The following is a 143,276-nucleotide window of genomic DNA, read 5'->3' on the forward strand; positions in this document are numbered from 1 at the left end:
CCGAATAATTTTATTTCGACTCTCTATATTCTGAAGATGAAATTTTGTTAACAGTAGCATATTTTAAATTTATAAATTATTTATTATCTATTTACTTCACTTTCGGCCACTTTATTTAAACGTCCTTATTTAAATAAATCCCGTGACCTTCCGAACCCAACTTTTAACACTCAACTGATTGCATAGGACCTGTAGGACTCTTATTAAGGTCATGATAAATATTTCAATATTTTTATCTAATTAATGTATTTAATTAGTTTTGAATTAATCTATTACCTTAGAATTAATTAATAAGAGCCCATAAACTTTTCCTTTTAATTTCTTTTAAATATCTTACTTTATTATTGACAGCGTGACCATACAAGATTAAGGGCAACGGCCCGTTCATAATAAGTTGCGTGATTACTTTGTTTAGTAATTGTTTTAATTATTATTGATTTGTTGTATATTGCATCACTGCTTGATTGGACCCTAGAGACATGGGATGGTATGCGAATAGAGTTCACTTAGACGATGCTAGGTAATGGATGAATTGGAAAGTTTTGTTTTCTTTAGAATGCTTGCAGGCGGGATTTTGAGATGTGATGAGTTGGATGTGATGGTTTGAAACTGGCAAAGTAAGCCCAGTGTTGATTGATGAATGATGATTGGCAAAGTAAGCCCAATGATGAATGATGTATTGATACTGGCAAAGTAAGCCCAGTGATGTTTGTGAAGTGGTATATAAGATAAGCGAACCCTAGTTATGATTCGGGCATGATAAGCTTTCTTTTATTGTAATGAGAGGGATACACGCTAGGTACATAACTGAAGTGCAATCCGCGACAACAAAAGAAAGTGAGCTCATGGGACAGGGCATAACTAGCGGTTGGGGAGGAAAGATCCCGCGGAGGAGATCTTAGATTACACGACAAGTTAATGGATAGTAATAAACTGATTATATGGAACAAACTCTGTGTTACTTTTTCGCACTATTATTATCCTGTTGCATGCTAACTGTAAAGTAAGAAGGGTAGTTGGGTTGGATTATACTTCGGGGTGAACTTGTTCACTCAGGTACGGATTGCCTGGTTTCCGTGCCAGATTTTGCAGATAATCAAGAAGAGACACCAAATCATGAAGGTGAACAGTTTTATGCTGAAGAGAACCCAGAGGTGGGAGCTGAGCCAGAATATGCTTGGGATCCGTATCAAACTTAGAAGATGGTTCTGTTATTTTGTTTAGTTTATTACCACAAAGACTATTTTCAGTATTTTCTACGATAATTTGTAATAGACGAAATTTTAGGGTATTATCCGGTTTGGATTTTGAATTTTAATTCAATAAATTTTTAGAAATCAGTATTTAAAACCTCCGATTTTATTTTCAAAAATCGGGGCGTTACACGTCAGCATTTGATTATTCATTTAGTTCATAATCAAACTTAACAACATCTACCTCCATATTAGTTAGTTTTGCATCCCTAACAAAAAAAATCCCCACAAATAAACAATGCACATTTGTCCAATTGCAAACGAGTTACAATTACGCACCTGACCACACCAAATTATTCGTCTCAATGAAACGATTCCAATGTGGGGTGTTTTTGAGTTATTGAGTTTTGAGTTTGGTTATTGGTAAAAATTGTTAAATTTAGTTATGAAATAAGTGAAATTTGATTATTTGCTAAAAGACGTGTAACTTTACTTATTAAAATGTGTGATGTTTTTAACATTATTATTAAATTTGCTTATTCATACCCATATCCATTTACTTATTACAATAGGAATGCTCTAAGGTGAGTCTGAGCTGGATCATCCAATCTAAAGAAAGGAGGACCGATGAGGATCCGATTCCTGTTCTGTATAGATGGATCTGGCTCTTTTAACAATGTAATTGAATCGATCTAGTTTTGGACATTTTGTTCAGGTGAGGATCAGAATCACTTATCTCGTGTATAGCGATGGTGAATAAAAATTAATTCTGAAAATCCAAAACTAGACCGATAATTTTTATCGGAGAGGAGCTATTTCCTTTCAGAAATGCTACTGGTACATCAAGCGTTGTACAGACAGCATGTACAATGCACTTTTGGGCCTATCTTGGATCCAACAAAGATAATCGAAACCGTTCATTTTGTTCAAAATATTTTTTTTGGGGTCTCGGTAAAAAATTAGCTCCATCAGATATCATTAGGGTGTTTACGAGTCCAATTTCGCTTCAAAATTTAGGCTAGTAATTTAGCAAATATAGACATTTCATAAACTTCATTTACGATATCGGATTGAACTGATTTTTTGTAAGGACCTTAAAAAAATATTTTGAACAACATGAGCGGTTCCGATTATCTTTGTTGAACCCGAGATAAGCCCAAAAGCCCGCTGTACACGCTAGCACAGTTCATTTCCTTTCTATTACTAGCATTTGCGGACCTAGGGGCATGTTGTGCGGATGGTGCACAACACGGTACTGTGCGGACCATCCGAAACCGTCCTTTCGGTAATCTAATGATCTAGATTTTCATTTCGGCAATGAATGACCTGAATTTACGTGGTACCAAGATGAGATCTATAATTTTAAATTTCCCAACGAACGACTCGAATAATCGCAGCTTCATTCCCCGATTCGGAACTAATTATTCAACGGTCTTACTATTGTCAGTCCACTGGGCTGACGATAAACATACTAAAAGATAAGAAAAATACGTATTTCTATATATTTTTTACATAATTTAATATACACTTACACACCTACTATCGTCATTCCCCGATTCGGAACTAATTATTCAACGGTCTTACTATTGTCAGTCCACTGGGCTGACGATAAACATATTAAAAGATAAGAAAAATACGTATTTCTATATATTTTTTACATAATTTAATATACACTTACACACCTACTATCGTCAGCAGTCTTACTATTGTCAGTCCATTGGGCCCACTGGGCTGACGATAAACATATTAAAACACAAAAAAAATACGTATTTTTATATATTTTTTACATAATTTAATACACACTTACACACCTATTACCGTCAGTTCATTAGACTGATTTTAGAATTTTCCAATCATCACAGAGCACACGCAATGCGGTATTTATCCTAACCGAGGAATGCCATAAAGAGGATGCAATACGGATCCTTATCCAATCGTATTTCCCTCACGCGCTGCCCTAGCGCGTGAACTTCCTCGTCTATTCTCAAATGTCCTCGGCCTTTACTGCCTGCCTAGCGTCCTACAGAGTCAAAGTCTACCATCGCTCTCTCTCTCTCTCTCTGAAATCTCAATCGACGACAATGTCCGAACCCCTCCCCTCGTTCGTCACGCACAATAAACCCTAATTCCTCCTTCCCCGCTCGAAATTCCGATCCAACACAGTGATCGCTCCATAAAACCCTAGCTTTATTATCGACGGACCCCGTCGATCCCTGTTCCTGTCGCCCTCTGATCTCCCTGTTCGATTCCTCTCACCTACGTATGCGAATGAAGAGCGATTGCAAGAGCTTTCAAGTCTTCGATTTCAGCGCGGAAGATGAACTCGCCGAGTTGGCCTCGGCCAAGTTACTCAGCAAATACACAAACCCTAGCGCCGCCGTCGACAAGTATAGTTTCCTCCAAAGCGGTAAGGACTCCGGACTTTTTTAAAAATTATTTTCCTGTTTAATAAATGAATATAACATGGTAATTGATTTTCACCCTCTTTTTTATGACCACACCCCTTCTCGTCGTCTTGTAATGTGAATTGACAAAATAAACGTTTAATTGGCTTGGAAGGACAATATTGTAAATCCACAGAAAGAGTGCGAAAATCAATACCCATATATTATACATGTGGGTAAATGACACTAATCGCATTTCCGGTATCTCATCAGTATCAGTCCCTACCGTACCGTTAGTAAAACCTTGCTTTCTAGAGATATAACGTATGTGTACGTATGCATTTGGAAATGTACGCATGCATGTATGCATTCAATCTTGTAGAGGTAGTTGCTGTGGGATTGATTTATTTGTGGGAACGAAATTGCTTTGTTGAACTGATTCAATTCCGTGTGCCAGCTGCCAGTTATTCTATGGACCACTGTCCACCCCTTGAGTCATGTTTTCAGGCCGTGTTCTTCTTAAGAAGTTGTTTTGGTATTTTCCCTCGTCATTTCGTTAGCTTGGGTTGGTTATACGTCTCGAGCGAGGGTAGTCTGAAAAGGAAAATTTGCGACCAAATACTTTTAAAGTTCAATAAAGACAGAATTTTTTTGAAACATTTGTCTTTTTTCCTTTTAGTGTTGTCCTATGTGAACTTTTTTTTTTGAAATTCAATTTATTTTTTAGAGATTTTTCTGATTCCTCTCGTTGAACCGAAGGATTGCTCCTAACTTTTTTAACAAAAAGCTGAGCAAAAAACTCAGTGAAAGTAAATAATACCGAAGAAAAATACGAGAACAATTCTTTAGGAAGATCAAGGTTACTTAATTTGAGTGGAAGATCCATTTCATTTAAAAGGCAGGCTAACCCACATTTAAGCATATAGTTGACTAAAAGCGACGATAGACCATGTTGTAAGCATTATACAAAATGCGCAGTGCACATCTTTGTAAAAGCTTCATTAGCGGCAGAATGGTAAATTTGGAAGTTACAGAGAATCCTTGAATCTGGGTATTGACCACGGAGTTGAGTCTTCACTCAAGCTTGAGATTGAGTATGGGTTTGAGCCTTGAGGTTCCGTTAGGGTTTATAGCTGCTGCTTTTGGTTTTTTAACATATAAACTTACTTAATGTAGGTATCTCTGTTGCTCGGTGCTTATACTTTTCTTTTATTCTTCTGTGTATGGCATCCAGTTGCACAGGGAACCAATTTTCAATCAAAAGATATGAGTAGTTTACCATGTGTGGATGTCGATGGGGATGAGAATGATCAGAATTGTGACAATGCTTTCTCACGTATCCATCTTGGCTCGGATGGGGAAAACCCTGTTACCAAACAGGCGGGCGGGTTAAGTGATTTTGGTTTATTTAATTCCGTGAGCGACAAGCACCACCCACAAGTTATGCTGGATGAATTTAAGCCAGGAAGTTTCGCTGTTCAACTGGAATCTAGGTCTTCAAGCCCTGAAGCAGCTTCACCCTACAACAGCAGTCAATTAAATTGTGCCCTTCAAGATTCTCAATCTAATGTAATCGGAGTTTTACCTTTACTAAACTTTGGTACGAGCCCAGAAAGATTTTATCAAGAGATGCTTATTAATGCTGAACTCTTTTTCAGGATGAGTCAGTTGATGTGATTCCGGATGCTGATGAAAGCATGAGTGCGGATTCTGCATCAACTTCTTCTCATATCCTAGAAGATGAGGGTAGATTCTATCATATTTGTGACAACTGTCTCTTGCTTTGTCATATGTTTATGCCGGCATGTTAGATATCTGCCTTGCTCATTCTTAGTGTAATTTTCTTTTCACAGTTGCGTTAGATGGGTATGAGCATGGGCATGGGCATGTGCCATCATCTGGTCATTGCCTCGGCACTTGGGAAATGGTAATCTCTCTTGTTGTGGTTGTGCATCATCATAAGTCTGTTCTCAGTTTCCTTGATTCGACTAAATGTTTTACTTTGCTTCACAAAATTAGATAACTCTTTGTTTATTTTGCGTATTGTATTGGAGGAAAATAGGTTTAGTGTTCGATGTATGCATTTAGATATGTATTTTTTTATTGGGAAAAAAACTGAAATGGTCCTTGTAGTTTAGCGTTTGTGTTAACTTGGTCCCTGTAGTTTGAATTGGCTCGATTTACACTGTAGTTTTCATTTTGTTCCAACTTGGTCCAATTATTAACTGCCGTTAGACTCCGTTAACCCCAGACACGAATGGGCCCCTTTTCTAGGGTTAAAACCATAATCTACCATTCTCCTCTTACCCTAATATACCTCTAAACCAAAATAGAGAGCCTCATTGTTCTATTCTCCATTTGTTGCGCCCGAGATTTTACGTTCGACCGAAACGTGTTTCGTTCGCCTTCGGGGGGAAGGAGTGAGGGATTAGGGTCTGAATAAGTGATCCGATTCCTATGGATTGTGACGTGGTTCTTGAAAAGAAAGAAAAATGAGGAGTTGTGTTCTATAAAAGGGGTTCGGATATTTTTTAAAAATGTTTGAATTTTAGAAAATGAAGTGGGTTTTATTCTCAAAAGGGACCGAGCTTTCATCAAGCTGGCTACATATCTCCAGGTAAAGGAGAATTAGGTCTGGCCATAGTTCGGGCCACAAAAGGGGTTTAGAAAAAAACTTATCTCCACCGGGTATAGAGTTTAGGTGTGCCTAGCCACCTTTTGAATATCGGAAGAATAATTCAAGTATTTTAGAAAAAAGAACACGGGCCAGAGAACCTGATTTTTAGAAAAAAGTGACTCCGTTTTGCTTTTTAGGAAAAGGCTTCAGGTCTGCAAGGTTTGAGAAGAAAGGGTTCGGTAATTCAGTAGAAAAGGGACCCATTTGTGTCTAGGGTTAACGGAGGCTAACGGCAGTTAGTAATTGGACAAAGTTGGAACAAAATGGAAAGTTTTTGATAAGTAGAACAAAATGGAAATTACAAAGTGAGTCAATTCAAACTGCAGGGACCAAGTTGACACAAACACTAAACTACAAAGACCATTTCAGTTTTTTTCCCTTTTTTATTTTGTGGACCTGTCAGATTTCAATGGAATACCATTAAGTGTATTTCTATCATTTCTTAGTTCACCTTATATCCTTATCCTGAATCATTGCATGAATGAGGTATCATTTGTCTTAATTTCTTTAGACCCCATTTGGATAGAGTGGATGGGGAGTACAGGGAAGTGTAACTTACCATGGGAAGGAGGGGAAGGGAGTCAAGGGAATGGAAGGGACGCGGTAGCCTTTCTCTTGTTTGGCTTTACAATATTTAACCAAGGGAAAGGAAGGGTGGAGTTTTTCCCCTCCTTTTTTTTTTTGAAGATATTGCAAAAGGGAGTGGAGGTGCCAAAGTAGGATAGTAAATGTGTAACTGAGGGGTACACTTGGTATTGAAAACGTTCTATACCAATCACTTCACTTCCCCTTGGGTTTCTTCCAATTTTGTAGGGGAAGGAAAGTGCTCAACCTCTGGGTCTCTCTCCCCTTCCAACCACTCTGGTTAACTCCCCTTGCATTTTTAAAGAAAATTCAATGCGGTTAAAAAGAACTCTCAACACATTTGTCTGCTTTCTTCCTTTGTTGTGACTAATTGTTTGGTTTGACTGGCAGGGCAACAGGAATGTGGCAGTTCTTTGTCCAGATTATGTTGTATATCGTGGTAGATATTGTACAGAGTCTGTGTTAACTTTTACCAGCAGTTGCGTTGAACTGAAGGGTTCAACTAGCGACGGTAATGAAGGAACCTTTAGCTTTCAATGGGGAATCGATGATATTGTTAATATTGATTCACGGTGGTCTGAAAGGGTAGGCCCCAGAGAACTCTTACATTCAGTGTTTGACACTATTTATTTAGTTTCTTCTCATGGTGATGTTTGTTGTTTGTATGTGCGTGAGAGTTGAGATTGAATGTTAATTTTCTTCTTTGAAATCAGCTTCGCGTGGCTATGGTAAAACTTCGCTTGATATCGAAAGATGAAATGCACGCCAAAGGTGGACAAGGCACTTCAGGTTGGTCTATTTAAGTGGAACTTATGCTAATTCTGCTTTTTGCTTGGTTACTATCAATGATACATCACCTTCTTGTTATTGTTAATGTTTTGATGGAACATTTTCCTTAGCTCAACCTTTTCCTGTGGGTTCTTGAATCTAAAGCATGTGTCCCCTGTAACTCTTTATTGGTTTGATTTCCCTTTAGGTTCTGTGCTATTGCACATGTAGTTATCTCTATTGTAATTATTGGTAGGTTCTTCACATCCTATTTGTTTACCTTTTGGAATTTGGATATAATTTGAAAAGAATCAAACGGTCAGTAAACTTGTAAGACATGATAAATGGAGCGAGAGGCAAGTACATTGACTTCGTCCATGCCAGTTTACTTGCAGTGAACCATGCCATTGTTTTTGCACCTAAACCCTTGTGTTCTATTTTGCAAATTTATGTGCTTGGCCCGTTGTAGAAAATTCTATAAGATTTTTTTTGGTTCTGCCATCCACTCAAACATTAATCCAAATCCACCTAAGATGCTTCTTCATCAATATAGCAATGTCTGTTGTGATGAGTCATCCACATCGGTTTTCACATCGTGGGTAACACCTTTTCATCCTCACAGGTGTGCCAATGAGCGCACCTGGCCATTCTGTCTAGTCAATTGATCATGTTGGCCCATATAACTAGAGCAGCCAACGAATCTTGCACTAAACCACAAACACATCTACTCATGAAACTCATCTTCTCACAAAATATTCCATGTCAACTTCACAATTTCCACCAATGGTGATCAAAGCCCCAAGGCTTCGCTGAGGCTTGAGATAGAGGCCACCTCCTGAAACAACTGTGGTTCTTCTGTTTCCCCTCCTCAGGAGTCATCAAACTCCTGCTGGCCGCTGCTCATAGCCAAAATGAACGCTTCGTCTCCAGAATTGATTCCAGGAAGCCAACTCTCTACGGACATTCTTTACCCGCCATCTCAAGCTTCCTTCCTGAGAGACAACCTCCACCACCCCTCTGAATAGCCTCCCTTATTTTCCTTCGATATCAAAAGTATTTGGATGATGAGAGAGGATCTAGGGATGCAGCCCATGTACCGTCAAGTGAAAACCTAGGTATCAACTGAAACGCAAATGGCCCGAGCTTTGCAGGAAAAATGGCATGAGGATTAAAAACCTAGATTATGAACAAGCATATAGCCGTTAAAAGCCATGCATTCGTTCTTCTCTTGTCTACCACCACTCTGATAATTGAAGAAGTCCCAATACACATATTGGGAAAGACGAAGGCAAATAGGTTTTTTTGTGACAATATTATTTTACTGCAAGGTGGATACATTATTGTTAAAGGATAGTAGTGTAGATATATAGGAGAGATGTTAAGAATGGAATAACTGCACAAGTGGAGTGGTAGCCATGTGGTGGGCACCATGTACTCCCATGCAATTGACAGGGGTTCAAATCTCACTAACTACATCTAAAAGAATGGAATAACTATGCACCTAATGTATCCGCAATGCTTTATGTTTATTGTTTAATTTAACCTGTATAAACAGAGCCAGCCAAAAAGGGTGTCCCATACTTTGGGGAATGTCCTGTACTGTTTCTTCCCATTCTCTCGCCCTCAATTGACTTTTTAATATCGGAATGTAGGGATAATTCTTTTAAGTAACCCCTATAGATACGATATATTAGTGCTATCCTTTTTTTTTTTTTTTTGAGTGCGTTCATTGTGCTACCTTGAGGAGTCTGCAAATGCTGGTTTTTTTGAGGGTTTTTCGATCTGCTGATAAAACAGAAAGACTAGTTTGATAAGAGTTCGTTAATTATATTTTTCCCAGCTGCTATGTCTTTTACATATGTAGAATGGGTTCCGTATATTACTTTTTTAGCAAAAACATAAAACTAAGGAGTAAAAGCTGTTATAGGGATTGTGGTATGCAACTCTGCTTTCTTTTACCTGTTTATGAGAATGGTTTAATTTATTTAATTGGGATGTTAATAGTTTTTTTTCCTGTGCCTGTACAAACTGCATGTAGGCATTGAGGAGTTGCAATTTGCTGCAGCTGAACTAAATTGGTACAAGAAGCAGGAAGAGATAATGTCTTTGGATATGAGATATAGGGCTCAATGGAATGTTGGTTCTGAGTGAGTATATTAAGTGGCCATTATCTTTTTCCTGCTTACATTTCTTGTTATCAGGACATGTATCAGTTTCTTTCTTCTTTTTTTCCCAGATCAGCAACAAAGATGTTTTCCCAGTACTTTTTCCTTTTAGTAAAATTCATTAATCATAAACTTAGATACTCACTAGTTGTGCGAATGTTGGATAGTCAATTTTGAGTTCGTTTTGGTGAAAAGATCTGGTTTCCAGTTATTGAGTTCGTATCAATCCGTGATTTTTGATAAAAGATCTCTTGCGTTTTTTGCAATATAAAAGTTGCTAGGAAATGTCAACATGTTTGTAAACTTTTTTCTCCAGAAATAATTGTATGTTCGCAAACTGTTTTTGGGTCGGCTTGTCTTATAATTTCATAACCTTCTATTGTTTGCCAAAAGAAAACAGATTAATATGTCAAAGACTTAAAGGCTAAATTCATAGCGGTTTCTTGTGGTTCCGTTGCTGAACTTGGTATAGGTCCTTTATAATTGTTGTATTCCCATATAACCGAAATTAATGAAACATAAATTAGTTTCCACAATTGATTTATGATGGAGAAAGTACCTGGTCGGAGTTAATGATGTCGATATCTGTTGCCACCGCTAGATCTAGGGCATTTGAACACAGTCGCTGCGAGGGAGGGAAGGGTTGGAAATCACAAAGAGGACTGGAGATGCTCATAAGATTTAGGTCATCTCGCTATAGATGTCTTTGTTTGTAAATCCACTCTTAAGTTTACAAAAAATACCATTTGACCCTGAACTAACTTTATTAAGCTCTAAAACTTGCCCTGTTGTGCCCCTACTGTGTCTAAATTAGAATATATGTGTTCTAGATGTGTCTAGCTAAAAATTTTAATGAAGTTTTCCTATACGATTGTAAGTCCTGTTACACGTGTCTCGGTGTCCCATGCTCAGATACGTTGAGCTGTTAGGCTTGTCAGTGCTTTGTAGATGGTTGTTATTGCTAAGAGTCGAAATACTTGTTTTCGGGGTGGTTGGTACCTTTTTTATTGAGAGTAGTTATGATGGAGTTGCGATTCTAAGTATAAGGAGATTATTGAAGGAAAGTGACAGATTATTTACCTATCCAAAAAGAGAGTAGTCATTTAGTTTATCTTGTCGTGTTCTAACATTTCAAAGTAAAAACCTGGTTGCCATTTTCTCTTTCCATCCTGCTGGCCCTCCCTCTTGCCAAGTTTGTGGAAGTCCCTAGAGTGCAACTAGTGTTACCATGAATGCTTATATCTTGCTGTTTTCCTATTGGAATTCACCTTCTGCAGAAAGGCACATGTTTTTTTTATAAAATCAAAATTACATATACATATAGGAGTACCTAAACTCTAGTAGTGAAGTCTACACAACCCTAGCCTGCTGTCCGTATCATACCAAATTTTGGACCATGAGGTGCAACCCTTTCCCATGCTTCATACAAGAAGAATCGACGTTCTTGGTAAACATAGGTTGTGACTAGTGACTTTGGTTTTAGCTCGCCCCATGGTATAAGGTTGCCGGATGATAACATTGCAACTCGAATTCAGGCATTGGAGGGGAAGAAGTTCTTTCACCGTCAAATAGGGTGGGCTGATTGCTACTAGTATTCGTGTAACGTGTTACTTATTGTATTCCTTTTGTGAGAGGTGTTATAAAATTTGTGGATTTGGACATGCAGTACTTGGAAATATTTGTAACATGTTACATCTTAATTTCATTAAAACTGCAGCACATTTTTTTCTATTTGGGGAAAAATTGTTTAAATTGTAGGATTTGGCATTGTTTGAGGGGCTTTGGTTTCTTATGGGTATGTTTGCGGTATTTCTATTTAATTATAACTTGTTAATCTCCTTGTAGTCTCATGGGAGGGGATGGAGAGGCTTTACCTGGGCTTAATGGGATACGCATTCCAAAGAAAAGTTATTTGGCCAAGTGAGTTTGTGAAATTGTTGTATCCTTTGTCATTTTCTGTGACTTTTGCTACTTTTGGACTCACTCTTACTAGTACTTGATATTCTTTTGCTATCTGTCAAACATTGATCTGCCCATTCTTGCACGTTCCATTTTGTATTTGTACTCATTATATTCTCTTCATTACTTAAATGATTTGGAAGTTATTGGGATTTTGATATTTGTGGCATTCATATGTCATATTCTGTTTACCCATCACTGTCTAAGCATTTATCCCTTTTCAACTCTTACGTCGATATCTATTCCCTATTTGCATTCTCCTCATCTATGCATAAGTGGAAGAAACTTTTTAAAGCTGAAATGAGGGGTTGTGTTCTTTTGCTGCCAATGTACCAAAAAAGAGATAATGTGGCTGTTATGTTTTCTCGGGGGACACCATTGCAAGAATTAGTTGACTAGATATAGTCACGATAATGTCCAAGGGTAACATGTTTTTCGCATATGATATAGTCTTAGTGGATAAAATCATGAAACCAAGAGAGGAGTTAATGCTACATTAAAAAATTGGAGTGATGCATTGGGGTCAAAATGGTTTGAAATAAGTAGGAATAAAATTGAGATATAATTTAGTGGCTAGGCAAGTACTAATTGCAAAAAAGTGAAGATTCGAAACCCAATAAGAGAAATAGTGAACACTTTCATTATCTAAGTTTAATTATTTACAAAGAGGGAGAGATTGCAAAGGGTGTTACCAATAAGATCAAAGTGTCTATAATTGACTATGGTTTTGCCTGAGGAAATATTGAACTGCAAATTTTTTGTTGAAGATTGATGGTAATCTTCAATTGACATGGAAGACACAGAACTAGTCTAAGATATTTTGGTACACTCTCTCTCGCTCTCATTGTGCCATTATATTAGTTCTGGGATTGCATTTTTGTTTCAGGGGTCAAGAAACTTATTTCTCAATGATTGTATTTGATTGCTTGATTTGCTCTATTATCAATTTGAGTGTTTTGTTCAGCACCAATGTTGGGAGGGAAAATTCCTTTGAGCTTTTTTTTTCCACTCATGTTAAATAGTTCAGGACTTGTATCAACATTTTGAAAATTGGTGATGTCTTGATTATGGATATGGAGCTTGGCTTTAAATTGCATTTGAACTTTGCTCGCTATATACTCTTCTCATTTTTGTTTACAGAGTGTCTAATTTCTGGCTTACTCTTGTTTTGACGTGCTTAATCAATGCCTTATTTTGCAGTTTTGATGAGCCTTTTGAGGAAGTTGTCTATCCGAAGGGTGATTCTGATGCTGTTACAATTAGTAAGCAGGATGTTGACTTATTACAGCCAGACACATTTGTCAATGATACAATCATTGACTTTTATATCAAGTATGTTTCTGTTACCGAACTTTTCTTTCATAGAGTTGTTGAGAAACAATCTTTCCTTTAGCCTGAAGGAAAGACATTAGTGGACTTGGAAGATGCCGATTCCATTCTTTAGGTTTACGTTGTAAAAGGTTCATGTGGGCTTGCCCTTCCTTGCTGCATTTGAACCTTGGACTGCACCCTTTTGAGTGACAGTTGGTATAACTTAACTAAAGAGCTCCCTTTATTCTTCATTTTGCCGTATCTATTTGTTTACTTGTAACTAAGAAGATTTCATTGTTGATTTGCTGCATTGTAACATGATTTACTGAAAATTTCAATCGATGGCAGATATCTGAAAAATGAAATACAACCGTCAGAGAGGCACAGGTTCCATTTTTTCAATAGTTTCTTCTTTCGGAAGCTGATCGACCTTGACAAAGATCCATCGAGTGCTTTTGAGGGCAGGGCTGCTTTTCAGCGTGTTCGTAAATGGACAAGAAAAGTGAATCTGTTTGAAAAGGATTATGTGTTTATTCCCATAAACTTTAAGTATGACATAAGCTTACCAATCCTTATTCCTATTCAGAAATAACTTCTTAAGATTGAACTTACATTCAATCCTCGTTTTATTACAGTTACCACTGGAGTTTAATAGTGATATGTCATCCGGGTGAAGTTGCTAAGTTTCAAGGCAAGTTCTTGGTAGAAACTTATCCTTCACAGTCAAAGTGTGGCAACTGTCTGACCTGTCCTCTTTGTTTTATGTATGACATGTTTCAGATGAAGATATGGAGAAGCCACTTAAAGTACCATGCATACTGCATATGGATTCTATTAAGGGAAGTCATACTGGTCTCAAAGACCTTGTTCAGAGGTACTCTGGTAGTTCTGAAATTCATTATGTGGTTTGAGTACATTTTTGTATATTCAAGTCGCGGTTATCCTTTTAGCTTCCTTAAGATGTATTTATGTTTGAAGAATTAGTTAGTGGAGAAATTCGAGCAGTTGACTAATAACTGTTGGGATAATGTGTCTTAACTTTGTCCAGCTTCTCTATCATTAAGAAGGATATGCCAAAATGTTAACCAAAGATCGGATGAAAGAAACGAATACAGATACACTTAACAAAACTTTGGGGATCACTTTTTTCTGTCAATCTAAGGACAGAGAAAAAGCGTAACCCATTATTATAAAGTCGCTGCGGTTTGTTAGTTATCATGCAGTTTTATTGTTCAGAGTCTTGAGACACAAGTAGACTCTTTTGGTGTGTGCACCACAGCATCATATACTGTTGCCTTTCTGTTTGCCTTGCAACACTTTCAATTGAGACAGCTCTGGCCTTGCCCACTGAAGCCAGCCTTAGTAAAACAATGTGTTGTGGACCTGCTCTTGGACTAGAAGCTGAAATCAATATTTAAAAGGACGGATGGAACAAATTTTGGTATATAGTTGTTTTGATTTGACAAATAAGCTATGAAACGCAGAGACTTAGTCTATGTATCCATGCCAGACATGCGTCGTAAACCGACACTCCCTGGGCAGGCCAGGATGTTTGTTACACCTTACTTTGCATGTCTGATTTGTTATTTTCATTTTCTCCTGTTAGATACATTAGGTGAACAGCAAGAGCACATCTACAGCAAGAGCACATCTGTCCTGTCTAGACGTGCCCTGGGCACGGTTGTAAGGGATTAAGGTTTAATGCGGTCGAATATGTATATGAAAATGTTATCATCCACTCGTATTGAAATAACGGAAATACATTTTCAAGTACAAAGCCTTGCCTCAGTTAGAGAAAGAGATAAAGAAAGAAGCTCTGCTGTTGAAGTAGTCCTGCGAAAAGAATATGTATAGTAACTCATGCCCTCATGATTAGAGTGGTTTAATGTAGATTGTTGTTAAGGTTTCTTATATATTCACATATTGGACTCTATTTTTGTAGAATGTCGTCCCTTGTCTGTTTCAGTGTCGTGCCTTTGTCCATGAAATACTGTTTTAAGACTCTAGTTCTTTTTCATCCCAGTGGTAGAGGGGCCGGGGGAAAGTAGTTATGAAGGATGGGTTGAATCCCTCATCGAAACCATACAAAAAACCATCAATATCCTAGATTCTCTGGGGTTTAAAAGTGACCTCGAAGCTGTTGCAACATAATAGTTCTTCTTCTTTCTATAAAATTAGTATCATGTTGGCTGCTCCAACAACCTATCTAAAGAATGAGGTGTTAGATTTGTGGCGTATGAATAAAGCATTACACCAAGGAAATTCTCAAAGTCGTAGTCCATTATTAGACGCATGGCTTGCTATGTTGGTTGGTAAAGGTAAATATACAATAGGGTCCTAAATTTCCACTATCCAAGTGATGTAGTTCTACTAGAATGGGACATGTTGATTTATGGGAACTTGGAAAAAGCCCTTCTTTTAAAGAGGCTCGGTTACTGCATTGTCTACCCGAAAACTCTGAATTGTTGCTCTTCCATTAATGCCTTCCTACCAATGCTGGTCAGTGCAAACTTGTGTACATTCAATGAATGCCTGTGTTTTCAGAAGAGTGATTACACCTATTTTACTGTGAACTTGACTGCTCACACTTCTACAGATTTAATGCTTATCATTTGAAATGAATCTTTAACATTACGGGTATGGTGATTGAAGTGGTGACTGACTATGATTAAGGAGCATTTATGTTGATTAGAAGATTTCATAATAATATTTCAGACCAGTAAAAGCTCCTGAGCATGTTAAGAAACAATCTTAAAACGCATATACGACTGGTAATGGCATCTCACAACAACTAGAACCAAAAGAGACGGGGGATCATATTAACAAACAATTGATATTATTCAAAGCGTCTTGAACCTATCGGTAATTAGATTTTTGTAAATTTATTTCCACAGCGAGCTGATTTAAGAAATAAGTGATTGTAATCATGATTCATATATTGATAGCATACTCACCATATCTCTTAGCTTCGCCGCTTCCCCAAAATTGTGCACTTATTTATTGCTACACTACGATCTTTGATGTGCAAGGTCATTTCTCCACTGAATTGCTGATTTGTAATTCTTTATGTTTACTTGATACTGTTCCAAAGCTTATTGATGTTGGTTGTTAAATCTTATCGCCTTTTCACTCGAAAATACAGTTACCTGTGGGAGGAGTGGAAAGAAAAGCACAAGGAGACTTGTGAAGATATTTCCTCAAAATTTTTCAATTTGAGATTTGTCCCATTGGAGGTATTGTTCTACTTTTAGTTTATATTTGGCATCAAATTTGAAAGTGAGTTTCAACGTGCTACATAGGTTTCAAAAGAGAACACTAATATGTGCATTTTTTAGTTCCTATGATGGTGGGGCGACACAGACACGGACACGGGAATTCTAAAAAAATGGGGACACGGACACGGCGGGGGACACGGCATGTGTATATTTATTTATATTTTTTTGCAATTTTTTTCAAGTTTAAATGGCAAAATGTGGACAACGAAAAATCCATAGTTCCAATACCATTCAAACAAAACAAGACATCCATAAGTTCAATACAACCCTATTGAAAAATTACTGTTTGACCCCCCAAAATTAAAAAAATTTACAATTTGGGCCCCATTATTTTTAAAAAATTACAGTTTGACCCGTAATTTTTTTAAAAAAATTACACTTTGACCTCTGCGGTGTCCCCCTCAAAAATTTAAATTAAATTATGGGGTGTGTCCCCGTGTATGACATTGCGATACGTCGACATCTAGAGGTGTCGGTGCTTCATAGCTTATATATACTTGTTTCTTAATTCGTGTCTCTTTCTCCGTTTTGTTCGTAAACTATACAGGAAAAACCTCCATACCCAGTAAAAGTACGATACAATTGCATCATGGTACATCTTCATAATTTAAATCTTCCACTGAAAGCATACAAAAAAATGTTGGTTTTGATGGGAATAAGAAACTACAGCCAGGAGATTAGGGCGAAAGAGGATTAATGCTGTTTTTCTCTAACTTTATGTAGCTGATAAAATTTCTACACAATCATGATCCAAATTTCTACACAATCATGATCCTCAAGATAAATTATTAGTATTTTCATGGAGCTGGTTACAATTTGCATTCTGACTGTTCTTCTTTTTTTCAACATACCATTGAACCCTTTCCACATTAGGTAATTTTATTAGTTAGTATGTTCAGTCGATAATTGTTTGAAGTTCTCCAATTTAGAAAAGCTGACAGTGGTTCTGCAATGAAGAAAGTGGTTCTGGCTATTGTAGCAGTTTTATGGATAAGCCAGAATGTCTAATCTTAACTCTTAAGTTAAAAGTGAGTACATGATTCACGAGAAAACAGAAGTAAATAAATTACAGCAAGATGTCTTCAAAGAAAATTAATAATTGTGAAATTTGATTAAGAGATTCTAGGCTCTACGGATATCAGCGATATGAACACCTTTGCACTTTTTTGGAACGAGAACACCAAAAACAAGACACGTGATGCAGTCTTAATGTTCATATATGCAGAAATGTAAATGTGGCTTCATGCTCACCCGGTTTTGGGGTATGTGTAATGTTCTGATATTTGCTTTATGCTTGGTGCAGCTACCACAGCAGCAAAATTCATTCGACTGTGGCCTGTTCTTGCTTCACTATGTGGAGCGCTTTTTAAAGGATGCTCCACTTAGCTTCAGTCCATTCAAAATATCAAAGTTCTCCTCCTTCGTAAGTGGCTCATACTTGTCATCCCATTTCATTAGCCTCTCATTTTGCTTAATGCCAGGGTTTCGATGCTTCTCTCGGGCTGTTCGGGTGACTCCGGTTTAGGCATTGAGTGCAATCTGTATCTAAGCGTCAAATGCATCTAAATTATGTTTTTTTTTCCCTTTCTGAGTACCACGAATATTCATGTTTATGAGGTGTTATAGAGCCATTTGGCATAAAACTCATGCTCTTGTAAGCACGGTGAGGTCATGATTTTGACCAGGTGTGTTAATATCATTTCAGAAATCTGAAAGGGTATTCCTTTATTTATCAGAAACACGATCTTGAGGAAGTGTTTCTATAGTTTACCCTTTCTGTTCTCATGGACAGTACCATGTTGGTGAGGGGAAAAGAGTGACTTTCGTTTTGTGCTTGTTTACATCTTTCCCTTGCTTCAGTAGGGGGAAATTACGCAGACCATCCTGTGGTTGAATACGGACAAAACTGGTGTGGTTTGGGGGACTCTGCACTGACCTCCAAAGTTCAAACCAAACCGAGCCTTAAGCCCCAACGAATTGGTTTCGGCTACTTGAATTTGTTTACTCAATTGGGCTCAATCGAGAGCACCTTGTTCCATGATATCCAAGAAACTTCTTTTCGAATTACCGACTCTAAAGTCAATTTTGGTCTACCCCACCGTAGTGCTACCATCTACCTTGACCATATCACTGCTAACGACACATCCACCAATCTAAGATAGCCATGTTCAAACCAGCTTAATCTATTCTCGCTTGTCTAGTCTTCATTCACTTCTACTCTAAGTCACATAATACATGCACGAGCGCAAGCGTGAAAGCATCTTTTGAAAACATTCCAAACTGCTAAAATATGTGAAAGCAAGGATTGAGAGCGGGAAGGAGGGTATTACCAGAGGATTTGTGACCCATGTGCTACCCCTACCATCCTACGGAGGTTATTGTTTTGAATTCTATCTCGTCCACGCTAGCCTCCCCTGTCAGATCTGTCATGCAGTAATACTGTAATAGAGGCACTACCAATTTACATTTTGTTCCCTTGCTTTGCTGAAGGATCTTCTAATGTGAAAACTAATGGTATTTTGGGTGCAAAAGAAATTGTTTGGTTGACACACCAAATATTGTTCTCCCAACTGCCTCTTATCAACACACTTCCCTAAGTAGGGGAGTTCATTGTAGTTATGAAACTGAACTGGTACTAGAGATGCTTTCTTTGTTTAGAAAATACCACATGGATTGTAAGTGCAACCCAGAAGTTTGTTATTGAATCCGTAAATATTTTCTTTGTATGGTGTTGGGTGGTCAATCCAGTACTTGTTGCCAAGAAAAATCTTGAACTCTGATGAAATTTATCTCAAGACTTCTAATCTAATGCTTTAGATAAAAATTGACTGGTAGTTTTATTTTTGAATTTTGTCGCGGTAGTCTTTGCAGGAACTAATTATATATAGGTACCTCATAGTTATATTTTTCTCTTTTTCATGTTTAGTTAAACATAAATGTTAAACTATTTTTTCCAGCTTAATGGGGATTGGTTTCCGGCCGCTGAGCCTTCTCTAAAGCGTGTTCAAATCCAGAATCTAATCTGTGACATCCTTGAAAAGGAAAATTCTCCTGCTGCCTGCAGTGGAAATCCTTGTTCCTCTGTTTCTAACTACCCGGCGAGTAATAGCGAGATTGAAACTGGTGTGGAGTTGATTTCAGAGAGATGCAGTCCTTCAAAGAGGTGTCGTGGGAAATTATCTAGTTCTCCAGAGGGTGACGGGATTGAAATTACTCTCTTACCCTCATCTTCTCAATGTGCTGGTGATTCAGGCTTGGTTTTGAGGGAGTTTTTCGAGGAAGGAGCTACTACAGGATCATTTCTTCATGGACAGTTTCCGACTTTTGACCGAGCAGCATCTTTTAGTGAGTTTAATGGTGTCATGTCAGCAATGGAGGTATTTTCCATTCACCTTCTTCTAATCACGTGGTATTAGGATTACAATCGGGACGATGATGGATGATTTGGTGATGTTTACCTGTTGCCAACTTCAAATGGTAATCATGTTTGAATCTTGCACGAAATTGCAGTTTCGTTCACTTTCTCATATTTACTCTTGTTAAAATCAATTATTTCTGCCGAAGTTCAAATATGAAATAATTGCACCTGGAAACTAATAGAAGTTCTTGCAGCTCTTTGGACGAGTCCTTGAATTTTTGGTAGTCTTTATAATGGTCTTTATATTGGTGTTAGTTTTTTGATGAGTCTGCCAAGTGTTTTTTGTTTTGTTTTGTTTGGTGAGTCTTGCAAATTGTTGGGATGATAATAGGCTAGACATTCTGTGTCTTTTGTGTCTGTTTGACAGGAGGATGTTGAAGCTGGTGGGAACTTTATCTATTCGCAGTCAGACGAAACTGCAACTTGTGTTTTTCCCTACTCGTCCGGAGATTTCAGAGCAGAGACCTCCTGCAACCCAGGAGTTCACCAATCCGGAGAGGAAAATATTGACCCATCCCTTGAAACAGGAGAGGAAAATATTGACCCATCCCTTGAAACACCGGTTTGTGCCTCCGATGATAACTCCTCAGAAGTCGAGTTTCAGGAAGATAACACGGAAAATCCAAGTACTGAAGAGAAAATAGTTCAACCAATATCTCCACTGATGGAAAACGTGGAGCGCCTGACGGAAAGCCTCGCTGCTGCTCCTAGTGAGATTTTTGATGTTGTGGATTCTCAGTCCTCTGATCATATGCTTAACTCTAATGGCAATGTTGATCATCACATCTCTCGTCCAAAAGTTCTACCCGAATTGGACCAAAAAAATGGAGAAATTACGGGTGGTGGGGTGTGTTTGGTTGTTGATAATTTAGTTTCTGAGACCGATGGGCTAGAGGTTTCAGATGGGATTAACGGTAAATTGGTGATAGAATCTGTTAATGAGACAGCTGCCAAAAGGATTGGTGGTGATATAATGCCGGAATCAGATGAGCTACAGCCTTCTAAAAGACATGGTGATGATATAATGCCGGAATCAGATGAGCAACAGCCTTCTAAAAGACTGCGCCTTTCAAATGATTTGCACTTGTAAATTGGGCTGCTAGGTCGTCTTTCTTGTTGCTTTGGGTTTCCATTTTACTTTGCCCCTCTTGTAGGCCTAAATTAGGATATCACTAGGATATTGAATGGTATGGTGTGAATAGTGTGATGATTTTGTATGGACAATGAGCGAGGCTCAAGGCTACATTTAAGTTGGGGAATGGGAATGATATATATAACCACTTGGATTTTTGTATTATCCAGTTCGGTTCTTCACGTTAGGCTTCTTATGAGTACCTATTCTCCGAAAACCCCCCCTATTACCCGACAGTTAGGTAGCTGATAGTAGTAGAAGCTCTAAGGCTGCTATTCCTGACAAGGAATAGAGTAAGGCCTTCACGGATCTGTTCTAGTCATCTGTTCTCCAAACGTTGTCTATATTAGAATAACCTAGCTCCAAGGATGGCTCTTCGAGGGGGGTGGAAATATCGGTGGGGGTGTGCAGGAGGGTTACTGCGCTGTGCACGCACATTGTTTGGATTGTCTTAAGGTACAAAAGTGTTAGGATCCATAAAACCCAGCACATAAAAGTGTTCATGAAGTATTGTGAATTTGGACCGTTCATGTGTTCATATGTTTTCATGGACGCTTTCATGTGCTGGGTTTCATGGTCGGTACTACTACTCTTTAAGGTAGGGGAAAGGCCAATGTATGTAGGGATAAGATCCTCTCTGTATCTCATCCCTTCGTACTTTCATTTTATAAGCCCATCTCAGGTCCGCAATCTGTTAAGAATATTTAGATATCGAGACATGCAAAAAAAAAATGTTTATTAAAAAACAATTTGTTTAGATATCGAGACCTCATTTTAACTTGAAATTTACGATTTACAGAATAAAATGCAATTAACTAATGTGTGTATTGATATCCGATCAAAATACTTTTTTGCAAACATAATTGTTGGCGTGTTCTGTGTGGTGAACGGCTTGGGTGTGCCTACAACAAAGAGAGTATGCTCATGCCCTGTGTGAATGGTTTGTGGCTCTAGGCGCAGAGGACCCACAAATTTTCCGGAATTGTTAGAAAAAAGGAGGGAATTTGATGTTTTTGTTAGTACTAAATATAAAATGATTTTCACTCTCCTTATTTACTCTCTTTTTTTAATCCACATGAATTTACACTATTGTCCTTAAATATGTGAAAAGGTATAGTGAATAAAGGGCAAGATAGTAAATTCAAGTGATTAAAGACAAAAAAGAGAGTGAATTGTAAATAAAAGAGAGTGAAAATCAATTTTTTAAATATAAAATGTTACAGTATGATCTTTAATACAAATCTTACTCTTCAGGCAAGGAGAAGATCAAGTTTTCGAAGATATTGAAAATTACTAATGTTCTTGATATTGGTCTCGTAAAAAATAAATATTTTCGAAAACAAAACAAAGGTTACAAATCAGTTTCTCATGTTTTCAAAAGCAATTAAGAAATTATTTTTGAAAACGAAACCAACGTTACACCAGTCAAAGGGATCATATTCCAATTCTGAAACATCTCTTGTATTTCCCAAACTCAACTGATGGAATTCTAATTTCTATCCATATCGAAGAAAAACCAAAACCGAAACATGAATCAAATCTTCCATTCATCTATCAATGAATGCTATACTGATCGATAAAATCTAAAATCAACAACTGATTTACAATATGAATTGCAAGATGCAAGCTTTAAAAAAACACAGCTTCATGCATTTCACAATAGGGTTGTTAGACTAGAAGAGATCTTTTCCACCAAGGTTGATCACTTGATCTCGCCTTTCTTTTTCGCGCAACTCATCTTTCTTATCAATCCCAACCGAGGTGGAACCATTCCCATTCCGGGAGGCAGCCAATTCCTTCGACTCTACATTTGTAACCAATGAGGGAGTCATTTCTTCATCAATGGGCAGCGTTCTTCTTGAACCCTCCAAAGCAACCCCCAGAACAATATTTTCTTCCAAGGCAGGAGCCCTCGACACAGATGGTGATGCGACAGACCTTTCAACTTCTTGCTTTGCATGTGAAACAGTTGAAGGAATCTCGGTTTTTTCACTCCCAGATTCTCGTGAATTTGCACTTTTGTTGACTTTCTCCTCTTCAGAGTCTTGGACGGGACCCACAGACGCAGCATTAGGAGTTTGAGGATCGGATTTTGAGGCAGCAGAAACCCTTGGGTTTGAGCTGGCATTGGAATCAGGTAGTGAGGTTGCTCCAACCTTGGGATCTTGTTCTTCTTTTGCATGAAAAGAACGAGTTGAAGCCTTGGGTTTATCATTGCTATTGGACATATACGGCTCCATCAAAAGCAAAGGACGGTTACCGCGTGCTCTAGAACCTGTGTACATGGTATCAGCAAAAGGTAGATCGTCAACATCAGCCTCGTATATTTTCTGAACGTAGCGCATAGGTGTGGCCAACCGGGCCCGATGGTGACTGATGACTGTGAGACAATCTAACAATATTGCTTCCTGTATCATTAGACATGAATTAGTGTCAAGTGGGCTAAACAACCAAAATTATGCAAAACATACCCCCTCCATCGCAATTTTATTTGTCCATTTGTCTATTCTGGACACAGACTTAATTTTTTTTTAGATACCTAAAAACTGTGAGCGAGGACTTTTGAGGTCTTCGATTGTTTTTTGTCATGAATGTAAATTATTGTAGATCTAATTAAATGACACACTGCCAGAAAAGGATAGACAAACAGGGGCAAAGTAAGTAATGAAACAAAATGACAACACAATTTTACGCACAAGCATACTAATAAACTGTAATGAAACAGATTTATACTCTCGGTTTACAAGGATTTTTAGGATAATTTCCTCCTTTCTTCCCCCATGTGACGTGGAATCATCTAAAATTTGGAGATCTAGTCGTGTTTTGCACATCAACCCAAATTTTCAAACTGAAAAACCTAGGATCAAAGCCTCTTCCCTTGCACTCCAATATTAGCAGGCCTTTCGTTCACAAAATAAAGGTTAACCACAAAAAAGGGGAACCCAGCTACACAAGATTCAAAAGGACAGTGGAGCGTGTTTGGAGCCTATTCTAAACGGTGTGTTTGTTGCCTAATTTTGCTTATGCTAAAGTTGTGGTAGGACTTTGTCTCAGTTAATGCTGTTCTTTGTCCATGGAGTTAGTATGCTATAGTTCTGGTTTTATGTTGACTCCTTACAACTCATGGAGATATCCAGTTCCATGATTCGTGTCTGTTGATCTGTTGGATAAGGAGGTTCTTATGGTCAGTTTAAAATTGAGAATTTTGCTTCCTGATCCGTGTGCTCTTATATCCTGGGGGGCTATATGCCCTTGGGTTCTTATCTGAGCTCCTCTTTGTCTGAGATCTGTATGTGCACAAGCAGGCCGCCCCATTTTCTAAACGTAAATATTGCATTTTCTTTCCATAATTAGGTACGAAAAAGTTAATGAATGTAATAACTTCAGGACACTTTTCAGTGTTAAGCTGCACATCTATTCACAATCACAAAAATCAAAGTGCAATAAACACACTTACCTGGACGCAGAGGTACTCTTCAAAATGTGAGGTTTTCACAAAGCAAGAAACCAATATCTGAAACACAAAACACGCAAAAGTAAACATGGAAACATCTTATCCAAAAGCAGAAGTACATGTATATGAAGGATAAGGATAAAAAAGAAGAAGCAATCATGCATTAACTTTGGCAATAACATGAATAAAGATTATTTTAAGACGCAATTTAGATGATAGCAAGAAAATGGATTAAACCAAAAGAATGAACGATGGCAAACTTGATTCCTGAAGGAAACTCTTGGCCTTTTTAGCTGCTTAGAAGAGAGTTCTACCAACCCACAGAAGAGAACAAAGAACAAAAAAAATTGTATGCAACATACTAAATTATGCATCAGTCGTTTGTCTCCAGTTTCCTAAAACAACGGAAATAATGTAGTACCATGTTAAAGGAGATGTGTGGTTTTACATCTCTTTTAGGGCACATTGGTGTTTGCCTACTATCGGAATATGTTGTCAACTAAGTTGTCTATGCGGCAAGGAGTCGCTAACTGATTCTACACATAGAATGGGATTCGAAAGGATTCCATATTAACTGAAGTAAACCAAGACATCAGAAAACTTTCTGTGCAAGCCAGCTTCTATTAAAGATGAACAATCAGTACCCATAAATAAATGACGGGAAAATGAAGATTCTAACCATAAGAGCTGGATTCTCTGGGTTGACAGTATCCATAAATACTCTTCTAGGGTACTTTTGCTGGTTTTGGTGCTCAACTTGAGGGTTTTTTGCTAAAACCTTGCGCATATCAGCTACAATATTCTGCCAACAGTATTGATGACAGGTACTTTACATTCAAGAACCAAAAGCATTCAAGCAATCGCACACATCAATAATGAATCAACATTATCCTCACATGGATCTTATGGACATCCAGGTGACTGATGGGAAGGTATGTCTTGATGCGCCAGTGAGTCCTCTGACTAAGATTCCTCACAACATTCGTCGTAAATTGTTTGTTTGGAATATGTATTGCTTCACGATCATCGCCTCTTATGATGGTTGGCGTCCACCATCCCACATTCTGAAACAACGTCAAATAAGAATGAGAAAACACAACTTGAACCAGGCAAAGTCCACAATTCCCACGTGACTAACATTTTACAAAAGCAAAATATAAGCGAAGAGCTGCAACCTAAGTAATGACGAGCATCATTTGCAGATCATAATTTCCTAGCTTATTTTCTCAGTACTCCCTTCTTTGAATTGTAAGTGGACGACAGAAATTGCATACCTCCACTGTACCAGAAACTTCATAGCCTTGAATTGTTGTTCGAATCCAGTCAGTTGCAATAAAGGGTCGAGTCGTATGGATTATTACACTTGAAAGGAAATTTGTAAATATCTGAATGAGCAAAATAGGAAAATGTATCACTTTTCTTCACAGAGCACTGAAAAGTGAAAATCAATTTATGGTCCAGAGGCTCACTGCTTGATGTAAACATGTACAAAAATAATGAAGAATGCTTTATAACTCTGAAAATTGAGATGGGGGATCCAATAAATATGGAAATAAAAAAGCACCTCACCACCGGCAAGAGTTAGCAAAACTGTGCCAAGACCCCCAGCAGTAAGCAACTTCTGGGTAGAGATGCCAAGCAATTCCATAAACAATGAAAAAGCACCAACCCATACTGCAGTAGAAATAGCTTTCCCAGCAAACTGGACCATCTGCAAAAGTCAGAAATTGTAGTTGAAGAGTGGGAGTGTTTAATAACCTGTGCAAGGCTCCCAAACCAAAAAGGTCAAAGAGCAATTCAAAAGCTAAAAACTAAAACGATAAATCAAATTTAAAGGAGTAAGTTATGTGGTAAGCATTCCCCATAATGTCAATCAACCAATGTAATCTGTAAAGTTCTCTGCACTTTGGAAGGCATCACTAAGCGATATCCTCAAATAGATTCAGAATTTTATTGCAACTAATAAGAACCTTAGCCCAAGAGATAGAGCTCCACAAACCCCAAGGAAGACCCCCCAGGAAGCATAAGAAACAAACTGACAAGAAATTAACAAGAATGACCTTGCATGTTGATCTCATCAAACAAATAGAAAGGTAAGCTGACATCATCAGTATTCCATGGTTTGACTTAGACCTATCTCATATAAGTATAGAAAATAAATATCTTTACAAAGTAAACAAGGTAATCTTCTCGTTCACCTAAAGCCTGTAATTCCACTTTAACTAGAGGCAATATGTTTGAAGTGCATACTGCATAACAGGAAAACGTAAAGAAAAAGGTCAATGGATTTTCTTTCTTTTCATTTACCCCTCTTTCACAGAAGGACAATGTAAAAGCCAAAAGGTACTGCACATTAACAATAGGTTGCTATAGAGTCTGCTCCTTCAAATGGAAAACCATATCATGGAAGAGGTTTGAACAGATGCTATTGGCTAAAGCAGCCCAATTCATCAAGTATAGACCCATTATCTACCCAAAAAAAAATTAATAATAAACAAATTAACTATTTTCTTCCACACAAGACAAAAGGGTTCACCACGTGCGGTTAGTTCAATGAAGTCATGGATCACATGTGTTAGCATGGTTTCCATTAACTCTACAACAGTATCCGGCCCCCATTCCTTTCTCCGATATAGGATAATTTTGTTTCTACTCCACGAAGATCCTGAAGTGTTTAGCGATCAATGTTGGTTTCTCTTGTAAACGCTGCCTTCATACCTTTTTGCATCTTATAACAACAAAATATTGCAAGCAACTAGAAAATTAAACTAACAGAAACATACATTTCTTGCATTGTTAGAGTCATTTGTCTCCACAAAGACTTTCTGTACATGTGGCTGTGCATGCTGGATCAAGCTGCCAACACAAAATGTGAATGTATGTAAACAAGACGCATATCCAACAGTGGACCAAACACATTAAGCGAAGACAAATCCAACAAGCTAAGCTTCTATGCAATTTACGCACACATTCAAGTATTCAATAAAACTGAACAGAGAAGATGGGGGTGGGGTGGGGTGAGGGGGTGGCTAAAAGGAAAGAAAAAAAAAACAATTCAAAAGATTTTCACTGTGTTCGGTTCCTCTTTTTCAACTTCTATTTCAGAAAGTTATTTTTTAATGCAAACTATTTGAAAAGAAAGGGGACCAAAAAGTAGGTAAATGAACAAATGAGTAGGTGGTGGGTCCCTTGAAAAGCAAGGGGACTCTCTCTCTCTCTCTCTCTCCCCGAAATTGAAGAAGCTGTTTGCTTAAAAAAAAAACTGATTGTGTGTGAGGAGGGGGTAGGGGGATCTCACGTCTCTGAGAGAGAACAGAGCTGTAATGTGGAGGGGGTTGGGGGTTGGAACAAGAATTGAACAGAGAGAGAGAGAGTCAAGCTAGGTTGGGTGAACGTTGAAAACTGTCGGATTACTTTTTTTCTTCTAATGTATATTACCTTGGACCACTGGTCTAAGAGATTCAAGGGGGACCCACTTATCTCTGAGATGAGGCATCCAATCACATGTTTTTACATTTTAACTCAAAATTTTCACTCCAAAACTGTGAACCAAACACAGTGTTTATTGTTAGTTCAAAAATCTACAAGCAAAGGTGGTTGACCAATTTTCTAATGCTACCAAAAAAAAATTAAGACAAGATGCATTTACCAATCCATAAATAAGCCAGTCCAGAAAGACACTGTTGTGATACTACACTACCTTGATAAACAATATGCAAAAGCCAGCACTGTAGATAGTGATCGAACAACATCCAGAATTCGTTGCTTGGCAGCTTGGGTTGCTTGTGTAGGTAAAATTATAGGATCCAAAGCCCTGAAGGAGATACTATGGTAGTTAGTACCACAGGAAAAAGTAATAATTGCCATAATAGAACATTAATTTCTTGTGAGAAAGAAATAACCATGTTACTGAAACCTGCATATAAGTGTTGCTCCAGTCCATAGCAGCAGAGGTTGAAGGTATGAGGTCAGCACAAGGTGTGTACGACTCGTTTTCCAACTATTGTCACTCTTCTGCAGAAAATAAAGGGATGCAACAAATGCTGAGAGGAACTAGAGTAAAATCAATATCATGGGAAAACGGATGCACAAAAGCAACTGTACATTAAGTAAATGAACCCTGCTCAGATGCAAAAGCGGCCCAAGACCCCATGCAGCAAAGGCAATGATACCAACTGCCGGAACCAACTGAAGAAAAATGGGGCTTATATTTAGAGACTTATATGACCTGCATACGGATGATATTGCAGAGGGATCATAAAAACAATCATGGAGAGAGAGAAAATAAACAGTTCGAAAAGAGAAAAGGCCATCCATAAGCATCCGAAAGCGAAACTATTTTAATGTACTGATAGAAGCAAGAGATACGTATCTGTATGGCATTCCTTATGGAGTCCATCAACAATTATGTTTGTTTGTCTTTATATGTAGTTAAAGGAGCCATCATTGATAATTCTATTTGCTCCTCTAGAAACAATGTCAGATAATGAGTGAACCGTACCAAAAAAATGAAAGTTAAAATAAATCAATCCTATGTCAATCAGCATCATCAATTATTTAACGAGTTCCTAGTCAAATGCAAACGCCATAATATGAAATTTTTTCAATAAGATCGGGGACAGAAGGAAGACACATCTCACTCATACGTGAATTCGCTTATGTTTGGACAGAAGCAAGGTGTTTATAGTAACTTTATAAACAGCATCAACGGATTGTTGCTGGACCTCAAGGTCGTCTGGGAGATAGGGGCGCTAATGACCAGGCTAGCGAGCTGGGTGTGAAGTTTCAATATCTCCTCCCCCTTAAAAACATATGTTCTACTAAGCTAGTGGTGCCAAATGAGTCACTGATAAAATAACCTCATGTAAGTTTATTCATGCACAAGACAAGGACAATCTAGTGGTTTGAGGATTAACCAACATATATCTGAAACAACAAAAACAGAACGCTGAATCAAAATTTAAAAAAAAATAACAGCACAATTATACTTGGTCAGTGCAGTAGCAGCAGTTTTCAGAACAGGAATTCCATTGCCTCCACTTGGTAATAGAAATGCTTGGCACTGAAAAAAATTACATCTGGAAGATTGAGAGCTTTTTGGTCTGCAAACACCATTTAACTCACAGTGACTCCAGGCATCCTGTCGCTGCAAAAAAAGAAACCAAAATTTGCATGCCTCAACTAGAATGTGTAGGAAAATTAAAAGCATGACAATGTGCACAAATAAGCACATGAAAGTGCACAAATGAGCACGTGCAAGGAGCACCGAGATTCTCATAAGAGATGAACATAAGATCAATAAATTGAATAATAACTGCTTGTGGAGATATTTCTTTAAGGTCCAAGGACTATAGTTTTGTTCCTAAAATACTTCCAGCAAAAGTATTAACAAGCTTGTTAAAGCATCCAACTCACATATACTGGTTTTATTTTTCGAGGTGATATTTAACCGATGTGGGACAAATTCCAACAAAGCTAAACTACAGTATTAACCGGCTAAAAAGAGAACTTCCAATTTAGACTTTTGGTGACAAGCCATTGATATAAAACATTCGCTACTACGTTCCAGAAAGACAAGAGAATAACATAATAGTTTAAAGAAGAAGACAAAAACAACTCTTAAGTACGCAAAAGGTGCTCCAAGATTGAAGTTAAGGTCAATGCTAGATATTTAGTAACAAAACAAAGAAATTCTGTAAAACTCGTTCCATCCAAATTTGGATTATTCCAATGCATAGCCCGCATAATACTAAATCCACTAGCTTCAAAATGTAACAAAACAGAAGCTCAGATACAATAATTATACGTCGTAGAGCGCAGAATCTATCTGGAAAGCTATACAAACAAAAGTCCATGGCCAAGATGTCTTCCACCAAGTACAGAATATGTAATTTAAATGACACATTTATAGACATCACATACACTGCCCAGTTTCCTTAATACCAAAACATGTGAGGAAAGAGTGATGCTGAACAAATGTAAGCCGCCCTTGCCTATCAAGCCCTGTAATACCAAGAGTAAATAAGTAAAAAGATAAAGCAGCAGCACTGGCAATCCCAATTTGTAAGGAGAAATGACATAATTTGACATGCAAATAACTACCTTATGCGGATTATTATGTCCATTGCCGCTGTGAAAATCATTGGACAGTAACAAAGAACGAGCAATGGCCATTTTCAGTCAAAGAAGAAATGCCACTTTGTGTATGATGTCATAACAATTTTCAAATGAAACATACACCAAACCCAGAACTATATAGTTGAAAAGAGAGCAGAGAGCATATCGATTTCAAGAACTACCACGAAAGATGAGACCTGTCAAATGAAGCCAAAAAATGTAAAAAAATCAGGGGATGACAGCTGACAAGAGAACCAAAAAGAAGCCAAAACTCCATTTCCATATTGGGAACCACTAACAAGCTGGCAGCACTAGGAGGACAATATAGTGATGAGGTTCAACCTTAGAAATGGGAGCAGAAAATTAATTTTTAACCAACAAGAAAAACACCGTCAAGTCAAGCATAAGAAAATCTATCTGGAAAACAAGGAAACAGGCTTAGACCAATATATATATATATATAGACACACACGGTTTGTTTCAAATGAGGGGGTCCTCATTTTAGTTAAAATGCGGACACCCCTTTTCCGATCGAATTTCGATAATCCGAGCCGCTCAATGTGTTCAGAACGTGATTTTAAGGGTTCCCGCTAGAAATCGGCAAAAAAAATGACCGGGAAGGGCTTTATCCGAACAGTTTTTTATTAAACGGTTCAAATAAAAACTGCTCAAATCAAGCCCTTCCTGGTCTTTGTTTTTGCTGATTTCTCACGGGTATCCTTAAAATCACGTTTTGATCACATTGAGCGGCTCGGATCATCGAAATTCGATTGGGAAAGGGGAGAAATGGGGAGGCCCCCTCATGTGAAACGGACTGATATATGGGAAAAAAAATGCCTATCTGCATAATCAGACAGAATTTTGCTTTAAAGGAATACGAACTGATAGCACTGTTTACTAGGACAACATCAAATTACAACCAACAAGGCCACAATACCAGGCATTAAGGATTTAGCATTTCCTGAATATGATTTACCAGGAAATTCAAACATTGAATTAACTCACGTATTAGATTATTTAGGTACTATTTGATTCCCCTACAAATCAAATTGTCATTCCTACTAAAGATTAAAGGACTCCAACCATACCCACAAAGGAAAATTCAAAAAAACAAAGCCCCTCAGTATCAGAGCTGCAACAAATACGCTTCTCATAATGACAAACAGCCTGTTTGGCACACAAGGAAAGCGAGGGAAAAAGAAGGGAAAACTTGAGAAAATTCTCTCTACTATTTGGATGTGGACAAAGAGGGAGGAATATAACAAAATAGACTTCTAAGCACACTAGAATTTTTCTTATATTTTCCACACAATTTCCTTCTTAATTACAATTTTCCTTCCTCTTCAATTTTTTTCCCCCTAAGAACCAAACAAACCCTACGGCTACATTTGGAACTTGCGAAAAAAAGTGGAAGATAAGAGAATTTTAAAATTTTCCCCTCTTGTTTGGTACTTAAAACAGAGAAGGAAAACTTTCAAATTCCAATTCAACTTTTCTCTTAAATTCTCTTCAATTTCTTCCTAATCATTTGCTCTTCCCTTCTTTCCCCAAGTCCTAACCAGAGTAAATTGTTTAGCAATCAGCAAGTTAGCCATTGAAAGGGTGCGTGTCCGCTAATTAAATGGACTGAAACCCATGTTTTCACAGATTTCTAGGCAGGTCATTCTCCTCGTATACATCAACTAAAATACTACTCTCTCGGTCCCTAAATAAGTGTCTGGCGCGCAAATCTAGGTCTTTAAAAAGATACATTTGTTTTGTAAAAAATTAATTTTCTTTCACAAATGAATAGATAGCAATAAGTTCTATTAGATTGTGGAAAAAATATAGATTTTTTGATGAAAAATATGCATCTTGTGTAAAGCCTAGATTTGCACGCTGGACACTTATTTAGAGATGGAGGGCATACCATTTAGCAAAAACAACTTGACATTCCCATTATCGTGTAGTCTATTTAATTTTGCGGAAACGCACTCTAAGCTCAAAGCATACTACTAAAACACCCTCTCGAACTGTTACTAATACCCATTCATACAACACCGCGCCATCGTGTATACATACAAAACAGATTAAGAAAAGAAAAGGAAAAACTTGATTTTTCTTCCATTTCTTTCCCTACACTTCCTCGGCGACATAAATAAACCTAGGTAATTGTCAAAGCACGACTCCGCAACATCGCTTTTCTTGTTCCTAAACCCTAGATTCGAAGTTAACATCACAAACAACTCCGATGAAAACAAAACCCTAAACTTCTCAAATGGTCAACAGATAAACGATAAGAAGCACTGATTATTACCTTTAGGCGATCGCCGCGAAAGGAGAAGTAGCTCGAAGCGCTTCTGGTTTTGCGATGGAGAGAGAGAGAGAGAGAGAGAGAGAAAAGGGGGAACAGTGATAACTTGCGCGGTGGGGTGTAGGCTTCGGAGCAGTTGCGTGATCCAATAGCGCACTGTTTTGGATAGTCCCCTCTCAGCGGCTTACGTGGCGGGCTCTCGGGGCTACCTCTAACGTGCGCGGTGTGTGGTTTGTTTTCCGCATCATCGAGTCGCTGCGAATTTTGAACAGTCTTAAAACGTGTTGGTAATTCCAACACGGTCGCGTGCTGTGCGGCTGATGCATGGCACGGTGTTGTGCACGAATTAGAGATGGTGTTATGAAGTGGTGTGCGTAGCTTCCGAGCCGTCCAATTGTGCATCCGGAAACTTGGATCTCATCTCGGTAATGAACGACTCTCGATCGTTAGTTGCAGAGATGAGATTTGAACCGTCCGATACACGATCCGATGACACGAAAGTCCGCAGTATAGCACCAACCCAAAGTCTGTTGTACACAGTCCGAGCCGTCTGTTAGGCAATTTAAGGATTCATAACAACAATAAACGGCTTGGATGCTATACAGTATTAAGATGAGATCTGGACCGTTAGATTGCCGAACGAACGGCTAGAATGATGTATAACATGTGCACCAGTTACACAACACCATCCCGGATTCGGTAAATTCCAACACCCCGCTGACGTATAAAGTGTGACAAAAAAACAATCTAACACCACGAGTTCTTTCATTAGGGCCTGGGTAGACCTGGGTTTTTTCTATCACTAATGTTTTGGTAACCATGTTTGAATAAAATATTTTGGTACCATATGATGTTTCACTACTATGTATTGGTACAATGTGTCCTATTTGTTATGCAACGGAGAACATTCTACAATACAATAGTGACACATCACATGTTACTTAAAATTTAATACTTAGACATGATCACCACATCATTACTCTTTTTTTTTTTTTTTTATAGAATTCGGTTTGTCCGCGGACCACTTTTCAACTTTGGAGTACAATTCGCTTAATCTCTGCAATTCAAAATTATTGTTAATGGTCCAGGATAGTTAAAAGCATATGCTACCTAAAGATAAAACTGTACCGGCTTTTCTCTGAAATTTGACAACTGAGAAGCCAGATCATTTTTTATACGATGTAAGGCTAATAACGTAAAAGACACAATTTTAACATGATAGTCCGTTCCAGAACACCTTTTTAAAAAATAAGTACTTATTTCATATTTTCAAATTAAAAAATAATGTAAATAAAAAATAATTTTTTGATTTTTTTTGCACTGTATTAAAGATCTCAACAAGATCTATATTACATATTTTTAGATTTCAATAAACTCATAATTTTTTAACTTGAAATTGCCTTCTTAAAAAATAAGTACTTATTTCACGTTCCGGAACGGGGCCTGAGTTTCTTCGGTAAAGATGGTGTTTGTTGCCAACGTAAGCGCACCTTGATTGTTATCTAAAGACCAATCTTACCATCTACTCGAGGCCCAATTAAAGCTGTTAAAGTACTGAACTAAGTCACTAGAGTTGATAACACTTGAAAACTAAGGAGCAAATCCTTAATCGAGTACCTTCACTTTTCAGTTAATAGCGAGCGGGACAGTAACACAATCCTTCAGCAACATGCCTCATTGTTAGTGATATTTTTTTTATAACCGGATATCCGTGTCAACTTACGTGCGCCTCAATTAATTAATTAATAGAAATGTAATTGCTCACGCAATCATCGTTTTCGCACGCCAACAAATACAATTGCAAAGAATTTGTAATTTAAAAGCAGATCTTAAGTGTCGTGATTATGATATAAATCATCTCATATTTTTGTGAAATTAGTTGTTTATTGAAAATGTCATCTTCCAAGCAATCCCAATATTCAAAAGTCAACCTAACAGTCAATATATATAGGAATATACTCCATGATACATTTTCATGTCTAGTCCACCCCAATCAAGCAGACCGTAAAAGAAGGGAATGTACGGAGCAAGCTATAAGAATATTAGAACTCTCGGCAATAAGGAAATACTTGAAGAACCCTCCCTCGGCGATAAGGAGATACTTGAAAATCCATTGGCCCGGAGTCCTTTTCTCTATCAAAACCAAGTAAAGTGGTGAATTATAAATTTTTTTATTGTTAGAGAATTTTATGATGAATTATACCTTATAAAACGGGTAAACATTTTTGTGACGAATGCGCGCTGTGATATTTGGTGGATAATATGATGAATGGGTCAAGCTAAATAAAAAAAATTTAAAAAAAAAAACTCGGAGAGCTCGTGGTTAATGGTTATGCAACTAAGTTTTTGAAACGGTAGATTAATCATTGTGGTAGATTAAGCATGGGAAAAATTATAATGCACACCCTTTATTTGAGTGTGTATCATATGTACCCCCAAAATATTATGAATTGCAGAGAAAATGTTACGAATCATATTGTTAAAAGCTACGAATCGTATAAAGGTTACGAGACACACCAAAACGTTATGAATTATAATGAAAATGTTACGAATTTACGAATCGTACTGCTAAAAGGTTATGAGTCTTAGAACAAAAGTTACGAAACACACTAAAATATTATTAATGAACCATAAAAAATATGCATATGGCATACCCCTTTTAGAAGTGTGTATTGTAAAATTTCTCATTATTTGTATATGATTATATCAACCATTGCGGTGGGAAGCATGTGATAAGCACCCTCAGAAGAAAGCGAAGTTGGGTTCAACTCTATCACTCGTTAGCATGCACTCGATACATTTATTTATTGGAAACAAATACAGCGCTCCTCACGAAGCTCTCTCTCTCTACAATGCAAAGACGCGGGTCTATCATAAATAGATCCCACAATAAATATATACGGCGAGGAGAGTCGCTGTAGAGCGCACTGATTATTAACGAGACCAACTTGGCAGTGCTTGCTTGGAGGAGCCATTTGGAGAAGAACAATACTACTACTATGATGTCGAAGAGTTTTGTGCTCAAATCTGAATACAAATGCGTTTGTAACCTTCTTTAAAATGTGTTTAAATTTGGGGCACGTGTGCATCGGACGGTTTCGCAAGCCGAAGTCAGCGTTCATTTTTTTTTTTTTGGGAAATAAGCGAAAGTCTGTTTCCGTGTGGAGAAATCCATAATGTTGTCATGTGGGTCCTTAAAGTTTCCAAACACCCTAGTTTATGGCCGAAGTATTCTCCCCTCCATATATATATAGCCATGCATTTTCAGCTCCAATCAGAATCTGCTGCACATTCGTCATGAGGATTTTATTCTGATCAGGATATTCATCGTCAGATTGATTACAAGAAATCTTTCATGGACAGAGAACTTTAGAGAGAGAGAGAGAGGGAGAGAGAGAAGATGTTGCACAGAGCAGCAAGGAATGCGTATTCATGGTGGTGGGCAAGCCATATCAGGACAAAGCAGTCAAAATGGCTAGACCAAAACCTTCAAGGTAAAGTTTCAGGATTCTCTAATCTGGGTAACAACTCCTTTTATTCCTCTCACACACACACACGTGTGTGTGTATATGTGTGTGTTTGTATTGTGCATCTGTAAAGCATCTGATTATTGATTTTGAATCTCATTCCATGACAAGATTACCTAATTTTCCCTAAGGGGTGGCCCGGAGGTATGAGACCTAGAGGTTTGCTCCTTCCCGAGTTCTAAGGTTTGAAACCTTTCAGGTGCTATCAACTCTTGGAATCTGGCCGGACACCTGGTTATGAAAGAAACAAGAAGATTGCCTAGTTTCCCTCCCCTAGTTAAAGTCACAAATGGCACCTGAAATAACTAACAGGACAAACTTTCCTTTGGTTCTGATATTGTTGTTGGGGAAATTTCAATCGAATTGTGATACCATTCCTTCCCCCTACCTGTGTTTTCTCGTATATCATGCGATTCCCAATCAGGACTAAAATTCAATTGAAATCGGGAGCGCAAAAACAAAAGAACAACGACTATATGTGGTTCACCCAACGTGGCTAGCTACTTCATGGTCAATGTAACTATTTTACTTTGTTGAAGAAGAATACGATGTACGAGGTGCGCGTAAGCTAGCCCAACACCTCAGTTATCAAACAAATTAAAGAGAGTGTTAAAAACACCAAAGAAAACTTAAGAAATGTGCTTTGTGCATGTACACACCCACCTAGAGTTTCACCCATGGGTAGATGTACATGTATAGAATATATGCTACACTGTCCATATCACATCTTTCCACATGAAAAGTGTCTTTCTGAAGGAAGTCACTCAATGAACTGAATCAGAATAAACAAAAAAATTGGGTTCATATATGTTCTTCCCAAGGGAAAACCAACAATTCATTAATGTTTCTAAGTATTTGGGAGGGAGTCCTGCAAATGTGTTTTGGCAGAGGTTAGAGGCGTAGCCAAGATAGCTGGGCAGTAGAGTCGAAAATTTGAACAGAATTGTACACAACATTTGTTGGAGAATCAATTATATTTGAGATAATCAACATATGGATCTCAAGTATGCACTTAATCTATAGAAGACATGCGGTCGACTTTTGATAGGATATGCCCATGGCAGCGATCCATCTTCTGTGCCTTAGGACCAGCATTACAAAAGAGATCTATCACAGTTCAACATCAAAAGACTCAAACCACACTTGACAAAAGCTATACATCATTTTATGGAAAAATCCGAAGATAGTAATCACTACGGCCAACATTTTCCTTCAGTTGTTCAAAGATCATACACATACAAAACAAGCAGTGGTGTTGAGCATATTTGCACAGTTGTGTGTAGAGTGTGCTAATATACGTTGTTGAGAATCTAATAATAAAGTTACTATTCTCTCTAACAACTTAAGCTTTTAGAAGAGTTGGTACTTAACAATCTAATATGGTATCAGAGTAGGAAACAGATCCTGTGTTCGAACCTCACCACCTACCTAATTGATTAAATATTTGCACATGTTTAGCCCGCTTATGGAGGAGAGTCTGAATACACGTGAAGGGGCGTGTTGAGAATATAAATAATAAAGTTACCCTTCTCTCTAACAGCATAAGCAGTTTTAGACTAGTCCATCAGAGCTGAACGACAAAAAAAGGCTAGGAATAGCATAATTAGGTTATCCAGATGAACCAATTCTCTATGTAGCAACCGATCACAGATCGATGCGAACAACACGAACTATCCCATAAGAAAACTGGCTGTCTTCATCTTTTTGTAAGAGCCTATATACAACAAAAACATAGCCAGTACCTACGGTGGACAAGATCATAAATCCCCAAAAGAGTCTGGATCCCATAACAAAATTTAGTATCATGTGGAGAAGTAGGTTAGGATCAAGCTTCAGTATTGCTGGTATTTTCTCCTTTATGCTTGCTAGTACCATGCGTGGAGTTTGATGTAATATCGAGGTGTCATTGTTCTTGTAGGTGGAAGTAATCAAAGATAAAAGCACAGCTGATCCCTTGAACAAATAGTAGCACGCATGAGCTGTGTGATACAAGCAGTTTCGATATAGATGAAACAAACGCATATTCCTTAGTGTAATGTATACCTCTTCTGTGGTTAACTTTTTAAAATCCTTCCTCGACAAGTTCCGATCCTTGAAACATATATCGCAGATAACGTACAAATTTATGGATGATACATGCATTATTTAGATCATTCAAGTAGAAGGCGAGGAAATGGAGTAAAAAGTACAAAACACATTAAAGATTTAAGATTATGCTAAATCTGAGGGTTAACAAATAAGATGGGTGGCCAGTTTCATCCCATGAGATGGGCCCCTTTTTCTTCTTCTTCTTCTTCCTGTGGTAATTCTTTTTATCAATATCTGATCTCCAATTTGATCATTTTCATTTCAAATGTATTGCTTGTTGTGTAAAGTACTGACAAAACAATTGGGATGTTTAAGGATCTCATTTTATTTGGCAGCAGTCAGCAGCATTCATGAGATCGAATATTGGGTATTGCCGTGTTACTGTATCACTAACCAATAGAAAATTGTTCATTGCGATACTTACTGCTACTTGATTGGGTTAGGGAGTGACAACGGACAAGGGGAGTCTCACTAAAAAGTCCATGTACCTACATTTCAGTGCCTTCTTTTTGTCTTTCCAAGTCCAATCGTTTTGTTTTAGATGTGCGATGTATTACATTTCACGCCAGCACACTATCCAAATCTTTATTCAGAACAATAGAACCTAATGCAGTGAAATGATAGAGAATTCATTCCCCGCATATGGTGATAATTGATGTGTTTTGATGAAAACTACAGATATGGAAGAGAAGGTAGAATACATAATCAAAATCATCGAGGAAGATGGAGACTCCTTTGCCAAGAGGGCAGAAATGTACTACAAGAAGAGGCCAGAACTACTGAACTTTGTCGAAGACTCTTTCCGAGGATACAGAGCCTTGGCTGAGAGGTATGATCACCTATCAAAAGAGTTGCAAAGTGCGAACCGTACCATCGCTTCTGTTTATCCAGAAAAATTACAACTGGCTATGGACGAAGAAGATGAAGAAATCTCCCCCACCACAACCACAACATCCTCTCCGTTCAGTGATTCCGAACAACCCTCAAAGAATTTTCCTGCAGTGCCAAAGTTAAACATCCCAAAAATCACCAAAATCCCACAGAAAAGGTCCAAGGCCCCAACTAGATTGATGTCCAAAAAAGGATTGCTCAAAATGAGCTGTCCCACCACCACTGATGCTAAGACTACATCAGGGATGAGCAAAGTTGAGGCGCTTGAGGAAATTGATAAGCTTCAAAAGAATATTTTGGGGCTTCAAACTGAAAAGGAATTCATAAAAAGTTCGTATGAAAGTGGGGTTGCAAAGTACTGGGAAATTGAGGAGCAGGTCACAGAAATGCAAGCGAAAGTTAATTTATTACAAGATGAGTTTGGAATTGGCACATTTATCGATGATGATGAGGCTCGGACATTAATGGCTGCAACTGCCTTGAAATCGTGTCAAGAGGCTTTGATTCGGTTAGAAGAGAAGCATAAAGTATCGGATGAGGAGGCTAGAATTGAGTACCGAAGGATCCAGGAGTCCCGTAAGAAGTTGAAGATTTTCAAAGAGAATTTTGGAAACCAAACCCTTCAGTTTGTGAGTGAAATGGAATTAAAGGATTTAGACCAACAAGTTGAAAGCATTGAGGAGAAAGAGAGAAATGGCTTGGAATTGTTAAGGGAAAACATTAAAGAACATTTGGAAGTGGATTCTTCTGGAGAATCTCTCACCATGTCCGAACTGGCAGAGAAAATTGATGAACTGGTTGAAAAAGTTATTACTTTAGAAACTTCAGTGTCTTCCCAAAATGCTCTCATAAAGAGATTACGATCGGAAACAGATGAGCTTCAAGGATACCTTCGGAGCCTAGAGAAGGACAAGGAGGCTTTGATAAGCGGGTCAGATAGTAAGAGCAACAAGATAAGGGAGTTGGAGAAAGAACTGCTTAGAATTCAAAAGCTCAACCAGAAAATCGAAACCCAAAACAAAAATCTCCAAATCCGTTTCACTCAAGCGAGTTTGAGCGTTGATCATCTCTCTGAGAAACTGCTAAGTGTGAAGCAGGAGGAAGAGGAGGTTGAGCAATTCATTGCGTTAAAAAAAAAGGATCTTCAAGTAGAAGAAGAACTTGCGTTTCCAAACGACAAGTCAAAGATCTCAAAAGTGAAGGTTGGTGTCTTGGAACCAGTTGAAGTGAGGAATGACCAGAATGTCAATCCAGAAAGAAGGTTCAAAGAAAGTGAAGACGTGATGGCTTTTGGTTATCTTTCAGATATCTCCAAAAATGAGAGAGACGATGTTTCTACAAAAGCTGAAGATAGCTTTGTTCAGCCCAAACTCAGCTGTTGCCTCGACAACCATTTGGCAGTACCGGTGGAAATGAGAGATGTTCCAAATGACAATGCAGAGACAAAGGTCAAAGAAAATCAAGATGCCGAAAAGTTTAGAATGAAAGGGGAAGCTAAGAAGTACGATAATGTTTCCATCAAAGCTGAAGAGAAATTTATGCATCGCGAACTCAGCTTTCGCCTTGATGATTGTTTTGTCAAAGGTCAAGTAGATGAAGGTTCAAAGGAACATAACGAAACTATGGCTCCTGGACGCAATGAAGTGATAAAGGAATATGTGAAAATAGAAGCGAAAGAGAAGAAAAATGATTCTCCCCATCAGAATACTGTGGTTATAGCTGAGGAAGGAAATTGGTTCCAGTTCTACCCATGCAATCAACATGAAGATCTTTCAGTAAACGGGCAAGTTAAAGCTGTTTTGCGTATGGATTCAAAAGGGTTCAGTAACACAGAGATCGTGCAAACAGACAAGGGAGAGAAGAAGTTGGACTGTCAAGATCTTAGAGCTTCTGTTAGACCTGAGGAAGGAAACATTGGACCGTCCAGCTCAACCAATCCCTTCAATGAATCTCCAGAGAGGGTGTTTGAAGAACATGAAGGTGTTGTGGGGTCCGGTAATCACTTGATCATCTCAGAAGATACGGAAATCAAATGTAAAAAGAATGCTGAAGAAGGAAACATAGTCCACTCCATCCTAAGCAATCCTTTTGATGATCCTCCAAAGAGGGTGTTCAATGTACACGAAGGTGGCGTGAGGCCTAGTAATGAAGAGATCATCTCAGAGCATACAAAAATGGATGAAAAAAGGACCGAAGAATCTCTGGATTACAATCATGTCAGAGTAAAGCAGAACTTTGCTCAGTCCACCCCAAGTAATCAACACGATAATGTTCTGGGAGAATTTCAAATGCAGGGAGTTCCACGTGCCAATCCTGAAAAAGGGTTCAAAGAACACGAAGACATGATGGGTCCGGTTGATGATTCACTTATTTTAGAAAATGCCAGCACAAAAAAGGAAGAGAAGAAAGATGATGTTCCTTATTGCAGTACCTCTGGTAAAGCTAATGCAGAAGAGAACTGCATTCATCTAAAGAGTCAAGAAAATCACATTGTGGGGGCACAAGAGCTGGAAATTATTGAGGATGAAAACCAACCGAATTGGCGGGAACTGTTTCCAAATGGGTTGGATGACAGAGAGACGATTCTATTGCAGCGGTACACTTTGGTTCTCAGGAACTATAAGGAGGCAAAGAAGAAGCTTGGTGATATAGAGAAGGAAAAGCATGAAAGCCTCTTTAAATCCGCGGTACAAATAAACGAGCTAAAGAATGCTAATGATTTAAAGGATGCCGAAATACAGTGTTTGCATAAAAAGCTCAACTTATGTCTCAATGAAACTCCAGATGCTAGTTTAATAATGGAAGGCGAGGAAGGTGAGAAAAGGGTAATTTCTGATCAGAATCAAGTTTCTGATTTGCCAGATGAACAAAAGGTTGAATCCCACGATAGAAAAGGCGAAGAAGGGGAGAAAAGGGTAATGTCGGTTGATGAGCTTCATTCAGTTTCAACGGTAGAAGAGAAGTTCCGTTCGGACATAGACGGACTTCTTGAGGAAAACATAGAGTATTGGTTAAGATTCAGCTCCTCATTTCACCAGATACAGAAGTTCCAGACTTCAGTTGAGGATTTACAAGAAGAGTTAACAAAGCTAAGGGAAAGCAAGAAGCAAGAGGGAAGCAGTAGCAAAAGCCGCTCGGCCATGAATTCTTCTGACGTTGGCCCGATATACACACACTTGAGAGAGATAGAAACTGAATTAGCACTTTGGTTGGAGCACAATTCCTTACTTGAAGATGACTTGCACAACCGGTTATCTTCTCTATCGACCATTCATGAACAGATACTGAGAGTGTCGAGTGCAGGGTCTAAAGAGGAGGAAGAAACCTTACTTTCCAGTTATCAGGCTGCGAAATTCCAAGGGGAGGTTTTGAACATGAAGCAAGAGAATAACAAGGTGGGGTACAAATTGCAGGAGGGACTTGACCGTGTTAAGGAGTTGCAGAGTGAGATAGCAAAGACACTTGAGGATCTGGAAGAAGAATTTGGGTTGAAAACGAAAGAGAGGAAGAGTTCGTCGAGTCGGTCGCGGATTCCGTTGAGGTCTTTCTTGTTTGGAGTTAGGTTAAGGAAGCAGAAGCCATCATCACTGTTCCAGTGCATGAGTCCAGCATTGCAGAAACAATATAGTGACTTAGGCTCATTGCCAACATAGTTTGTTAGTTTTTTGGGGGCACTTTGTTTTTTGATGTTTTAGAATCTCATACAATGGTTGTTTTCCAAATTTGGGTTGTTTTGTGGGGTGCTTGTGATTCTTGTGAAAACTCCACAAAAATGAGTTCTGAAAACCAGAATCCAAAAGTGTCCGATTGATGCTTCTTATAAGGAGTAGCTTTTCGCCTTTCAAGCAGTTTTGAAATTTCCAACGTTGGCAATTCAGGACATGGTTTGACAAGGTCCAGGTTCGAGTCTGAATAAATTTTTAGCTTATTGGGACTAAACATACTCCTATTACAACCCACATGTGGTGGGACTTTAACTTCAGTTTTGACATCGATGCGGTGGGATCCCTATAGTTAATGGTATAATGTGATGAGGCAATACTCATCGATGCGGTGGGATCCCTATAGTTAGTGGTATAATGTGACGAGGCAATACTCCCTGGCGGACGTGATGTGTACCATACTTGCACTTCTTTTTAAGCACTAAAAAAAGAGTGGAAAACGGAAATTGTGACAAACACACTCGAAAACCATATTCATCGATGTATAATAGGTGTTGATCAGAGTTAAAACGAGGGGATGCAAGGTTCAACCGGAATGAATTATTTTTTTATTCACTAAGGGTGAAATGGTCACATCTTTTAATATAGAAATAATTTTTCATCCACAGTACATGGGTTAGAAAGTAAATTCAATAAGATTTTTAACAATTCAAACCACGCGCAAATTGGAGTTCGGGAGTGTCCGGGACAACCGCGAAGTTTGATATGTTATGCAGCTCTAATGCGCCCCGGGCGCAATTTCATGCGCCCCGGGCGCAATTTCATGCGCCTGAGGCGCATTGCTATGCGGCCCGGGCGCACATGCAAAACTACAAAACAAGCCAAACTTTGCAAGCTATATACGAACACTTCTGAACTCGGATTTGCACGTGATTTGAATCGTTAAAAATCTTGTCAAACCTAATTTCTAATCAATGTAGTTTTGATCCAAAATCATTTATACATCGTAATACACGACCATTTTACTCTCAGTAGGTCGAAAAACAAATCATTTTGGTAAAACGTTCGTATCTCCCTCATTTTAAATCGGATCAAGACCAAATATATATTGATAAATAAATAGGTTTCAAAGTACTAAAAGTTGATGGAAGCTATCGATGAAAATAATGAAGTTGTATTTATGAAAAGTTGGTTGAAAGCATACCGATTCAAAGATCATCGAAGCCATTAATGCTAAATCACATTTCCGCGTGCTTCAACACATTCTAAGTTCCATTCAACACTTAGATCTGTAGTGATAGGGTATTCATTCATTATGTAAGAGTTTCGTAGAGTTTATAGGGCTTTCCACACTTTATCAAATCATCCGAAATCATTTCATCATCATGATTCGCCTAAGGCTTGTCCATTAAGAAGCTAAAGTCGATCGTCTATACCAACACTATCACACTTAATGTAACAACAAGCGTTTACTAACCCTTAGCCTAATCGCGTGACTCAAAAGTTTTAAGTCAGGTTAATAGTAACTGTTGGGCACCGTCTAATATATAACTCAACGTACATTTCTACACACAACCAATGTGCGACTCTCTCTTTAGGAGGGATTACACACTCGACCACTATGACTACAACACCACCACCATCGTCATTCGAACACCCGTTTACCGCACCCGTAAGGTCTCTACCATCTTGACTGCTATAAGTTCACCACCACTCTAGTACTTGACCACGTCACTGCACCACCACTTCCACCGTTTTCACCACAACCCAATGCATAAAATGGTTTAAAATACTCACAATAATAGAATCTATTCACTCTCCCGCTCACGCGTACGAATTATGCGACGTAGGGCCTAATTAATGGACGGTATTATGGTAAGTTTTAAAAAGAAACATGTTTAAGTACCAAAACACCTACTTTATCTGCGCAAGGACATCGGGCAAGATTTTCTGGTCCTCGAGTTTTTCATCTGGTCTTGGATTAGAACCACTTATTCACTTTTATTAAAACTTCTATGACCGATCCCATACGACACAAACATAAAGCGCGAATTCACCTCCTTGTTACCAATTCCAATCTCAAGTTTTTAACCTATTACCAATTCCAATCCAAGCTCATTACCAATCCTTCAAAACTAAACTATCACGGTTATCAAACGTGGCCTTAGTGATCCGGAACGTACAGACTTTTGTTCTCTCTCAAAAAGATCAAATACATCATTGCTACCATAGTAGGATATTTGACTACACAGACTACGTGCATGGTCCATTCTGGCTAGTGAAAATACTAATACAAACTAGCTCATTCAAAATTCTGCCCATGCCCAAAGCAAGTCGGCAACATTGTTTTAGACGAACCAATTTCACATCTGAAAAAACAATATCAAATGAAAAACACAAGTACACAGTTTTTCTGGATCACAAAAACGTAGTCATTTATATACAAATGCATTCCTCTTCCTTCTCCTCCCCCAGCAACTCCTTCAACAAGCAACTCCAACGTTCTCATTAGTTGGATCTTTTGTCATGCTCGAGCTATCATTCTCACACGTTTTCTCCGAGCGATTTTCTCCCCCGTCCTCAACCTGCATGCCTATTGTCTTATCACCATCTCTTTCTTCACTCCCGGTGGTTGCCTCTTTGCCAGTAATAACTGCACAATAATCCCCCCCGGCTTTCGTTGATGAACAGTTTGGGTTCTCAACAAAATCCTTTCGAACATTTAAGATCGTTTCTGAGCTTGGTATTTGATCTTCTTGATGTTGCTCATTCAGTCTGTTGATACAAATAGGAGGTTGATCTTGGATTTGCTCGTTTGATGAATTGCCCGCAGCGGAAACTTGATCTCCTTGAACTCTCTCTTCAAATGAATCACCTGAAACGACAACTTCATCTTCTTGGAGTTGCCCATTCAATGGATTGGATGAGCTAGAATTACAAATGTCATTAGACTTCAGGTCACCGGATGCAGTGGGAGTAAGAACATCAGTCATTTCCTCCATTTGACAATCAACCGTAGGACTCAATTCTGTGGCAGTCAGCACGGAAACTGTAGGAGGTGCAGGTTTTAAAGAGCTGTTATGTGCTTGTAGAGTTCCACAGGGCCGCAAGACACTAGTAGGGACAGTAGAATAGGTGGAAGGTGGCGGGGCCGTTAGTCCAGTACGAATAAAGTGAACATTAGGAGGCAATGCACTTCCCACTGATGATTTGGACAAAGAACCCCCACCGGGAATGATATGGACGGCATTCTTTGCCTGTGCAGCTTTAAGCAGCGAGGCGGCATCAGATGGGGTAGCAATGCGGGCCCCAGCAGCAACTGCAGCAGCTTTGACCATAGCATCAGGGCTAAGAGAAGGTTTCGTCGATGGTCTCTTTAGCATTACTCGAGACTTTAACGAAGTTGAAGGGGCAGAATCTTGTCGAGACGGATGTTGGGATTGGGCAACTGAGGAGGCTTCCATAGCAAGATGAAGGGAGTGACTGGATGTATTGTTGGGATTTGTCCCAGCTGTTATCATATGAATAAGATAATCAGATTTGAAAATGCCATAACAAGGGTAAGAAAGCAAAGATTTCAACGTAAGCAAAACCATCATGCTTGGTCGCTTAGATATTTGGCTTTTGAGAGTTGGCCTTTTGGTCATCAATCCATTAGTTTTTTTCTTGCTTGGTGAAAGTCAGCATTGTTAATTGTAGTTGGTGAGAATTGAACCCCTGTTACATGCGTGGAAGTATATGGTGCCTACCACTTGGCTACCACTCCAATGCAATCTATGAATATAGTTTAACCATAAGTTTTCTTCGAATCAACAAAACGAAACAAAGCCATCTGATACACCATTTTCAAAAACAAAATGGAAAAAGATGCAGCAAGACAGAAAAATCAAACAATGAAAAGGTCCACTGAGCACCCTTTTTAGTTCTCTCTCTCTCTCTCTCTCTCTCTCTCTCTCTCTCTCTCTCTCTCTCCTACAGTGGAGCCATTGCAGGACATCTTCTTGCAACATCAATCGCCATTCTCGGAGGAGGATTTCTCGCTAACTACATCTCTGAAAAACTGGTATGATCTCTCTCTCTCTCTCTCTGGGAGTACATCGTGTCTACCGCTTGGATACCACTCCATTGCAATCTATGAATATAATTTAACCATAAGTTTTCTTCGCAACAACAAAACGAAACAAAGCCATCTGACACACCATTTTAAAAAACAAAATGAAAATAGATGCAGCAAGACAGAAAATCAAACAATGAAAAGCTCCACTGAGCGCCCTCTCTCTCTCTCTCTAATCAAGTAGTCAAGTTTGCCCACTCGATATCCACATCAAGGAGGTGATGTAAAGCACAAATAGTGGCCATGGGCGAAAACCCACAACAGGAAGAACAAGGAAATCTTATTTTCAATTTGTACTCAGTCCCATTAGGAACAATTATTTTAAATTGCTCTTTGTTATTTGTTTGACTATCCAGAGATATATCGTTAGCAATTAGAATACCAATAGGATCCCAGCTCAAACAGTTCAATACAGAAGCACAGAGAATTACCATTACCGTTTGAACAAGCTGCCGTCAAATTGTCCACAATTGGATAGTCGAGGGCCAGAGAAACAGCTCTGCGAGTAGCCAGCTGAGCCTCAGAAGGATGTGAGCCACTGCCCATGTTCAAATTGCCCTTTCGCTTCCTGATAATGGCCCACCTCTGTATCGACCCATGATTTCATAAATATTTTCAGCAAAACCAACCAATAATGAATGAACAATATTTTAATAGATAGAAGGGTAGAAATGTCACAGAAGAGACCACATCCCTAGCACATTAACACATGTAAGCATAGGTGTCATGATTAAAAATTCAATTCAGAATTCAAGCAAACTCGATACGAATTTAAATGTCAATCTATGTCAGAACAGAAGCAGTAATGAATCTTAACATTCACCGACCAATTCACATTCATGATTCATGCTATAAATGAAATAACTGTCGCATCTGACTCATTCAGAACTCTTTACGCCATAGAAACAAAAAAGCAAGACTACATAGGATAGGGTGTTCTGTATGAAGATCACCGATACTCATGTACGCTGGTTTATTTGGCTATTAGAGTATTCTATAGAATCATGCCACCATGCTTAAATGAACATAGCTCAAGATACTATAAGTTGCACCTATAACATCTTTATTTTCATGAATGATTTCTTGGGTATTCAAATATTTTATAGATCTAAACACCCTCACTGCCTCTTTTAACAATATTTTTTTTCTTTCATCTAAAAAATTTCCAGAACACCTCCCAAAGATGTTCAAGACAATAAATATGCTTAACCCCAAGGGGTTGGCCTAGTGGTCAAGGCTTGAGACTAAGGGGTTTGTTTCTCAAGTTCGAAACCTCTCAGGTGCTATCAACTCCTTTGGGGCCAATCCATACAGAGCTTTGCTCAAACTTTAATTGGGACCCTCGCAAGTAGGCGGTGAAATTGGTCCCCCATAATTAGTCGAGGTGTGCGTAAGCTGGCCCAAACACCTGAGTTGTTCAAAAAAAGAAGACTAAAAGTCATGCCACTTTGCCCCAAATCATAGTTCAAGATTCAGTAAGTTGGACCAGTAACATCTAATATAGAGATGCATCTTGCTATATTGTTTAATTAAGAGCAAATACTTACAATTCCTATGTAATTCTATTCACAACACGAAAACAACAATCTCGAATACCGTCTAGGGTAATGGGTTGACAACAATGTATATGAGACTATTGCAATGAAAAATTATGTACAGTAGAAAAGAATTCCGTTGCCGGGATTCGAACCCGGAAAAACTGGGCATTACCCAAACATCCTGACCATACTGGATAACAACGGATTGCCATACCACGGCTCCATTTGTTTGGGATGAAAATGTTTTCCAAATTTTTGATGTTTGGTTGCATAAAAAATGGAGAAAACGTTCTACAAGGAAAATGTTTTACAGCAAATCACTGTAAATTGACTTACGGCTGACAATCCAGTAAATCATTTTACAGCCTTTCTTTTGATCGAGATGTCGGCACTTAAATGGAGTACACCTAACCAGGCAACCACTCCTCTTCAAATTCACCATGCATGCAAATCAGGAGTTGGGAACTCAACCTATCAGTCTCTCTCTTCAAATTCAATCTACGCCTAACCACTCCCCTCTCTCTCTCTCTCTCTCTCTCTCCACACACAAACATAATTCCGTATGGATATATGTGTGTGTGTACATGTACATATGTATGTACGTATGTATACAGTATACGTAAGGCACACACGAGTATCTTCCTCCCCCAATTCCCTCTTTGAAGCTACTGTGGGACATTTTTTCATCAAAAGTTCATAACAACCTAATAGCCAAAAATAAAAGTTGGAAAATTATTTTACACGAAAAAATCTTGCTTTGTAAAATGTTTTACATCAAAACAAACAAAGCCTACATCTCTATTTATAGTTGTATGTATGAAAGGAAGATGTATGGAATGCTCTCAGGCATTGATTGAGGAAGTCAAATAGTATGCTTAAGTCAGAGATTTCTTGGTATTCAAGTATTCAATCTGTGAGGAAGTAGCCCAGCCTTTCTTCTTCTACGCAAAGAGGAATTACTTCTTATTCGACCTGTAATGCTGCATCTAGATCGATTCCTAAGGCTGGTAATGCCGAATCAATCTACTGTAATAAGGATAAGGCAATACAGTCAGAAACGAAAGCATTCCAATAGCAGCTGATGAAACTATAGCACGAACAGCTACCCCCTCTCCCCCATTCAATAGGGGACACTCCCTTTAAAGACGTTAGCAATCAAATCACAGCTGAGTCAACCAAAGCAAGAACAGTGCCTTCGCCTGCTTTGATTAGGACTTTCTCCTGCTACGGCTACAGAGCCATCTAAATCTCATTTGATTTTCACTACTTCGAATTTAGCTACTCCGGACTCTTTAAAGGCCTTGAGCCCGCCCCAAAAGAATGGAATTTAGCATAGTTGTATGTATGTATGTATCACCTACAAGCTTATAGCCAGACAAAAATGACATAACAAAACATGCTTGCGCAGAAATATTTAATTCAACCAGAGGCGTTGAATTGCAAAAAAGAATGACTAAACCAGCTTTTTCTCTGCAAATAATAGTGCAGCCAAAAAATGGATGGCAATGCCATTTTTGCACTTGACTAAAACAAGGTAAGCAAGAGGAAAGAAAAGCAACCACAGATTGTACATTTTGAGATTTGTTTCAAAAGAAGTAAGGCAATATTTGTTTCAAGGGCAAAAACTCTAGCTTCTTCAATTCACCCTAAAGGAAAAAACCAACGGAAAAAATATTCCAGGGTACCACGTGTTGTATATATTACCACTGTACCATCAGAGCCGAAGTGCCGAATATTTAGCCAATGGCATCTGAACCATTAGAGCCGAAGTGCCGATAGGATCCTAATCTAGTTGTGCGGTAAGTGGCAATGTAAGCACCGTATATACACTTCCACTATAATCTGAGTAGTATATCAGTTAAAGAAACCCCAAGGATGGTCCAAAATTTTAATCTCTCTGTCCCACATTGTTTGTCTATTTTGGAATGTCCCAATCCTTTGAAAAGTTAAAGCATAAAATCTTCCACTTTTCCAAACCCATCCCGTACAAATGTTTATGGAAGCTTCAAAAATGGGGAATGAAGGGCATTGTTGGTAAATTATACCTTCCGATTTTAAGTGCATTAAAGGCATGTCCCCTTAAGGGACCAACATTGTAGGACACTAGGACAGAGGGACTTTGTTTTTAGCAAAACAAAAGCACAAGGTCAATCATAGACACATTAATGGCTGCACATATTTTGCCTACAATTGACAGTGGAATAACAAACAAAAAAGAAGAAGGCCACACTGAAGAAAAATTAATCTGACAACCATGATACTAATAACAGACATCTTTGAGGATTTTAGGTTTACAAAAGAAGAAGAGAGACAATCATAATTAGCCCTTCTACCCCATGTGTATTTGTATTATTTCTTGAACAAGGGTAATTACCAGAATACACTAGCTAACACCAAGAAAAGAATATAATCGGTAGCAAAAAAAATTGACTCTTAACACTATGCATGGGTCGAAAATGCATGGCGGAATCAAAAAAGAAAAAAAGAGAGAGAGATAGGGGACAAAAACGGGAGAGAAGAAGGGGGAGTTTATATCTCTGAACACATGGACATTAATTATTTACACAGAGAGGGAGAGAGAGAGAGAGAGAGAGAGAGAGAGAGAGAGAGAGAGAGAGAGAGAGCTGAAGTAGAAGTCAATAGGCAGAGGAAAAACCTGAGACAGCTGTGAAGCAGTTCTGTCACCCTTAAAATCTCCTTTCAAAATATTTGCCCAATTCCCTTCGCCACATTTCTGAACAGCAGCAATCAATTCCTGATCCTCTGCTGCAGACCAAGGTTTTCGTTTCTTTCGAGGAGGCAGGTTTCCACTTGCTGATCCATTTGCATCAAATACTTCAGCAGATGTTACTATAGGCAGTGGTTGTTTTTGAACAGAGACTGGAACTGTAATGTTTGTCCCTTGCATTTGTGAATTTTCTGAAGGGCCTCTCGATGATTGGCCATTAGGTATGTTTATTGTTAATGGAGCCTCAACTGTTGAACCATTTGGGAGATTGGTGTCACTTTGTGAGCCAGAAGCTATCAGTACCTAATTAAGTCAACCATTCCCAGAAGATAAGCCAGTCGAAATTTTAACTGTATATTTTTATACTGATGCATTATGGTCGTACTGTGTAGTGTACATAGATGGAGCATGAGTGTGTCTAATAACCACATAAGCCAAAAGTTTGAAGTATCAATAACGGCAACATGATATTCCTCTTATTGGCATCCAATTAGATTGAAATTGATAACAGCAGAAAAGCACATCTCTGCTACTAATTCTAAACCATTTTATTAGCAAAGCACTCAAATAGATCATCTTATATAAAATAGCTGAGTTTAAGTCATCCCAATCATTGCAGAATGCCATTTAGATAAAAGGCCGACTCATGCAGGATATAGGCACAGAGAACATTTTCACGTAGTTATAGGATATCCTTCGGGGTTTTTCAATTCAGTCCACATAATACCAGGACACAAACACACTAACATGCAAATAAGACAAGAAAAAAGACGTTGATGCATCAAAGGAACAGCAATGAAGCACATAAATATCTTTATGCAACCTCTCTTTTTCTGATATTTATTTTAAACTTGTTATCCACGTGCAAGTTTTTGGAAAAAAAATTAAGTAGACCAATATTTCATCTTCAAAGCTGAAGTCGTAGAACAGCTCTTTTTTGTGCAATATATGCTTCACTACTTCATATACAGCACAATAGTGTACTTTACATTGTATGTTTCCATACAAAATAATCCACAAGAATTTCCAGGTACAACCTACAATAAATCACTGGATAGTAGAAAGAGAACTCAAGCAAGAAATAAGTCAAGTTTAATGACAATATGTCAAATCTCCAAAAGTTGCTCAAAGAAGGCCACATTAGACGCTTCCAACCTCGAAACCTAATCTCTCTGGACATATGCTTAATTTATATATGTGCACATGTAATGGGAATTCTAAATGCATAGTTACAGTGAGCACTAGGGGCAAACAAATCTAAGACATTACTTCCTTTCCCCATCCAATCCTTCAAATTCCCGGGTATCTTATATTGTTTCCAACATCATCAAATACAAATTGCATAAAGTACTTATCTTTATAATAAACATGCCAGTACAATTCAACAGATATACCGAAATGCAAAGCGGAAGTGTAAACCAGCAGTCGTCTTATGACAACCAATCTCTGAAATTCAGACACTTCCAAGATTGCTTAACGTGTATCCAATAGTGCCCAGGAAGTTCCAAAATAAGGGGACATTCATTTCCTGCTGCTTGTTCCTTTGTTAAACCACATGGGGTGCAATCATAGCATGTGTTTAACATGGGCAAATTATACTTGTCTTCCAACTTTGTCCCACAGTATTTTCAAAATTTTGTATCTTCAGGACTTTGGAAATTAAGGAACTGCTTTACAGGAATATATTTGAACAGGAAATGGGAAAATAATGTAATGATGGGTGGATGCATGATGACAGATGCATCCAAATCAGCATGGAGTTATTTGGCCATCCAAATAAGATAAATTGAAGCGCCTTTTTCTGGGAGAGAAGCCACATCAGTAAGAAATGTATTCATGATATCTTTCAGCAAACCAAATAAATCATTTTCAAGCAATTAGCTTGACATACCTTCACACAAGCTGCAGCCTCTGTTGAAGCTTCACTACTAACAGGGGGAAGAGCTTCCAACTCATAATCTAAATCACTATCGTCGTCCTGGCAGGCAAAGCAAAATTACTTGGAGAAACAACAATGATTTCACTCAAGCAAAACGGATCCATAACCCTATCAGAAGAGATATAAGGTGCTGTACTGCTTTTAGTTACCCTTTTGTTTTCATTTTTCAAGTTCAGAGGATTGGGTCATTTTTATGTTCTGAATGACTTCAGTACTTTCAAGAAGATACAAAAGGGACCACAAGATACCACATCCAGTGTGACTTGTAAATACTAATGCACCATTCAGTTATATAAGCTTCTATGAGAACATTCCCTAGTTGTTTACACAGAGTTGCATGCCGATTCTGCAAACAAGCAAAATTTCAATGCATTGACATTAAACTTCTGAGCATATCACTGGGTATGAACCAAACCAAACCAAACCAAACCGAGCCTTACGTCCCAATCACTGGGTATGAGAGATTGAAAAGCAAATCTCGAACGCCTGCCTCTCATGGGGAACCAAACAGCCTCAAAAACCCCTCCCATGCACTGAGGGCAGTTCTGATAACTCCTTCTCTGAGGGCACTCCCCATCCTCTTCTTCCATCTGAATCTGTCAAGGGGTGACAAATGCCCTCCAGAACTAGCAACCTAGACCACAAAGCACTAGACCTCTTTAATCTTGTACTATGGAGCTAGAGTGGCTGTGGCATCATAATACCAGTCACTAAACAACTAAAGGGCCACAAACCAAGCAGGAAGCAAGCCCATTTTGGATTGCCAATATACCATGCTTAACCTCAAACCAAGTTAACATAACAAAAATGATTCAGATGACCTTAGTAAGATAATGAAAAATACTCCCTCCATCCATTAATATTGGTCAAATTTGGAGAACCCAACTACTTAGACAAAATGATTGTAGTTAAAAGTTGTGAACTTTCCTAAAATACCATTCGATTGGCCAATGTGAGTTTGAAATTCCAAAGAACAGCGTAAAAAACGGGGATAATACCCAAAATGAAAAAACGGATATCATTGACGGAGGGAGTACCCAAAATAACTATTAACTGATACCAAGCTAATACCCATGGCCAAGTGACTAGAAACAAAACCCTCATGTCAAAGAAACGGGATACATGTGCGAGAAAGGGAACTGTGCTCCAGCCATTTCGGTTGTCAAGATAGCCCATCCATTTCTGAGTCATAGGTAATAATAAACAGGCTCAACCTCAAATTTCTCTACCTAACTGAAACTGAAGTTAGGACGATATCTAATTGAGACCCCCAGGGAACATTAACTGCAGTAATCGAGCACAGTAATCAATGGATGCTCAACTCAAAACAATTATGATATACATGTATGCGTTACTATAAGTCATTTCCAACAGGGAATAACTCCAATTTAGTAAGAGACTGACCTGAGGATCGGCCCCATCATCTAATCTTTCGGCTATAGTATCCCGATATGCCAAATGTCGCCACAGCATCTGATACTCCCTTGCATTGGAAATTCCAGTTGAAGTCTTCTTCACTAACTCATTCCAATCAATCTTCACATCCGGAACCTGAGCCACTTCCTGAAGCAATGTGAGCACTGTTGTCGCAGGATACCTGCAAAATCATAGAAACCCAAAATAAAAATCATATCACATCACTCTCACAAAGTTTGCAACAATTCATATCAACCGCTTCGAACTAAGTCAGAACTCCCAAATTTCTGAATAAACGATGTAGAGAGTGTGTCCATCTGTTTGTATGCGGTGCTGAGACAATCCACGACATTTGTCAAACCAAACAAGTATGAAGGCCATAAAATCTCAAACCCAAAAAATCACCTCTATAGGTTCACCGAGTCAACAGTAACCATATCAAACGCTTCCAACTAATTCAAAAACCCCAAAACAAATGCAAAATCATTGCATAGAGTGTCTCTATCCATTTATAAGCTGTTTATACACATCAAACAAGCTTATCCAGACAAAAAGATATAAAGGCCCGATAAATCTCAAAATAAGAAATCCCATCTGCAAGTTCGCAGAGTCACCAAAAATCACATCAAATGCCTCAACTAAGGCAGAAGATAAAGTGTATCTTGTTACAGTTCCAAAGTATGATTAATACCGAACTCCAGTCCCATGCTATCACGGCTAAATTTCCATTTACACTAAGGCTCCGTTCAGTTGTCAGGAATATTCAGGAATATTGCTGTGAAAAATATACTCTCAAAAAAGTGAATTAAAGTGAAGTTAAAAAAGGAAAATTACCTCTCTGTGCGTTCCTGTTGACAAAAAAATTCGGCAGGAAAACTAAAATTCCATCCTTCCATAATCAATTTTGCAAGAAAATGCTTCCTGGGAAAGTTGTGGGTCCCACAACTACCTAGGTAAGTGAACACAAAAAAAAGTTACCGACATTTTGTGTTAAACTTTTTATCCATCTCAAAACCAAAAGGCAATGAGTAGAGAGGTCCCACAATATATTAAGTGATTACCCATTCCACTCTCAAGTAATGTAGAATCATATTCCCTTAACATCCCCCTCACAAGCGTTTGAGGTCTGTTACGTGTAGCCTCTTTTTTGGTCTATCATCGTGCAATCTTTTTACTTGTCCGTCGCCGTGGGATGTGGATTGTTATTTTTCAAAATGTGGGGTGGAATGGCCCCACTCTGATACTATGTGAAAACTTTATATCATCTCAAAACCAATTCACAATAAGTAGAGATGTCCCAACATTATACTAAGTAATTACCCATTCCCCTCCTAAGTAACGTGGGAATATATTTTCTTAAAAAAATTGATTTTTCATCATTTCTAGTCCTTTCCGTGCAACTAAACAGCCCCCTAAGTCTACTACAGTAGACATCTTAAACCCTAGAACTTGTCGGACTTAACAAGGAGCCTCATTGTAACTTCATAATTCTAAAATCTGATGTGATTTTCTAACATAGGCAATCTTGCTATATACTATGTCAAACTTTTGAGTCGTGCTTTTTTCTCTTATTGTGAAGATTGATGCTTATTATCAGTGCTATTGTGCGCAGTGCGTGCATAACAACACATTTTTTAAAATTAATTAAACCGAAAAAGGTAAAAGAAGAAACCTTTGAAGCAGAGTGGAGACGTCTCCTTCACAGATTGTGCCCTTGCTTTGCTTCTTCCTCTTCTCAACCATTGTGCGGTGTTAATTTCCACTGAAATCGAAAGCTCTGAAGTGAGATTTTCAAGTACCGAGGGCTCCCGACCAACAGCGAGAAGTAAATAATCACTTCATCACTTCAAAAAGTCTAGAGAGAGAGAGAGAGAGTGTGTGTGTGTGTGTGTGTGTGTGTGAGAGAGAGAGAGAGAGAGAGAGAGAGAGAACGGAGAGGGGGGTTTTGGGGGGAAGAGAGACGAGGGGAGACGAAGACCGTTGAAGAGCGTGGCGGGGACGCGCCCTTCGAAGTCGGTGGCGAAAGAAACGGGTGTGCCAATTCACAGGGAGAGAGAGAGAGAGAGAGGAGAGAGAGAGGGGTTTGGGGCGGAAGGAATCTTTGGATTTTATGCTTTTCACGGTCCAACAGAATATAATAAAGAAAAGAAAAATGAGTTGGTCCTATTTCCAGAGCTATTGTTGCTGTTGCCAGGATAAATTACAACTATATGTTCTGGAAAGACAAATATTGGTCTGGCAATAGGCAAATCGAAGCGAAAAGGAAAAAAACCGTTAAGCTCCGTTTGTTTTGACGTAAAATAATTTTTCCCAGAAATCATTGGTCATTTTTTTGCCGTAAAATGATTTCCACTGTAAGGCTTAAAATTACTTACGTCCCGAATTGTCGTAAGTCATTTTTGCAAACGTCTCTAAGTCCGGACAGAAAATTTATGTCCAAGTTCGTGTCTCTACAATTCCTCCCCTCTCTTTGAGTTTGAGTCCAGACCGAAAATTGAATTTTTAATCTCAACTATCTGGTGGAGAATTTTTGTTCCAGTAAATTTTTGTCAATTATTGCACCAAGCATCGGAAAACAAAAGAAAAAGTTATGTTTTCAGCAAAATCTTTTTACATGAAAAATATTTTTTCTTGTAAAAAAATTTACGTCAAAACAAATAGAGCCTACACAATTATTGCTTTTTTAATCAGCAGTGACTGACTTATGTTCCTGTTTCTATAAAAAAAAAAAAAAAAAGTGGCAATTATTGCTTGGTATTTAAATGGAGTATGCAAAATAAAATCTCTTTACCAGAAATTGGTATTGGCCTAGCCTTCAATTATATTGGAAATTGGTATTTTAGTAATTTTCAAACTCTCCTAATTATGGTTCAACGAAAGAAAATGAATCTGATTTCCTAAAAACTTTTTAGTTGCTTTAAAATTACACGCAATACGATTTGCAGTGAAGTCCTCACACACTAAATGCGTGCGTTGTGTGTGGCCTCACGTGAGTATGCAGTAGTGGACCCAAAAATTTACGTTAGGAGAGCACATATTATGTACACTGATAAAGAAGAATTTCATTAAAAAAATTATAGTGAATTTCATTCATCACTTTTATATGTTAATGTTTCTTTCAAGTGAACTTACAAAAAAATTCTTAGAGGTGTTATACCTTTCAATAATATTTATAAGTGAAGACATAGGCCATTCATATTATGATTACTAGAATGGAGTGTGTGGAGAAAAGAAATGTGTAAGATTTACCAATCTAAAAAGATAAGACTATAAAAGAAGGGTATCAAAGTTATTTGGAGAAGTTAAACCTCAAGAAGTTGGTTTAGTAGTTAAAGCCTGAGACTTAGTAGCTTGTTTTCTCCTACAGTCTTAGATTCAAAATATTCCAGGTGCTATCAATTCTCATGAGGATGATTCTCCCAGTAGTGGAAGGTGGGTTTGATCACCAAAGATCAATTGAGTTACGTGTAAGTTGGTCCGAACACTCTGAAATGTCAAAAAAATTATTCCGGAGAATCAAGTGGGGGCACATGCCCTCATGGGGACCCTTAATGGGTCCGCCTCTGTGAGTGTATTTGTGCACTCGCGTGTGTAAATATTTGTGGTTCTAGCATTTTTTCATAAAAATTGCTAACCGTACATAGTTGTACAACTTATTCAACAAACTGATCAAAACCAATCCTCCATTTTTTTTTTGTCATTCGTTAATCCTTATTCAACTCTATCCTAGGTGAATCTTTTCCTTTTAGGGCATTCCATTATTTAGAAACATGTTTGATTAGATTTCGAACAAAAACCATACCAACAACAACAATACGGTCTTTCCGAACTTCTCATAGGTTGGCGTCATAACCATCAATGGAATAGAAGGGGAATTAACAGTAATCACGAAGATGCTGATACAAAATCGTGGGTAGAACTCACCCTTGAAAGAAGGCCGATACAAAATCGTGGGTAGGTTTCACCCTTGAAAACCGGCTTACAAGAGAAGGGTCCTAAGAGCTTATATACACTAGACCAAGGCCATGCTTAGGCAATGTGGGACTTCAGGATCGTAACCTATGCAATTTGAAAGAGAATGGGCATTTAGAAGAATCGCAAAAACACTGCAGCCGAGAGCATATATACACTAGGCCAATTCCATGCTTAGGTGATGTACTAGGACTTTAGGATCGTAACATATGCAATTTGAAAGAGAATGGGCATTTAGAAGAATCGCAAAAACACTGCAGCCGATTTGACCGAGGAGCAAGAACATGGTGCCTAAGGCCTCAAAAGATTGACTCGACTCGATAAACTCCAGTAGAACGAAGTCTGTACACTTGAAAGAACTCCCCAAACATACGCTTTCAGAAACAAGAAAATGAAAACAATACCATAAAGACTTCCGCAACTCCTTTGGAGCAAAAGAAGAAAATCCAGTTCTACTTCTACCATAAACAACAGCAGTTCAATCAATGGCTAAAAATTGATTTCAGTCCTGATCATAATTCTACCCAAACATGAAGAACAACAGCTTTATTCTACCTCCCCTTCACTAATATAACTAGTACAAATAATTTAAATTTTAAACAACAAAAAGCATACACCAATTCATGTGTTTTGTGTTTTGACAGTCTTCCGACTAACTGCTATAGTGTTTTCAATGGAAACTTTAACAAACTAAGTCACAAAAACAGAACTTAATGATCTGTTTTGTCAAAGGCAAAATCTAGCAGATCAAAATTTAAATTTCCAGCGAAGCCAGATTATGGTTTTTAATTCTAGGAAATGATTTTTGGGTTCCAGATGGCCGAGAGGAACATTTCAACTGAGGTTGAGATAGAATAGAAAAACGAATCCACCTCAATTCATACCAAGGATTTGGCAACACACTGGGGAGGGACATCTTTGAAGTGATCACCATACATCCCGAAGATACCGCCCATCCATCTGGAGTTTCTTCACAATAGCCTCTGCCTTTGTGGAGTCCACATTTTCCTGAAGTTGGCCAACACACAAAGAATACAATACGTGTGATAACGCTTTAGTAAACATCATCTTCATCTTACTATTTGATACTCAGGCTATCCATGTCTACAATACTGAAACAACAGCTGCGCTCGCCTAATCAGTGTTCTACTTATTAACATACTGGAGTGACTTTTCGTCATTCAGTGGATTTTTGGACAATGCAGGAAAACAAAATCTAAAATCGGACAACGCAGGAAAACGAAATCTAAAATCAGGAGATCACGTGACTAGTATATTGAAGTATCATGAATCGATGACATCAAGACCTTATGTTACAAAGTCTTGAAAGATAAAAGCCGATAAGAACATGATAAGGGTCAAACTACATGATCAAGCATGAGAGAACCGTGCAAATGAACACAAGACGAGCAAAAAGGATTTGGACTCTTTGAATAGAGTATGACTGACAAAAGAATACTTCAATACTGAGATCCATTTAGGAAATTACAAAAATGGTCAAAAGACCGAAGTACTGACCATGATCTGGGAAAGTGGGCAGTAGTTCAGTACGATCAAGGGAAAAAAAACACTAAAGGAGCATGGTAGACAAGCACGTAGAATTGATGAGTGGCAAAAGTGACTTTTTTTGTCATAAGGTCCTAAATATAATTTTCTTTTGCAGAATATGTCCATCGTGGTCTTGGTTTCTCTTGTTTAGCTATACGAGGCTTTAAATTCAACCCTCCCGATGTCTTGGTTTCTCTTGTTTAGCTATACGAGGCTTTAAATTCAACCCTCCCGACCCCCCACTAAAATAAACCAAATATATGAGAAAAAGAAAAGAGGGAAACATGTACTATAATACTTGTTTGAGGGTTTTGTAATTTGGTTCCATAGATTGCCCATAGAAGCCTTCCAAAAAAATAAAGGATTGCCCATAGACCAAAAAGGGGATTATAGTTTAGTTTGGAGGTACACCATATGGTCCATATGTAACTATATTTAGTTGATGATTTGTCGCAAAAGTCCAGAAAGTGCAAGAGTGATTGAGAACACCACAGATGGAGAAGGGATTTTGTTAACAATGCCAGAAAATGGATGCTTCAAGAAACAGTGGTCCGGAAAATGTTGATACGTTTAGCTCCGGGTTGAAAATCTCACATGATGAGAGAGAGAGAGAGAGATTCATACCTGCTCTTCGACAATGGTATGCAACATCCGATGGACATCTCTTGCCATGCCTTTCGCATCACCACAGACATAAAGATATCCACCCTGGGAGATCAAACTCCAAACTTGTGCTGCCTGCCCATCAACAAAACTACTAAACAAGGAATCTTTATCTTGTGAATTTAATGCTTATCTTGCTACTTCATATAACTTACTTTTTCCTTGATCTTATGTTGAACATACTCCTTCTGTGGCCCCTCTCGTGAAAATGCAACGACCAGCTCAGATACAACACCTTCACATACAAAATTGTTGAGCTCGTCCTCATAAATGAAATCCTACAAACAAGAATCAAGTTATGAAAATACAGATGCTCCAGGTTTCCATCAACAGTAAGGGTCTGTTTGGACACATGGATTTGAAATGGTAGGGATTTGCAATCCAAAATTTAAAGTTCTGACACACATACCATTCTGCGGTTCCTACATCCAAAGAACATTAGTGCAGGACCAAGTTGAACTCCATCCTCTTTCAGGGCCAACCTTTCCTGTAAAGCTTATCTGTAAGTTTGATAGCTTCTACTAGGGACAAAATAAACCCGCAAATCAGAGTCAGTCAAAAACCTGTAGAAATCCCCTGAAAGGTGCCAAGCCAGTACCAGGGCCCACCATGACTATAGGAATTGAAGAGTCTGCTGGAAGCTTAAAATTGGATGTCCTGATAAAAATAGGAGCTGAGCTACATTCATGGCTTTCCTCTTGAGGAACTGCATTCTGATTTAGTTTGACACAGAATGATGTGAGATGCTATTAAAGCAAAAAAAGGTTTGACAGAAACAGCATAATATACACAATCAAGTCCTAGTGAAACTATTAAGAACACTTTGGTCATACCTTCATCCAGGTTGAACACACACCTTTGTGGATTCGGCCTGTGGGACTTGGACCATAAACTAATGCACACGTCACATGAACTCTATTTGGAGCAAATCTGGCATAACACAAGGAATCTAAACAATCAAGATATAAATACCAGGAAAAACTCTTGCCTACTCTTATACAGCAATGAAAAATGCACCTAGGAGAGGACGAGATAGAATAGTAACGTGGCTGTAAGCGAGGAGCAGTTGCAGCAAAAAATACACCAAGGGGAGGTTTTGCTGATGGAAACTCGGCCATTACTTCCAGAAGGCTTCTTTGACTGGCAACAACCCACTGCGAGTAGTCATCCTGGACAACAAAAAAGAACCATGAACCTAACATGCATATGAAAAAGAAAAATCTCAGTGTTGAACAGAGAAAAGCAAACACACAACAGATGAGTTGACACTGTGTCAACCAAGAATATACACGTACACATGCAGAAAATTTCAAATGCAAAAGTAAAACAATAAGAGAAAAATGTAAGAAGCGCGAGAAGAGATTTGTTTTACCTTCCCCTGAGGTGATGACAGGAATTTAAGTCTTTCCCCTTCACTAGGATCAGCTGCATGAGCAGCCAATGCATTTAAAGCAGCCTGAAAATGCAAAATATTGAGATATGATAAGTAATAGAATCACGAGTCTCAGATTAGAAAGAAAATGAAACGGTAGCTAGAGAATAAAATATAAAACACCTTCCGAGGAGGAGTCAGTAGATCTGCATAACGTGCCAGTGCAGTGCGAAGGGAACAAGGGCCAGGGAAAGGAGGCGGTACTGAGCCTCCAAGAGATTTGTCAGCATGAATAGAAAATAGCAAATCTAAAGGCTGATTCAACAACTTCGCTGCTTCTTCGACAGTTTCATCACTATTGTCAGCATAAACACCGACATGGTCTCCAGTTTCATATCTGGAAGAGCAGGGGTCAGAAAAAGAAAGTAAGCACTTCATTAAGTATTTATCTACTCCTATGCAATCAATGGCAAGATATAAGTAAGCAATGAAGTTGCATTCTCCAATACAATGGGGCTAAATACGAAGTTTGTTCTTTGCTCAGCATGCTGTGAAAAATATTCCTTAGTTTAAGTAGCAGTAGAGAGCGAATCTATGTTTTATTTATGTCCTCTTCTGTCTGCATTAAAACAGATAAGAAAAGATTTCTGATGGCAGGGAATTAATGGAATGACGACAGACTGATACAAAGATTCTCTGACAGAAAATATGCAAAATAATCAACCATGTGATTTAGCTCATAGCCAATACTACATTTGGATGACAAAAGGCAACCAAAAAATTTTTTGGGCCTGAATGCAGCATAAAAATTACCACGCTCATGTTTAGTACGAAATTAGCAATTAGAAGCTTATATATAAATACAGCCTTGAAAGTGCTAGTTAGCTATGATGGACAATTGCACTAAAACAAAGGGACTCATAATCAATTAAATGGTTCTAACAAATAAAGGCAGATAGCAGAAAATTTTGTTTCCTTTTTCTGGCAAGTATATTGAAGATTACCAGGGGGCAAAACAGATGACACGTGGCAAGAAAGAAGGAAACAGAAAATGGGTGCTTTTGACAGCCCTATTGTAGGTTGACTGCAGCCTGCAGGTTGACCTCTTGTGAAAAAATAAAAAATTGCTCAGGCTTTCTCTCACCCAGAGCCCATAGTAGATGATTTTCAAGCTCATGAAAAAATGGTAACCAAAAAACCCAACTTGCTGATACATAGACACGTGCATGCATAAACAAGGCTCACATATATCTGACATCAAAGGTATACCCAATTTTCTCACTCATAGACAAACAGAAGATTAAAGCAGCTTTTAGCACATCATACATTAAAAGTCATTTGACAAAGTACATATTACCGAAAATATATATTACTGCCATAAACATAAATAATACCGAATTATCAACAAAAAAAACTTACGTAATACCAGTGCCTTGTATATCAAACTCCAGATGGATGCAAGAACGATCAGATTCAGGTTTGTGAAGTTCTCTCCGAACAGCAACACTTACTCTTCACGCAATTGAATGACATTGGGGTCAATAAAGTAAAGAATTTTTCAAGAAAGAGTGTGAAAGGGAACAAAAGTTACATATCCGAGTACCTGCATGGATGATGAATATCAAATGAAGCATTCCCGTTTGCCATATTCAAATACTTCTCCTCACAAGAAGTAGTAGTAGCATCATGAACCTCAACCCGATATTCAGGAATGGCAGCTGTATATGGGGTAGACACACTTGTATCATCCTCGTCTCTAAGTACAAGATCTAACTCAGGCCACAGGTTTTCTCGCCTAAATCAGAAGAATCATATTGTCACACCATAGAAAGCATCTTCCCCAAATTCAAAATAAAAGTCAGTCAACAGTTACAAAATTACATTTTTTACTCCAAAATCTCTGGAAAAAATAAAGCATACCAAGTAGCAAAATCATCCTCAATGCACTGATCATCATCCCCAAGACCAACTGGAATGAGACGCTTGGCACCTGAAGTATGAAACAATTGAACAAAAAGACCATGAAAGTCAACGACAACAGTAAAATTGTTAATCTACACACGAATCAGCATCTACCCCCTACCCACCTGAAAAGAGAGGTAAAAAGAAAATCTCTAGCAAATTTGCAATAATCACTCTCGATCACTGTGTGATACCCACTCACAACAAATGAACTCAGTCCACACAAAGAAAACGTGAATGAAAAAGCTTAACCAGCAGAACATCAATCTTTTCTTAACCAGATCCTAGTAAAAAATAATAATCAAAAGCCTGTGCAATGTACACAAGCAATTCCAGTCATATAGATGAAGGATTCCAGCACATACTTTAAGCATCGGCTGCTGAATTTCATTTTTGTCAATTTCTCAAATATTTCCAAGTTGCTGACTAACCAAGGTCTATGGGGTCCTCAAAACTGAAACAACTGCAATGGAACTCCAGCACCTTTTCCACAACAATGTCTCCTTTATCTTTATTGGTTTAAAATAACCAGTGCCAAATGGATTTAGGCTTTCAATTGAGATCATCGATGTGACCATTACTCTTCGTAGAATAATGACTTAGTGTACTGAACTACAATCGAGAACGATTAGGCATCTACACTAGCAGAAAATGATATTGCCACGCATTGTCAAACCTGGTTCACATAAGCCAGTTGGATATGGGAGTGAGTGACAGTGTTACCGTGCTTGAATTACATGCCTCACAAATCCAATTTGACGGGTGATACACTATTCATTTCTTGAGAACTATAATAAATACCATGCATATTGGATTCTTTAGGCACAATTTGTCAGCAATTAGTCACGATAATTATGACATTTGTTTCCAAAAATATCATGGCAAAGTGCAAAGCCAGGTCAAGCATGCAGCAGCTTCGTATATTACTAGAATCTAAAGCCTCACTCTGTACGTGAAAAAATAGTGGTTATGTGTGGGCTTAACTGAGTAACAAATCTGTGAAACTCTACAGCCACGATACATATAAGAGCTGGTTTAATGAAACTCCATTTAAAAGAACCTGTTTTATGAAACAAGGTTCATACAAGGACCCTTACCACGAAGATTCCTTCCAAAGCCACCCTTACACAAGTTAAGATGAATGAGTTATGCCAGGGGAGATTACTCAGCCAAACCCAAACAAACTTTTTGCTCTTAAAGTGATAGTTGAAACTTGTCATCCATGAAAGGTAGAAACTAATTGTACCCAGGACTAGCTTACAAAAGAACGCAAGCATAGCCACATCTAAGGCTGGCTTTTTTCAGTCTTATCACCTATAGAAATTTTCCGTGACCATGGGATATTATTGTTGTACAGGTTTTGATAATAAATTACCACAGCATCCACGTAGTTGGCATTTGAGAGGGAAATACCAATCCTAACAATGGAGATATAACCTTGTATAAACTTTGTAACATCAAATAGCGAAAATATTGGTCAAGAGTGGAAGCTGCATAGAGAATATGATTGAAGACTATCCGCAGGTCAGTGGACTTAAAAGGCAAACCACATTTGGTTAGATAAGTCAACAACTCCTCCTAACTACAGGCAAACAACAATGGGATGTGTTACGATTTCCGAAAAACACATTCCTAGAAGAGACAATGTTATACCTTGTTCGCTGAGCTGTTCATCTACCACCTTTCCAATCTGTTTCACAAAATTGAAATCAGATAACAAAATTGGGAAGAAAAAAAAGATGGAAAGAATAGAACAGGAATGAATAATTAACAGATTTACCTTGTTGAAATGTTCATATTGACGGTTACCAAGACTAAAGACGCCATATGTAAGGCGTTGAAGCCAGGCTCCCTTTTCATTTCCCTGAAAACATATCAAACAACTCTTCTTATAAGTTCTTCAAAAAAATGCACCAATAACTTATCTACCGCATCAAACCACCAACCTCAGTAAACCATTTATAAAATCTTGCAGCATTATCAGTTGGCTCTCCATCTCCATAACTACAATGACCGATTCAGATATAGATTTAAAAAGTGCCCCACCTCCCCAAAATTCAGAGATGATAAGAAATGTCATGCATTCCAGAAAAGAAAAGGTACAAGGGGATCTCACGTTGCCAGCATGAAAAATGCCAAAGTCTCTTTCTTCAGTTTTTGTTCATATTGATCATCATCAGCAGCATAATCATCCTAAATCAAACAACAAGAAAGATAAATATCCTTAATCGAGTATAAGTAACTTCTCACAAAAACCCACACAAGTTTTCCGTTGACCATACCAAGTCAACAACTTTCACGATTGCCTTCTCATATCTAGCCTTGATCTCTTCTGCTAAAGACTGTCAAAAGATAATCATAGCGGGAGAGAATAATGTCAAAAATGGAAATAAATCCGTGCATAAGCAGCTTAACCCAGAAAGAAAAATCAAACAGTTCTGTTTCTTCGACAAACAGAAAGCCCGGAAAGTGCAAAATTAAGGGTTTTCACTTTTTTTTAGGGGGAGGGGGACCTAAATTTGGTGATGTAACGTTAGTAATGAATAGCAGTGATGCAGAAATTGCATTCACACAGGTCAAGTAATTATGATGAATGATACAGTTATATTGCTAGGAAAAATGTTTGACTACTCTCTTTGACTCTAAGGTACTTTTATGTTAGATGGTGATTATTTCACCCCAAACATTCTTTACCCTTTTTCCTGGCCAAGATTAATCTATAAGCAGAAGCAGCAGAACTGTACTGAAGTTTCAAGTTGGAGACTCATTCTAAAGTTTTATGACTAGCGGACTTCTTGGTAAAAGGTAACAATACCGCAATATCATCCATATCTAAACCAAGTTTATCAGACCAGGCCCAAAGGAATCTTCACCTAAACAGTTGGTTCTTGGATTATAGGCTAGACTACCTTTTAGACTGGACTTCTTGACATTTGGACTTGGTACAAGATCTTTACAAAAGATTTTTCACTTTCGCTTGAAATTTCTCAAAAGGTTAAAAAGAGTTTCAAAGCAATACCTTCCACGTTTGCACGCTTGCATGTCTCGTTTTGTACAGTGGCAGTATTTTCTGTTGGAAATCGATTTAACCATAAACCAGCATGATGGTTGGAACTTGGAATGGTTCCTAGTCCCGCTTGATCACACACAGGTGATGTAACTTTTCCCATGTGCTCATCATTCCAACATGGTCATGGACAGTTAGAACACGTCTAATTTCCTTTGTCTTAAAAAAAAAGGCATCCTCTTTCATATAAATGAAGCAATGTCTTCCTTCTTACGTTTACTGATTATACGAAGAAAACAAATTGGAGGGGCAGTGCAGAGAGCTCTTTTATCAGTCCATGATCACTTTACTCTTAAACTTTGTGTTAGAGAGTTGCAAGGGATATAGCTGAAACTTCAAACTTGTCGCTTGCTATAGTGACTACACTGAAGGGGGATTGATTAATAGCATCACATAACATTAGGATTCCACAAGAATCGCCAGTGTTGGGTTGTAGGCCTTCAATAAGTTTGCTTCATATAGTGGTCGTTGTTAGATACAGGATGATCTGTGTTGGTGTTGGATAGACGTGGCAAGTGAGATCAGCAAAGTGCTTAACGATCATGAGAAGATGTGCTGGAAAGTTGGACTATATACTGCTCATAGGATTGAGTTGGTGGGATCTCCAGCATCTCAGTCTTGAAAGTACTGGCTTGTTTACAAGTGAATTCACTGCTCATATGTACTGGTCTCTCTAGTCTCGACTGCAACTGCATGTTGCTTTTTGCTCCACGTATCTGTTGCTTTGGATTGAAAGATTCTTATTGGTAGAGAAGGTTAAAATTTTTCATGCTGTTTTCACCTTGGCACATAATGCCAAGTTACAAACTCTATTCTTTCCTATTTCAAAGGGGTTGTATGTGTTTCTTTTTCTTTTTTTTTAAAAGTCATTTTATTCCAACCAAAACACAACACCAATCAGGATCAAGTCCTGTTACAACACACCCAACTGTTTTTTTTTTTTTAGATCAGCTACAACACACCCAACTGTTAAGAAACAGGAAACAGAAAAGAATAACAGCCAAAAGGCACATGCAGACACATGGACACCTATGTCGCTAATCGCATTCCGCATACCAAGACATCCCCATAATACCCACTAAATGCATGAGAGGAAGGATCACAGTCTTCCAAGTTCCAACACCCCAATTCACAAAGCTTTTGCTACTTTCCAATAAGATATATGAAGCTAAGTTTCGGATCATAACTCCAAAATAGACACACACAAGAATGTAACAGGAAAGATAAAGTCTTAAGCTCATTCTGCTGTTTTTCTTCAACCACAATGTAGACTGGAATTTCCTGACTCACTATTAGTTGAATTACACCTGATAGATGGAAACTCACGATTCTTTCAGTGTGAATATGCTCGTGTTTGTCTAGGTGGGTAGATGGTTGTGAGTACACATATGAGGGAGAGGAAGAGATCTCAGCAAGATATGACAGACAGTTTCCTAACTAGTCAGATATTCCAAATTGCCGTATCATTTGTTGCGGATTTTTTTCTTGAGTTTGTGTTTTCACTATTAGTTGAATTACACCTGATAGATGGAAACTCACGATTCTCAGTGTGAACATGCACGTGTTTGTCTAGGTGGGTAGATGGTTGTGAGTACACATATGAGGGAGAGGAAGAGATCTCAGCAAGGTATGCCAGACAGACAGATTCCTAACTAGTCATATATTCCAAATTGCTGTATCATTTGTTGCGAATTTTTTTCTTGAGTTTGTGTTTTCATTGTTTTTTTTTGTGTGGATAAATGTGTTTACATTGTGCCCCACTACTCGTATTCCTGGCTACGTCACTGGACGCTTTCATGCTCTTACTTGCGCTCATGCACGAACATTATGTGACTTAAGGCCCCAGCCCCACCCTAACCATAAGTTCAATCACATCACTTATCCAAAACCAATCTCAACAGTGCCCCAAGCTTAGTCACATAATCCTTCAGTATGCTATACTCTGGCTTTCAATCCTCGCTATCGCAAACTTTAGTAGTTTGGAATGGTTTCGAAAGACTGCTTTCGTGCTCTTGCGCACGTGTACGGGAATTATGTGACTACGACCCCCACCCCGACAACAAGTTTAACGAAATCACTTATCAAAAACCATTCACACACAAAACTCAAACAAACAAAAAAATTCAGATTAAAAAAACTAAAAAACAAAAGCACAAGTCAATTACCTTGGCAAAACCCTCGGCGGTCCCAGTCTGAGTCCCATAAAACACGGTCACCCTAACCTTCCCCGACCCCACCTCCAGCTCGTCGTCCTCGTCCTCAACCTTAAACGGCGTCGCAACCACAATTGGCCTCACCTCTTTACTCCGATCGGACGATCTCTTCCATATAAAGAACAACAATCCGATTAAAACCGCAAACGACGTCGTCACGGCCACAACCGCCGTCTCGGAACTCAACGACACTCCCAGCGCCGATTCCATCGATCTGATCAGATCTGAATTCTCACTCATGGTCGACTCCACTATATGTTTTCTCTCTCTCTCTCTCTCTCTCTCTCTCTCTCTCTCTCGACTGTATATAGACACATATAAATATATATATCGATGTATATTCAGCGCCAGTCAGTCGAGGTCGATTAGGGAAATTTCTCTCTCTGAACTCCTGATTCTTTTATTTTTGATAAGCTCTAAACTCCTGATTTTGTAACTGATAATCGGTGCTTCTCTCTCTCTCCGGGTGATGGGATTTTCTCTCTCTACCTTCTGGAAGGGGAAGGTGATGGAGATTGACAGAGCAGCACGAGATGAGAGAGAGAGTTTAGGCCACCGGGGACGGTATCTTTTGCTGGTTGCCTACCAAAACCAGAAATTTTTGGGCCGCAGTCTTTACGGGGCTTTCTTATAAAAGGCCTATATCTTTGGAGCTTGATGTGGATTGGAATCAAGATATTCCCTTGGAGAAGTTTTTGGGTGCATATTTTACTCTCTCCTACCCTGTTGACCACTCTCTCTCCTCTTTTTCGGTCACTAAATTCTAGCCGTTCAAATGTACGTGGATGCACGCTCAGATACAATGTGGATTATATCCAATTTGCACCCCAAAAATTCTCGAAAAAATTTTTTGGGTGCAAATTGGATACCACTTGACAATACCAAGCGCACATCCTAATTGTCCAAACGTGTTTTGAATGGTCAGAATTTAGAAGCTGAGAAAGAGAAGAGAGAGTCCGATGAGTCTTTCCATGGATACACCATTTGCACACATCATTCTGTGGAACCCATCTAGGAGTTCCACACAAATAATCGGAGCGCTCAATTTGTTTAAAATATTTTCTTAATAATCTATATAAAAAAGATTTAGCTCAGTCGGATATCGGTAAGGGTTTGATTAATTTTTTATAAGAAATTGAGTAAAGAACTGATCATGTTTTTACCGATATCCGACTGAACTATTTTTTTTTTTAGAAATCCTTCAAAATACATACTATTAAATAAATTAAACAGTTTCGATCATTTTTTTGGAACTCTGAGATGGTCACTTAAAATGCCGTGTGCATTTGGTATATACCAACTAGTGCACCCGTTGTTTTGAAAAAACAAGGGTTCCTTATTAATCCGTAAAAAACCCTAAGAGTATGAATGCGAATCACTAAGTTACTATACCAGCAAAAACCATGCAAGCAAACAATCCCACAACGCAGAGATATACGTGGAAAACCCCTGAAAGGGTAAAAATCACGGGAAGAAATCAAATCACTATAATCATTGTGCAGTTTCAGATATACCTATCCAAACGATGTAAATCCTCACAACGTTCTAAGTACTACCTGTCGAGTCACACGTACACCGCACCCAGTGATCTTGATTGCCAACGGCCTTGAGTCCACAAGCCTTCCAATTAACCTAAAAGAAATCCCTTCACAAATAGCACACAAATAAACTCGTTGCTTCCATCTCTGCTTCGAACAGCCGCCTACCTTTCTCTTATAAGCCGTGAATATATATGTGTAGTATATGCCGCACTTTTCTTTTTCTGAAACTTTGCTTTATATAATGCCCCCTCCAAAACCTAGGAAGAAACAAGTCCATATATAGAAACCCCTTTTGTTTTTTTTCGTTGCTTTTTCATTTAAGAACAGAAGGTATCGATTGATATTCGGATTGATCCCTCCATCCATCGGTCTTTGCCAAGATCACCGTGTTGCAATAGTCGACCTCCTTTTTTAACCAATACACTATTGATTACAAATAATAAAGATTTCTTCCACTCTAATCCTATACAAACTCACTAGCCTATAAAAAATAATAAAATTACAACTCGATATAAAATATGTGTTTTGTCGAACGGAATTGCCAATACAATTAAGACCCCGGAATTTGGTCCTTACAATCTCCCCCTTTGGCACTTCCATGACAAAACACACTACATCGAAAAACTAACGAACTAAGATCGAGTTGTAGAGGAGCTGCAAACAAAACTAAACATCCAAACATATTAGAACAATAGGCAACCTACTCTCCCTTTCATCATGCTCCCCCTTTTTGACATGAAGTGACAAAGGGTGAATAGGATAAATAAGAAATTTAAGCGAAGCGCAAATAATAGCATAAATAACATGGCAGCTAAATTCAGGCACGCAAAACTCAACAACACAATTAAATTAAATTCTAAAAAAGAACGACAAATCTGAAGATACGAGCATGAGATAGCTTTATTGCAAGTATTATATCATGAGATGAGATGAAAAAGACATCCAAATTTTAAGGCATCACTTAATGATATAACACCATGCAAGGCAGAAGGAATGCAATACACCATGATCATCGACATGGGAGGAAAGTGTGTGTGTGTGTGTATCCATGACCAAAAAATTCAGCAACTCAAAACAGGGCCAAAATGCTCAAGAGCTTAGGTTTATCTAGTGACTCCCTCTCAACAAGATACACCTCTTTAGGTTCGACATACAAGTCACAGATAATTAATCATAAGCTCCCCCTCAACAACAGGCAGTTGTTTAATAAGTAATCAATAGAAATTCATACCGTATTTTTACTTTTACCCCACCGCTGTTTGACAAGAATATTGAGAGTAAGAATACCTTATACCCAATGCCCGGTTACTAAGCAAATGGTCCAACATGGGTGCCTTCACAAGGTCTATCCATTTTTTGACGCGAACGCTTAGAGAGAGAATACCTCACCCTAATTGTCCGGTTACTTGATGAATGCCCGGATAAGCAAAAGCCTAGATATATATTATCCTTTTTCTTATCTTTTCTTTTCATCTTCTTTTCTTTTCTTTTTTGGAATAAGCGAGGGCTCTATCAACAGAAACCAAATAAAGATGGTCACGACTCAGAGAAGACACAAGATAAAACGAAGCATATGAGAAGAGTGATTCCTATTTGATAACCTGACCAATAGACATGGATGAGTGTACATAATGTCGAATACTCATGATATATTAACATTCAAACTTAATTATAGTGAGAATACCATGAAAGAAGTGCAACAAAAATTTGGATGAACATGTTCATAAAATCCAATGATATTCAACTACGCACCAAAGACTATCTTGCTCAATCCCTATTTATAACCCCATTTTTTTTTAAAGACAAAACAAAAAAAAAAACTGTGAAACAAAAGAAACACAAAACTATGAAACTCCATAACTCTAGGCAATGAGATATGCAAGAACAATTAACCTAGGTTATAGAACCATGTCCTAGCCTCAAAAGGTGAGGTTAATCTCTCCGGATGAACTATAGTCATCTAGAGAATCAAGGTCATCATCAGCATTAGAAATCAACTCAGTTTTTCGAACCCAAGTCTGTCTTGTTTTGGCCTTTCCAACATGAGTCTTTTTATTTGTCATGGGCTTTGAATTTACCTTTGTAAAATTAGTATGCGAAGGCATCCTACGTTTAGGCCCTTGAAAATATTCCCTATGATTATTCATGTTATCATAACGGGGAGGAGTCCTATGATAGCCATAAAGGGCAAAACAATATGGACGAATATGGCCTCTAATTCCACAGTGATGACAAGTGGGTACAAAATAATTATGACCAGAAGGACGAGCTACATGTGCATGTGAAGTGTAAGACTCATGCATCTTCTTACAATGCGGTCTAATATGGCCAATCATACCACAATAATGACAAGTAGGAACAAATTTATTAACAACAGGAGTAAAAACGTGAGACTTATCAGTATTAATAACCTTAGATTTTACCTCCTTGCGCTTGGGATGTCCGCTTATCTCTGTTGCCATTTGCTTCTTTGTCGTAGGAGAATTAATCATGTTCTGCATGTCATTCGCATTAATTTTCTTACCTTGACGTTTAGTTTCGTTTCTCCCTATCGATGGAGTTGAAGACGTTGCATTATAACCAAGCCCTGAACGATCGCTAGGTCGCCGTTGTATGGACAGAATATGATCTAACACTTTGGTCCCTGTCTGTGTGTCATCCTCTGATTTATCCTTAGATTTATCTCTAGCAGTCAAAGCTTTGTTTTTCTCAAGAAGGAGCTCAATTTCTTTATTTCTCTCATCACTCTCTTGAGTGCGTTCATTCAAAGTATTCTCCAACTTCTTAATCTTGTCAGAAAGTTTTTCACTCACTTCTATCAGTTTTTTACTAAAAACATGAAGTTTGTTGTACTTCTCTCTTACCTCATCTATGTCAACACAACTATCCGCATCGCTATCATCTGTTTTAGAACCACTTGATTCGGAATGACCATGTGAATTTAAAGTTACTCCAAAAGCCAAAAAATTTCCTTTATCATTTTCGTCAGCCCCCTGTTCTTTATTCGATTCATCAGAATCGCTATCATCCCACGTTTTAGTGACGAGGGCCTTCTTTTTCATTTTATTAGCACATTCTTGGGCGTAATGACCAAAACCATAGCACTCGAAACATTGTGGTCCCTCAGGTGGTCCTTTTCCCTCCCTTTTATTTTTTCCAGAAAATTCTCCTTTTCCTTTATCATTTTTCTTTTTCGTACTATTTTTAAATTGTTTGAAAAAAGCTTTCATCTCCTCAAAATCGACATCGCTATCACTATCTGAACCTTTCTTATATTTTTTAGTACTTTTAAAAGCAATTGGAGTCTCCGAAGGTTTTACTTTGGATTTAACAGGTTCAGATTGTAATAGGTCAGCCTCATAAGTTTGGAGAATCCCAACTATTTCTTGAACAGATTTTTCTTTTAACTTTTTCTTACCTTCTAGCATAGTAACTTGAATTTTAAATCTAGGAGGTAAGGAGCGCAAAATTTTCTTAATAATACGAAAAGAAGGAATTGGCTCGCCCAAGTTCTCGCAGCTATTGACGATGGCGATGAGCTTGGAGTAGAATTGATTGAAGGTCTCTTCCTCCTGCATTCTGATGGACTCAAACTCCGCGGTAAGTCTTTGCAACTTAGACTGCTTAACAACTTCTGTCCCCTCATGGCAAGTAACTAGAATCTCCCAGGCCTCTTTCGCAATTTCACAGTTAGCTATTTTCCTGTGCTCATTTATGTCAACAGCAGCAAATAAAATATCAAGTGCACGGTTATTAGCCTGAAGTAAAGGTTTTTCTGTGACTGATAACTCAGACTGAGTTTTTTGAATCAAATTATCACCTACAGTTTTCATGGGTCGAGTGTAACCCACAACACATGAGTCCCCCCGAGTCCCAAATTTCTTCGCCAGCTGATCTCATTATTGCCTTGATTCTAGATTTCCAGTAATCGAAATTATCACCATCAAGTATAGGAAAATTTCTAGACATGTGATTCATGTTCATACTCATGATGGATCTGCTCTAGAAAAATAAATTCTAACGGAAGGAGCAGCCCGCTCTGATACCAATTGAAAAAACAAGGGTTCCCTATTAATCTGTAAAAAACCCTAAGAGTACGAATGCGAATCACTAAGTTACTATACCAGCAAAAACCATGCAAGCAAACAATCCCACAACGCAGAGATATACGTGGAAAACCCCTGAAAGGGTAAAAATCACGGGAAAAAATCAAATCACTATAATCATTGTGCAGTTACAGATATACCTATCCAAACGATGTAAATCCTCACAACGTTCTAAGTACTACCTGTCGAGTCACACGTACACCGCACCCAGTAATCTTGATTGCCAACGGCCTTGAGTCCACAAGCCTTCCAATTAACCTAAAAGAAATCCCTTCACAAATAGCACACAAATAAACTCGTTGCTTCCATCTCTGCTTCGAACAGCCGCCTACCTTTCTCTTATAAGCCGTGAATATATATGTGTAGTATATGCCGCACTTTTCTTTTTCTGAAACTTTGCTTTATATAATGCCCCCTCCAAAACCTAGGAAGAAACAAGTCCATATATAGAAACCCCTTTTGTTTTTTTTCGTTGCTTTTTCATTTAAGAACAGAAGGTATCGATTGATATTCGGATTGATCCCTCCATCCATCGGTCTTTGCCAAGATCCCCGTGTTGCAATAGTCGACCTCCTTTTTTAACCAATACACTATCGATTACAAATAATAAAGATTTCTTCCACTCTAATCCTATACAAACTCACTAGCCTATAAAAAATAATAAAATTACAACTCGATATAAAATATGTGTTTTGTCAAACGGAATTGCCAATACAATTAAGACCCCGGAATTTGGTCCTTACAAGTTTTATTGAAGATATTCACATGGGGATATTCACATGAGAAGTTTTATTGGATTCCTCACGTGACGCAAAATAGATGTACTCACGTGAAGTAAAACGAACATACCATGGTTTATTTGACATTGGGAATCTCATTTTGGAAGTATCGATATGCTTATCAATGAATAATCGTATACTTATTATTATGTTACAGTTACCTTCTCAACGAGTTTCAAATAATTACACTCCTTTTCAAATGGGGGAGGCTCTTGGAATTGTGGACTATTTATTTGAATTCTAATTTACTTTCCTTTTTCAAAATGAAAAAAGATCCATTTTTTGTTTCTTAGAAGAAAAAACATTTACAGCCAAACAACATATATTCATATGCAACTTTAAAAGGAGTTTTGACTTTTGTTCAGCACTCTCACTTGAGCATAATCCTCAGAAAAATCTATGAAAGGAAATGTCCAAATATTACATGCCCCAGAATTCAATTATCTATGCAGGGATGAGAACACGTACATATGGATGGTAAAATTCAATACCATCATTTTTTTTCATAACTCAGTATCCGGTCCAATGCACTGACCGACTAAACAATACTACAATTCATAAGAGAAGAAGAAAATAGAGACAGAAAACCACATTTAAAGGAAGATGGGAGATTTGCGTCACAGATTCACAAGGCAACAGTTCCCTGCAATTTCCTTGGGCATAAACAAAAGTGAGCTCAAAAGCTGGCAGCACTTTGTAATGAGAAAATGGGAGCAATTTCAGTTCATCATCTCAAAAAGTGCTCCTGTAATTCCTTGTTAATACAAACTTTGTATTAAGAAGGAATTAAAGGAGCTCCTGTAATTCCTTGTTAATACAAACTTTGTATTAAGAAGGAATTAAAGGAGATGATGAACTGAAATTGCTCCCATTTTCGGCAGCTAGCCCTCAAGTTGCTCAACCCCACACAAATAAGAGGAGGGAAATCCTACCCTCAAGGTGCTCACCCCATGACCAAAAGTGCCATAAACAGTTAGCAAAATAAGCGAGCAGGCAGGAAATAGCTAATAAGTGTTTGTCCTCCACGAGGTCGCATATTCGAATCCCACGGGGGCCGAACATTCAAAACTTTGGGGCCACCAAAGGGTTTGCCCGGTAGTTAACTTTAAGACACCAGAATTAGTCGAGGTATGCGTAGGTAGGCACAAACATCCGGTTATAAGAAAGAAAAAAAAAACAGTTTGCAAAAAATTAAATAGCAGTAATCTTAATACAGAAATGCAACAATAGCAGCAATGGAAAAAAAAAAATCAAGCATTGCAGAAGGTAAATTACAATCTTACGAAATTAACATCATCTTGCCCTGTTACCAAATACTCCGTATGAAGAAATCATGCAGCCTATCTCTCTCTCTCTCTCTCTCTCTCTCTCTCTCTCTCTCTCTCTCTCTCTCTATGCATAAGAACTTATGTTGCGAGGGGGGATAGGGAAAGTTGACACTGCCAAGCAAAGGGCATTAAGGAGTCTAAACTGCACTTTCGAAAAGGCCCAACTTTGTATGAAGAGGCGATGTCATCATATCATAAACTCTTAACAGACGGGCAATCCCAACAGCCCCCTCTTTGGTGGAATTGTACAAGAGTGCCAAACTCACAAACTCGGTTTATCGTTACCGCCAGCTCCGTCGTTGGCTGCTTCATTAAATGCAGCCGCTAAGTATTCAGCAAGGCTTGGCTGAGAACTCGAACTCGACTCGTTCATGCCTCCTGAAATTCTGGGCTTTTTTATACCAGCGGATCCTGGAAAAACTGATTTAGCATAGTCAACCATTGAAACATTCCCACTCGTTGCTGAAATATTCTCTCTCTTCCAAATAACAGGCGTCAATAGCTTCCACGGGTCCTCAACCATTGACTTCTTGTAGTACAGATCCGGTCTAAGCTCTGCTGAAACACTCTCATGAGAATTGAATCCTCTCCCACATCCCGATGAGCGACCCCTTCCCCTTCCCGAATAAGAACTGGGGCTACCTCTAAATCCCAAACTAGAGGTAGGACCGCCAAATCTGGGGCTACCTCCAAAACTAGGGCTGGAGAAATTACCAATTCCAGATGAATTAGCTGAATGATAGTAGGTTGATGCGCCACTAGATCCCTGATGCGAGCCCGAAGGACCGACCATCCCCATTGGGCTTCCATCGGGCCTGGAGCTTTGATAAGGGCCTCGAGCTCGGTACATTCTTTGATCTGGGGAATAATTAGTTTGGGACTGATGGGCTGGAGAGGGAGTCATTGGTCCTGAGTTGTGATAAGGACCTCGAGCTTGGTACATTCTTGGATCTGGGGAGTAATTAGTTGGGAGTTGATGAGCTGGAGAGGGAGTCATCGGTCCTGAGCTGTGGTAAGGGCCTCGAGCTTGGTACATTCTTTGATCTGGGGAATAATTGGTTTGGGCCTGATGGGCAAAAGGAGGAGTCATTGGTCCTGAGCTGTGATAAGGGCTTCGAGGTTGGTATATTCTCTGATCAGGGGAATAATTAGGTTGGACTTGATGAACTGGAGAGGGAGTCATTTCAGGGTTCATTGGTCCTGTTAAACCATAAGAAAATAAACATGAAGATCACTGAAATAGGAAAACCAAATCAAGCGACTAGAATATACTACTTGACAGATACTCAAAAGTAGAGGTTTCAGATCCCTAATTAGGATCAGATAACATTCAAACCGTTGTAAAGATAAGAATTGAAAAAATAGACTAGACTACTCATCCGGCATAGTGAGTCTATTGGTACTTGGGCCGACCCTCGACCCAAAAAGCAAGAGGCTCAAGTTCCTTGTGTGCGCGTGTGTGCGTGCATGCGCGCGTGCGCGCATGTTGGGGGAGGTGAGTGGATGGAGGTTATTGACCTTATAACCCTATGGGCTCTCTACTGTAATTTCCTAACTGAAAAGACAGGCCAGCAGACCAAAAGTACCATTAACACCCTTTGTCATTATTATTGGCTGAGACATGAACAAAGCATGTAATTTTGCATAGCTAAGATTTTCACAAACATTTGTCCAAGACAGATGCCTCTCAATGGATGTTACTCCAACAAAACTAATAACTATGGTAATTTTCAGCTGTGTTACCATCATCAGAGTAAGACTAACTACAATAATCCGTTTATTCATTCTTGAGTTTATTGTAAGGAACATTAGTCTAAAAGACAAGTTTTGTAGCCAATTTAACTGAACATAAAGCCAAAAGGCACAATGAGATGACTAGGCTAACTTCCTGATAATTTTTAACTCACAACCTCACCAGGACGTGAAGGAGTTGCTAATCAGCGGAGATTCTTTACTGTGCTTTTTGCAAGTAAATCAAGTTCTCCCCATGGCACCTCCGCTCCCCCAACCCTTCCCCAGCCAAAAACCAAAAACCAAAAACCCAACATCCCATTATAACATCATAACATTATGTTCAACTTTCATACTTAACTTCATGAGCATCATAAAGAAGTCAGTAGTCATCCACAACTTTCAAACCTTAAATCTTCATGCCCGAACTATTCTTTATAATCACCCACATCAAGACACTTACAAAAATATAATTTTCTGCAAAATATGTATGCGTGCCAAAAAATTCCAGATCTCGATTCCCAACAAACTTTGATAACGATATCCACAGTAAAGCAGGACACAAAAACCCAAGCCTTCAACCTAAACCCTAGATGCAAGCTGTCATCACAGAATCTTCACAATATTTCAAGGTTCCAATCAACCATATTGAAACAAATTTTCTTCAAAATGCCACAAGCCCACAACTCAATTACTCCGTTAAGTATGACCGTGGGACTCAAAAGTCAAGAGTGAATTTCACCAATTATTCAAATTTCAAGGTAAGGCATGTACAAACATCATCCTAAATTCTATACATGATCAATTGTAGCTCTAAACAAACAGATATATTGGGTTCACATCAATATCTCGATATATGAAGCATACCATCATCAGAGTAACACTAAATCCCTTTATTCATTCTTGAGTATAATTTCTATTGAAAGGAACATTAGTCTAAAAGACGAGTTTGTAGCCAATTTAGTTGAACATAAAGCCAAAAGGCACAACGAGATGACTAGGCTAACTTCCTGATAATTTTTAACGTACAACCTTCACTGGGACGTTAAGGAGTTGCTAATCAGCGGAGATTCTTTACGGTGCTTTCTGCAACCTTGCATTATCTTTCCTAAGACATTGTGTGATCTATTTTTTTCAGAACTACCATAGCACATCTCTGTCATTTAAGCGTGAATGGGTGTATAAACATCGAGTCTTGGCTCACTGACTAAGTTGCTATGAAGCACTGGTACAGGTACAACGTACGGGGGTGGTACACTTTGGGTACGGCAAGATGAAAAACTTAAAAAATACGTTACAGGTAATGCCATACCCAAATATTTAAACGTATCGGTTATGTGTTTGCCATACCAGGTACGTATTTTGCTACACTGAAGCAGTACCCGATACTCGTACAGCAACACTTTTGGACTACCAATGTTTCATAGCAAAGCTATTGCCTGTTCTCATTGCCTACCATAAAAGATAGTTTCCAAAACTAAATACTGTGTGTGCGTGTGTGTGTGTGTGTGTGTGTGTGAGAGAGAGAGAGAGAGAGAGAGAGAGAGAGAGAGAGAGAGAGAGAGAGAGAGAGTCGACCATCTCTTTCTGTTCACTTTTTTCTCTAGTCAATATTTTTTTCTTCTATCCAAACCTTTTCTGCTAGTTAATTCTAATTTTACCCTTTCTGGACTACCAAATAGAAGGGGCAAAAAATTGCTCAACTCTGTCTGTTTGAAAAACCCCTCAAGCCAACCCTAAGTTTGAAGCCCTAGTCACACTCAACTAAGCAACAATCCCCAGAGTCCAGACTCCTGGGGTAATGCACGCAAATCCGGTGTTTACCAAGCCCAGTAATAGAACACTGGGCTTCCTCGTTATTATAAAAGAAACAACAAGAGAAACAACAAAACCTATTCACGGAGAAACTACTTAACAATCGCCCATATCAAAATCATGACTTTACATGTATAGTTAGAACTCCATCGATGACCAATAAACACTAAAGTAATAACTAATAAGCATGTATAGTTGACGTTGAAAAACAAAAGCCATAAATATGCTGCAAGCCTGCAACAAGCACAGTAATGACATTAAAAAAAACACTTCTAAAAGAATGTATTGTTACTTGGAGGTGTGAAATAGTCCTGTGAATTCTGATTGCTGACCTTGCTCCTCCTCTTGTCGGCGGAAAATGCAGCCATAGGGTCTGTGTAATAGTCAAACCTTTGTGGTGCATTATTTTGCAATGGAGGAATTGGAGAGGTTTCAACTAATGGATTTGAGAGGTGATGAGGCACTGCAGAATTCCCAACAACATGTTCAACTCCAGCTTGTGATGCTTCCATGCGCATTGCTTTCAACCTCTCCCTTCTCTTCTCGGATTCTTCCATTTATTCTAAAATCGAAAAGCACAATGAGAACCAAATTTGCAGTGAACATGTAATCATGTGTAGCAACCTATACATTTGGCGGAAATGACAACATTGCTGCTAATTCCCTGAAAGGATCTGCTGGACTGAGGAAAATGTTTGCATGAATGCAACTACGTAAATCAGTTGTATAGACTGCGTATTATGCAGCATTGAAAACCGGTCATAACTTTCTAAAACATTTGATTGTGACAAATTCTAGATGCAGTGCAGTCATTGTTATACTTGGCCATGGGTGTGTAGGTGTATGCACATATATGCCCACGCTGACATACATGAGTAGACAAAGAAAATGTAGACATATAAAGTCTAAACAACAAATGCTACAATTCGACTCCTGAGCCCTAAGATTAAAACACAAAGCGTTAATCTGCCTTCTACTAACTAGGTTGAACCTTAACGCGTGCAACTTAGGTTGCGATAAATAACACTGAATACAAAAATTATTACTACAAAAATTACTTAATAAAAACCTTTCCAGCTCTCTCTCTCTCTCTCTCTCTCTCTCTCTCTCTCTCTCTCTCTCTCTCTCTCTAAAAAAGAAACTCAACATCAGCGATATTAAGAACGAATGATACTCCAGATGAAAGTTTACACATTCTGCAAGTACTACTGCCAATACTTAAGCAGAGACAACCTGAAGCTCGCGTTGCGGCCGATTTAGGCCCCCAAATTTTTTTTTAATTTTAGGCACCCTCCTACTTTTTTACCCCTTAAAATAGTCCAACCAAGAAGACCCTATTTTCAAATTTCGCTTTAGGCTCCTGAAAACTTTAAGAAGATACATCAATTGAGTAGACAAAACACCTATATAAGGCACAACAAAGCATAAACAGTCAAATAAACTCTCCTGTTTCTTCGCTCGTGGAATGATAAAAAAAAGGGTTGAATTTATTTTTTATGCTCTACCTTCTCCGTAATCAAGCAGGAAAATTGAAAACGCCAATCGCCGTAACCTAACCGATCAGTCTAAATCATAACACAAACACTGAGCTTCGAATGGAAGCGGATTGAATTAACCGAGAGAACTCACCTCTGGTTAGGGATAATTGATCGCTTTTGAACGCTTGAACTCGGTGAAAGGAAGGGGTTTCAAGGGAAGCGGGAGATTAACAAAGAAGAGTTAACGTTCGAAGCCCTAGAGAAGAGTGCAGTTTAAAGCGACATAGAGGGAACTGTGTAATTGTGGTGGGATACAGGGATATAGGCTAGGGTTTAGTTATCGTCCGTCCCCGAACTATAACTGTTTTCCGAATCACCCCCTTGAACTATAAAACGAATCAACTTGCCCCTTGAAGTACTCATAAGAGAGGTCCAGCACCAAGATGAATGTGGGACGCTGGAAACGGTGATATTGTAGGACAGACCCTGTAGTGCGGTATCCGAGTCATTCATCTCGGCAATTAATAGTTCGTTAACTGTTATTGGTAATAGTTAACTTTGACCAGTAAGAGTGCTTAAGCGAATCTGAACCATTGATTGTGAAAACGGACGGTCGGATGCTACACTATAGGGTTTGCACTACTCTTACCGGTAATAGTTAACTTGGACAGGTAAGAGTGCTTCAGCAAATTTGAACCATTGATTGCGAAAATGGACGATCGGATGCCGCCCTACAGGGTTTGCACTATAGGATCTCCGGATCCCGCCTTCATTGGGTCGAAAAATAAAATGGAATTGCTATGAAAAATCATTTTAACATGAATTCATTCTTGGTAATGAATTGAATTGGAGAAATAATGTTTTTTGTTCGCTTATGATTGCATGATCAAATGTAAACGGCAAATGAAATAGTATTAGTTTATGTGAACTCGCGACAATTTGTCAAAAAATAGGCATACCGTCCATATAGGAAGCATTCGTGTAAATTTTTACACGAACATAATTACAAATTACCTTTTCTAGTTACTTTTGTCGGTAAAAATTTCACTAATAAGAACTTAATTGCCAAGAGTGGACAACGTTATCTTGCTGACGAGCTACCATAATCCGTAACACTCATGTTATATTATGAATTTATTAGACTTAATTTTTGGGTTGAATAAGATCAATAAATCAGGGGTGTTTAGGAGCCTACTTTTTGACTTTTCATTTTTAACTTTTTGGCTTTTTGGATTTGGTCGGAATGTATTTTGTATTTGGTACGGTATTTGGATAATATATGCAGAATGCATTTTGCAGCAGGAGTAGTATTTGGGAGATATGGAATAGAAATGAATTATGGATTGATTTTTTACTATGTTGCCCCTAGTATTAATGATAGGGTATAATGTGTATAAATAATGTTTTAATTGTTGTGAAACTGATGAATGACAAAAGGTTCACAATGATTGAAGCCATTAATTCTTCAGCGAATTAAGTTTACGAATAAAAAACGCAGTTATAACAGTAGCGTATTAATTATACCTTTGATATTTCATCCCTATAAAGACATAAGAGAAATTGCAATAAAAAGTAAGAATCAGAAGTATCCGATTGATCATGTAGATCAATCGTGTTTTCTAATAGTTCTGGAAAAACTACATTTACATATATTGTGTTCTTTATTGTCTTTACTTTCTGTTCTGTTATTTTGATATTTCCTTAGTTTTATAACACATTATCAGCACAAGTTTCTATCCGACTAAGAAGGTAATGGGTTACATTTCACATTGATATTTATCACTATTTATGTTTGTCTATTACATGCGTACATAGATATGTAAATTACATGTAAATTATTGACAAAGAAAAAATGTTCTACCAAAAGTAGTTCCTTGATGAATATTCAAAACATTCTTGCTATTAATAAATACCTGAAATATTTACTATTGAAAACAAAAATACTCGAAGTACTTATTTATGAGCACATGTAATACTTATACTACGAAATGAATTTATATTAAGTGGATGATGTATATTTAATATCTCATTCATCATCAGTGATAAATTAACATCAACATATTTTTATGTTGCTTTGCATATATTAACTTACGGATGTTGGAGGCTAGAAATCTTTTCTTTTCATATTCTATATTACATTTAGAAATTTGTTTCATTTGCAAATTAGTGAAAAGCCACATTAGCTTTGTGCATTTTATTATTGCCTAACATTTTCCCTAATTAGTTAAACTTGTACCATTAACTTGATTGTCTTTTATTTCAACATCCATCTAAATTAATATTTTTAATTTTATAGACGATGTCGAACTACACAAAATTGGATTTCGCGGTACTAGACATTTCTGGAAGGAATTATTTGTTATGGATACTTGATGTGGAAATCCATCTCGATGCTATGAAACTTGGAAACACCATTACCGATGGTAACGACGCATCCTCGAAGGATCGTGCTAAAGCCATGATCTTCATTCGCCACCATCTCCACAAGGACCTGAAGTCTGAATACCTTACAATGAAAGACCCACTAAGTTTATGGAATAATCTGAAGGAAAGGTATGGGCACCAAAAGGCTGTAATCCTACCAAATGCTCGTTATCGCTGGTTGAATCTACAGTTGCAAGATTATAAATCTGTTAGTGAGTATAACTCTACTTTGTTCAAGATAGTTTCAATTTTGAAATTATGTGGAGAACATATTACTGAAAAAGATATGTTGGAAAAGACTTTTTTCACTTTTCACGCCAACAATTTGCTCCTACAGCAGCAATACAGAGAGCGTAGGTTTGAGAAATACTCAAATTTAATCTCTTGCCTTCTGGTCGCTGAACAAAATAATGAGCTATTACTGAGAAATCACGAATCTCGTCCAACTGGTGCTCTACCATTCCCTGAAGCAAAATAGAGTCTTTTTTTTTAAAGTAATGGACAAGGTCGTGGTCATGGACATAGACGTGATTATGGTAGTCATAACCACCGAGTTCGTGGAGGATATATTTAGAAATCAGGCAAGAAACCAGAATATCTCCAGAAGTGGAATAAATGGAGCAAATCTAAGTATTGATAATGCTTTATACTCTATCAGATCCAGAATAAATCTATTAAGTTTCAAAGATAGACGTCGTAATAGTTATCATATTGAAACCATTAGCGAAGGTAAATAAGAGTATTTGCGTATCATTTCTTACGTATCTGGCTAGAAGCTAGTATCGGAAAAACTTTCTGCATTCTCTTCGGGGTTATATTATATGACGATTAGAACAATTCAATCATATGCTGTTATGCACCAGAAGTTTACTAACCCAAAACTTTTCATACTATCGCGTGATCACCTTGGGCATCCAGGCTCAATAATGATGCATCGTATTGTTGAAAATTCACATGGACACCCGTTGAAGAACTATAAGATTCTTTTGCCTATGACATATCCCTGTACGGCTTGTTCACAAGGAAAATTAATAACCAGACCATCCCTCTCGAAAGTCGTTGTTGAATCCCCATCCTTTTTACAAAGAATTCAATGGAATATTTGTGGCCCAATACACCCACCATCTGGATCATTTCGCTATTTCATGATTTTAGTTGATGCCTCAACCAGATGGTCACATACTTGTTATTGTCTACACGAAATGTTGCATTTGCTAAATTACTAGCCCAATTAATTAGATTGCGAACACAGTTTTCAGACTACCCATTTAAAATAATGGTTAATCTACTTTTTTTGTCCTTATAAAATACCCGAAGTTTCAATTTCGTCCTTACAAAATTTTACGTGTCAATTTTGTCCTTGTATTGTCTGAGGAACTTCAATCTTAACCTTTCCGTTAACTCATTAACGATAACCACTGGCATGTCTAACAGTTGAATGGCGTGGCAGTGACATTGAAAACTAAAGTCCACCATCACCCCTGTTTACTTTTCTCCTTCCATTTCCCCCTCTTTGTCGCACACACCCAATACGTAGACGGTAGACCCAATCACACCACCCATTACTTTAGAAACATTTCTTCCTCCCTCCATCTTTCTGTTCAATGAATTCGTCCTAAGTCCTATCATATCGCAAAGGTGGGTATGGATACTCACTCTTTTTCCCTTCCCCTGTTCATGAAGAAATAAAATATTCAATTTCATATTTATTCTAGAGAGAGAATCAAAATGGATATTTAGGGTAACTGCGGTGGGTTTGCGAAGTGTTAATTGAAGAGAGAGAGAGAGAGAGAGAGAGAGAGAGAGAGAGAGATTAAACCCTGTCAGGTTTGCTAATCCATAAAGCATATTTTCCCAGACTTTGTGTTACAAAACATTAATTCAAGTTTTCCCTATAAAAAAAAACTATCAGTTTTAAGCTTATTTCTATGTTTTTTCAATTGAGCTTGAATTCTAAACTCCTACCATTGCTACCAATCATAAAACCACCTTTATTAGGGGAACGGGTGGAGAGATAGTGGTGGCCGTAGGGTACACTACTGGTAGCCGATTGGCTGAATTTTGGTCAATGGTTCAATTATGGGTCATGGAATTTAGCCTTTATTTGTTATTTATGTGAGAATTTTTAGTTTAGGGAGGGAGAGATGAGAACTACATTATGTTGAATTGAACTAAACCTTCCTCTCATTTCTTTGAAATCGGTTTTGTTTGTTGTTTTATTTCTCCTTGATCTTTGACTTTGGAGAGGGAGAACATAGGCCAGCAAATGAGGAAGGAGGAAGTGAGATGAAAATGCTAAGATTTGGGATTGGTAAAATTGTAATTGCATTAGAGAGGTAGTTGTGGTGGACAGAGGTTGCCGTGGTTGTGGCGGATGGATATTATATGGGGAGAAGGAGATTATTGGGGTTAAAATTTGTATTTTATAAAGATTAGCTCTTGACGTAATCATCATTTTATGACTTTCGCTGAGATAGTAAATTCGTCTTCTTTCTTTTTTCAAATACCAGGGGGTGTTTTTAGTATTTTCACATTAACCATTAGCCACATAAGCAATTTCCGTCGTGAAGCTAATGGAAGGGTAACATTGAGGTTTGTTAGAAAGTAAAAGGCCGAAATTGACATGTAAAATTTTACAAGGAAGAAATTGAAACTTCGTGTATTTTATAAGGACCAAACAAATAGATAAGCCTAAAATAATTCGTCTTGACAATACTGGAGAATTCACATCTCAAGCATTTAATGATTACTGCATGTCAATTGGTATTGATGTTGAGCATCCTGTTGCACACACTCATACCCAGAATGGTTTAGCTGAATCTTTTATTAAAAGACTTCAGTTGATTGCTCGACCATTGCTTATGATTGCTCGACCATTGCTTATGAAAACAAAATTACCAGTTTCTCTTTAGGGACATTTTATTTTACATACTATATCTCTAATTCGTGTTAGACCAACTGCATATCACAAATATTCACCTACACAACTTGTACTTGGTCAACAACCGAATATCTCCCACTTAAGGGTTTTTTGTTGTGTTGTGTATGTGTCCATTACACCTCCCCAACACACTAAAATGGGTTCTCAACGTAGACTTGGTATATACGTTGGTTTTGACTCTCCGTCTATCATTAGATACCTTGAACCCTTAACAGGTGATGTTTTTAAGGCACGATTTGAGGAGCCATTTTGATGAATCAGTATTCCCACCATTAGGGGGAGATAATTTGCAGCTAGAAGCTCAATGAGAAATTATCTGAAATGTTTCGACGTTATCTCATCTTGATCCTCGTACTAATCAATGTGAACTAGAAGTTCAAAGGATCATTCATTTGCAAAGTATTGCAAATCGGTTATCAGATGCATTTACCGACACAAAAAGGGTAACTAAGTCCCATATACCAGCTGCTAACGTTCCTGCACGGATTGAAATTCCTGCAAGACAGACCACTTGTACAATAACTGATGAATCTAGGGAAAATGACGGCTCAGGACGTGTTTTGATAATTAATACCCGTCAAGAACAAGCTAAGAACATTCGTTAATGCTGAAAATATCCTTAGTGGATATTAATTATCAAACACGTCCTTGACCGTCATTTTTCCATGAATCTAAGACACGTTAGAAGCGTGGGAGACCAGTTGGTACAAAAGATAAACTTCTCGGGAGACGAAAATCCAAAGCAAAGAGACTGACGCCCTAGAAGTAGTTGGCACTCTCGAAGAGACCAAGCTAACAAACGCAAGTGCTCTTGAAGAAGCTAAACCTACAAGACAGGCAAATGAAAGAATGAATCTATCAATATTTTCTCGTAAGTTTGAATCTCCTGAAGAAGTGTTTCCTGAAGAGGAACAGATACCTGCAAATAATAAGATCTCAATACACTATATGAATACAAGAGAAATATTGGATAGAAACAAAACTGTTGTCGACAATGTATTTTCGTTTAAAGTTGCTCTTGACATTACCAGAAGTAATGAGAACATTACTAGAAGTAATGAAGAAAGTGAACCAGAAATTGTCGAGGAATGTCGACGTAGGAATGATTGGCCAATGTGGAAATGAGCAATTCAAGCAGAACTAAATTTTCTTACAAAAAGGGAAGTATTTGGACCTGTAGTCCAAATCCCTGAAGGGATACAGCTTGTAGGATATAAATGGGTGTTCGTGCGAAAGCGCAATGAGAAGAACGAAGTTGTGCGATACAAAGTACGACTTGTTGCACAAGGTTTCTCGTAGAGACCTGGAATTGATTATGAGGAGACATACTCTCCTATAATGGATGGTATTACATTCAGATTTTTGATTAGCTTAGTAGTCATAGAATGTCTAAATATGTGTCTGATGGACGTAGTGACAGTATATTTATATGGATTACTGGATGCTGACATATATATGAAGATCCCTGAAGGATATGTTACGCCTGAAGCATGCAATTCAAAATCCTGAAGTGTTTATTTTCTTAAGCTACAAAAATCACTATATGGGTTGAAACAGTTTGGTTGTATGTGGTACAAACGACTTAGTGATTATTTGCTAAAGGAGGGATATGAAAATGATATAATTTGTTCGTGTATTTTTATTAAGAAATCAAACTCTGAATTTGTGATTATTGCGGTTTATGTCGATGACTTAAATCTCGTAGGAATTCCGGAAGAGCTTATAAAAACTGCAAAATATTTAAAAAGGGAGTTTGAAATGAAAGATTTTGGCAAAACAAAATTTTGTCTCGGCCTGCAGAACGAGCATTTGCCAAATGGTATTCTAGTACATTAGTCGGCATACACGGAAAAAGTCCTGAAGCAATTTTACATGGATAAAGCACATCTATTGAGTATTCCCATGGTGGTTCAATCACTTGATGTTAATAAGGATCCCTTTCGTCCTCTTGAAGGGGAGATGACATTCTTGGACTTGAAGTACCATATATGAGTGCAATTGGTGCACTTATGTATTTGGCAAATTGTTCACGACCAGATATAACATTCTCGATCAATTTATTGGTTCGATACGATTCTGCTCCAACTCAGCGGCATTGGAAAGGAATTAAACACATATTCTGTTACCTTTGAGGAATGGTTGACTTGGGCTTATTTTATTCAAAAGGATAAACATCTCAATTAATCGGATATGCAGATGCTGATTATTTATCGGATCCACATAAAGCCCGATCACAAACAGGATATGTGTTTACTTGTGGTGGTGCTGCCATTTCATGGCGTTTTGTGAAGCAAACGTTGACTGCTACTTCTTCTAATCACTCTGAAATCATCGCAATTCATGAAACAAGTTGTGAATGTATTTGGCTGAGATCAATAATTCAACACATTTAGGAGAAATGCGGATTGTCTTCAATCAAGGATTATCCAACAATTTTGTATGAAGATAATGCCGCATGTATCACACAGATCAAAGGTGGTTATATCAAAGGAGATAGAACTAAGCACATATCGCCAAAAATCTTTTACACCCATGACCTCCAGAAAAGTGGTGATATTGATGTTTAGCAAATACACTCTAGCTGCAATCTGACAGACTTATTCACTAAGGCATTACCAGCTACAACGTTCAAGAAGCTGGAAGCCAATATCGGAATGCGTCGACTCAAAGACATGTCATGCAGTGTTGAGGGGGAGTCCACTGCTTGAAGATTATATACCGTGTGTACTCTTTTTCCTTCGCCAGAGGTTTTTCCCATTGGGTTTTCCTTGTCAAGGTTTTAATAAGGCATACGTTTAATATATATTTTGTCATCCAAGGGGGAGTGTTGTGAAACTGATGAATGACAAAAGGTTCACAATGATTGAAGCCATTAATTCTTCAGCGAATTAAGTTTACAAATAAGAAACGCAGTTGTAACAGTAGCGTATTAATTATACGTTTGATATTTCATCACTATAAAGACAGAAGGAAAATTGCAATGAAAAGTAAGAATCAGAAGTATTCGATTGATCCTGTAGATCAATCGTGTTTCTGATAGTTCTGGAAGAACTACATTTACATATCTTGTGTTCTTTATTGTCTTTACTTTATGTTCTGTTATTTTGATATTTCTTTAGTTTTATAACATTAATCAATTTTTCTTAAATTTTATTTTGAAACTGTTATATATATATATATATATATATATATATATATATATATATATATATATATATAGAGAGAGAGAGAGAGAAGGGATAGCTGTACATGCATACTAAAATTCCAGATCTATAAACTAAAATCTCCCTCAATTCCCCAAAAATCCCTTTCTCCTGAGAAACCGTGTAGGCTGGAATTATATGAGACAATGTTAACTAAAATGACATGGGTTATGCTTGAATTTTGGTGGCTTCTTTCAGCTGGGTTTCTCAAGTAGGGTATTTTTAGATCTGAAATTGGAAAAAGAGAAAAGGCAAGAATGAGTAGGGTGGGGGAGGAGAAAAAATATATGAACAAGAGGTGAGGACGTGAAAAGGTGAACGATTTCAAACCACGTTTAGAGATGGACGAGGTGACTGTGTATATTGGCTTCCTTCCAGTCATCTAGTCTTGTCTTCTCTCTCTTCTTGTCTTGTGTGGTGGAAGAAGGTGAGGTGAGTTCAAAAAAGTGGAGAGATAAACGTACAAAAGGAGAGGGCATGACTTTCTTTTGACGTTGCTGGAAAACGAAAATGGGAAAAGCCCTTCTGGACCTCTTTTTCACTTCTCTTCTCCATTGTCTAAAAGACTCTGTTTGGAACTCAATGAAAGGAAAGGAAAAGAAAATAAAGGAAAGCTAAAAAAATTTCCCTCCTATTGTTTGGTTGGGAGAGAAAGAGAAAAGAAAATAACAATTTTAAATTTTGAGAATAATAAATTTCTCTTCCTTTGTCCTCTCATTTTCCTCCCATTTTATTTTCTTTTCCACAAGTTCCAAAGAGAGCCTAAATCAGAGAACCCATTCTCATGGAATGGATTCTGCCAGTTTTTGCCAAACAGCCAAAACTGGAAAAACGGAAAATTGAAAATGGGAAAATGAGTCATCCAAACCCTCCTCAGTCCCATACGAATTTCGTGAGGTTTAATGCACACATGTTAATTTACTAGTAGTATTTGGTTTGCTACACAATGTTGTCACGAGTTGAGTTTTGCTATATCTCCCTTGGTTGAAATAATATGGATCTCATCATAAAAAATGATGTCATGTTTATCAAAAAATGTACTGCATAGTAAGCATGATATCACTTTATGGTGGAATCCGTCTCATTTCAACCAATAAAAGAGGAGGGATGAACGAAATTGCACTCATGTTGTCACGAGTTGCGTTTCGCTTTCTTCGTTTGTCATTTTAGTTTTGTTTTAGTTTTGTTTTCCAATCATTATCCTACTTTTTTCTTCAATTATTACCCTATTTTTTCAATTATTACTTTCACATCTCTCTATCTCTCTCCAATCATTACCCCTATCTTCAATCATTACTCTATTTCTCTCTCCACCCACTACCAAAACTAAACTAAACTAAACTCTCAACCAAACACAACATTATGTTAAAGTTAGCAATGTTCCATCAAAAAAGTGCTCACAGTGGTATAACCAAACTTAACAACCTCTTAGTAACTCATCAAAATTTGGCCTTTGAATAATCAAAACTAGCAACTTTTTGCCAATAATCAAAACTTCTCTCTCTCTCAACAATGTTTCTAAGAAAAACATTTTAAAAGAAGTTTTTTTTTTTCAAAAACAGTTAAATTGTTTTTTTTATTAAAAACTGGATTACTATTTTTTTTAAACTGTTTGTTTTTTTCAAAATTCAAAAACTGTTTTTCAAAATAGAAGTTTTCACAAAATTATTTTCTATTTCTAATAATATGTTTTTATTAGTTTGAAAACTATTTTAAATTTTTTCCTATATGGTAACAATTTTTAGATTTTTACAGATTGAAAATGTAATGTGGCAAGTTTTGATTATTTAATGTTGATTATGCCACTGTGGACATTGACATTGCTAACCTTAGCAACCCTTTAAATGAATAATCAAAAAGTGATGTGACTATTTTTGATTAGCTAATTTTGATAAGTCCACTATGGATGCTCTCATGGATGATGTTATGCAATGGATACATCAAAAACAAAAAATTTGCTGTCAAGAAAAATTAATCTATGTCCTAGGGCACCGACACATGATACTCCAAGATGGGACTCAAGAGGGAGTGTATAACCCGCACCACAATGTGCGGTGGAGAAAGGCCCCTGGAATACACTAGGCCATGCCCCAGGGGCACTGAATAATTACCTTGATGTCCAGGGTGCAGAATGATTCCCCGGGGGGGGGGGGGGGGGGGGCGATCTGTAAGGAATAAAACCTCAGTGGTGTTTAATCAAATTTGCCTTCCCAAAACGAAAACCACATACCGAAGGAAACAGATCCAGAGGGCCTTCTTCAACTTGTTCCGACGATCACCTCCAGTCAAAACATCAGTCCAAACCCTCTCTCTCTCTCTCTCTCTCTCTCTCTCTCTCCTCAGCGACTCTCTCTCTATCTCGCTGCGAAAAAATGCACGGCCGTCCACGCAAACCCCCATCACCAGAAGAGGAAAAAGCTTACGACATCAAAGCTTCCAAACTACGCGCCCTCCAATCCCAGTTCCTCCAATTTCACCACGACCAGATGTCACTCCTCTCTCTCTCTCTCTCTCTCTCTCTCTCTCTCTCTCTCTCTAAAAATATATAATACACACACACACACACATATATACAATCTATATATCTACTTGTATACGTTAAAACCACTGTGACTTAAATGCTGTGTTTTTTTTTTTTTTTAGTTTGTAAATTTGCGTTGATCGTTTCAGTTACACGAAAGAAGCCCTAGAAGTGTGCGCGAAGCTCGTTGAATCGAATCCCGAGTACATCCCGGCTTGGAATTACAGAAAACTCGCTGTCGAATGCATTGTTAGTCAGTTGGAGAGCGATCCAGACGCCATTAAAGCAATTTTCGGAGAAGAACTAAAAGTGGTACATTTCTTCGAGCCAGATAAGAAAGTGTTACATTCTCGTTGATTTTGTGTGCATTGTGTTATTGCTTTCTGGTCCTGTTTGGTTGGTGAGAAACTGATGGGAAAGGAAAGAAATTCAAAATTTGAAAGGAAATTCAAGTTATTTCTGCTCGAGGTGATTAAAAGTCTGCCAAATGTGTCGATTTGCGTAGCGCATTAATTCTTATGCATCCAGCACGAAACGAACCCACTTAAGACTTGGATGATCTGATTGTTGTTGATTTTTGTGTTTTCTGGTCATGTTTGGTTGCTGAGAAACTGTTGGGAAAGGAAAGAAATTCAAAATTTGATCTTTGATTGAACTTCATATAAAGGAAATTCAGTTATTTCTGCTTGAGTTGAGGTTCAATGCACCTCAGATGTTCCGGTTTTTCGAACCGCTTACGAGCTAGATGTTTGAACAGTTTCGAACCACTTACTAGCTAGATGCACCTCGCGTTTCTTCGAACCACTTACGAGCTGGATGTTCCGGTTTTTTGTTGTTTTTCTATTGTGTTATTGCTTTTGCTCCTGTCCTGTTTGGTTGCTGAGAAACTGTTGGTGAAGGAAAGAAATTCTAAATTTGATCTTTCATTAAACCTCCATATGAAGGAAATTCAAGTAACCGCTCGAGGTGGTTAAAAAGTGGACTGCAAAATGTGTTGATTTGTGTGCTGCATGAATTGTCATGCATCCAGCAGAAATCAAACCGAACCCACTTATTTTCCTCTTTTATAGGCTGTGCACTGTCTCTGTATGTTCTGTTTTTTGCTTGAAGCACCTCATGATTTGGATTCAACTGATTGTAAAGTAAATTGTGCCAAATAGGACTGCTCAGTTTGGTTGATTTCAGCTAATTTGTTTATTGGCAAATTGGCAATTGAAGAAATGCTAATCGTGAAATTCCAAAGATCAGGTTCTTGTTGTTCTCGTTGAACTTGGTCGTGTTTGGTTGCTCAGAAAGTGTAGGGAAAGGAAAGAAATTCAACTCCGATTGTTGATTAAACCCTTAGGTAACTCTGCCAAATAGGACTGTATGGTGTAGTTGATCTGGTGCAAATTATGTTAATTGGAAATTAGGAGAATTCTTATTGGGAGATGGGAAATCTTATTTTGCCTTATTTTCTTAGCTTGCTCAGCTGTTAAGTGCTATTAGATTGGGGATTTCCACTAGAAGCAAAAAGATCTTATTTTTGTTCTTTCATGGCATTTCATTTGTTGAAGGTGCTCCTGTTTGGTTGATGAGAAGGCTGCATTTGTATCAAGTGTTTATGGAGGGATTTGTCACGGGAAAAGAAACATGAGTTAAATATATCTTGTACTTGTGAAGAAATCCTTTTGTTTTATTTTTACTCCACAAATTATTGATCCCAGTACACCTTAGGAAACAAAAGGGTAGATTCAGCTTTGAAGTTTATCCACCTCTAGTCAACCGTGCTGAATCGGTCTATTTTTAGTTGTACTGAGTTCAGTGCAGAGGTTGTTTATGGTAGTTGACAGACATACAACTATGAAATATAAAGCACTATGTTGCTCTCTCTTTTTCTCTCTCAGCTTTTTCAGTAGCCAAGAGTAGTTGGGGATTGTGTTGAGGACCCATTTGTATGAAACTAATCTGTTTGTACACACGTAGACAGAGCGTGCATTAGCAAAGAATTACAAGTCTTATGGGGCCTGGTATCACCGTAAATGGGTATTGAGAAAGGGGCATTCATCAATAGACCGGGAATTGGAGCTTCTGAAACTGTTCCTGCAGCAAGATACCAGGAATTTCCATGCTTGGAATTACCGGAGGCGAGTACTTCAGGTTAGGGTGATTATTACATCGTTCCATGCTGAAATTGTCTTATTTGGTCTTTCTTTCTTCTTTTTTTTCTTTCAGATTTGTAGCACCATTGAAGAACAGATCTGATGAGGAGGAATTACAGTTCACAACCGATATGATAAATGGCAATTTCAGTAACTACTCTGCGTGGCATAATCGTAGGTATGCTTCTTTTTGGCAATTTTATTTGGTATTCGATTCTCTGTTGTCAAAAAGGATTTGCTGAGAGAATACTATCTTGCACCATTGATGGAATATGAAGTTCTTTTTGGCACATTGTTGTTATAGATTTACACTATAATGTGATGTGCTAAAGTCAAGCGCTTTCCTAAGGTTCATGATGTGCTAAACCATGGTGCTAGTGCACCATAGTTTTCTCTGAAAGAGGCTTGCTTCTCATTTTTATATATTGTGCTTATATTCCCTAGCAACTTTCTTAGGCAAAATATTATTGGAACTTGGATGGTAGCTTGAATTTTGGTCCTGTTGAATTTGTAAAATTTTGCAATATGGGGTTTTGTGACCTTGTTTCAGTAAAATATTTTGATTATCTGCTCGCAGAAACGTGAGTTATTGGTTACATAATTAAAGACAGAGTGTACAAATGGGAGTCTAACCTAACTTTGAACAAGAAGCTAGGATTTGATTCACTTGGGGTGATGAGAACACAATAATTATTCATGAAGCTAATGGAAACATGTGTATTTCCAAGAATATTTAACCAAATTGGCCAAGTCTCAGAACAAGCAATGGTATCAGCCAGAATAATAAATTAGCTTTCTTTTGGTTGGATACTTGTCATTACGTGATTAGATTTCCAATATCTTTGTGGTTTGTCTTAGTAAACCCTACCTATGTGCATTTGAGCTTAAAAAGGCATTTAGTTTTCTAACCTTTTGGGCTATCAACCAGTTGACTATAGCAAAGAAAAGAGGGGTCTACCCATGCATAGGGCGCAAAGATGGTTGAAGAAAGTCCCCCATGAACCTTTTGTTGATAACAACATTTGTTTCTTAGTTTTGGGGACCTTGACTTTGAAAAGACTGATATAAAATATGCACTCAGTAGCACTATATGGTGTAGACTAAAAAGCATGCTTCTGCACAGCAAAAGGAATTTGTATTCTACTATTCTTCATTACTCCATATTAACTACATTTTAAAAGGGCATACAATTAACTACCACCCCCGTAGTGACTTGTCTTGATTTCTGCCGTGGCTTTGGCCCCTCGACCCACAACCTCTGTATACTAACAGCCGTATAAAAATGTAAATATGGCGCTGTGGGATGAAAGTCTTTCAATGGCTCATTGGGATAAATGGTTTAGGCATCCTACCAAGCAGAAGAAGTACGATGACTTGTATCGATTAGCCTTAGGTCAATATGTGATGCAAGTATTTTGTGAACAGTCAATATATATTTGTTTTATTGCATATGACAAGATGAGTAATCCAGGATTGTGATACAAGTTAAGCAATCGAAGTGGAACCATCAGCTCTGTGGTGATGCAGGAAAAAAAAAAATCATAGATGCAAAAGACTATTGTTTCTTAATTGATGGCATTTTATGATGCAATCCTGCAAGTTCCTTGCTCGCTTTTGGAAAGCTAATATTGTTTCTATAATTGTGTACGATTATGTCTGCAACTTGGGATGGTAGGCGGATTTCTCAAGCTATCGGATTATGAAAACGGACAGCTCACCTTTCATGCTTCTATGCTCTTTGCTCATTCTTGTTTGGGTTATGAATTCCAAAAATAGCAGTTAATGTGTTTATGAATTAGAACAATGCCAAATTTGTATCTATACTTCTTGTTAAGGAACTCTTATGTGCGAATTCTGCATGCTATGGTGTACAAAATTGCAGATTGATTAACTTCCAAGTTTTGTTCGAAGTCACCGTAAGATCCAATGGTGTATACTTATTTGGGGTTGTTGTAATGTTTACTTACTCTTTCTCTTATTTCTTGTGTTCATTGTAACCCTCATCCCTCTGAAGCTCTAGAGCTCCAATGGGGATGATAGATCTATTGATCGCTGTTGGGCCACACAGCCATGGTTCTTCCACCTGAGTATGCATGGTTCTATATTTTGATGTATAGTTGTTTGAAAATTGGTTTTGGCATTCACAGAGCACTTATCTTGCATTTAATGCATGATTTCCTTGTGATGTCTCCATCTTTCACGAACTTATTTTTGGTCATTTTTTTTACCTAATGGTGCCTAACCATGAAAATTTTGCAGTGTACTTCTGTCTCATTTATTGGAGAATAAGGTTGAAGGGTATTTCCCAAAGGAGAAGGTTCTAACAGAGGAAAATGAGCTTGCTCACCAAGCACTTTTCACTGACCCGTATGACCAGAGTGGATGGTTTTATCATCATTGGCTTCTCAATCAAATAGTAAAAATTGAGACACCTCTATTGGTTTATACTTGGCCTCCTCCTGGTTCAAATCTCAAATTATCAGTGGATGGGTGCTTGGATGACAGTCTTCCTTTGTCTCCTATTACAAGTTTCCATCTTAAGACCGGACAAATTCCTGTAGTTCTTTATTTTAGTGAAGCAGTTGAAGGTGTAAACTCGTCCACAATAACCTTGGAGTCATCTATACATGATACAAACACGGAGCTAATTTGGTCACCACTTTCAACAAATAACTCTGGAAGGGCCCAAGCTTGGGTGACACATCTAAGCTTTCCAGAGGAGAAGTTCCATTTTTCACAAGCCAATCCAATAAAGGTCACCATTGGACATTCTGAGGGCATCAAGTCTATTAGCGGTTTTACCCTTAGCCATCCTATGTATTTTGAGTTTATAGTATATCTACAAACTACCGCTCCACACCATGCTGATTTGCAAAGTTTAGATATGATTACATGGGGAGATGAAAATTTTCTTACTTATGAAGTACATCCTAAGGAATCAAGCCAAATTAAATTGTCTGATCCATTGAAGAGCAGTGATGACAATGGGTCGATGGCTTATAGGTGGAATGCAGAGACCATAACTAGTGAGATAGCTCTTTTCCGGGAATTGCTGTCAGTGACAGATTGGTAAGTAGGATTCATAAATTAGCAAGTTGAAGAAACTTTTCTTTTGTCCATTTTCCTCTTATTTTCTCCCATGTGGTTATTGCAGTAAAATTGGAAAGCTTACACTTGCAAGATTGTTGACTGCACTTGATGCAATGATCTCATATGACAAGACTTTAGAGTCTAAGGAGGTGGTCCATTTTGAAGAAGTTTTGGAGTTGTATAGTGATCTGATGAAACTGGACCCGCCACATTCTCAGTTTTACAAGGATGAACACAGCTTAGTCTTGTTGCAGCAGGTGAATGCTTCTTCTCTTTTGTATTTTTGAAGTAAACAGATTGGTTGCAGGATCCTTTATAAAGTTTGTCTAACAACCTCAGTAGAAGGAAACCTAGTTCATCTCTATAGTATTTGATCTTTTGGTTTATTGTTGACAGTAGTCCCGCTAGCTATTAATTTATGTGCTATATCGCTAAGAATCTGTGGTAACTATTAACTGCTTTTGTTGCAAACCTAAATTTAGCTGTATTTGTTCTGTTTTTGGCTTAATGTTCATCCAGGATATTTAATTATTTATTGAGCATTGCTTGAGGATGGTGACTACGGTGTCAGAGAAACAGTTTGGGTTCATGTCAGGAAGATCAACCATGGAAGCTATCTACCTATTAAGGAGATTGGTAGAAAAATACAGAGCAAAGAAGAAGGATCTCCATATGGTTTTCATAGACTTAGAAAAGGCTTATGATAGGGTGCCTAGGGATATCATATGGTGGGTTCTGGAAAGAAAATGAGTGACCAAAGGGTATATCGAGGTGATTAGAGACATGTATGAAGGTGCCGTCACTACCATTAGATCACCAGTAGGGGAAACGAGTGAATTTCCTATCACCGTAGGATTGCATCAAGGGTCAATCCTGAGCCCATACCTCTTTGCCTTAGTTATGGATGAATTGACTAGACAATTTCAAGAGGATATTCCATGTTGTATGATGTTTGCAGATGACATTGTCCTCGTAGATGAAACCGCTAGAGGTGTTAATACGAAACTAGAAATTTGGAGAGAAGCATTAGAGTCAAAGGGTTTTCGGATAAGTAGGAGTAAAACTGAGTATATGGTGTGCAAGTTTAGTGGTACCAGTAGTGCGTATGAAGAAAGAGTGATGATCCAAGACCAGGAGATACCAAAGAGTGATCATTTTAGGTATTTAGGCTCAATTATTAGTAGAGATGGAGAGATTGCTGATGATGTGACCCATAGGATCCAAGTGGGATGACTCAAGTGGAGAAGCGCTACTGGTGTACTATGTGACAAGAGGGTACCTACAAAATTGAAGGGAAAATTCTATGAAACTGCCATAAGATCAGCGATGCTTTATGGGACAGAATGTTGACCTATTAAGAAACAACATGTGAGCAAAACGAGTGTAGCAGAAATTAAAATGTTGAGGTGGATGTGTGGTAAGACTAGACGAGACAAGATTAGAAATGAAACAGTTCTTGAGATGATAGGTGTGACACCTATAGAGGAGAAGTTGAGGGAAAATAGGCTAAGGTGGTTTAGGCATATCTACCGTAGACCAAAAGATGCAGTAGTTAAGAGAGCAGATAGGATAGCTCTAGGTAGCAATGTTACGGGGAGGGGTAGACGTAAATTGACATTAGATGCTGTAGTGCGCAACGATATGAGTATAATGGGTCTGTGTGAACAAGTGGCACTTGACAGAGTCCAATGGAGGAAACGGATTCATGTAGCCGATCTCAAGTGATTGGGACGTAAGGTTCGGTTTGGTTTGGTTATTGTTACTTTGAGATCTCTAGTGGATAATGTAAGAAAGAGTATGCATGTCAGAGATTTGTCTTAATTATTGATGGTGTTCCGTTACTCAGATTCTCTTCCTTTTTTTTTTTTTTTTGCTTCTGCAGTTGACCTCCAATCCAGAATCTTTGCTGAGGCATTGCTATAATTACAGAGACCCGTCACCTTCGAGAAACATTTGTTTGCGACTTTGTAATCTTTCATTATCACGAATTGGTTCTGTTAAGCAATTATTGTGGATCCAAATGCTAGACCTCAGCCACAACCAACTTCGCTCAATTGAAGGTAAACTCCTATTAGGTCCTTCTATTTCCCTTAGTTACTACAAAACAGTTATCATAATATGAAAAAAGTCATCTACTCCCTCCATCTCATATTGTCATATTGTTGGTCTGTTATCATTTGTCATTCCTCTAATTGGATCCACATATAATGTTCTTTTATGAATGACCTTTTAGATTCTTTCTACCAATCGAAAGAAATAATTATGCCTTGTTCGTTTCCCTTTTTGAAAAAAAAATTCCAACTCAAAAAATACTCATTGCCCCTACTTCCAATCATTACTCTCCACTCATTACCCTTATCTCTAATCATTATTCTCCACTCATTACCCTTATCTCTAATCCTTATTCTCATTTCTTTCTCTATCTCTCTCTCCCCTGATTACTCCTACTTTCAATCATTATTCTCATAAAAAATTTCTCGAAAACTCATCCAAACACAGCATTAATTATTTGAAATTTTTTTGGTTGGTGGAAAAAAAATTCAAACTACAATCACGAAAATATTTTAACATGACTACAAAAAAGGGACAAACAAAATGAGTAGTGGTGAGTATCTTTTTCTCTTCACATGTAAGATTTCAGTACCAAAAAAAGAGAATAATTTTCTTACATCAAGATGCGTACCACAAAATTACAAGTCCCTTTGACCCCATCTATCAACATGTTTTATGTATGGTCTGTCTCGAAATTCACCACAAGAAATTTTTTTGACTAAGCAATATCTACCCGGAGAAAAGTTGACAAATAAGTGCTGTTGAAATCTATCAGGATGGGGGCCAATAAGTCGTGATAAAGCATCAAAGTATCATTAATACCAAGTGCATCTCTTTTCTCCCACCCCCCCGTTGTCGGCTTACTCCCAGTTAGCATTAGTACTGTGAAACAGGGCTCTTGATGGTTTCTCGGCAGGCTTTTCTGATATTTTTAAAATGGAAGCAACTGAGTGTTTCAATCTTTTCTTTATGACAGGATTAGATGCCATGCAGCTTCTTTCTTGCTTGAACCTCAGTAACAACAAAATTGGTAGTTTTTCTGCTCTGGAGCCTCTAAAACAGCTGCAGTCGTTAAGAGCTTTGAATATCTCGTACAATGAGATTGGTGCACACTCTGTTGACACAAGAAGGTACTTGTGCTCTTCTCCCCTTTCCCATACTGTAGGAAGTGATTGGAATTTCGGCGAATTTGAAATCGATGGTATTGATTTCACGAATTACTGGGAAGCTTTTTCAATATTTAAAGACTTGAAGTTGACACAGTTAGAAATTATCGGGAATGTGGTTGCCGAAGAGAAGATTAAGTTATTTCTGGTGAAAGTAATGCCTGCACTAAGATGGCTTGATGGTGTAGAACTGCAATGATACTTGTTTCTCTCATACCATATTTGTTGGATTTGATATTCGATTTCTCTCCTATTTCTCAGAAACTGAGCTGTTAGAATTTGCAGATAATTTACCAAAGACAATAATGTTCCTCAAAACATCAATAGAATGTATGAATATTTTCCCTCCAAATTTTGTCTACGGTCTTATTTCGTTTGTGAATCGTTCACATTAATATCCTTTGTTGTTTCTTACATAAATGAAATTGCACTGATCATATATTCTTGTTTTCGCCTGTTAAATTTTGGTAGCTTTTACATTCATCAGTTCTGCATCTTTGCTTAATGTTTGCGCTTTGTTGGGTTTCAACCAAGAAGCTGAGAAAGGCCATACTATATCTTACCACAATTTTCTTTTATTCTTGTAAGCACGTAGTGGTTAAGAGTTAGAGGGTAGGGCCATAAGGGGACGGAGATGCCGGGTGTAGGATCCTGATGGCTGAAGCGCCCATTTCACGTGTTACATTTAGAAACCATTGTGTTGTATTTGAGATGTTGATTCAGATTACGATTTTGACCTGATCCATTGTACTAATATGCATATACATATTTTAAAAAAACTCGAACCCACATTGAAGATCCTGTTTCATTTTATCGGAATTTCTTACTCTCTTTGAATTCTTGATGCAGCACATCTTGAAAACAAAAAACTGGAGTTCCGTTCAGGAATAGAGTTGGGAAATTAACCAAATTAGCTAACCTCAATTCATGTTCTGTTTTGCTACAAGCTCAATTGTGATAGTCTCAAATGATACTCGAGCAAATCTTTTTATTCTGTTCTTAAAACAAGTAAAGTTCGAACACATAACGGGTTTCCAAGTTGAACTTTATATCTAATTGAGCTTGGCTCAACGTATGTGATTGAAACTCGTTTGAAATAATAGACTTGAATAATGAGGAGCCAAAAGTTGAATACATTTTTAAAACTTGCTAGTCAGCTCAGATTCCTCACAGCCCTATTATGTAGCATTTTTTTCTATTACACTTGAACAGCCAAAATATGATAAGAAATCAACATTGAAATCGAATGAAAGATAAACAAACAAAAATGCTTTTAGAAGAAACAAGTGAAATTACAAGGACTCAAGAGCCCAAGCCCTCTTCCTCGGCTATGAACTCAACCGTTTAAGTGCCTCTATGGCCGCCGCAGAGGTCATGGGTTCAGGCTGAACCCTAGTTGACTCCTCATACGCTGACTTCGCCTCCACAACCATCCCTTTCTTCTCATAACACTCGGCCAAAAAGCAGTACGCCTTTGCATTTTCGGTCCTCAGCTTCACCGACTCAACCAGGTCTGCAATTGCCGAGTCGATTCGCTCTCCCTGACTACTCATGTCCACCTTCAACTTAGCCCTCTTGAAAAGTGCATCTCCCCTCTCCGCATTAGAAAGAGACTTTGCCGCCATCGGAGACAGCGCGACGTCAAATGAGTCAAGAGCTGAGGTCCTGAAGCCCTGCAGACATCCATCAAATATCATTTATGTGGTTGCTTTGGCAAATATAGAAAACAGTAACATATTGGAAGCGTTTTCAAAATATATAAGAGTCAAATACAAACGTTTGGGAAAATGATGTAAAACTTATCTAATTGAATCAAATCTTAAAAATACACAATGAAACATGTTTAGATTTATACATTGATTCCCGAGTTCATTGAAAGAAAACAAATATAAAGACTGAAATGACAATAGTCAAGTATTACCAAATAAATTTCAAGAGCATGTTGACGACTAATGGATATTATGTTACTGTTGTTTAGTCAAGCATAGAAACGACATTTTGAAACATACAAAAATTCCAAAACTGCAAAAAAGGAGATTGAGAATGTAAGTTGATGGGTATGAAACATGTCAGGCCTTGCTCAAAGTGCCGTGATGCTTAAAGAGCCTAAAGCTGACCTCGAATTGAGACAAGTTGTACCAGACCTAAGCCTCAGCATGGATAAGTGCAGCTCCAACCTCAACCTAGGAAAACTAGTCCTAATGAGGGTCCCACACCTCTGCACTTAAGGGCTGTAGAGCAATATCCCAACTGTCCATCTCAGCAATCAATGGTCCAAATTTAAAAAAGACTCTTCCAGGGAAGAGTACTCTTCATCCCCGATTCCACTAATGAGGGCCTTAGGCCGGGCAAGCATGATTTAAAGCAGTCGACTTTTAACGGTTTCTTCAATTCCTGTGCGATGAAAGGACGTGTCTCAGAAAGGAACCACACCACGTGACCTAAGAGTATAAAGGGATAATGTAGATGGTGGTGCAGAGGTAGCTTCTTCATTACTACAAAATTAAAATTGTGGATAATTGTCCAGTAATATCAATTGGTGTGGCTATAATTTGGTCTCACTATATATTCCGGGGTTTGTCATTAGTCCTTAGAAACATTGAAGTTTTGTAATTCCCACAAGTCGGTCCGAAACATTAGAAAACTTTCAACATTTCAAATGAGAACAAAATTGAAAACACGAGAATATTTATTTGTGCATAAAAAGCTTAAGGAAAATGATTTTCACACTTCCTTTTTTGTTTTGATTCACATAAATTTACAATATTGCCCTTGGATGTGTGAAAAAGTGTGTTGAAAGAAGGGCAATATAGTAAATTCAAGTGGATAAAGACAAAAAAGGGAGTGTGAATTGTAAAAAAGAGTGAAAAATAATCAAACACAAGTTAATCCTGAAAATGCGGCTGAAAATAAGAGGAAATTCTGTTCCATACAAAGAAATTAAACTTATTAAGTGTTGTCCAATAAAATTTTCAATTGGTATTGCCATAATTTTTGTGTTGGTACGTTTTGTTTTTCATTTGTCTTTATGATAAGTTAATTCATTGAAACGAAAAATCGATTACAGGTTCAAAGGGTGGGTAGTGTTCTAAAAGTCGGCCTAGACGGCCGCTTAGGCGGCCCACCCACAGCCTATATTTTAGGGGTCTAGGCGTTTATTAGGCGTTTCGTATATTAGTCAGGAATTAGTCGGCTAGGTGGTAACTAGTCTATATCGTAATTTTAAAAAGTTTTAAGATTAAATGTGTAATGTTTAAGAATACAGTTGTATTAAGTTTTTTTTTAACAAAAATAAAGTATTTACCATTTAGCTGCTGGAACACCTAGAGACTGCACAAACCAAAACAGTGATTAAGCCACAATAAAACCAAAAACTCTGGTTAAGATCAAACAAAGGCAAAAATTCTAGGAGAAATCTGCCAATCCAGGCACAACTTATTTGCAGCAGACTTGTTCACATTTCTCCATGAGCTTATGCATGCTCTAATGTTTATTTCTATCTTAGCAATAACCCCCTGCATATGATTGGCCTTATGCCTGAAAATTCGGGTGTTTCTTTCTCCCCATAAGTGGTATTGGGCCACTGCAAAAGAAAGCTTGAACACAATATCTTGCAACTTCTTTCCTCCTCTATTCATCTTAATCTAATCAACCACATTAGCCAGGGATAAGTACCTCATCTAATCTATATTCCTTACTAGCACATGACTCCAAACTTTTGAGGAAAAGGACAGCCAACGAAGTTGTGGCCATGAGATTCTTCACCAGAGCTGCAAAGCACACAAGTACTATCTGCTACAATCCCCCACTGTAGATAGTCTTTCTTGGATTGTCATCCACTGGATCATAGCCCACCTTAGAGAACATGGTGAAGAAACCACACTATAAATAACCAAGAAGTTTCAGGAGTTCTACTCCTTATGACATCCCAAGCGGATTTTGATGTAGTACAGTTGAGGGTATTTGTGCGTCCTTGGTAGGTAGGGTCCTTGAGTCTATAAATAGTTGTCTAGGCCTCTTTTGCAGAGTGTTTATCATTTTAAAGAACAACGATTAGAGCTTAGACTCTTTGTATTCCCTTTGAGGGATTTTCCCTCTCTTAATCAATCTATCCTTTCATTTGATTGCATCATTTGATATCAGACTTTTAGGCTCAAACCCTAGCCCTTTCATCTCACCTAACCCTAACCTCATCGGAATATACCTGGACGGGCATATCCTAGAATCGCCGGAAAAGTCGTCGAAACCAAAGAGTTGCTGGAAAAATCTCCAAGGAGTCTCATCCACTCTTCTTTTCAGTCAACCCAAGATCCGTAACCTCATTTTCGACCCTTGAAACCCACACATCGACCATTTTCGGAGATATTTCTGCTATATAGGACAACCAAAACCACTTTGGGAGCTCGATCTTCATTTTTCCACACCCGTCGACCGTCAAGAAGGCATGATCTCGAGACAGGTAGAGAGGGCATGATCTGTCTTTTCGCTTGAGACAGAGACACAGACCTGCGAAGTATGATTTCAACTCTAATACCAAATAATGCAATCAAGTCAAAAGATAGATTGATTAAGAGAGAGAGAACCCCTCAAAGGGATTACAAATAGTCTAAACTCTATATTATCTTTTCTTTTAAAATGATAAAAACTACATAGTAAGAGACCTAGACACCTAGGCCCTACCCTACTAACACTAGAAGACGCTTAATGACACAAATATCCTCAATTCTAGTACATAAGGGCGCCTCCAAAAAAAACTTATCCTCAAGTTGGAAGACTCAAGACAACTAAATAAGATGAAGAAGTATCTACTATGCATGTCTGATTTAGTCATGTGGCCCAATTTCCTTGATAAACGTGACCCTCATGCAATAACCTAACTTCAATATGGGCTTTTGTTTGCGTACATCCATCGTATCCACGCTTATGTTCTAATAAATCACCCATTTGCCATGTCTCTTACAGATCAACACTTATTCAACATACGATCACACTTGGTTCCAATATCGGTGTATGCTATTTTTCCTATTTTTCCGCCTAGGTGCGCCTCTCGCTTCAAAAAGGCACGCACCTCGCCTCTCACTTAGACCCCAGCAGAACTTTGCGCCTCCGGGCGCCTCTCGCCCTTTACAACTATGCTCTCTAGGAAAAGGATTTGTCCCTCTAGGTCACCTCTAACTAGTCCCTTCAATCAGTTCAATGATGGAGGCCACTTTTGCCACTAAGGATCCGCCTAAGGCAGCAAACGAGCCGAGTTGAGCTTGGCTCACCTATATGGGGTCAGCTCAAGAATTATTTCTCAAGCTTGAGCTTGGCTCGCAGTGGCTCGGAAAGATTTGGCCAGCCCAACAAGTTAAGTAATTAGCTTTGGTCCTTTTCTTATAAAGCGTTGCATTGCTCACTTATATTAACAGTCTGATGTGTGACTAGAAGAGAAGGAAACACGTTGCTTGGTGTTTCATTTGTTGCACATCGAAAAACCACAAGTTTGAGACGAGTTCTTCTGCCTATAAAGTTCTTGGTGGAGAACCTCTCCCCCCATGTATTCCACATACATGAACTCATCATGTCAACCACACTGGTTGCAGTCAAAGTTAATTACTATAACTAATAACAAATAAATAATGATGGTTATAATTTCATTTATTTACCATAGTAATTAAAATTATATATATTCGGCTTGCGAGCCCGTTCGAACCGAGCTTTCTCAAGCTCGAGTTCGGCTTGATTATAAAACAAGGCAAAAGTCTGAGCTCGACCTCGTTCATTTACATCACGAACTGAGCCGAGTCTCAAGCAACTCGGTTCATTTGTAGCCCTAGATCGGCCCATACCATAGGAAATGAAATCCCTAAAAAATAGGCGACCATAGGGTGCTAATTATCTCGCCCATAGAAAAGTATTAGCTCCATTAACAATAACATACTTAAGCCAAGGTTGAATAAGAGCTCTTAGCTTGTATATTCTTGATAGTCCAAGAAGTGTTAGCTGGAGTATGCACAAACCATATATTTGGCTTTTTATCATATATGTACCCATTTCCACGAGTATCAACCTTTTGAGATATAGCCCAAATATGTCTTAGCATTGCAGCTTTAAGCAGTACTTGAAAACTCAAAACCCTAACCCACCTCCACTTCTCACTTTGTGCATGTGTTTCTCTATATCCCGCAGTGTGTCGAACAAAACAACATGCACAACATGTGACAGTGCTTCATAGACAACCTGATGAATTACTACAATTTTTTAACCACTAATGAGACACTGCCATATTAGTGTGTTGTACGAAACATTGTGCATGTTATCGTGTACCTACACTTCCTCTAGTTGTAATTCCCACAAGCCAGTCCGAAAGGTTTACGAATCTTTCAACAATTCAAATGAAAACTGAAAACACAACAAACGTTTAGAAATTCGTACTGAAACTTAAATATGGGTGCATAAACGTCTAATTAAACAAACTCAGATGATCGATTCCCTATATGTCACAAAACTATACTCCATAACCAAACAAACCATTATCGACAACTGTAAGTATAGTCATATAAGTTATAGGAATCTTCAATCAGTATACGGATATTGCGAGCATTATCCAGGAAATTCAGCCGAAAACAACTGCAAATCTGAACCCCAAGTGGTTGGCCTAGTGGTCAAGGCCTGAGACTTAGGGATTTGCTCCAAATCACTCCTAAGGAGTCAGGTTCAAAACCTCTTAGATGCTGCCCGGGATTAGTTGAGGTGCGATGGCTTTCAGGCCAAAATATTACCTGGAGATCGAGGGCTAGGGCTTTGAGGATGTGAGCGGCGGCATCTTTCGGATCGATGGCGATGGCTTTATCGGCTTCCTCGGCGGCGGACTTAGCCAGAGCCATGGCGGCGTCCTTGTTGTTGGCTTTGGCTTCGGCTTCCGCTCGGGAAAAGAGCTGAGCACCCACGACGAAATGGCGCTTGGCTTGGGTTTCGGATCGGCTTCTGTAAGCACGGAACCTGGCAAAGGCTTTTTGGGGGATGTTGTGCATCAGGAGGAACATGAATACTGATACCAGCAACATTCCCACCTGTAGAAGTATATCGATCACCATCTCTCTCTCTCTCTCTCTCTCTCTAGATTTAGGCGATGATTTCAACTGGACTGTTTGGGAGAGAGGACTGTTTGCGAGAGAAGAGAGAGCGACGGATGGAGTTAGGTTAAATAGGGGAGAGAAGAGGCCGTCGGAATTGTTGTCGGTCAGCGTGAAAAAGGAAGGACAAAGGAAAACGTCGGGTGCAGTGGGGGAAAAATTATTGAGCACTGCTGGTCAAAAAGGGCGGCCACCCCTGCAAAGCTGGTGCAAAAGCGGTCAATCCGACCGTTCATCTCGGCAATCGAACGTTCAAATTTCAACTGAACAATGGACGGTTCAAATACGAATGCAATTTGTACGCGCTCAGATTCGATCCGAATCATTCATGCTGAGATGAATGACATGATCGACCGCTCTGCACTCGTTTTATAGAGGGATGCTCAATTTATATGTGCTCATATTTTATCCGAATCGTTCATGCCGAGATGAACGACATGATCGGCCGCTCTGCACTCCCGTTTTGCAGAGGGATGCTCGGCAACACCCGGATCCGACACCACATGCTCAACACAATTAAATACTCGCCGTTCTAAAAATATTTGTTTGGTCCGCAAAACAAGATCTAAAAAGATACTCCATACTTTTCCCAATATAAATTCAAATTATTTTCAAGAAATTTCTAAATATTAAAGAGTTCTTTTAATTCTTGAAAAAATTAAAATTTAATTAAAAAATATTATATTATTTTTAAGTTATTGTTGTGCGAATCAAACAAATATTAGCGGATGAAAGTAGTACATGAATTCTACTGGTATAGTGCTCTGAGCACCGCGTATCGCTGCCCATGTGATGTGATTGATCAATTCAAACTCATACTCAGTTGTTTTCTACTCATTTCAGATCAATATTTTTTTTTAAAAACTCATTTGAGTACACATGTTTTCTGAAGCTTTCAAACTCTGTTTGTTTGTCTATTAAGAAATTCAACTACTTGAGATCAGACTTATAAGCGTTATGTTTAAAAAATTCCAACTACTTGAGATCAAACACATGCGTGCCAAAGTACGTTATCGTTTAAAAAATTCCAACTACTTGAGATCAAACACATGCGTGCCAAAGTACGTTATCGTTGTGACCACCCTGTAATTTGTAAAGAGATAAGTTGACGCCATCCCGGAAAATAAAGCTGAATTATATTCAATCTTAGCTTCTACACCCTTAGATTAGACGGTCTTCGCTTCCGTATGCTCTCTCTCTCTCAAACTGCTATTTGGCCTGCAAAACTTATTTCACAGAAGTTGAAGCAGGAGGTTGAATATGATTTTGTGGAGTCCAAATGACACTAGTTGCAGGCTTGGTTTTTTCCAATTGAAAACATAATTGGTGGTGTTGTGTACTTGTGCCATTTGCAAGTAGAAATGTGATGAATCAAAAGGGGGAGAACTATCCAACCTTTAATTTGTGGGAAGTTCTATGGTATACACCTCTTATTAAGGAGTGTATCATACACACCATGATTTTAAATCCGATGATTTAAAAGTGAATGATTCGAACCATCAATTTATTAAATCAATTAATAAAATGAAAAAATGGCTGAGCAGGTAACCGGTTATTCTCTCCTCTCTCACTCTTTCTCCCTCTCCAAAAAATGACCACAAATTATATAACATAATCATAACTTTTATGACGACACCAAAAATTGACATTTGCTTACCACAATGTGTCGTACCAAAAGAAATTAATCCAAATATTCTGTAGCAAGACTAAAATATGTCGTACCACAATTAACGATAGACTTTAATGCATTCAGACACGTTAAATGTCGTTTGGTTACATATTGTCGATATTTCATGATTTTTAATTTTGGTGACAATGTTGAATATTGTAGGACTTCGCATTCTAACGGTTCTGATCGATCATTTTATAAATATACTCAGTAACAATATTTAGAATTTTCCTTAAAAAAAACAACATTTAAAATTTATACATTCAATATACTTTATATGAAACTAATTTCTCTGTTATAGTTGAATGCACAATAGATTTGTGACCGCAACACAATAATAACGATCAAAATCATTGATTTCGTTATGCTTGTTGATTTAATAATTCACGTAAATTTTTTGCTCGATCAGGTTTTTGAAGCTCCATCATTGGCACTCAAATTTAATAATAGAATGATATTTTCCATCCGATTAAGTGTCTAGCTATAAGCGATCAAATTCGTTCTTGGTACAAATAATCTAATAAATATTGTGTAAAAGATAGACAGTTCTGATAAAAAAAACACCTTAGGTGGGGCTCGAATGGTGCATTAATATATTTTAATGTTGTATTGAACTTGAACAATTGAATTTGCCAAAGTATGAAACTTTAATGACTAACTATGTAATTTTTACTAAAATAAATAAATAAATCTATAAAAAATATAAATAAATAAAGACAAACGATCCAATTAGAAACATAGCACACATCAAACGAGACACATACTACCAAGCCATATCTTTCTCGTTTAACATATATATTTTATTTGACAAATACAATATTAGGAGCCTATTATATATATGTACAGGGTCAACCCTATACTTTTGAAAACCCTAAGCATACAAGCTACACGGAGCTTTTCTATTATAATTATTAAATCTAAAGCCAAATCATGACTAATTCTTGTTAGTTTTAGCTAATCAAATATTGTGAAAAATCTTAAATGAAACATAAGGGTAAAATATTTACAAAATGGATGGAATAGAAAATACATATGTATTTGCGTGAAAAGTATAGGTATTAACTTGTATACCATGTACTAAGTTGTGTGTGGTGATCTCTTGTGGTACAAATGCTCTCAGAACTTGTTTTTTAGTTGGATTCGAATCTCAATAGGTGAAATTTTATGATGAGGTATTTGTTTTTAAAAAAAGAGTAAATGAAGGGCGCAAGACTTGAACCCCCTGATCTTGTAGGCAAATGTTAGAACTCCAACACCTTACTACACCTACACAATTGAAAATTTGTAATTTTAAAGGCTATTAAGTATATAATACTCCATCGTACGTGAGGGGCCCATTTTTGGGCTAAGAATTTGAGAAATTTTGTATGAAACGTTGTGAATAGGTAACGTTGCTTTATAATTTTCTTATAACAATTGTGGTTATATTATTTAATTATGGTATGGTATTTTTTTCAATTATAACTATCATTAACTGAACATTCTGATTGAATTTTTTTTATATGACACGTTGTGGGTATGAAAACGTCAATTTATGGTGTTGTCATAACAAATTTGGTTATATTACTCCCTCCGTCCCTAAATAAGTGTCCGGCGCGCAAAACTAGGCTTTACAAAACATGCATATTTTCTATTAAAAAATTTAATTTTTTTTCACAATCTAATAGAACTCATTGCTATCTATTGATTTGTGAAAAAAAATTAATTTTTTTAGCGAAACAAATGCATCTTTTTGAAGGCCTAATTTTGCGCGCTGGACACTTATTTAGGGACGGAGGGAGTACTAAATTTGTGGTATTTTAGACGTGTCTTATTATGGAATATTTTAATCAATTTCATTTGGTATGCCACATTGTGGTAAGAAAACGTCAATTTATGGTATTGTCATAATAATTGTGGTTTGTTATATAATTTGTGGTATTTACATCTGTTTTCTTTTGATACGACACGTTGTGGTAAGAAAATGACAATTTTAGATGTTGTCATAACAATTGTGGTTATTTTATAAAATTTGTGGCATTTTACAAATATTTTTGGCTTTGGTAATAATTGTTGATTTTGGTACTACATATTTTGCTTTTGTTACGAAATATCATATGAGTCAAAGAATTTTTGGTACGACTCATTGTGGTAAGATAATGCCAATTTATGGTGGTGTTATAACATTTGTGAGTAACATTATTTAATTTTTGATATTGTATGCATATATTTGGTTAGGGTACAAATATTATGGATTTTTGTATGAATAATTATGGTTACATAATAATAATTTTTAATCATAGGTAACCTGCTAATTGCTAATGACCGGTTCAACAGATAAATTTTAAAGTACAAGTCGAAACTAGAATCATAAATATGCATTAAAAAACCAAAAATCGGCATAATGAAAATCACAAATTGTCATAATTTAGACCTACGGTATACCTTGTGTACCGTAGCTTTCTCCCTAATCTAATTCATCTGCATAAATAGGAAGTCTTCCCAACTTCCTAAAATTCTTAGGAGTTTCATCCCATTATTACAACGTTGGATGACTAATAAGTAGCATTCACAAGAAGCTACGGTGTCAATATCGAAAACAATTCGGACTTTTGCCCTTGAGAAATGAGCTTATCAAAGAGATCACTTACCCACAGATAAATAAAAAAAACCTACAAAACCAAAACACAGATATAACTTATCTGCATTTACATTTGCTGGCTTCAACTTTAATGGCCAGAAAATGGGTTAGAAAAGTTACCATGAATCATAACATCGGTAGGTATGGGTGATTAGACCTCCATAATCCTCCGAGGGTTATGAGATACGCCGCGGTAGAGCATTAGGAATACCTTTTTATGGAACTCCCAGCTGCATTAGCTGCAGTGGAGACTATAGTAACTTCTTGAGCATTTTGACTATACTAGCAAACGACGCACTCTGCAATAGAGAATAAGGAATGCTTTTTTATGGAACTCCCATCTGCATCTTTATGGAATTCCCATCTGCATTAGCTGCAGCGGAGACTTTAGTAACTTCTTTAGCGTTTCGACTATACTTGCAAACGATGGGCGCTCTGCAGGCTCACTGTCAAGAAAAATAGCACATTATACAGAGGAAAGGCAACTAGAAAAAAGTTCAGAAAGAATTTTGAAAAATGGTGCATATCCAACAATACAACAGAGAGCAGGATGATAGGTAACGACTCGGAAACACAAATGAAAAGATACGGAGCTAAGCTTCTGGTCTTGATTACACCTGTAAATAAGTTTAACAAACTAAATGAATCTAATTTCTTCTTGCAAGTATGCTAAAACTAATATTTTTCCAAAGGAATTGAAGGGTCCGAGCAATCCACAAACCTATTGGATTTGCCGGCCATTTGGAAGGAAATATACAGTCTCATACAAATAACATAGGATTGGTCAGCCTAAGCTCCGGAAATTGATCACTAAATAGTCAATATTGCCTCACAATATAACTTCTAGCATGAGGAAACAAGTGACGACCGACATCGAATACCCAGCGGAATTGAAATGGGACATCTTGTGCTCGTCTATCACAATAGATGTTATAGTGGGTAACTACCAAATACTTTTCTGTTGGATATTACACGTAAGTTCAATAGAGTATCCTAAGAAGGCCCTGCTTATCACCATTTATAACATTATCTGAAACTTTTCAAAGACGGTTCAAACTAGTAGGGAATATTCTTACCCTGCCCAGCAAGATTCCATGAGGGAAGCCAATATTGGGGATGTATTCTGTGGGATCGCAAGCCTTCTGTTCTGGAAAGCAACTGCCCCAACAACCTGAGTTTGAAAAAAGTTAACCACAAAAAATATAGCACCTCAGCGAGCATTGCCTGACGAGGGATAACGATACCATGATGGCCAGAAGGAGACAACAAACAATACAAAACAAAAAATAAGCAGCAGCCTACGGGGTGAGCTTATATAACTGTGTTTATTAGTTTTGTTGCATGGATTTGGGTGTAAGTGTCGGTTTGTGTGTATTTAAATGCCTACCAGTTGTACGTTGAAGGGAACATTGCCAATCAAAAAAAAAAAAAAAAACTTCTGATAGGGGAAATCATTTTTGCACTACACATTTCTCCAAATACACCACTTTGTTTCTCCTGAATAGATGAAGTTACAAACACACCGTATTTTTTAATTTTTTTTACAACAAAAAAAAAAACCATGTAGTCCCCAATCATTGGGGGTATGGGCGGGGAGGATTGGAGACAGACCTAACCTTTGACAATATGCATAAAGTGGCTGCTCTACCACTGAAACAGTAGCCCCCTATACTTGTTTTGCTGCGGAACCATGCCCCCAAATAAAGCCAAATGACATCAGAGAGGACAGACCTAGAGACCCAATTCAAATTTTGTGCATATTACCATGCTTTCTTCATTGATAGTCCAGAGCATTAATATGCACAAAATTACTAAATTTGCTTGCTGGGCAATTTCCACCACTCAAGCTGGACAAATCTACTCGCCCAAGTCTCGAGTGCCTGACGCAAATACTTATACATTTGGAAGAGAAAATATAACATTGGTCATGAGCATATACCTGTGCTGGACCAAGTCCGCTCCATGGTTGTTGCATGGTCACGAGCTCCCATAAAATCACACCAAAACTGTAGACGTCGGACTTTTCATTCGACGGCTCTCCTCGAAGTAATTCGGGGGCCATCCACTCAGGCTGAAATGAAAAGCAAGAGAGTTACATGCTGATTGATGTGCTGCGAAGAAAATTTTCAACCTGCAAAATATTTATCAAAATATCTTTTCAAGGGTGGAGAGGAAGCCTAGCAGTGATGATAGGGGGGCAAAAAGAAGGTAAATAAAGAGAAGTAAAAGCAGCCACAACTTCATGCTGCAAATAATTTAACAGTCGAGTCATGTCCATTCCTTTGTCAGAATGCGAGGTTGCAATTCTCAAATGTGCACGACGTTAACGCAAAGATATTATACTTCACCTTTCACAAATAGGGATAGCAATTGGTGCAAATAGCTCCACATGACTATGGGTTGCTGCTGCTTTTTTTTTTTATGGATTTTTTCCGGAGGGGGTTAGGATATATTTTTGGGCTTCTTCTTCTTTCTTTTTTTTTCCCTTTTTTTTTTTGGTAGGGGTAGGCCTTAAGTTTGGGAAACAAAGGCAATTAGCTTTTGAGATAACTGTTAGACCTTCCTTCATATCAAATTCTTTAGTCTCACAAATATAGTTCTCAGAGAGAGAGAGACAGACTTACCGTTCCCGCAACTGATTTTGACGATATGAAAGTGTTTGCTTTGAATCTGGACAACCCGAAATCACATACCTGAGCATAATGTATAAGACGAAGATTAAGTTTGTGACAGGTTTGAGGGAAAAAAGGTAACACTCAAACTGTACCTTGACAGTCCAATTTTTATCGACCAGCAAATTTGGTGTTTTAAGATCCCAATGAACTATAGGAGGGCTAAGATTGTGAAGATAGTTAAGTCCCTTGGCCTGCATCCAGCACAAATCAAATATTAATCCAACCAGAAGAGTTAACAATATTAAAGTGCAAAACCAATAAAAAAAAAGAAAGAAAGTACAAACCACATCCAAAGCCATACGCAACCGCCTTCTTTGGTCCATAATTTCCCCAGCATCTGGCCTATGAATGAGGCGGAAGAGACTACCCCTGTTCCACAAAACTCCGGATTTAGCTTACAATCACTAGCACCAGCTAGGGCTATTTTTATAATCATTAAGCAAGGAAATTGACAAATCAACAGTCGTCACCTCGGAAGATATTCTGTCACTATTGAAAAATGAGGGCGTTGTGTAACTGCTCCCATGAAGAGAACCACATTAGGGTGCCGGATACGCTTCATTATCGCAACCTAAAAATAAGAATTACAAATTAAGCACGCATTAAAAACAGGCTCCATTTTATGGCTGAAGAGATATGCTGATACAAGACAAACAAAAAACATAACATTGAATATGCACGAAACATTCTGGAGCTATGAAGACAGATTAAATCGTTTGGACTGATTCTGCCTGATGTGCACATCCAATGTAAAGCATAATGCAAAAATAAATTCGAAGGAATGGCCAAAAACAACAGGCCTAACCAATACCAGTAAAAGCTCTAACAGAAGCAAAAAACATTATGTTAAAATTCAATGATTCAATCTGCCAAATACACACCTCCCTCAAAAACTCCTTCAACTGATCATCACGAAAATCCTGGACTGTTAGAACCTTAACTGCAACATCCTGCAATCGAAAAATTTGGCATCCATCAACTCCATTCCTCAATCAGACCACGAATAAAACATCATACCAGCATTAACGGAGTGGATAGTCAATGGTGGATCAAATGGAAAAAAATACTAACCGAGCCATGCCATTCAGCGCGATGCACTGTCCCAAAAGAACCTGAAATAGGAACAGAGAGTATTTCATATCCAATGCAATTGTTCCTGACAAAATAATAGTTCAAGAGTCCAACAAAAATTTCTTGAAATTCAAGACAAGGAGTACCAGCGCCAATACGCTCCTTGATGTGTAGTTCATCCCACGAGATCTCAAGCCAATCCATCGCAAGAGAAGGCTCAAGGTTCAAGTATCTTGGTATTGTAACTGTATGAAATATGCCTTGATTCTCAACTTCAGTCTTGACTTCTATGAGATCTGATTGAGCAGGTAACAAGGGTTGTCTGATACCAATGCTCTTAAGTGGAGTTCCGGCTACGACAATCTCTTTCCTCCAAGTGCGGTGTACGATTACTTTCTCTCCGCCAGGTCTAGAATATTCATCTCTAGATTCACTTCCTCCACAAACTTGATCACTAGCTTTATACATGGCCTTATCATTATGAAATAAGCCAATATCTTCCATTGGATGACCATCCTCGCTGCCTGTAAAAGTTCAGGCTCAAATACAATTTTGATTGGTGGAATCACCCTTTCTCTGTATGTGATTGAAATATTCCAGAGCTGCATTTTTTGTTGCTTTAGATAGAACCTACTAACAAGAGTGTCTCACAAGCTTTTTTAAAAAGACGCGAAAGCAACAAAACATCTTTCTCACACCAATTTTTCTATTGTCAATCCATGCATGACTAATCAACTTCCAGTTGTTCCTCTCAGACGTGCCACATGCATGATTTGACATACCTGAATTTAGGGGATTTTCAGGAGGGCCACATGCATGATTTTTGTTTAGGATTTGGCTCTCAGTTGAATTATCCATGTAAGGCTGCTGAAATTCTTTTAGATGAGAAATCTGAAGTGGTGAAGGCACTGAAGAAAGTAAACCTCCATTGATGGAGGAATCTGGACCATGGATGTTTCCTGGTTTGCCAATTAGATCAACTACATACTCCCTGTTATGAAATTTATGTGGTCATAAAACAAAAATGACTAAAGACTGAGAGATATGTACAATTGAAAAAATATGGATAAAGGCCGATGATTCTATCATTTGATGAAGCAAGCATATACCAAAATAGTCAACAGTATCACCTTAATCAAAAGGTATGTTAGACAATGTAACAACTTCAAGGAGAAGTTGTATGGTTATCCTCGAAATAACTTCTCAAGGATTCTAATGGGTAAGACAGGTGAAGCAAAACCATAGTGGAAACTAAACACAAAATTCGCCCGCTAACACTTGGTTTCTGTAGCAAAGTGTTCTGCAACACTAAATTTTGTTGTTTGATAATTGCACCCCTCGCTCGCCTTTTTTTTGCCTCAATGCTCTTGACTGAATTGAAAGTGTAAATAGCATAGTTCGAGTTAAGGAATGCATTAAAATACAATACCTTGCAAAGTTCCTGTCATCCTCGATTATGACAAGACAGGAAGACTGATGATCTGCGTCACAGTACTTGCAACCTTTAGCAATCCGGCATGGAAGGCCAATGTAGTCAGCCAATTTCTGCAATTAATACGACAACCACCTGTTAGATTTTTGGTCTCTCTCTGTCTGCATATTGGACTATCAAATATGCATACAAAACAACCAAAAACAGCCAGTGAGCATCCACTACTACGTTTATACACAGAAAAAAGCAGGAATGCTTCTTAGTCTGAGATTTTTTATTTTTTTTTGGGTAAATCGGAAATAAGTCTGAGAGAGATGTACACATTGTAAAACTACCAAACTGTTAAATTTAAATAGCTCTTGAAGATCAGGGAGTGGTGATGTAACCAGCAACAAAACACCGACCTGGCAGAAGGACCAAACAAATAAAGCGTGTTATGAGCACCATATATTTCCCTAGGTATCTAGAAGGGCATGCTCATTACTCTATAGTGCCATTACACCAATCAAATACAACGTGTACTGGCACATCCTTAAGTGCCACAGAATTGAATTTAATATGAATCCCTGTTTAATCAAGTGAATTACAGGGTATCGGCCTCTTTGACTTCAGCATTCTTTGCCATTTGTGCAGCTCGCAGCTCAACGTTCTTCCCAAAACTTTTCCCACTGCTTCCGCATCAATAATTGATAACCTTAGGCAAGCATAGTGTCCCATCAGCTCCATTTGTAGTAGAGACATTGTAGATGTATAACAGTATACTATGTTCCCAGCACAAACTTGGATCTCTGCCTCTATTAAGACAAACTCATTACTTTGGCATATCAGGATTACGGTTTTTAAAAGAAAAACCTTTTAACCACAACTGTTGAGATTGTAGGCGCAGCGACTCCCCTACCCTTCTTGACTTCTTGACTTAAAGCTGAGCTTCCAATATTCTATACATACAATAGTTCTCTATGTGTTCTGCATGTGGTTCTCTCTCAATTGCTTTTTCTTACAGCATAGCCCCTCCATCTGCATCTTATCACATTACCTTTCACTTAACTCTATAACAAGAGCTGCTTCTGTCTCGCAATACAAAATTTTTGGAATAGTGCAACCTCACGTAGTCATGTGTAATAAAGTGTGTATTACTCCTTCAATGAATTACTTCACCAAGAAAGAGTTTAACAATACTACCAAAAAAAATAGAGAAGTAATGGGACATGATCAATCTACACAAGCTGAAACCCTTACGAAACTCATACTTAAATATCCACCTTGTGCAAATGAGCCATTGGTATTAATTGATCTTTTATCGATCATATTCAGCAAAGTTCATGCCACTTGGAGGTCCTGGAATTCAGGGATATAGTATACAAAAGAATATAGCTCAGAGTCATCTAAAAATCTGGTTACTTGACAAAGTGGGTATGCCTCTGTCAGTTTGAAGGGAGTACCGAACCCAAAGGTAATTCTTAACATGTGCATCGATGAAAATTAAACCACCAGAAAAAAGAGTAAAACATTATAAAGTTATACACCAAGTGCAAACTTGATCCTGCTGCAAAAGTAATTTCACCCAGAAATAAGAAGTGCATGTCCTAACCTTGAAAAGAATAGCACGATGCCTACAGAGTCCTGCAGAAACGTTGCCAATAGGGAGCACAATGCATTTTTGGATATCTTTTAGTCTCTGGCTAACCAATTTCCAGCGAATGTGCAAATCACCTTGCTCCACCGGAAAATTGCCCCTTCAATTCAACATAATCAGCAGATTCATAAAGAAAGAGACAAAAGCTCAATCAAGAAGCAAAGAAGAATGTTGACACCTACCCCATATAGATCGCAACAAGTTTTCCAAGCTTTTCCACTAACACCAACGTACTTTCAGAAGCAAAATACAGTTCTTGTGCCTTATTTTCTAGCTCCATAAGTCGTGTATCCCCATATCTATCCACAAGAACAACCTCCATTGATGAATCATTGGGTTCAATAGCTTTAAGTGCCATTAAAGATGGTAGCCGTCTACCTTCCTCCGAGTCATTGCACATCACCCACAGATATGGATTCATACCAAGAATGTTATAGAATCCATCTGAGATCTTATCAGCATAAGACAAGCATCCATTAACCTGAAAAATAGAGGATTATAAATTCATAGCATCTGTTAGTAAAGGCTGGCCAAAGAGAGAAGCTAAACATCAATTTCCATGTTAGTTCAAATAGGGTGTCAGATTACTAACAGTTGGGAAAGATCAAGTATTATGGGTGAACAAGTAACGTGATTGTGTATGTTTTAATTGCATAAACAATAACTCTAAAACTAACGGCTATAAATTTTCTTCGACTCTCGAAACCTTAAATGGTCACATATTAGCAAAAAATGACAGAGAGCATCACATTTTCCTCATTGCAAGTCTGATAATATGATTATTGTTGGTACTTCAATGAGAAAGATGCACATCGTGTCAGGTAATGAGAGACATTGATCCCCATTTAAAATTTAAAGCGGGACAAGCAACATCCGACATCCATTCAATGTCTAGTGCGCATTCCAAATTGCTTAGTCAACTATGTTCTCGTTTTACCTGTGTATACAAGTGCAAGGGCCACCTAATGGTCACTCAGGTTCTACTTTGAGACCAATAAGAGCGTGCTTCCCACACCATTTGACTCAACCTGTAACACCTCAGATTCAAAGTAGTCGTAAATTTTCTGATTTAAGCCAGTGGGCTTATACGAGCGGATGAACAAAACGGTTACAGGCTGCCACGCAGTTACTAACTTTCCGCTTTGAACTAGCCCATTTTTTAGGATAAAAAAAAAAACGAGCCCGTTTTAAAACCTTGATCTCCATAACAAATGTGTTGGCCAATTCATTTCTTTGTTTCCATCTCATGTTTTCAGAAACAAAGACAATGAGAAGCTCGGAAACACTTCCCATATTTTTTCCATTTTTTGCGTGGACAGTCTACAAAACAGTTTTTCCAGTATTCCTGAAATTGTGAGATTATTGCTTCTTAAGAAACAGTTCACAAAATAAGTTTCCCGGGAATGAAAACAGAACATAGCAAATAAAAACACCACCAAAAACCAGCCCTACTTTACTTGGTTTCAGATTTATTAAAAAGAGTGATGCCCAACTTACAGCTAGACTACTTAACCAAAATCATACTCTCAAAACAAAATAATACTACTACTAATAATAATGACTGGCTTATCAAGGTGCCTGTTTTGGAATTTTAATTTCTTATCCGTAGATTTTGACACATTAGGGATTCCTAACAATTGAAAAATGATCTAAAATCTGATTCTGGAGATGATATTCTTTTGGTACCAAATTTTGAATTCTAATAAGTAATTCAAAAACTGATAGCTATCAACTTTTGCTACAGCTTAACCAATTAATTTCACAGCGTATGAAACATTTATCCGCTCCATTAAAATCCAAAATCAAGAATCCCAAGTAGTAAAATCTAAAGTTATAATCCAAAATCTGCCTTCTGCCCCACCCCCACAACTATAGCAAACACCCCAGGGACAATGACAACCACGATGGATAACCACAAAAAGAGTAGGCATAAAACTAGAGAAGACAAAACACCATGCAAGGCTTGTCAATAACGGGAAAATGAGAGCTGTCAATTACTGAAATAAATTTGAGATTGTAATTTTTCCTTAAATAAAAGGGAATGACTTCGGTGTCCCCGGTCATTTTGGGGACACCGTAACTTTTGGCATAACAAAACTATTATGAGGATAACCAAAACCTATTAGGAGCATAACCAAAATCATTACGAGCATAACAGAATCATAGCAAAGCATAACTTAAAATCCTTAAAAACATGGGAATGATTTCGGTGTCCCCGGTCATTTTGGGGACACCATAACTTGTGGCATAACAAAACCATTATGAGTATAACCAAAACTCATTACAAGCATAACAGAATCATAGCAAGGCATAACCAAAACTATAGCAAGGCATAACTTATTTGTTATGTCTTGATTGGGTTTAGTTACGCCTTGGTTGGTTTTTTGGATATTCCTTAGTTATGCTTTGTTTGGATTTTGTTATGCTTGTAATTGATTTTAGTTATGCTCCTAATGGTAAAGTTATGCCAAAAATTACGGTGTCACCAAAATGACCGGAGACACCATAGCATCATCCTAAAAACATAGAGAGGTGTCTTTCCCCATCCTCAAAAATCATTCCGCTAAAACATAAATGGAACACAAAACCCATGATTGGTGTCGAACATCATTATTTCAAGAAGGGAAAGAATTTTTGCACTCCACCTTCCACCTTTTCTAATTCACTTCATAATTTATCCTGTAATAGGCTGGGTTTCCCTATTCTCTGGACGGCCTAAATGAGCTAAAACCAGGCAAGTCATTCTCCTCGTATACATGAATTAAAAGTTCATTCAGAGGAAATAACTTGTACCAAATCTTTTAGGAAAACTCACCAAATTCAAACAAATTTTTTTAGTGCATTTATAAAAGAAAAAAATTAGAGTGAAAACCATTTTCCTTTCCATGAAAGATTATGCAAAAGAATTATAGAAACTAAAAAAAAAACCAAAAAAACCCAAAAGGGTTGGCCTAGTGGTCAAAAGCATGAGACTTGAGACTTTAAGACTATTAGATCCGTTCGTTTTGAAATTTTGAATTTGAATTTAGAGATAAGACAATTAAATCCGTTTATTTTGAAATTTTGAATTTGAATTTGTAGATAATGAGAATAGATAGAGGTAAAGTAATAATAAATGAAAATAATAATTAAAAAAGAATAAAATAATAATTAGATTTCAAAATTCAAACTCAGGTTTTAGGGTCGGCTACCTTTCAAGGTACTCCCTCCGTTCCGGTTTGTTTGTCCCTTTTTTGACTTTTTGAGAGCGTTTTGACCTCTCAAAGAATTGTCTATAATTTTTAATTCGTAATGTTTTTAATATACAATATGGATCTTGTTTGATAGATCTCAATTAGTTTTATTATACAAAATCTTCAAAATCATAAAAAACATTATAAAACGTAATATATAAGTATATTTTTGAAAAACACGTATTTTGACAATTGAACAAATAATTTGGGATAGAGTGAGTATGTTATCAACTCCTTTGGATACCCCAAACCAAAGCTCCGGCTTATAGGCATAGAGCAAATTAGCGGTGGATTGGGCTTGGCTCTAGAAATTAGTGCTTACTAAAAAAAAAGGGTAAATTCCAGATACACCCCCTGTACTTAGGTCATTTTTCAACTACACCCCCTCTACTTCATTTTTTATCACTCGCACCCCTTGTACTTAAGACTAGTTTGGAACTGTTAGTATTTCCGTCCAAAATAACGGAAAAGCAGGTAATGGCTTGTTGGCGGAAATTTTCCCTTCTAAAACATCTTCTTTAAGACCAAATTGATCCCAAAACCCATTTACAATGATAATTCATCACTACCATTAATTATTGGTCGCGGACGGAGTCACGAACATATTTTACAAGTCAATTGGCCAGGCATTTTCAAATCTACGTGTTCTGGATTTTTTCTTGAAATTCCAAGAATGAGGTTATTCTAAGAATAATTTATTTGGGGTACTGTATGAATTTCATATTTTTCTGAGACCGAAACCCGGACAGCTTCTCGGCTACGCGTGTGCTCGGGCATCTGGGACCACTTGCGCATGCAAGTACACATGTCACGCTTATAGACACATGGCATGGCCAATTTGACACCTAGAATTACACTCATGCATGTGTAAATATATTTGATTATAACATTTTTTTTATCATCTTGATAAAAACTAGTCAAATATGTATTTTAATTTTTAAGGGAGGGAGCTACGAAATTTGAAGAAAGAGGAGGAGGATGGTGTTCTTCCACCCCCCACCTCAGTTCCACCATGAGCCACCACCACCCATCACCATTCTCTCGTCGGAAAACTTATTTTCTTGCCGGTAACTTCTTCAACTTTCTTGACAGCTTTCTGGACCATCACAAATTCTTATTTTGATAAACCTTCTGCTATGATTCAATTTTTGAAGTCTTCATAACTTTTAAAGTACATTTAAAGACGAAATTTTGATACCAAGAACATGCAAAACCAATCAACACAGAATTAGTTATGATTTTCGGAATATGAACTGATACACATGTTTCGAAATCTGGGCAGAGCCATTTTCTTTTTATTTCTGGGAACTATCCTATTAAGTTATGAATCTGATATTTTTACTGAGAATAATACTTTACGTTACGAAACTTTGAGAGTTGGTTTCAATATTTTTGGAGTTGAAATGAATTAGTTATGGATTTTCTACGAAGACATGATTGGCTGCCCTGTTTTTCTATAGAACAGCTTGTTCTTTTGAAATTTGGACAATATTTGGTTGATAACTAATCTTTCAATTTTTACAGTAGATACACATGGATGTTACACAAGTTTAGGCGTTGGTTTGAGCATTTTTGGACCTTATATGAATAAGTTATGATTTTTCAAAAAAAGGAAATACGAATGGGTATATTTCAGTCTTTTCGTTACTTTGGACGGAAATACTAACAGTTCTAAACTAGTCTGTAGTACAGGGAATGCGAGTGATTAAAAATGAAGTAGAGGGGGTGTAGTTGAAAAATAACCTAAGTACAGGAGGTGTATCTGGAATTTACCGTAAAAAAAAAAAAAATTAGGAGTAGCAGAAGGGGAGAGAGAGAGAGCGCGTACCCAGAGTCTGTACGAAACAGTTTCAACATCAGCAGACTGACACCCACCCAATCCCTCCACCCTATAGTCTTCCAAAAACAGCGGCTCACTAGCCAGAGAAAACTGCTCTCTGAGACGCTTAGCCAGTGTGAGCTGCAAATAATAGCTCTCCATCTTTCTCTCCGCCAAACTCTCTCTTCTCCCCTCCTCCGCCACCACCCTCTCCTCCTCCTCCTCCTCCCCTCTCGTCGTCCTCGAGTCCTTAACACCGCTCGACGAATCCCCCTCCGCCGTCGTGCCCGAAAACAAACTCCCTCCGTAACTACTCCCACTCGACAACAACCCCTGCAATGACGACGCTTGCCGCTCCAACCGCCGCTCTTTCGCCGGCCCACGATAACCACCACGCCCGCCCGAAAGCCCCTGAAACGGCGACGTTTGCAGCTCAAACCGCCGCTCTTTCGCCGTCCCACAATAACTACTACTACTCCCAGTCGAAAGCCCCTGAACCGACGACGTTTGCAGCTCGAACCGCCGCCCTCTCAAACCATCCTCACCTGAAAGCCCCTGCGACGACGACGCTTGCCGCTCTTTATCGCCGTTATAACCGCCGGTCCCACTCGACAACCTCTGAAACGACCCCGTCTGTTCCAAGTCAAACCCCAGGGATTCAACGGCGACAACGGATTCCGGTGGCTCCGGCTGAAGCAAGAGCTCGTGATCGCAGTCGCCGTCATCCAACCGTACCTTCACGTGACCCGACCTTCTCTCTCCCTTTCTATCCGCCAACCAGTTGACGAAAGCAGCCAGTTGCTTTCCGTGGATCCTATCACCCGTGAAACCGTTACTTTTCCCGCCCCTTGTTGCCTCCCTTGAGATTTTTGTTGCTTTCCAGTCGCTTTCATCGCCGTTGAAGTTGCCTCTGATTTGATTCTCTTGAGCTTCGAACGGCGTTATCGACGACGCGTCGAATCCGCGGTCCGGAAACTGCCTCGGGAAAATGTAAGTCGTCCTGTGCGGCATTTTCACCACCGGTAATTCACGTGGACGAGAAATTTCACCCGCACGCTTCGCTCCTCCCTCTCTCTCTCTCCCTCCTTCCTAACAGAATCACGTAACAAACGAGTCGGATCGTAGATGATCGGACAAGAGCTCCGAATTACTGCAGATCATCGAGTCAAAGATACGAATCAATAAACACATTTCTCTTTCTCTTGTACTCGAAGTCAATGATGAAAACACATTCAGATGGTCGAAAAAAACTTCAGATGATCGAAAAAAAACTCCTCAAATGAATTCCAAACTTCTGTATCGATCCATCGATTTCTCCAAAGTCTCTTGATCGATGATAAACACGATCGAACAGGATCTGAAGATGCCGAGAAGCTCTCTCTACAAACGGATATTTGTTGTTTTACTAATGTAAAAGTGCTGCTGTAGATAACTATATGTATCTCTACTCTCTAGAGAGAGAGAGAGAGAGAGGTGGAGGGAGGAGGGAGAGAGAGGTGGGCGGTTGTGACAGTGTAACAGATTTTAGGTGCGTATGTTAAAGGGAAGAAATCGGTGGAAATTGTACTAAAAAAGTAAACGGCTTTGTGCTAACGGGCGCGGGGGGGGCGTGAGTGCGCACCTCCTCTCTCACGAGTGCACGTTTGGGTTTGGCTACGTAGCGTTTCTACACGTAAGCGAAAAGGGCTACGGAGAGCTGTGCGCAGCGGGCGTATTTTAGCAAAAGGAATAGGCCACGGGTTTTTTTTTTTTTGGGTAAATAAGCCACGGGTTTTGCCGTTTTGGGTTTGGCTACGCGCACCGGCGTACTTTAGCAAAAGGAATAGGCCACGGGTTTTGAGGGGGTTTTAAAAAAGTATGCTTACAGCACATCGGGAAATAGCAGTAGTTAGTTAATGACGATAAAGCCCCTGAAATTTTGGGGTAATGACGAGAGTGGTGGCGTCTGTATTTTTGGCGCTATTTTAACGGGCATGTGACGGTGGTTGGTTGGTTGGAGGTGGTGGCTTTTGGGGTGACGGATGGGTTGTGTCTAGCTGTGAGAAGGCTGTGGTTGGGTTCAATAATTCAGGAACGGGGATACTGTCGAGAATCTCTTTGTAGAGCGCGTGTAGAGCGTTCGATCTGGCCGTTCATCTCCGCAATTGACGACTCGAATCTTAACCGAACAGTAAATATTTGATCGGTTTATAAAACGAGGCTTTACAAGTTAAAATTAAACAATACAGTCGTCCTAAGAAAAACTTTACACTTTATTCATAAATTAGAAGAACGCACTGATATCAAGTAAACTGTTATTTAAGAAAATACTTTTCTCAAAAATGTATTATTAGTTATCGGAACGGTTCAAGAAATACCCTAAAAAAACACCTAAAAAAATATTCATAATCTCAATCTCATAGTTCTCGATTAAATTTTTATGATTCGAACCGTTCAATGTGTGGAGAATGTGATTTTAAATATGCCCGCGAGAAATTAGAAAAAAAAATGACCGGAAAATGTTTGATTTGAGTAGTTTTTATTTGAACCGTTCAATAAAAAACTGTTCGGATCAAGCCCTTCCCGGTCATTTTTTTTGTTGATTTCTCACAGGTACCCTTAAAATCACGTTCTGATCATATTGAGCGGCTCAGATCATCAAAATTTGATCAGAAACTATGAGGTGTTTTTTTGGGTGTCTCCGAAACCGCCCCGATTAGTTATAAGGTTTCATCTGGTGGATCGAACAAATATCTTGTGACAGAGGAAATACTTATTTTGTGTGATTTGTCTTTTTTGGAGCACATTTGGCAATATAAGAGTACGTTCATTTGGGACAAACGGGGTGGTAGCTCAATGGTAGCATCTTATACTTTCATGTATTCGGTAAGAAACATAATCAATTTCTAGCCTTCAATTGTTGTAATTAATGGTCAGGATTCGCTTAAACTCTTCTTCAAAAAAGTTATTTTTTTTGTAGAAGAGTTTTTTTAAAAATCTATACCGTCCAAATATATCTGGACGGTCAGAATTAGTTACACAAACTACACAATAGTTGTAAGCATAGCATTTTGGTTTGATGATTCAAATCTCACCTGCTCCATCCCAAATTCCTTGGAAAAAAGTAGATTAAATTTCTTATCTTGTCTTTAAGGGTCATCATTTGGCCCGAAGGCCCGCGGCCCGCTCGGCCCATTGGGCTTTTACCCGGCCCGATCTCGTGAAACGGGCGGGCCGGGCCATAGTTTGTAATGGGCGGGCTCGGGCCTATAAATTTTTACTCAGCCTGCCCGTAGGCCCGTCCCGTGAGCCCGCCCAGTAGCCCGCCTGTGGTACCCGTCCAAAAGCCCGCCCACAAGCCTGCCCATTAGCCCCAAATCCCACAAAATCCTTTCTTTTTTCCCTTTCCCAAGGAAATTTAAGCCCGCCCGGTTTTTGGTCCGCTAGCCCGCGGGCCGAGCTTGGGCTTCAATTTATAGTAGGTAGCCCGGCCCGCCCGGCCCGCAAAAAAAGAAAAAGCCCGACCGGCCTGGCCCGATGATGACCCTTACTTGTCTTGTACATAAAGAGAGAGAGAGAGAGAGAGAGAGTTTGTTTGGGCAAAAATTATCTCGTACTATACTATGTACCTATCTGTTCTAGTCCTTTTCAAAATTTTACCTCGCGATCGATCAAGGGTAAAACTTTTTAGATAAATAATTCACCATAACAAGAAACATTTAAAAAGTAAAAATTGCGTGTGCAAGCTCCGAAACTTTTACTAGATTAAAAAAGAACAAAATTCGAACTATTGGATTGTTTTGTTTGAATGTTTTTCAACTTTGTTCTATATGATTTTACACTTTTGTCTACTCTCCTTCAAACAAATGATCCAAGCCATGAAGATTTAAGAAAAAATAAATTAAAAAAGTCAATGAAACATGCATGATTCCAATCCAATGTTTTAAAAAATATTTAGGCCTAACTCAGCCTAAGTGTACTGCTTTTTATGTATTTTTTAATTAATTTAGTCCAAACACCTTCTTTATTTTCCTCTACCTACAGTATTTTGCTTATACATTTCTTAAGAAAATCATTAAAGGAAAAAAAAAAAAAAAAGTAACTCATCTGTTTCAATGTCAAAAAATAGGAAATCAAATTATTTCTTTATTATAAAAAAATTTAAATACAACAATCATGTGAAGTTCGCAACAACTAAATCAAGCACGATAAAAATAACTGAATAAATAATTTCATACGTACGAAGAAGAAGTAAGCGAACAATAGAAGAAAAAAAAGTGATTCTTGACCATTCAGCAGAGAATTTAAAAAGACTATCATAACCCTAGTCGTTGGTTAAGAACTCAGCAATTTTTAACTTCCATCTTTACATCGTGAAAAAATCAAAGTAAGAAAGTTAACTTTCGTAGACAATTCAAAACTACTTCTCCGTTTGGATTTAATAGTCATTTTTGAAAGTTTGAGTCATTTTTCAATCGATTATATCTTTCAATTTATAATGTTTTACGTGATTTCGATTTGGATTTAATAGTCCTTTTTGAAAGTTCATGTCATTTTTCAATCAATTATATCTTTCAATTTATAATGTTTTACGTGATTTCAAAAACATTGTATTATAACCCAATTTTTAGCCAATTAGAATACAACTAGGGACAATTAAATCCGGATGGAGGGAGTACAATAACTTGGATGAAAATAATAGAAGAAAAAAAAATGTTGCAGCCTGCACCTATAAAACTCAAAGTAAGCTACTAGTATGTTGTATTAATTATAATGTATGATTTTTCATCTAGTATGATTTATGAGCCTTTTTTTTTTAAACAGCAAAAATATTATTAATGAGAAACTCAATAATGGATACATCGAAGGAGATAAAAAAGAGAGAGCTAAAATGAAAGCCACATGACAGACCATGTAACCATCACATAGCTTTTTAATATAAAAAAAAAATGGATATACAAATAAACTATTGTATATACTTGTCAATATTAGTCTCCGTTCTGCTAAGTAAAATAAATACTTATTTTTTGAATTAAAGATAATGTATTGTGAAATAATGACATGTTTCACAAAGCGAAAAATAAATAATTCAAAATAACCTTTATCTGCCACACATAAAATCATGAGTCTAAAACATTGGGACTACGCCATGCACAATTGGTAGCTAGCTAGGTTCTTTGTACCCATGGAAAAAGTTTACTGTAAATGTTTTTATACTATAAATATAATTTAATGAACAATGCTTAAAATCAATTCAGAAATAATTTTCCTCGTGGAGTTCAAAATTATTAAGATCTCGTTTGACTTTTTAAAATCATCTTAAAATTGTTATTAATCGCGTTTGACTTTTTAAGATCATCTTAAAAATTGTTAATCGCGTTTGACTTTTTTTGTGCGACAGAATAGCAACCAGACCATGTGAAATTTTGAAGGTCAATTTGTTCAGAAAAGAGTCCATGTGAATTTTTATTTTTATTTTTGTCAATAGATAGCGATTTTATTGATTACTGCAAAATAGAAACATCTAGCCGAGCTTCTCTACAAGCCCCGTCTGGGAAAATTACTTTCCCAAGTTGTAGATATCTCGATAGAAATGGCGTATTTCGCAATAGCATGCGCCAACTATTACAATCTCGCGGAAATAAAGAAAATGAAACAGAACGAACGTGTTCCACTTTCCCTTCTTAAAAAATAAATATTTATTTTACATTTTCAAACTCAAATATAATAAAAATAAAAAATAGTTTTTTGAATTTTTTTTTTGCACCGTTTAAAGATCTCAATGCGATCTATTAAACAAAATCCATATTACTAGAAAAATTATTTGCTTAAACACATAATTTTTAAGCTTGAAATTGCCTTCTTAAAAAATAAATATTTATTTCTGAATCTGGAACGAGGCCGTGACAATTACAGCTAAATTGGAACATTCTTGGCATTCACAGGCGAAATTGGAGCATTTAAAAAGACTATCATATCTGTGATGATCTCGTTTGACTTTTTAAGTTCATCTTAAAATTGTTAATCGCGTTTGACTTTTTAAAATCATCTTATTAAAATTGTTAATCGCATTTGGCATTTTAAAGATCATCTTAAAATTGTTACTTAATTGCGTTTGACTTTTAAGATCATCTTAAAAATTGTTAATCGCGTTTGACTTTTTTTGTGCGACAGAATAGCTACAAGCCCATGTGAAAATTTTAAGGTCAATTTGTTCAGAAAAAGGTCCATGTGATTTTTATTTTTTCTGTCAATAAATAGCTGTTTTATTGATTACTGCAAAATAGGAACATCTAGCCGAGCTTCGCTAAAAGTCCAGTTCGGGAAAATTACCTTCCCAGGTTCCAGATATCTCGATGAAAAGGGAGTATTTCACAATAGCATGCGCCAACCGCCAACCTATTACAATCTTGCGGAGCCAAAGAAAACGAAACCGGACGAAAAGAATTAACTAGATTAATTGTATCTGTGATGGTCACGCCTAAATTGGAACATTTTTGGCATTCACCGACTAAATTGGAGCATTCTTGGCATTCATCGACTAAAAGTTAATATTGTGTTTGTTCTTCATAAGGTCGCATATTCGAATTTTTTGGGCCAAATTCCAAACGTTAGGGCCACTGGAGAGTTGACCGGTCGTTAACTTCAAGTTTTCAAAATTAGTCGAGGTGCGCGTAAGCTGGCCCGATCATCTAAATGTCAAAAGAAATTAATACAAAATAAGATAAGGATGGATATATGGAGTCCTATCTAATCCTATGAAATCTAGTCCTCAGGCTAGGGGTGTGCACGGGTCGGACAGGTCGGTTTTGACCCGAAACCCGAACTCGATCCCGATCCGACCATGTCGGGTAAGAATATTTGGGCCCGCAAACCAAACCGCACAAGTGGTAAGAATCCTTCGAGAGCCCAATTCTTTACTTCGGGTCGGGTCCGACCCCACGGGTAAGGAACTCACTAACTGAACCCCGAACCGAAATCTGATTTTTAACAAAAAATAAATCCGCACCCGTCCGAACCACATGTTCGACTTTGCCCGAGACCCTTCGAATCGGGTCGGGCCGGCGGATTTCTTGCACACCCCTAGACTCCTCACGTACTATACCACAAAAAGCATAGCACTAAAGCTTTATCATTCAGCACGGCAAGTAAATATACGTACATTTTGATGGAAAAAACACAAATTAGCTCTAAAGACAACTACACAGTCTACACACGTAAGGGGCTAATTCGATCTCATAAGTTTGCGGGTTTAACTCTCACTGTCGAAACTAGATTCTTAGCGTCCCTAAAAGTTTATCGAACCGTTAACTTGATAGCTTTAAAATTAGTCGAGGTAAGCGCAATTAATATACTATAACACAAACGTCCGACTAAAAAAATCAGAATTTATCAGCTTTATCTTATTTTGATCAGTCGTTAAAAGCCACACAAATTAGCTCTAAAAAGTAAAAACAGCTACACATGTAAGGGGTGAATTCGATCTCATAAGTTTGCAGGTTTAATTCTCACCGTGATCAAAACGAGATTCTTAGAGTCCCTGAAAGTTTATCGAACTGTTAACTTGATAGTTTAAAAATTAGTCGATGTAAGCGCAATTGATATATAACGCAAATGTCCGATTAAAAAAACCAGAACTTATCAGCTTGATCAGTCGTTAAAAGCCACGAAATCGCTATGACTTTTGTGCAATAATTCTACCTAATAGGACTTCACCATGGGAGCGAAGTGACATTAACCGAATACTTTTTTACTCTTTATAGTACTCCCTCTGTCTCAGAATATTTGTCCGGTCTGCAAAATAAGGAAGTAAAAATAATAGTACAATTTTTGCAAGAAACACTCTAATTTTTTTTCAACAATTCACTAGATATCGATGAGTTCTTTAAATTTATGAGAAAAAATTGATTTTTTTCTTAAAAGAAATACATTATTTTTTAGTCTCGTTTGTGAACCGGACAAATATTTTGGGAGGGAGAGGGAGTAACTAGATTGAGACACCTAACCTAACTGGACCACGAAAGAAATAATTTTTTTTGGTTTGAATAAAGTTTACTTATCGGATCTAAATGCCTAATTAAAAAAGAAATCAATTGAAAAAAATCCTAGTTGTGATTTGTGGGACTTGATGCAATGTACTGAACCCTGATACTGTTAGGTATCTACGTATTAAATTAAGGACTAGTGTTCTATGAGCATCTATAGGTACTTCTAAATTTATCACTAAAAGTCTATTTTTATGATCTCACCTCTCTTTTTTTTGGTTTTGACAATCGAGATGTTTGGGCCAGCTTATATAAAACTTTAATTACTCTCCTCCCTGATCGATCAGGCCAAAAATAGGTCATCCACACTGGAACTATAGATATAATGTTTGAATTTTTATATCATCTCTATTTGATCGAGCTACCCCTTGAAGTACATGATTAGAATTCAAAGAAATTAATGAGGTTCGAATCTGCCCTGCATGATGCATTACAGGGGAGTGCAACATAGGTTTCCAATTCCGTTTAACTAACTATCCAAACAATAACTTACCAACTCTCATTTATTCTTAATTTTTCCAAATCATTACTTTAATTTCAAGACCTTAAAGAATCCCTCTATTAGTTTTGTCGACTTTCCTCATTCTTTTCTTCTCATCTCATCTAAACAACTCATGGACATGGGGGTATTATGTCCATTTCAATGCAAATGGCCCATAGAACTTCAAAAAATCAAGATAAAAAGTAGACATCGTCTCTAAATTAAATAGTATAAAGATATGCAATGAGGATCCATATTTGAAGAACAATAAACAAAATATTTTAAAGCTAATAGTTGAAAAATCAAGAAATGAAATGTTCCAATGAAGATCCACAAAATGAAGAACAATATTACCAACATTTATAATCTATGATAGTTCTAACTTTTGTTGCCCATTATATACTCTCTCTTTTTTGGGCTAAGCAAAAGAATTTATTAATCTTTATAAAGGATTACAAAGATTAAAAGGATCAATGGCACACCGGCAAAAATCCATCCAAGGCCTATAGGAAGGCTAGATGCCAACCAAAAAACCATGCATAACCAAGAACCTCACGACCTCAAACCCGAACCAGCAAAACGAAAACCAAAACACCAAAACCAAACCAAGGCACCAACCCAAAACACATCCACAAACATAGCCCAAACAAAGGACAATCAAAGCTACCTAAATCCGAAAGAGAAAACTGATCACAACGAACAAACCGAGGGGGCAAAACCGAAGCCAGTTATATATTCTCTTGTTCCAATCAAAGTAGAGATAAGTGACGTGGAGCACTTTTGATTACATATACACATAGATATTTTCATATACATATACTGGGCAGCCCGGGTGTAGCGGTAAGATTGTCCCAACATAACTTGGCCAGTTTACGAGTTCAAGCCGCCTCTTAGCTTGAGAAAAAAAAGGCTACATACACCCAATCTTTCACCAGCTTAAATGTAATATATTGTGAGAAAATGACATGTCTCATAAAACGAAAAATAAGTACTTACAAAATAAAAACCTTAGCGAAACGAGGCCTCGCTAGCAGATTTCCTAGTTTTCTTATCTTGTATATATAGAAAAAAAGTACACTTAGCATATGAAGTGAGTGGCTTATGGAGACCAGGCATATATAAAATTAAGCTGGGGGGGCTACAGTTTCCCAATGAAGAAAGGCAACATATATTATATATACTATATAAAGAAAGATGGAATAGATCTTAATCTACGATCGTGTTTTCTCGAAAAGAGAAAACAAACTTTTGATTAAAATAATTTACCACCAAAAAAAATACTTTGATTAAATTAATTAAGTCCTAAAGAGTAATCCCAACACTTGCTTTAAGCTCAAGCAAACAGGGGTAGATAATCTGATCATGACAATAACTAATTAATTAGTTTCATGCTCTAATTATCATACTTAATTGGTTCAAAGAATCAAAGAGTTAAGATCAAGCGATTGGCGTGATAGCTAACGAGCTTTTTACCAGGCGTGGTGGCGAGCACTTGGGTTTTAGCGAGAACAATTTAAACTCATATTTAATTTAACATTGGAATCAACTCGAAGAAAATAGAATATTACTTGTCAACAAACTAACTAGTCACACAAACAGACGCACGCATATAAATATTTATATGTATATAATTTATTTTTGGTATGGTTGTGGTAATACCACGAAACATATTTATAATTAAGTGTTCCATTATGTACTTTCTCACATGCATGCATTTTAGTTTTTTTTTTGCACTGTATACACTTTATTTTAATTTGCACCAGGCTAGTACTGAATTAAATAGTGAAGGAAAGAAAGATTATAAATACCTCACGAGGTGGGTATTCTGATAGCATTGTCCTAGAATCTTTAAACCAAAGCCAGACTTGGTCTTTGTTTAAGAAATGAGTAAGAAATATGTTGGTGGATGATTACTAGATCTACATATATTTTAAAGTTGATGAATGGCACTGACTATAATATGGGAAAGAATTGGGTTGAGTGCGTGCCGCGTGGCAAATTATAAGAGCATCTCCAATTAAGTGAATAAGCAAAATTTTATATTAAATATGTACTTTGGTAACTTATGTGGCAAATTGGAGAGTTATGCACTCCGAGAAACTATTCAAATTTTAATCTTTTATCAGTTTTTTAAATTGGCCCCTTTGCCCAAAAAATTAACAATTCACCAATAGTAAGCATTAAATTTGATGAGATGGCAATTTGAATCGTGTTTTCTCTCTCTTCAACTTGGGGAGAGAGAGAGAGTTACGCCAAAATAGTGTAACAAGTTTGCTTTCTCCTTTAAAGATTGTTTTACTTATATGGCTCATCAAATGTAATTTCGTTTTGATTTTGGTACCTCCCTCGGAGATGCTATGAGTAAATAGTGCTAGCGACTGGTTAATTTAGGAAAGGGAATGGGTCCTCTCCTGGAACTGTCTGAGACAAATTGTTTAACTAGCGTGGTTCCCACAAAAATCTTTTACCAATATAATATATACTCTTGTATGGTAAAATACTCTTGCGAATTACTGGAGAAGAGCCCAACTCTTAGGCTCAGTTTGGATGTCCATAATCTTTTGTAAGAATAGGAATTTGATTACCAAAAATCAAATTCCTAGTAATTCTATTCCGATGTTTGGATTAATGAAGTAATCTTCTCTAGGAATCATTTATTTTGGAAATATCCTAAAGAAACCTTTCATTTTTATATTGATCGAGTTAGGAATCAAGATTACCATGGGGTGGGAGAAATCAAATTCCTCCTATATTTAGGAATGTGATTTTCTTCTGGATTGGGAGATTAGTAATCTCATTCACGTTCTCACTCTTCACAAACATAGGAATGTTAGAGTTTTAAAATCACATTCTCATTTCCCCCGAGATATCTGACATCCAAACACAGCCTTAAGAGAACGTGCCAACGGGCTTTTGGCCCAGGGACATGGGGGTGGGGGTGGGGGTGGGGGTGGGGGTGGGGCAATAATGATAAACCATTAACGCTATCATCAAATCTTATCTCTTAGAATAAACTACTTCCAACGGTTCTTAACTTCTTATCATCAAATCTTATCTTAGAATAAAGTTAATAAACTATTGCTAGGCTGCAGTACTTTTCGGTTTTTTTGAGGATTGACTCACAATATTCCAAGAATTTTTCTGCAATAGCAATTAGTTGTATTATTTTGATGCATTCAAACCTGTAAAGTGTAAACTACCTTTGATTAAAAATAAACAAACAAATAAACTGTAAAGTAAAAGGCACCTAAAAGGCAATTTTTTAAGAATTTGCCAAAAAAAAGGAAATTTTGAGAATACTATATGTTAACCCTAAAGATAGGTACACTACATTTTTACACTACATAGTTACACTACATCTTATGTGGAACCTATTTTGAGTCCCAAAAAAATCTAAAAAAACACCGATAAATTTTAAAATATTGTTTTATGAGATCTTATAAAAAATTAGCTCCAATGAATGTCGGTAAGTACTACTTTTGGATTCATAGGGGTGAAATTGCTTAATTGCGCAGTTTCGGCACTACGAATCTAGAAATAATACTTACCAATATCCGTTGAAGCTAATTTTTTACAGAGCCCTATAAAATAATATTTTAGAATTTATAAATATTTTTCTGGATTTTTTTGAAACCTAAAATGAGCTCCACATAAAATATAGTGTAACGTGTAGTGTAACTATGTAGTGTATGTAGCATCTCTCGTATGTTAATGCGTCTACAGATTCTACACAATTCGAAATCTCAAAACTGTTACTGTATATTGTGAAAACGTATATAGAATTTTGAAGACATTGGTAACCAATGCTCTTAGGGCAGTTATTTGTAGAGTGTGGTAATAATGATATACGGGCGATTCAGCTAAGGTCGCCTTTAGAGTGGAAAAATGCGAACTTATGTTAACAGCCGTTGGATTGTGTTTTGAATGGTCCCTATTCGCGAGAGAATAGATTGTCCGCAAATCCGAACCATTCAAAACACAATCCAATGTACGGCAGCTGAGCGACGTCTCCATTTTTGTGGTATAAGGGCGACCTTAGCTCAAGCGCCCTGTACTGTCATAATTATTAACTAGTACATATTCCATGAGACAATTGACGTACAAGATACTAATTATTTTTAAAACTAAAGAATATTATTAATGTTTAGTGAATATTTAGCTTTTCGTCAAAATCTTTGGCATCAAGCTCCACGACTGTTAGCACCCCTTGCATTCAACCTTGATCATAAAAACACGGATTGGAGTTCAAAACAGTCAAATTAGTATCTTTATCAAATATGTTCGGTTTTTAGTGAATATTTTTCAGCTTTTAGGCACAATTCATACTTTTTAGATTCTATTGTCGAGAAGAATGATTATCCAAAATAAATTAACATGGATTTGAAATAATGGAAAAAAAGACAAACAAATTAAAGAAATTGTTGCAATTTAGGCCAAAGTTCCAAACCTTGCCTAATTGCAAAAAAAATAGTGATTTCATGCTCTCTTTTTATATTCGCTCTTTTAATTGTGTATATCTTCGTAAATTTATATTGTTATGTTTTCGTTTATTCACTTTTTCACATATTAAAGAGTAACATTATATGTATCCTCATGGATATACAAAACAAGAATCGGAGATGTTAAAAGAAGAGTGAAAATATCAAATTCCTTACAATGGCATAGTCGAAAAGAGGAGATGAGTTGATACTTGATACTCAACTCCCCTCTTGCGTGCCTTTCTTGAGTTTGGTCATGCTCATCTATTCAAGATAGGATAGGCAGCCCGTCTTCCTCTTCTTCTTCTTTTTTTTCATTCATTAAACTTAATATACTCCATCCTAGGGGACTTGGGAGCTTACGGAATCGAACCATGTCTTTATGCATAAGAGTATAAGTGAGGCACTAACTGCACTCCACTCTAGTTGCAATTTAGGCCTATATATGTTAGAGCAAATACCAAAATAAAAGTAAAATATCGGATTCCAGGTTGAGAGAATGATTACGGATACGAGCAGAAAGGTATATGTGAAGAGTTAGAAGGTATAAGTAGAGACCCGTCCCAAATACAAATTTATTTTATTTAATGTGGTTATGTGTAATTATATTTAGTAATTAAGGCATGGATTTTTTTTACATAGACGTTCATATACGTTAATACGTGTGTATGTGTGTTTGGTTGATTGAGCTTGAGTTGTGTGCTATGGACCAAGTGCGTGGGACCCATATGTGATGGAGTTTTTTTTTTTTTATATATATAAACTTTTAGAGTTAACTATTATTAATTGTTTGCTTTATGGGCGTTAGTGTAATGACTCAAAGCATTATAGAAGATGGAGTAACAGGTTGATTCTTGGAGGGCCATAGCGCAATTTTGCACTTAAAATGGGAGGACAGCCGAGAACTCTTCAGATTTCTTTGCTTTTCTTTTTTTCCTTTCCGCTCTCTCCCTCTCTCTCATTCTCTCAACTCCATAATAAACCTCTTTGTTCAACCCCAAAATCGGAGACGAGAATCTCGCAAAAAGGCAAGAGGAAAAGCTGATCTACGGACAAAAGGCTACGCACTGATTTTAACAAAATTTCGATCGGCCAACTTTGGAGTTCCTAGCTTTTTTCAAAATTTGGCTCTTTTGAGGTAGGATACATGACTAACCCTCTTGATATGTTTATTTTTAGTATAAATGTTGTGAATTTGTTGTAGAACATGAATATTCCTCAGATTATGTGAAAAATTGTGTTAAGGTTTTAAGATCTCACATAAAGAGTATGAGAGTATGGATTCTTGTTGATACTTATTAAATTCTTGAAATTTATGTGTTATTGAAGTGTATAGCCGTATAGTGTTGGAATATACCAAGTTTATTTGAGACTTTGTATCCATGCTACGTGTTAAACATCTAGAGAAAAAGAAAAATACTTACTTGAGCAATTAAGTTTAATTTGAGATGCAAAAATTATGACTCTTGCACATTGTGATTTATTTTTATGACTTGTGAAGGTTATTTATGTTAATGAAAGAGTTTATGTGTGTTTAAAATTTATTGGACACTTAGTGCTTGGATACATGGTAGGGAATTATGTGGACAATGTTTGGATATGAATTATTCCATTTGGTGAGATAGGTTAAGATGATTGTGCTCAGATTATTTGGTCTAGATCTAGGTGGTGCACCTAGGAAAAGCAAGCTGGGCTTGGCGAGCTCCTCGGTGAAAGACCGAAAATTGTTGGGGTGGTACACCGTACCCGATTACCCCGGTGCAAGGGTGGTACTTGTACCCGATTACCCGGGTTCATGGGGTGGTACTTGTACCCGTCTATCCTTGGTTTATGAGCGTGGTGCTTGTACCTGATTACCCCGGTTCATGGGGTGGTACTTGTACCCGTCTACCCTCGGTTAGATATTAGAATTAGCGTATGGCTATGAATTTGAGTTGAACCGAGGAATGTTGGCCTAGGTTGATTAGTTGGGGAAGGTATGAGGTCATTAATATGGTAAATTTATGGACACTTGAGAGCATTATGTGTGGATTATTAATTTATGCTTGTTTCACGACGTTTATGTTAAACTTGAACATATTAATTGGTTTAGTCTTGTTTCCTACGGGCTCTGGCTCATGTTGTTTAACCATTTCAGGTGACAAAGAGACGCCGAGAACTTAGTGAAGTATAGTTATGTGAAGTTCCTTTTGTGCTGTTGTTTGTTTAGCATTGGTAATGAAACATGTTAGACCTTTAGACCAGATTTGTAATTATGTATTTTTTTGTATGATTGTGGAACCGAGACCTTATTTTATTATTTTAGAACTGTAAAACTATTGGTTATGTAATCATATTTTTGAAGCCCACCTTATGGCTTGTAGAACTTATTTTGATAGAAAGAATATATTTTGATAGAAAGAATATGTTGTTCTTGGAACTTATGGGAATAAAGTAGGATAGTTTGGTTCTATGGAGTTTAAGATTGGTGAGATATCTTTCATAGTATAGGAAACTTCTCAAGCTTTTGTGAAAAATATATTCGTTACGATAATTCTTATTTTTTTTAAGAAAACTTGACTTTTCAACGCGACATTTATGCATCTATGGCACGTGTTAAGGTTGAACTTTTCCGGGCGTTACAGTATATGTGCATGCATCTTCCCATTTGCTTGGTATTTGTTACACACTATTTTGTATACCAAAGACTTCTAGAAGTTGAATACTTTAAATAAATAAATTAATAAAAAAGGTTTTCGTTGTTTTCATAGACTGTTTCCTCATTTTAATTTTAAAAACGATATGGGTATGGATCAGTCACTTTATTAGTCAATTTTAAGTACTTATTTCTCATTTTCCTAGACAGTTCATTGTACTTATTTTTTAAATTAAAAATGATGTACTGTGAGAGAATGACTTGTCTCGTAAAATGAAAAATAAGTACTTAAAAAATAAAAATCTTAACGACACGGGGCCTAATTAATGCTTGTAAACAAACATGCATTATCTTGTGGGAAATAAGTAGCCGCTGGTAGTCAAGATCATTCTTGTACATAATAAACCTGTGGATGTAATCTCTCATTATTTAATTAATTAGAAAATCGAAAATTTTGTGTCTAAAAAATATTGCAAATTTGGTAGGTCATTAACTGATCAGCTACCCAAAGCAATTTTGACCTTCCAACCTATATTCTTAATTGAGCTACCCAGATCAATTTTCCCTTCATCTAGATAGTTCTCTCTCTCTCTCAGGGCCGGCTAAAGGGGTAGGCCAGGGAAGCACGTGCTTCGGACCTCCAAAAAATGTTTAAAATGAGGGCTCCAAAATTCTAAAATCCCTATATATGTGTGTGTGTGTGTGTATGGCCCAATTTTTTTTCTACATTGAACTTCCTTTACACAAAATAGGTCCAAACTGTAGAATTACTCATTAGAAACACTTGGGGGATAAAAAAAAGAAGAAGAGAAAATAAATGCTTGAGGAGTTGAGGACTATGGAGACTTAATTAGTAAGTTTGCAGCAAAAAGTGTGAAAAGACTAATTTTCAAATGATGAATTTTAAGGTATTGTAATAGTTGCATTTTTTTTTGGGATAATATGCTTCTATTTTGTAATAGTAAATCTTTTGTAATGGCTTTTTTATGAGACTTTTTGTAAACCACTTTTGTATGAAAGATATAGGGAGGTCTCATTCAAGAGGTTCGCTTCCGGCCTTCAAAACTTATGAGCGGGCCCTCTCTCTCTCACACACAGAGCCACGTACACATAAACTCATTATGCATGCGGAAGGGCTCGTTTGGTTCACGTACACATAAACTCATATCAGAGTGCATACACTTTGTCTCGCTATATGCTACTGCTTATAAGCAAGCAAAAAAGCCGTTAATACGCAGCCTGACTTGCCTGAGTATAGGCTCTGTTTTGTTTCGGTGTAAAATATTTTCCATGTAAAATGTTTTTTCAAAAAACAAACTTTAAATTTTTATTTTTTGGCGTTTGGTTTGCACTTGAAAAATATTTTCAGAAATCAACAAAATAACGTATGGGGGGGGGGGCTTAAACGGTGGAAAGATGTGAGAATATTGGAATTGAACGTGGGTCAGGACTGACGATCGAGGAAACTGAGCAAAGAGAATTGCAGTAGAAGGCAACGGTTTCATTTTAAAAAATAACTTACGGAAGATTTAAGGATAAGTCATTTTCATCCAATTAAAGGAAAATGTTTTCTTCACTTTTATACACTACCAAATACCGAAAAATAGGTAAAACATTTTACCGAAAACTATTTTATGCCCAAACAAACAGAGCCTTAATTTCCAATTTAATATGAATATGTCAGGGATGCTCCCCTAAACCATGGCATTATGACTTTATAGCGTGACATATATAAGATTGATTTATTAAGGCCCATACTTTATATATCCACACAAAAACAACATTATCTATATGCTTATTGTTAAGGGACAGGACTGTTGACTATAGTGATCGATCACATTATCTTTCTTCCATTTAGGTTTTGAAAATTGATGGTATATATGTAGTTTTCAATCGGAATTGGATCGCTTTCGGTCCTTAATATGGATTCGACAGGATAGTCCAAATCTAGATATATTGTTCATTATTACAATCAATGGCTCTGATTTGCTCGACGATCCAGATTTAGAATATCATGTACATTCCAAAACTTAGATCGAGGAGAATCCTGGCCGTCAAACCCTTCACAATAACTAAAAATGGATAATAATGTGAATGCGGGAAAATTAGCAAAACGTACGTGGATTGTATTAAATCCAAATTTATACGAATTATATAATATCTATCACATATCACAGTATTTAAACGAAAACCTACTTTACGAAATCACGTAGCTGTTCTCGTGACTGATATTTTTTGAAATACCATATCAACCAACATTTCTCATTTTATGAGGGTATTAATTTTGGAATGTTATTTGATATAATTTTGCTTACATAAGATTTTCTGGGGCCGGTGTGGTATAAATTTTAAAACCCAAAGGGTGTCTGCGATTTTTTTCAAACGCAAGAGACCACATATCTAGTGTCTGGTTTAACTTATTAAGATCGTGTAGTAAAATGTTAGTCGGACAAATAGTTTCACGATTATTCGACATGCAATATCATGCGATTGTGCGGTATTATAAAAACACTATTACCCATATACGATGATGTATTATATGTGACTATATATATATATATATATATATATATATATATATATATATATATATATATATATATATATATATATAAAACTTTGCCATTAGTATCGTCAA

The 143,276-nt window shown here is 37.7% G+C and overlaps 10 protein-coding genes, 1 long non-coding RNA gene and 1 other non-coding gene across 17 annotated transcripts; 4 read left to right on the top strand and 8 right to left on the bottom strand.

The window, feature by feature from the left end:
• Positions 1 to 3,181: 3,181 nt before the first annotated feature.
• LOC131332982 (probable ubiquitin-like-specific protease 2B) lies at positions 3,182 to 21,032 on the top strand. The gene is made up of 17 exons (XM_058367285.1): positions 3,182 to 3,600; positions 4,812 to 5,146; positions 5,236 to 5,323; positions 5,431 to 5,504; positions 7,230 to 7,424; positions 7,553 to 7,628; positions 9,646 to 9,754; positions 11,256 to 11,363; positions 11,618 to 11,692; positions 12,932 to 13,063; positions 13,391 to 13,591; positions 13,678 to 13,733; positions 13,823 to 13,916; positions 16,185 to 16,275; positions 17,621 to 17,740; positions 19,275 to 19,694; positions 20,103 to 21,032. Exons 1-17 carry the CDS (start codon positions 3,456 to 3,458, stop codon positions 20,823 to 20,825), a joined length of 3,042 nt encoding a protein of 1,013 aa, XP_058223268.1. The 5' UTR covers positions 3,182 to 3,455; the 3' UTR covers positions 20,826 to 21,032.
• Positions 21,033 to 22,385: 1,353 nt separating this feature from the next.
• On the bottom strand, positions 22,386 to 32,975 carry LOC131332332 (mechanosensitive ion channel protein 2, chloroplastic-like). 3 transcript variants are annotated; one of them, XM_058366499.1, is made up of 14 exons: positions 32,735 to 32,975; positions 30,424 to 30,635; positions 30,244 to 30,324; positions 29,310 to 29,467; positions 28,426 to 28,549; positions 28,238 to 28,335; positions 28,022 to 28,135; positions 27,105 to 27,177; positions 25,886 to 26,032; positions 25,596 to 25,706; positions 25,218 to 25,385; positions 25,001 to 25,123; positions 24,325 to 24,381; positions 22,386 to 23,275 (listed from the first exon to the last, which is right to left on the bottom strand). In XM_058366499.1, the coding sequence occupies exons 2-14, from the start codon at positions 30,493 to 30,495 to the stop codon at positions 22,541 to 22,543; spliced, it is 2,061 nt and encodes a 686-aa protein (XP_058222482.1). In that variant the 5' UTR covers positions 30,496 to 30,635; positions 32,735 to 32,975; the 3' UTR covers positions 22,386 to 22,540. The 3 variants fall into 3 exon arrangements, with proteins under 3 accessions (XP_058222482.1, XP_058222484.1, XP_058222483.1); XM_058366501.1 differs by having other exon boundaries at positions 30,265 to 30,324; positions 32,735 to 32,900; XM_058366500.1 differs by having other exon boundaries at positions 25,886 to 26,023; positions 32,735 to 32,900.
• Positions 32,976 to 35,923: 2,948 nt separating this feature from the next.
• LOC131333571 (protein NETWORKED 2A-like) lies at positions 35,924 to 43,103 on the top strand. The gene is made up of 2 exons (XM_058368158.1): positions 35,924 to 36,225; positions 39,025 to 43,103. The coding sequence occupies exons 1-2, from the start codon at positions 36,132 to 36,134 to the stop codon at positions 42,888 to 42,890; spliced, it is 3,960 nt and encodes a 1,319-aa protein (XP_058224141.1). The 5' UTR covers positions 35,924 to 36,131; the 3' UTR covers positions 42,891 to 43,103.
• A 1,960-nt stretch (positions 43,104 to 45,063) lies between these two features.
• Positions 45,064 to 56,746, bottom strand: LOC131333172 (uncharacterized). 3 transcript variants are annotated; one of them, XM_058367538.1, is made up of 7 exons: positions 56,613 to 56,746; positions 56,307 to 56,396; positions 54,623 to 54,815; positions 53,171 to 53,257; positions 51,208 to 51,582; positions 47,445 to 47,598; positions 45,064 to 46,410 (listed from the first exon to the last, which is right to left on the bottom strand). In XM_058367538.1, exons 2-7 carry the CDS (start codon positions 56,375 to 56,377, stop codon positions 45,383 to 45,385), a joined length of 1,908 nt encoding a protein of 635 aa, XP_058223521.1. In that variant the 5' UTR covers positions 56,378 to 56,396; positions 56,613 to 56,746; the 3' UTR covers positions 45,064 to 45,382. The 3 variants fall into 3 exon arrangements, with proteins under 3 accessions (XP_058223521.1, XP_058223523.1, XP_058223522.1); XM_058367540.1 differs by having other exon boundaries at positions 47,451 to 47,598; positions 56,307 to 56,715; XM_058367539.1 differs by having other exon boundaries at positions 56,307 to 56,700.
• A 2,391-nt stretch (positions 56,747 to 59,137) lies between these two features.
• LOC131332439 (NADPH--cytochrome P450 reductase) lies at positions 59,138 to 70,109 on the bottom strand. Its single transcript, XM_058366658.1, has 18 exons — positions 69,384 to 70,109; positions 66,434 to 66,493; positions 66,268 to 66,344; positions 66,098 to 66,155; positions 65,932 to 66,015; positions 65,805 to 65,841; positions 64,110 to 64,179; positions 63,793 to 63,984; positions 63,609 to 63,701; positions 62,373 to 62,586; positions 62,190 to 62,273; positions 61,835 to 61,986; positions 61,651 to 61,747; positions 61,381 to 61,530; positions 61,227 to 61,304; positions 60,973 to 61,095; positions 60,779 to 60,892; positions 59,138 to 59,614 (listed from the first exon to the last, which is right to left on the bottom strand). The coding sequence occupies exons 1-18, from the start codon at positions 69,669 to 69,671 to the stop codon at positions 59,534 to 59,536; spliced, it is 2,052 nt and encodes a 683-aa protein (XP_058222641.1). The 5' UTR covers positions 69,672 to 70,109; the 3' UTR covers positions 59,138 to 59,533.
• A 6,934-nt stretch (positions 70,110 to 77,043) lies between these two features.
• Positions 77,044 to 82,494, bottom strand: LOC131334067 (protein SICKLE). Its single transcript, XM_058368938.1, has 3 exons — positions 82,361 to 82,494; positions 81,024 to 81,293; positions 77,044 to 78,385 (listed from the first exon to the last, which is right to left on the bottom strand). The coding sequence occupies exons 2-3, from the start codon at positions 81,286 to 81,288 to the stop codon at positions 77,448 to 77,450; spliced, it is 1,203 nt and encodes a 400-aa protein (XP_058224921.1). The 5' UTR covers positions 81,289 to 81,293; positions 82,361 to 82,494; the 3' UTR covers positions 77,044 to 77,447.
• A 1,918-nt stretch (positions 82,495 to 84,412) lies between these two features.
• Positions 84,413 to 85,111, top strand: LOC131332983 (uncharacterized). The gene has a single exon (XM_058367286.1). The coding sequence runs from the start codon at positions 84,509 to 84,511 to the stop codon at positions 85,109 to 85,111; it is 603 nt and encodes a 200-aa protein (XP_058223269.1). The 5' UTR covers positions 84,413 to 84,508.
• Positions 85,112 to 92,934: 7,823 nt separating this feature from the next.
• On the top strand, positions 92,935 to 102,099 carry LOC131334066 (geranylgeranyl transferase type-2 subunit alpha 1). The gene is made up of 8 exons (XM_058368937.1): positions 92,935 to 93,265; positions 93,448 to 93,610; positions 95,264 to 95,424; positions 95,513 to 95,617; positions 97,699 to 98,508; positions 98,594 to 98,786; positions 100,412 to 100,589; positions 101,558 to 102,099. The coding sequence occupies exons 1-8, from the start codon at positions 93,150 to 93,152 to the stop codon at positions 101,944 to 101,946; spliced, it is 2,115 nt and encodes a 704-aa protein (XP_058224920.1). The 5' UTR covers positions 92,935 to 93,149; the 3' UTR covers positions 101,947 to 102,099.
• On the bottom strand, positions 93,083 to 93,396 carry LOC131334070 (uncharacterized). The gene is made up of 2 exons (XR_009202019.1): positions 93,330 to 93,396; positions 93,083 to 93,296 (listed from the first exon to the last, which is right to left on the bottom strand). It is a non-coding gene; the product is annotated as an uncharacterized LOC131334070 (long non-coding RNA).
• Positions 102,100 to 102,837: 738 nt separating the features above from the next.
• LOC131334069 (uncharacterized) lies at positions 102,838 to 109,011 on the bottom strand. Its single transcript, XM_058368940.1, has 2 exons — positions 108,512 to 109,011; positions 102,838 to 103,420 (listed from the first exon to the last, which is right to left on the bottom strand). The coding sequence occupies exons 1-2, from the start codon at positions 108,824 to 108,826 to the stop codon at positions 103,076 to 103,078; spliced, it is 660 nt and encodes a 219-aa protein (XP_058224923.1). The 5' UTR covers positions 108,827 to 109,011; the 3' UTR covers positions 102,838 to 103,075.
• Positions 109,012 to 112,872: 3,861 nt separating this feature from the next.
• On the bottom strand, positions 112,873 to 126,549 carry LOC131334065 (serine/threonine-protein kinase CTR1). Of its 2 annotated transcripts, XM_058368935.1 has the most exons (15): positions 125,030 to 126,549; positions 120,151 to 120,449; positions 119,924 to 120,068; positions 118,330 to 118,445; positions 117,683 to 117,891; positions 117,047 to 117,424; positions 116,901 to 116,941; positions 116,711 to 116,779; positions 116,300 to 116,400; positions 116,114 to 116,198; positions 115,922 to 116,020; positions 115,779 to 115,847; positions 115,094 to 115,225; positions 114,231 to 114,325; positions 112,873 to 113,600 (listed from the first exon to the last, which is right to left on the bottom strand). In XM_058368935.1, exons 1-15 carry the CDS (start codon positions 126,029 to 126,031, stop codon positions 113,504 to 113,506), a joined length of 2,937 nt encoding a protein of 978 aa, XP_058224918.1. In that variant the 5' UTR covers positions 126,032 to 126,549; the 3' UTR covers positions 112,873 to 113,503. The 2 variants fall into 2 exon arrangements, with proteins under 2 accessions (XP_058224918.1, XP_058224919.1); XM_058368936.1 differs by lacking the exons at positions 112,873 to 113,600; positions 114,231 to 114,325 and having other exon boundaries at positions 115,144 to 115,285; positions 125,030 to 126,523.
• On the bottom strand, positions 114,828 to 114,934 carry LOC131334941 (small nucleolar RNA snoR100). Its single transcript, XR_009202342.1, has one exon. It is a non-coding gene; the product is annotated as a small nucleolar RNA snoR100 (small nucleolar RNA).
• Positions 126,550 to 143,276: the final 16,727 nt, after the last annotated feature.

Source organism: Rhododendron vialii, chromosome 7a (genome assembly GCF_030253575.1).
Source record: "Rhododendron vialii isolate Sample 1 chromosome 7a, ASM3025357v1".
Lineage (NCBI taxonomy): Eukaryota > Viridiplantae > Streptophyta > Magnoliopsida > Ericales > Ericaceae > Rhododendron > Rhododendron vialii.

Bases quoted from the DNA above. Each gene is read 5' to 3' on its own strand.
- LOC131332332 (XM_058366499.1), bottom strand. From the start codon at position 30,495: ATGGCCATTGCTCGTTCTTTGTTACTGTCCAATGATTTTCACAGCGGC. The intron at 30,325-30,423 runs GTAGTTATTTGC...TTGGTATTACAG, and splicing joins GACATAATAATCCGCATAAG to GGCTTGATAGGCAAGGGCGG. The intron at 25,124-25,217 runs GTGAGGATAATG...TACTGTTGGCAG, and splicing joins TGGATGTCCATAAGATCCAT to AATATTGTAGCTGATATGCG.
- LOC131334065 (XM_058368935.1), bottom strand. From the start codon at position 126,031: ATGCCGCACAGGACGACTTACATTTTCCCGAGGCAGTTTCCGGACCGC. The intron at 120,450-125,029 runs GTACGCGCTCTC...TCTATTTTTCAG, and splicing joins CTGTTTCGTACAGACTCTGG to GTTAATGGATGCTTGTCTTA. The intron at 116,199-116,299 runs GTGACGACTGTT...TTTGTGGAACAG, and splicing joins GTGACAGAATATCTTCCGAG to GGGTAGTCTCTTCCGCCTCA.
- LOC131333571 (XM_058368158.1), top strand. From the start codon at position 36,132: ATGTTGCACAGAGCAGCAAGGAATGCGTATTCATGGTGGTGGGCAAGC. The intron at 36,226-39,024 runs GTAAAGTTTCAG...TGAAAACTACAG, and splicing joins GCTAGACCAAAACCTTCAAG to ATATGGAAGAGAAGGTAGAA.
- LOC131332983 (XM_058367286.1), top strand. From the start codon at position 84,509: ATGTCGAACTACACAAAATTGGATTTCGCGGTACTAGACATTTCTGGA.
- LOC131332439 (XM_058366658.1), bottom strand. From the start codon at position 69,671: ATGAGTGAGAATTCAGATCTGATCAGATCGATGGAATCGGCGCTGGGA. The intron at 61,305-61,380 runs GTTTTTGACTGA...TAAGCTTTACAG, and splicing joins CTTTCAGGGGATTTCTACAG to GAAAGGTTGGCCCTGAAAGA. The intron at 59,615-60,778 runs GTATGAATCTCT...GGCCAACTTCAG, and splicing joins ATACCATTGTCGAAGAGCAG to GAAAATGTGGACTCCACAAA.
- LOC131334069 (XM_058368940.1), bottom strand. From the start codon at position 108,826: ATGGTGATCGATATACTTCTACAGGTGGGAATGTTGCTGGTATCAGTA. The intron at 103,421-108,511 runs GTAATATTTTGG...GGATGTCTGCAG, and splicing joins CCCTAGCCCTCGATCTCCAG to GGCTTCAGGACCTCAGCTCT.
- LOC131333172 (XM_058367538.1), bottom strand. From the start codon at position 56,377: ATGGTTGAGAAGAGGAAGAAGCAAAGCAAGGGCACAATCTGTGAAGGA. The intron at 51,583-53,170 runs GTATGTCAAGCT...TGACTTAATTAG, and splicing joins AGGCTGCAGCTTGTGTGAAG to GTACTGATAGCTTCTGGCTC. The intron at 47,599-51,207 runs GTTTTTCCTCTG...GGGTCGATACAG, and splicing joins CTGCTTCACAGCTGTCTCAG to AGGTGGGCCATTATCAGGAA.
- LOC131332982 (XM_058367285.1), top strand. From the start codon at position 3,456: ATGCGAATGAAGAGCGATTGCAAGAGCTTTCAAGTCTTCGATTTCAGC. The intron at 13,064-13,390 runs GTATGTTTCTGT...AATCGATGGCAG, and splicing joins ATCATTGACTTTTATATCAA to ATATCTGAAAAATGAAATAC. The intron at 13,917-16,184 runs GTACTCTGGTAG...TCGAAAATACAG, and splicing joins CTCAAAGACCTTGTTCAGAG to TTACCTGTGGGAGGAGTGGA.
- LOC131334067 (XM_058368938.1), bottom strand. From the start codon at position 81,288: ATGGAAGAATCCGAGAAGAGAAGGGAGAGGTTGAAAGCAATGCGCATG. The intron at 78,386-81,023 runs GTAACAATACAT...ATGGTTTAACAG, and splicing joins GGACTATTTCACACCTCCAA to GACCAATGAACCCTGAAATG.
- LOC131334066 (XM_058368937.1), top strand. From the start codon at position 93,150: ATGCACGGCCGTCCACGCAAACCCCCATCACCAGAAGAGGAAAAAGCT. The intron at 95,425-95,512 runs GCGAGTACTTCA...TTTTTCTTTCAG, and splicing joins CATGCTTGGAATTACCGGAG to ATTTGTAGCACCATTGAAGA. The intron at 98,787-100,411 runs GTGAATGCTTCT...TTGCTTCTGCAG, and splicing joins GCTTAGTCTTGTTGCAGCAG to TTGACCTCCAATCCAGAATC.